A 139939-nucleotide genomic window follows, 5' to 3' on the forward strand; every position below is an offset into this window, starting at 1 on the left:
AGAAGGCATGGTATCGACCATCGATCTAATAAACTTTATCCAAGTATTCTTTTAGTGTTGCAGAAGAGGCGTACTACTGGAAATCATGTTGCTTAGACTGGCGGCCAATGTATCTTGCCCAAGTTTAAACTTGTTTAAACGCGAGGAGATTGCCCAGCGTGGGGTAACGCCGGAAAATATCCCACGCTCTCTGTTGTCTTTTTCGTGATTCCGAACTCACCTAATTTTACCATGGCTTCCGTTTATGAGGAAGCTGCGTGGAAGTCGTAGGACTAGCCAGTGATGCTTCATAAAACTCACTTAATAGTTACGTAACCTGGTTCAGCGAGAGTTTATCAAATGATGTTTATGCAAGCTATGTCGCCTCAGTAGGAACATAACAATTATTTTTCTCGAACTTCCAATAGACAGTCCGGATCGACACGCACTGAGGAAATATGTTTATGTTTATTCTTATTTTCAGTGACCCACCAACAGCTTGACGCCTCCTTAGTGGTGCACTTATTCGTTCAGAAATGCTGCGCTAAACAGGATAAAAGCGAAACGTTAGGAAAAAACAATAGCCTCGACACGGTGTCGAAAGTTACGCGTTTCATCAAATATATCAAGGCTAGCATTCGGACAAGTCTGCTCTAAATGGTTATAAGTCAATTGTAGGCGTGTCATGGGCGCAGCATGGTAAAATTTGATAGGATAAAACAAATTATAAAGTCTACAAGACTGACGAGGAACGTGCAAATAGATGTGACTGAGTAGCTCTGGGGAATCAATTATACCATTTACAATCTTCTACAAATATGTTAGTTCACGAATTGTTCTCCTGTTGTGCAACGAGTATAACTTCACGAGTTCACAAATCCTCTTATAATTATAAAAATAATTCGGTTGAAAATAACGATCAGCCAAAACACGAACAAACCTACGTTGAAAGCTCTCAATCAATCCTGAATTTGTCACTCCAATAGAGTTCCAGACAACTGAGACATACCCAACACGACTACGCACCAGTGAAGAAAACAAACGTAAAATACAAAGTGGTTTAGAAAAATTGCGTGTCACTCGTGTAATGGCTCCCAGCACTCTAAAGGAAGCATTCGTAATTGTGGTCACGTGATGGTTGAAATTAATTGCAGGATCCATAAAAACACCTAGATCACGGATGACCTCAACACGAGTAATATTGGTGGAATCTAATGCATAGGGAAAACTCAGAATTTCACGCTTCCCAGAAAAGGACAAAACTTTCGTCTTTGACTCATTTAAGAGTAGGTGATTTGAAAAACACCACGCCGAAATAGAATCTAAATCGCCCTGAAGACATTCACAATCATCAACCGTTTTAACCGCTGTAAACAACTTAATATCATCAGCAAATAACAAAAACCGCGTGTGTTTAATACAGGAAGTTAGATCATTTACGACAACTAAAAACAGCAAAGGACCGAGGTTACTGCCTTGAGGAAGCCCAGAAGTCGATAAAAAAGGAGCAGATAATCGGCCGGATACTCGCACAAAGTTCAGCCGATGAGATAAGTAACTATCGAGGAGACGACAGTACTTAAGGGACAGACCGTAACTACAAAGTTTACTCAACAGTAATCGGTGATTAACTTTGTCAAAAGCTTTGCTCATATCAAAGTAGACTACATCCGCTTGTCCTCCGCTATGGACAGATGTTACAATCTGATGTAGGAAGGAACACAGGTTTGTTTCTGTGGAGCGGCCTTTCATGAAACCATGTTGCTCAGGAATAATCTTCCGACAAAAATATGCGTAAAGGCGGGTGCGCAAAACAATTTCATAAACTTTAGAAAAACTACAAAGGAGGGAGACTGGCCTATAGTTGTTAACCATGAATCGATCACCCGATTTATGTAACGGAACAACAGAGCGCTTTCAAGCGGTAGGAAACGTTTCAGATGCAAGTGATAAGTTAAAGATATGAACCAAAACTGGACAAAGGAGTGGAGCACAACCTTTTAATATGAAGCTGGGAATTCCATCTATTCCCGTAGATAACTTTGGTTTCAATTTTTTAATTGCCTCCAAGACTTCAGATTAATTAATTGGAATAACAGTCAAAAATCCAGGCTGGTTATATTCCAGCTAGACATTTGGCCATTGTTTGTACTGAAAGAAGCACTAAAGTGGCGCGCAAAAATGTTAGCTACATCAACAGGGTTAGAGACGCTATCCTCATTATCTCGCATTGTGATCGTGGTAACATTCTCTTTGATGCTCTCTTTGGCAAACTTCCACACCCACTGTGGCTCTGTGCTCAATGATTGCTCGGCAATGTCAGCATGTTGTTGTTTATCTCGTTTCGCGTCTGCACGACATTGACTAAATCTCGTGTACCAAACAACATTGCCAGTTTCTTTGTACCGGCGGTGATAGTGTAGCTTGCGCCTTAAGCAATGTCTTAGTTCCTTCGAGAACCACATGGGATAGTCACTTTTATGAGACACCCTCTTTGGTATAAAGAGTCGCATGCTTTCCTGGACAATAGTCAAAAGTGTGGAAGTTGATGATTCAGCACACTGATCAACTAAAACACTACTCCAGTCATAGTCCCGAAGATACTGATACAGTGAATAGTAATCACCGTTGAAGTAGGAAAACCATTATTGTGAATGGAAAATTCGCTTGGCAAGTGGGAAGAAAAATGATACTGTGGGATGCTGCGTCGTGGTAACAAGCGAATCCCAACATAGAAAAAGGAATGGCGGTTTTATTGCCTTGATGGCGGCGGTCGACGGACGTTCCTGAGTCCGTCGACTGCCGCCAGTGTGTTGAATCTGGACGCTTGAGGATGCACTCGGGTTGTTTCATTCGTCCGAAAGGATATAGACGTGGCTTCGGCCTTCTTCACCGGTTGGATCTCCCGCTTCGGCTCCCCTCGCCGCGTCACAACCGATTAAGGAAGACAGTTCGAATCTCAACTCTTCAGGCTCCTCGGGCTCACCACCGGGTTCGAGCGCTTGAGGACCATTAGTTACCATCCTTGCGCCAATGGGATGATTGAGCGCTTCCACCGGCAATTCAAGGCAGCCATCATGTGTCACCCCGACTCAACATGGCTCGAAGCAATCCCAGCCGTCACCCTAGGTCTTCGCGCTACCTTCAAACCGGACATTCAAGCTTCACCCGCAGAGCTAGTCTACGGGAACCACTTCGCCTACCAGGGGAATTTCTTGCTGCCCCACAATCCAACATCGCCACATCAGACCCCACCGATTTTGTCACCAGGCTCCGACGCACTATCGCCGCCCTCCGCCCGCCACCTGCTGCGCATCACTGCAAGCCTACGCCTTTTGTTTTTAAGGATCTGGCGACGTGCACACACGCCTTCAGGCCCGTTCACACACTTGCGTTCGGAGCGACCACTATGCTTACGAACGAATGCAACCACTGCGACTTCAACGACAACTGTGCGCGACGTGTACGCACACATGCAACCGCATGCAACTATACGAAGCAACAGCCAATGAGAAACGAGCTTCAGCTCTTGCTCCTAGCCAATAGTAAGCAACCCAGCTACGCTTAGCAACATGGCGGACGGTTTCCTGCCCGACGCGAGGTATTCAGACTCCTCACCGGAGCAGCCGGAGGTTTCGGCTACGGTGAACAGTCACGAAGATCTGCTGTGCGCCTATAATATCTGTGTAAAGGCTGGTTCTGATATCTGCAACGAACCCGTTATCCACGACTGCGTCCGTTGTGATCAGAGCGACCGGAACGACCGCTCTGCGCCGCGCGTACACCGCGTACACTCCTGCAACCACTGCCACAAGCGCAGCGGGTCGGCAGCGCGGCGACCGCCTCTCCGCCGCCGTCAGCTGTTTCAGCGGTGCTCCTAAAAAGAAGGGGACGCTCTGCCACTCACTTGCGTAACAGAAAATAGTCAGACCGTCTTCTATGACCTAAACTTTATTTTTTTTTCTTTCAGGATACGCCTGCAGGGTAGCCCACTAAAAAAAGGAAACGATGCAGTACGCCGTCTTGCACGATCACGAATTTAATACACGATTTTGCCAACAGTACAAATCTCGCCACACGCCTTTTCTACCACCATAAAAGACGATGTACTTTTAGCAGCGATATAGCAACGCAGAAATATAATTTCGTGATCAGATAGGCGTTGCGAGCGTTCAGGATTGTTTACACTAATCACCTTTCTCGGGTGATGAAAATGCGTCAAAACTCGCATTCTTTATACGGTACGCACCAGTAATATCTTGAACTTTAGCACACGCATGGAATGCGCCAAAAAAGAAATCCGGACGATGTTCGAGGACACAAATACTAAGAAAGCACCACTATAGTCGAAGTAAACGAACACGACGGCACGGGCGTTTCTCCTGCTGTCTTGAGAGTGCCGCCACGAGATCGCCGCACGAGTAGGTGGATCTTCCCTGTGCTGGGTTATCATAACGACACACGACGAAAATTCACAGTCAAGGATAGCGCTTTTACGGTAAACGACGAGCGTCCACCACGCCGTCCATGTCGACGATTACCACCGACGCCATGTTTGCAAATGGAAGGAGCCTGGCACGACCGGAATGCAACGCGCGCGACCGAGCTCTACTCGACCTGCGATTGGTCTGTCGCTCCCGTCGTTCCCGAACGTAACGAAAAAGTTCAGCCCGGCTCAACTCCTTGCGTTACGAACAACCACGAACGAAACGACCGTTTGGCGCTTCGTTGCTATGGTAACTCGTCGTTCCAACCGGTTGCATTCGTTCGTAAAGGTCCATACGCACGTTCGCGTTTGAACGCGTTTGAGGCGTTGTGGAGTCCTTGCGGCCAGGCGCGGTCGCTTGCGGAGCGACGCGCGCCTTCCCGCAACGCTCGGTAGCGCGATGCAAGCGAGTAGAGACTCCCTCAACTTTCCGATGCGTTGCGGTGCGTTCGGGTGCGTTCAGGCCCATACGCACATTCGCGTTCGAGCGCGGTGCGTTCCGTAGCAGCAAGCGGGTGCGTTGCGTTGCGAAGACCGCTTGCGCCAAACTTGTACGCACCGTTGCGTTAACACGCAGTCAACCGCAATCAAGAGCCAATAAGAACGCGCTATCGTCGCTAGTGGCTCACCAATAGTAAGCGAAATCCAAGGCAACATGGCTGCGCTCGGCGACAGCGTCGAAGTGTTCGATCTCTGGAGAATCTCGCCGGCTTCCCCGACGTTTTGTCAAGCTTGAACCATCGCAGCCTTGGAAAATACAGTCCCCACCGCTCCCCAAAACGAAAAAGCAAGCACTGCGACCGGCGAACAGGATACGTCTCGCCGAGTCGGCCGGGTGGGGCGAGCGAACACGTCACCCCATCTCCTCTTTCGGCCTCTGATTGGTCGAACGCACCCGAACGCACCGCAACGCTTCGGAAAGTTGAGCGAGTCTCTACTCGCTTGCGTCGCGCTACCGAGCGTTGCGGGAAGACGCGCGTCGCTCTGCAAGCGACCGCGCCTGGCCGCAAGGACTCCGCAACGCACTCAAACGCGTTCAAACGCGAATGTGCGTATGGACCTTAAGCGTAGTGGTCGCTCCGAACGCAACTGTGTGAACGGGCCTTTCCTCCGCGACGACACCGTCCGCGCGCCTTTTCAGCCGCCTTACAACGGACCCTACCGGGTTACCCGTCGCGACGAGAAAGATTTCACTATACACGTGAACGGGAAGGACATCCGCGTTTCTATCGACCGACTGAAGCAGGGTGGTCGGCATTGTCGGGCTCTGTCCCCGAAGCGCCGATGGTAGTAGCATCGGCTACTGTCACAAGGCTGCTGCGACGGGCCGGTGTTACGGTCACGGCTCTGTGAGCGGTAACGGGGGCGCGTCGGAGGACTTTGATCCAGGCGTCGTTGAATGGAGCTGAGCTGCCGCGGGATATCGTCGATTCGGTGCGCGAGCTCTGTTTTGTCCAGCGATGCTTCGACGGCGTGGACGGTGGGCGACAGCGGCGGTACAGAGACCTCGATGACGCGGTCAGCAATTTCGGCAAGTTGGTTGAGAGCTAGCGTAGGTTGAGCCTGTAGAATGGCCTGGACGTGTGGTGGTAGTCGTTGGAGCCATAGTGTCCGCAGTAAAAAATCGTGGACTTGCGTGTTGCCTGCGAGAGCACGCATGTGGCGGAGGAACTGTGATGGTTTGCGCTCGCCGAGTTCTGCGGACTGAATGAGTTGTCGGACTTTCTGGTCTTCCGATAGTGACAGGCGGCAGGTGAGTTCAGTTTTCAGATGTTGATAAAGGTTGGCCGCTGGTGGATTGTCGAGGATATCCCGTATCTCGTTGGCGTAGCGGCTGTCCAAGTGGGCGACGACGTAATCGTAGCGCGTTCGATCTTGGGTGATGCACGCCAGAAAGAACTGCGCCTCGACTTGTGTGAACCATACCTCAGGCGAGTCCGCCCAAAACGGCGGAAGTTTGACGGCTACACGGCAGACGCCGAGTGAAGCAGCGTCCGAGATGACAGCTGCAGGGGTTCCGCCGCCTGCTGCGGTGCCGGTAGGCACGGGCGGTGTTGTGTTGGCGTTAGCAGGGTTCTGTTGCACGGGACCATCGAGTTGGTGCTGCTGTTGCTGAATCTGCTGCTGTTGCCTTTGAATCAGTTCCTGCTGGGTCCGAATCTGCTCCTGGAGTTGTTTCATCTGTTGTTGAAGGTCCTCCTGGTCAGCCATGGCGACGTGTTGTGTTCGTTTTCCGGGTCACCAGATGTGGGATGCTGCGTCGTGGTGACAAGCGAATCCCAACATAGAAAAAAGAACGGCGGTTTTATTGCCTCGGTGGCGGCGGTCGACGGACGTTCCTAGTCCCGCGTGCCTGTGTAGCGCGCGGCCGTGCTTCCCAGAAGCAGACGACGACGAGGTTGTAGTGCGCCAGAATGTTGGTGATTGTGCGTCGCCACAATACAATAAAAGCTTGATGATAGTTATCCATCCGAGATAGCGGAGCTTTGGCAAGACTGATATCAACAGCCGAAGTGACCAGGGCAAGGTCAAGTATGTTTCCACAACAGTTGCGTACAGTATTACGTTGTTCAAAACCATTGAAATGAACGAAGTCTAACAGACAAAGTAGCTTCAACATTGTGTTCGTATGAATGACTAAGAAGCTGCCTGACTCCCAATCGTAACCAGGTTGAAATCGCCATACATGTGCACTCGAAATTTAGAGAAGTCAATTCTTTCTTCCAGGAAGTTGATATGCTCACAGAAAATAATGTGATGAAAAATCGGCGGAAAATAGTAATTGCCAATGAGCAAGTTTCTACCATCGGTAGACAGTACTTCAATCCACACGCTCTCTGGATAACACTCGAGATCGCTCCTCCGATGAACTTTCAAGCTCCTGTCTGCAGCAATCCAGACACCTTTCCCAACCTCTTTCTCGTTTTCACATAGTCACGATCACGTCTATATATTTCATACCTGGGTGGAAAATAATTAGATTTAGAAATTCCATCCACAAGCCAAGTTTCTGTTAGGCATATGATTGAACACGTGCTTGACATAACCACCGAAAAAAACTCGGCGTCCTTAGTCCTCAAACCACGTACATTCTGATAATAAATGGTACACTCATCATTAGAAAAAATCGGTAAGTCATCGCATCCATGTTGGTTAGGGTCGGCGACTCATGTAAAAGAAGTAAGAAGGGAAGCACTACAGAGGGAATGATCAATACACGAGGATAATAATATTGATGGGCTAAAACAGGTCGATTCTCGCGTTCTAAAGAGGAAAATTGAAAGACGCATTAAAATTGGTTCAGTCGTTCAAACGCGGGTGTTAACGTGGTCGCTACCACATAACGAGCTGTTTACATTGACATCACCAAGCAAAAGAAAAGCCTCCGGCAGCTGAAGCAAGGGAACTTTAAAATCACTTAAGGTAAGAGCAAAAGAGGGAGGTATGCACAAGGAACACACAGTGATCACTTTGTGAAGAATGTGGCGCACCGCCACTGCCTCCTGTCAAGTGGTGAAATCTGCCGCAGAGCAGGGAATGTGCTTTGGAACAATCACGGCAAACCATCCCGCAGAAATAGACGCGTCGTCCCCCTTTGGTTTTCATAAAACTGCAATATCGCCTAAGGCAATTTGTACGACTTGCATTGGGATGAATGTCTTGCAGACATATAGCATGTGGCCGATGTTCCTCCAAGAGGAACTCCACATGATCAAAGTTTCCTTAGAAGGCTACGACAATTCCATTTAATGATCGCAGACATTCTTCACGTAAATGCCCCTATTAAGGAGGGGGGGGGGGGGGGGTGGCGAAGGGGAAAGAACCCTAGGGATGGCAAAATCATTTTGGGTGGAGTACCGTTTTTTTCCCGTCTGTTTCCGATTTGGTGTCTGCCACTTAATTCCTTTATGTCAGTTCCTTGAGCAGAAAGAGTGCCAGCATCAGTTGTCACCTCTGTGTCCAAAGCATTCTTGGCAAGCCTGTCTGGAGCCTTAGAGCTGTCAGAAACTCCCACCGCGCTTAACCGCTTGGCGAATTGCCGAGCACTGGCGGAGGTCGTCGGTGCCATCCACGGCGCCAACCACGATGCCTAAGGGAAATATCCACGTCGCATCTCCGTCCTGTGGTACGAGACGGCACCAATCCACCCGCATCGCGCGGTAGCGCTACAGCTATCGCTTTCGGTCCTTCGCACATTCTGGACGAAAACCATTTTGTTCTCAAACAACCGAACCGGAAATCCGTACGTAGTGCCATTGCATCTTCATGAGTCACGATTCAGGCGTGCTTTCAGTTGGAGTACGAGCAAAAAATGCATTAAGTTGTGACGCACAAATTTGACGCTTAATATCCTGCGTTTATTGTCTTTACGCTGTAAAAAACGCCGATCAACCATCAAATTAAACAAGCAGAAATGGAGACGCCTCCAGTTAGTACACCTAAAAGCAAAACTAGTTAAAAACACTGCGTGACAAAAAACAGTGCCGTCAGCTTTCAAAGGCAAATAGAAAATTGACAAAAACATGGCACTAATGCCATAGTAGAAGCGCAGCCGGGCTGCGCTGCTACCATGAGGTCGCCTAACCTGCCCTCGAATTTCTTGTACAGTTGCAGTTACGCTGGGCGGTGACTCGCCTGGTTCTTCATGCCTGCCGTTCGTTATCCTAGCGGCCGAGGGAAGCCTGAGTTCTCAAGATCATCGTTGACCAGCGAAGGTTAAAGCAGACTTCGGGGGGAAAGGCGAGGAGGGGCTGAAACTTCCATTCTTCACGCTTTGTGGAAAAAGGGAAAAATAATAAAAGACAGAAAATATCACAGAGCAAGGAACTACAATAAAAGACAAACATAGCTAGGTGATTTCTCTCTTTATATGATGTCAGTCGTCTGGACGCAAGAAATGCGAAAGCACGCACCGCGTTAACTGCCCAGAAACGTTTTTTAATGGTGTTTTGTATGCCTGACATGTGTCAATGGCAGCTGGCGCCGTGATCTGGTCAATTATTCGTAACGCTGTATAGCATAGATCTGCGTAAACAAGGGTAGAGTCTGAACAGGTGCGTCCGTTTCATTGTGCCGGGACTGGCAGGCCAAACGCACATACGAGATAAACTAAAGCAGCATAGAGCGCTGGCTTCCTTTTGCAGCTGACAGTGTCAAGAACAAAATAAAGAGCAAAACAGCACTCCGCGCCAAATATCAACTAGCTAGGCGCTGCGACTGGCGTTCAACGAGTCGACGCAGTGGCGCCATTCGGTGTCTCTTATGTACACGTAACATATGTTCAAAAAGCAAAAAAAAAAAAAAAAGAAAAAAAGAAAAGAAATGAGAAAGGCAGAAAAGTTGCTTTAGACTGAAATGAAACACTTAACTAACGTAATGGCGACGGACTAGCTGCAACGGCTGCAAAAGAGGGTAACCCACACTTTTGTTTCGACATTAGGGGCAAAGCTGCTTAATGGCCCGAAATAACTGTGCAAAAATTGTTAAAATTGTTAGGAAAGCAGGCAAGTGTGAATCTGTAGGCATCCGAGGAATTATTAAGAACTATAAGCTAACTTTAGATAACTTTGCCGAGGCTATTTGCATGAACGAGGATTTTAAATCTGAATGTTTTAAAAAAAAGGTCAACGGTGCTGCTCCGAAGAAGATTACTGATGCCAAATGTTTGGGTGATTGCTTTAGCAACGAACTGTCCTGGGCTTTTTATTTTTATTTATCTTTATTCAAGTAACTACTTTGCCATCGTGCCATTACAGCAGGGTCAATACACAAGGTACATAAAAAAGGTACATATTCACTCCGTGAAAAAAGAGGTAATTGGTAGTTATGGTGGCCATGCACCCTTCAATTCTTATTTCGATAAGAATGATTGGGCTTCGTTTGGTGAATCTAGCATAATTGCGTTTATTAGTATTTAGGACACGTTACTGTTTGCCACGCCATGTCATGACTTTTTCGAGGTCCAACTGAAGTGAAATAGAATAATTTTGGTTTGTTACTTGCCTCTAAAACAAAAACGCAAGAACAATAAGCCATCCGCGTTGTAAACTGTATTAAGTGGAATTTCAGAACGGCCCATCAAACATTAAGGAATTGTTTCCACGACCAACCGCAGGCCAATCTGATGGTGTGCGTGCCCATTGTGGGACCCATATTTTTTAAATCAAATATCGAAGCTAGAACGCGCAAAATACACCCCCTTGTTTTGTGTCAAATAATTACAAATTCTGCTTAAGCATAACGAATTTAAAGCAGCACTTAGGTTGGAAATCACTTAAGATTAGAAAAGTGTCTTAAAAAATAGAAATTAATGTTTTGAGAGCCAGTGTGTATTAGGAAGAACAACTATCCGTATACTAATGATCAGATCTCATCAAAAGCAGATAATTTACTAAAAATATTATTAAAAAAATTAGAAACTAGCCGCGGAACAGGAACAGCTCACTATTTTGGCAGGAACTCGAAAGCGGGCGATCCACGTGGACAGAAGCGCGGAAGCGACAGTCTCGGCAGTGATGTCTGTGATGGGACAAGCCTCCGGCCAGCGCGTGAGACTGTCGATAACGGTTAAGAGGTACCGGTAGCCCTGCGATGACGGTAGGGGTCCGAAGAGGTCCACGTGGATGGTGGCAAAGCGGGTGTCCGGGAGTGCAAATTCGGCCAGAGGCGTAATGGTGTGCCGGGACGCCTTACTCTGTTGACAAACAATGCGCGCTTGTTCCCACACGCAGACATCAGCGTCCATGCCAAGCCAAACAAATCGTTCCACGATTACATTTTTATCTCCCCCCCCCCCCCCTACAATAACGGCCTTGTGGCGAGGTAGGTACTGTGTAAATAAATACGAGAAAAAGGAACACTTCATTTTTTTGCACGTTTTTATCGTCATACTTCTCCCTCCCTTAAGCCTTGCAACACTTTCTAAGGGATATGAGCGACGGAAGTAAGAGGGTCAGGGCAAATGAATTTAAGCAAAAATGAAAAAAGCAAAAAGTCGTTTTTTTTTTGTTGCAAAATATGACTGAGTGATTGCGCCACGTGATTTTACCCTTACTGTGTGCGGAAATGGTTTTCGCGATTTGCAAAATATGTAAGGAATGTTAAACCTGCCGTGGCATTAAACGCGTCTAGGCCATCCATACGGAAACGCAGCAAATGTAGCCAGCGTGCCAAAAATGCGACTTCCTCTCGTGGGACACCGCTTGGTTATGTTTTGCCATGACTCTGTTTAGAAAATAGGCAAACAAAAGAGAAAAAAAAAGTAAAGATATGTTACAGCCACCTCGAAGCCAAATTACATAGATACGTGAAATGTTTTCACCGTGGACAGAGCCCGCTATTGTCGGCTTCTGGATTCGGAAAAAAAGCGGATATCAACTAGCCCCCATATCATCTCTTTGGCGCATTAATTGTTCAACCTTGTAAAGTGTAATGCTAATATAATGTCCATTAAAGTAATGTATTGAATTATATATATTAGGTTCATATCTTTTATAATGTTGCTACGTTGCATTTTGTTATGCATATGAAACTCCAAGGAAGAAAGATGCTTCGTTGTGCTGTTTAGAGATTTTTCTTTGTTTCCGCAGTTAATGTATTTCAAATGGCAAATAAAGTTTAATCATATTATTACAGTAAATAAAACTAGGGCTGCAAATCATTTAAAATTTTTTATGTTGAGCATCTCTACATAGTTTACGACTAAGCGAAATAAAAAAAAAAAAAAGATCTACAGTCGGTATGCGTTCTAAATCCAGTGTCGTGCTTTCATGATAAGAACCCGGAACACGTCTACATCCACGAACCAAAACGAAAACATGTTTACCGCAAACGCGAAATGATAGCACGGCGAATTCTCTATTTCTCGTACGTAGCATATTCTCCCTTTGAGTCAGTTGGCTTTAAGTTCTTGCAAAGCCCAATAATTACGGTGTTGTGGCCTTCCCTTACGTCGTGCTAAGCTGAGATTCCTCAAGGCTAGGTAAGCGTCATAGGTCGGCACAATTCTACCACCTCTATTGGTATGCTTCAAGCTGATTGCTTTTACTATAATGGACTATACTATTTGAATAATTTTTTTCAGTTGTATTTTGGACATTGTAATTTAAACAGCTCTGGTTGTGCCACAACGTGAAAATAAATTTTCATCCATTCGTGAACACGAGTTTGCTCCTTGGAATTTCATGGATTTTGATATATATTGGGGGGACAGACATTTACCAGATACTGAACCCTTGAGTACTGCATAATGAACATTCTACTGGAATATCGATTCGAGAGTCAATTGATTTGGTACCCATTCTCTCTCTCTCTCTCTCTCCTGTCTAGCCGAGCAGAGAGGGAATATTTTTTCATTATATTAACTTCGTGGCCGAAGTAACCCACGATGGGTATAAAGGCGAAGTTTGGGGGGCCGTATCTAGGTCGTAGCGGATTGATGAACAAACGGCATGTAGCCGACGCTTTGAGTGTCAAAAAGCTTCAAACCCACTCGCGGGCCTAGGCGGAAGCAGATATTTGGAAAAAAAAGGTGGACCGCTTTAGATTTTTAAAACTTGACGTGCAAAAAGAAATTCTTTCTTATATAAAATATATCTTTACCTTCGTTTTCAACTCACATTTACCTCTCGGCTTTTCACGTTCTTCTTGCAGGCTAAGCGCCTCAGCTCATTCTAGCCATCAAACCGGAACAATAGGGATTATTAGTCATAATGTAAAGGAGTGAGCACCGAAAGGGTCGGTTGCTTTTGCTTGACTAGTACAACATCTTTTTTTTCTTGTTGACTCATTCTTCGGGGAATTTTGTGACGGGCTTACGAATTTCATTTCGAGATGAAGCATACCTCGTTCATTCCTATGCTTACGGTACCGTGGAAGGCACGTGCTCGTCGGAAATGTCATGCACCTATATATAGCAACTTGATTTCGCTCACGGCCACACGCAAATGAAGGAAGCAGGGTCAGGTGATGAAAGGGAGGTGGCTCAGTGGTTCAGCAAGCGCGTTGCTCACATCGCACTGTCAACAAAACAATCAAAAGAGTTTCTTCTTCTTTTTTTTTTTTTTTGTAGGGCGAAAGGTTTGGAGTTTCTTAGCGAAAACTAAGACGTTTCAAATATACCATATTCGAATTTGAGTCTATTTGAAGTACAGTTCATAATTGTAATTATACAAAAATAGACCAAAAATATACACTTCTTTTTTTTTTTTTTACTTAGTACTAAAATATATTTTGAAAATATTTCTAAATACCTTTGTTTAAACTACATTTAGTTTGTAGTTTGTAGTTTGTAGTTTAAACTACGTTTAAACTACATTAAACTACCTTAATGCGTTCTGAAATATGTAAATTCTAAATTAGTAGGCGCAAAATACCTTTCATATACACCTCTTGAAATATTTATTTATTTCATGCGATATATACTTCAACCCTAATAAAAATGCAGCGATCAAAATATGCGCAGAATACTCTTAAAATATATGAAAATCGTAAATACTGTTGGGTTATACTCTAAGTATGTTTTGACTGCTATAGTTTGGTAGTTTGGCTTAAATCGCCAAAGTATTGAAAAGCTCGCCTATCAGAAGTTCACTTCAAGCAGATGTGGAGTAGACTGAAGTGCCCAAAAGCAACATTTGATTAGTTTGTCAATTGAGCTGTGCAGCATCGCACTGATAAATCAGCCCAGTTTATGTTATTGTTTCCTTTTTTTCTATCAAGAAAACACCTGATGAGTTTCTTGTACACCAATCACAAACGGGTTTGGGAACTACCACCACAACACTTGCTGTTGCTATAAACCTTCATCAGTGCTGTGAACAGATATGTTTGGCGTGGTTGTGTTAGCACAATGCTAGTTAATTCACTGAATGTGTATACTCACCATTGTACGTGATGTGAGTAGTGACTTTAATATAGTGACGTTAATGGCCTTAATAAATAGTCAACTAGTAAAGAAAAGCAAAATAACTATTTTAAAGTAAAGAAACTGCCTTGACTCGCTTCGTCCTGAGTGGTGCTATGCAGAGAAGCAATAACATTTCTTCCAGGAGCCTTTTTTGTGGATATTCTTTTAGCGACTGCGTTGACTTATTATTAGTTGTACCAATGATTTTTAGTTAGAGATATCGTCCACGAACTTCAAAACACCGTGTACCCTTTCACAAACTCCCGAGGGGAAGATGGAATATTTGGAACTTTAATAAGTGTATATGTGGTCAATAGCCAAATGATTACCTTCCATATGTAGGCTATATAAGGCTCTAAAGTAGCAAATTGTACTGTGATTTAGGTGTTCAGTGTGTCATGGTGTTTGTGTTCGTTTCTAATGTGTAGTTGTAGGATGTATTAGTAGTGCCTTCGAATACCACAGGGTCAGCATTTACCTATAAAAAAATACAAAACAAAAAAAATAAAAAAATTGAGTAGCCGGTTTTTAATACACAAATTGCATTTTGAAAGAGAAGGAATTATATTTGGTATATCTAAAATCTTTTCTGATTAATATTTCACTAAGTTCCGCGAGTGCGCCACTAGTGTCACGTACAAAATTCCTCTGTCATGTGGTAAGGTGTACGTTGGCCAGACGGGGAGGTGCATTAATGATAGGGTGAGAGAGCATGCGTTGGCGATCAGGCAGTCCCCGTCTGGCCACTTAGCGGTTCACTGTGACCGTTGCGATTGCGGGCCCAACTCAGAAAAGTGCAGCCTCATGCTTGGTGACATCTGTGTCATGGGCCATTACAAAACAAAAACGGCAAGAGAAATTCACGAAGCCTTCCTGATTAGGTCTCACCACGACAAACTTGTATAAGCCAAGGACAAAGAGGGAGCCTCTTTGTCCTTGAGTGATAAAGAACTCTACTATTTGATGAACCAATGACGCTGGGATTTGAGGGGGGGGGGGGTTTTAGACCATATCTTTGGTGTTCTGCCAAGTATGCCTGCCTTTAGATATATATATATATATTTTTAATTCTGTCTTCCAAATAAACAATTCAGTTGAAAGTTACGCCGCGTCCTGTCTTGTTCTCCCTTCGTTTTTTGTCCCTGTTGTTTTGGCGTATTTCCCCATAATATTTATGATATATTTTGAATACCTTAGCGCGTATTTCGAATGTGGACAAAATAATGTAGAATGAATACAAAATGAATATTCATATTCAATATATTGCAACTTCGTTTCAGGTACGGCCTCTTTTCGCTAAGGGGTGGTTGGTTGCGTATTTTCATTTGACGGAGACAGCTGTGTGTGCCCCGTTCCTGCGGTTCCACGACGGCGAGAGCGTAAACAAAACGTTTTCTCGATATATTTGGCGCCAAAATTAATGGCACGTAACCTGACGTCACGGGAACTGCAGAGAAATTCAGGTACCCCATTAAATTTAGCGGAATTTAATGGGGTACCTGAAGTCGCAAAAGGCTTAAAAACCGGTCTGGTACCTGAAGGTACCAGACCGGTTTTTAAGCCTTTTGCGACTTCTTAGGACCGGATGCACTGCAGCGGAGCTGGTCCCAAGAGATCGCAAGAGGCTTAAAAACCGGTCTGGTCTCTCTCGGTCGTACTCGGTTGCAAGAGTGTGAACGGGCCTTTAGGATTGAACTTTGTATAGACCTACACGCGGCGCGGCCTCATTTACCAACACGACCGCAAGGCCGCGCATGCGCAGAAGCTACGTGGCAGAAAGGGCCAGGCTCTCCGTGTTCTCGCCACTGCGTTGTGTGGCGTGCGCTCTTTTCTGACGTTGTAGAGACGCTCCTAGCTTTATTTCTGAGTCGTATTTTCTGTCAACGTATGCCGTGTGTTGTAACCGACTATTTGCGCTCACTACCCGTGCCTAAACGGCAGCCGTGTCAAGACAAACTGTGCGTGGACCGCGTTGCCTCAGACGATCCGTACGCCACAAACAAGGACTGCTAGAATTCCGACCTGATGTTGCGGCCACCAACGTGGATGGCTCACGTCGTCATTTATTTAGTTTTTTTTTGACAAGCCGGTTCATGGCCGACACGGTGCAGGCGTACGGGTCTCTCGAGGCCTACAATTACTTCGAGTCGCTTTCCACGCTGCCAGCGGGATCAGCGCAATGGGTCAGCAGATTGTGGGTCCGTGGAAGTGTATTTATGAATTTATTAAATACACACAGCGTACGTCAAGTCATGGTGTGACATTTTTCGTATTCTCATCACCACAAGACACAACAAGCGGTAGCGCTTTTTTCCGTTCGGCCACCGGTCTCCTTCCGTTTGGTAGCACGGGTGTAGGGACCAGTGTTGTACACGCGTTACCGAATAAAAGTAGATACGTTACTTTAAAAAAAAAAGAACTAAGAAGACGAAAAATTAAAAAGGGAACAGCTTCCTTCGAATGACTACAGAAACTGGCGGCTAAATAATCAATCACGTTTCAGACGCTGCACTAACACAATTGCCCTGCAGTCGTATAATGTTCTTGGCTTCGATGACTTCCCTTGATAGTTGGTGGACACTCTTGCCTAACACGGTGGTGTTGTTGAAATGCGCTGAACAATCGAACAATCAGAATCGCTGAAGTGAATTCTCAAGTGGCCACAGTTGGCGTTGACGATGTTGTTATGTGTACAAAGGCGGTCATTAAGGACACTGCCCAGTTGGGCCTAGTGTTATTGTCTTCCAAAGGAAAGAAAGAATGAATAGATAACTTCCTCACCTCAGGGCACAAAGTTCGTTCTACGCTTCTTGGAGCAGCAGGTTGCTCGATTTGAAGGCGTGGTCACGTTTTTGCATAGGCTAGAAAGTTTGTTTGGAGCTGAAAATACGACATCAACATTCACTCTGTTAATTGCTTTCGTTTTTTTTTTAAGTTCGTGAGAAAAATTGTGGATATACAGGACGATCACTGGTCTCCTTGTCCTCTCACTGTTTGTTTGCCTGACACAGCCTCGTTGCTTCACTTCTTTGAAGAGTTGTTCTACCACTGACACCAATAAAGAAACAGAGTACTCTGCTGACTTAAATCTTGCAATTTGCCCGTCGAAGCTCTTTTGCATTGAATGTGAGCATGATTTTGTAGATGAACTCTTGAGACATGACCGCGCTATGCCTCTTAACGAGTTCTAAAGTTTTCGTGTTTTTTTTTGCAAAAATAACCATGAATTTGAAGCAGAAGTAAAAGCAGAAGTTGATCACGCAGTACAGTGTTGCCAGTGCGTGTTGTGGGATTGTTGTATTGTTATGTGTTTGGAAACTTGAGCGACAGTTTTTCGACTGCGCTCTAACGTGGACCACTATGAAGAACCAACTCGTCCATTCTGAAGTTTCAAGAGGTTTTATCTTTAGTACATCTTTAGTAGTTTTTCAACCATCTTCCTTTACAACAAAGCGTCTTCGTCCCGCGGATCGTCATTTTGCATCTGTTAAACACCAATCTAGGGGTATTGCATCCGATTACATATGTTACCTTCCGATGTCAGAACCCGGTTCGGGGACTTCGCCTCATCCGTAAGGCACGAGAAAAGAATTTGCAAGATTCTCGAGGGCGAATGGCATAGACAGGCATGGCATTATCGAAATTGCTTTTCATACAAGTGCGGGGCAACGTGAATATACCCCTTAGTAGACGAAAATGGTGAGAAATGGCATTCTTGTTAGATTAAACTGCAGAACACCTGTAGGGACCCCTTTTATAGCACCTTCGTATCAACGCCTCTAAAAATAGAGAGCGTTGCGCAATCCAGTAGAGAAAAATAGATCACGCCGTTATGCAATATTTTGTGCAGCACGTCCTCAGCATTTAGCCAAACTTTGCAGGGGAACATCAGAAATCGGAGCCGGAGATACATCCTGTTGTGAGACAATTGTACAGGCAAGCTCCACATGCTGAGATAGATCGTTGTACTTCTGAAGGAGTGACTACTTGTTCGGCCTGATATCCCACCTGCCGCGCCTCTACCTCTAAAGAGAGTAGAGAAGTGCTTAAAACAACATTCCCTAAATCTCATGCTTGATTACAAAAACAAAATCTTCTTAACCGTGGCGTACGGCGTCATCTATAGAACAGAATTCATCCACCAGATGCCGGTGAAGGATCCTTATGTATCTTGGTTCTCTGACTCATGGAGGTGCTCCATCAGGTACGCTGCTTTTCATGAACCGAGAGGGAAAAAACACCCTCTCATTCAACGCTGCGCACTGAAATGTCATCAAGAGAGGCATAATGCGGTCATGTGTTAAGAGCTGGTTTAGAAAATGACGCTCACATTCAGTACAAAGGAGCTTCGACGGGCTAATTACAAGGCTGAAGCACCTAGGGTACCCTGTTACCTTGTTGGTGTCAGAAGTAGAACAACTCTTCAAAGAAGTGAAGCAAGGAGGCTGCAGGACAAGAAGACCAGTCATCGTCCCGTATATGCACAATTTTTCTCATGGCCTTAAGAAAAGAGCGAACAGAGTAAATGTTTATGGCGCGTTTTCAGCTCCAAACAAACTATTTAGCGTCTGCGAAAACGAGAAATATAGTGGATTACAATTACAAATTACCGAGCCTCAAATGTCTTAAATTACCGTTAGAAATTAGTTTTGCTGAAAAGTAAGAGATTACTTTTCTCTTTACGTTACAAATTACTTTCACGTTACTTTTTTTTGTACACTTATCCAGCAAACAATGGAAACAATATCAATATTTTTCAAAAATGTTCTACAACACTACTTTTCATTTCTCATATGCCGTATAATGATGGTCCTTGTAAACATAAATATTGTATTTTAAACGAAGAGTGTAGGTGCTCTCCATCCTCTTGTAAGCTGATTTTGCACCGAAAGCTGCAACCACACCCGCCATCCCGATAGCTTATGACCTCGTGAAATGATTCTTGGAATTATGCAGACAAAGCTAGCGGTGTGCATGCTCAGTAGCATCGCCTTCCTCCGCTACGAGATTCGGAGCTAAGAAAGCGATATACGAAAGCTCCCTTTTGACGCTGTTGTTTCGCCTGTAATTCCCAAGAAAATAAAACAATTGGTTGACGTTACAATATATAGCCAATGCAGAATGCAGTTTTCCCAGCTTACCTAGATCTGTTTACGTAGATTAGAGTTGTTGTTCTTATGACAATGTGCTTTTTTAGCAAGCAAAATATGCACTGAAGCTCTAGGTTTTTGTTCTCCTGAATGCCCTGAATTTTTAACATGTAATTAAGATATGTCAATGGAGACAACGGACACTCCAAGACTAAAAACTCGACCAGTCAGAGAAAAGTGGCAGTTAAGAGTTATCGATCGTTCATCGGTTCTGACTTTCATACCAAACTTTGTGGAGGCCAGGGGAGGAGATGGCATAGAAGCTGAGAGAAGCGGTGGCCGTTGGACTCACAAAACAAGGGAGGATCACACGACTTTGACCCGGTCTCTTTCTCTGTCAGCACTCCCCCGCTCTTTATCGTGACAGCTGACTGTAAAGTGAGGAGTGGACTCGACCACCATGCCCAGACAAGTGAACCAAAAGAAGTATCATACATACCTTCGCAGACGATGTCGTTAGCCTCGCGCCAACCGCTTTTCATCCGTGCCTCAAGAGTGTGCTAGAATAAAGTAGCGCGCATCAGTGACGAAGAGTATTCGACCCCCCCGCGTGAGGCTACATCATCTGTTATGCGAGTTGTTAACCAGCGAATTGAGGGTGTACGGACCCGCGTCTGATGTCCCTGCTGGTGGCCGGGGACGTCGAAGAAGCTGGAAAGGGTGAAACGGTGTGGAAGACAAAAAAAAAAAACAAATAAACACGAGAAGCTTTCTTCTGCACGGGAGAAAAAAACAAAAAATACGATGGAAGGCGACGGAGAGCTTACTTGGCGTTGTCTTACTTGATCTTTGTCTTCCGTATTAAAGCGGAACTGTTAAGGGCTAGGTTCCCCATTTTCGTATCCGTGGACAAATAAATCTCGACACAATCCTCTGGACAGCTACCGCTACCTATGAGCGACGGTGGCAACCAGACAACCGACTTGCCAGTTTTATGGTTGCCGCCGTCATTCAAAGATGGCGGCACATAGTATACGCTGCTCTTCCTTTTGCCCCAGAGTGGAAAGGCTGAAAGTTTTTTTTTTGCACATGCTTTGCCCGTTTTTCTAGTGCTTCTAGTGACCGGTCATACAAAAAATCGTGTTTTTCTTTTCGGCTATTCCCCCCTTCCTGATGTCTTCTATTTCGTTGAAATAGCTCTCTTTATGCTGCTGAATGTTCTGCTCGTACTGCTTCAGTCACTGTACTAAGCTCATATTAAAAAAATAAACAGTAATTAAAGTAATCCCCTACCAATATTTTGTAACGAAATTACATTTCAAATTACTCTCGAAGAAAGTAACCTGGCTATTACAAGATCACTTGAAAAGTAACGGATTGCAAGTAATCCGTTGCTTGTAACGGATTAGTTCCCAAGTCTACCACGCCTTCAAATCGAGCAATGTGCTGCTCCCAAAAAGCGTAGAACGAACTTTGTGCCTGGCTGTGAGGTAGTTATTTATTCATTCTTTCTTTCCTGTGGAAGACAATACGCAGGACAAACTTGGCAGTGTCTCAATGACGGTCATCGTGCACATTACGACAACATCGTCAACGCCTACTATGGCCACTTAGGAATTCAGTTTCGCGATTGTGGTTGTTCGGCGCATTTCAACAACAGCACCGTGTTAGGCAAAAGTGTCCACTAACTAACAAGGGAAGTCATCGAAGCCAAGAGCAGTATTCGACTGGAGAACAAATGTATTAGCACGGCGTCTGTAATATTGTCACGAAAAGGTATTGATTATTTAGCCGTAAGTTTTTCTAGTTGGAAGAAAATATTTTTCCTTCAAAGTGTTTGTCTCTTTTTATTTGAAAATCGTCTTAAATTGAAGTAGAAGTAGAAGCAGTTTATCATTCAATAGAAAGTTGTCTGTAAGCGCTGTGCGATTGTTTTGTTTCTTGTGTGTTTCGAAGCTTGAGTGTGTGTTTATGTTTATAGAAAGCGCTGTAGCGTCGACCATATTGATTCTTCACTCTTGTAAGCTTCTTCTTCGAGAACTTGATACTTGAGTCCAAAACGAGATTCGCATGAAGCTAATAGCAGCCTGTAAAAATAATAATACATGAAAGTTTAAATGTTTTCTTTCGATTTGTAATAAAAATGAATATCTTATAATAAAACTTGAATCCGTATTTTATTTCCGGTATTTAAGGAAAATGTTCCCCGTGTCAATCAGGTGTATTATTTTTTTACTTGATCCTCACTATTCTTGACACTCTTGTACGTAATCCGTTACAAATAAAAAAAAATAGTTATAATCACTTACATTTATTAGTAATTTTGTAGGTGAATGATTATATATTTTAAAACGTAATTCTAAAGTAATTTTCTGACTTCCTCACGCAAGGGAATCTTTGTAATTCGCTACGTTTTTGTTTTCATTCGTGTAGGAAAAAGCAGGACTTTTAAATAGAAACAAAAGTAAAATCGCTAACGAAATTTGTGTGTGCGCGGGGGAATTGCACTGTCACCTGCACCCCTAAAACGCCAGGCCTGCAATTCTTCAGGTGGTCAAAGCCCTACTTCACGTCACTTCGAATATTGACTCAAATATTTTCTTCTTTTTCGTGAATTGCTTGTTTGGAGTTTGTCATTTGACACCTTGTTAGACCGCAACAAAAAGGGAAGCACACTGATACAACGAACCGGGCTCTCCGTGCAGACAAAATTAAGCCAACTGCGGAGCCTAAACGTTTCCCTGCGATGCTAAAAAAAAAAAAGAAACGGCCAAGGTGCACGGGAGTTTGTGTATGGGTCTGTGCGCGCATTTTCTTTTTCTCTTTAACTCTCTGTCTGCTTCCTTCTTGCGGAAGGAGAGAAAGAAGCTGTCTTATTTGTATCATATTCAGGGAGGAAGATAATTCACACTGGAGACGAAATTTGGGAAGCCGTATCTAGGTCCCAGCTTCTTAATGGGCCAACAAGATCTAGCTGACGTTACTGGCGTAGAACAGGCGGGAGAAGGCTTGCGATCAAAATTTTTTCTAGCCACTCAAATGAGTACCCATTTGCGTGTCAAGGTGGTAGCACCTGCTTGAAAAAAAAAAAAAAAGAAGGTAACAAAAGTGTTTAGCGCGACGGATGACATCTTCACATAGAAACAAAGGTAGATGTCCGATCATACTTTTGGGAGCCAGATGTTTTTTTAGAGCGCAGCTCTTAGACGCCCGTTTCCGGCTTGAGCGGCGTCGGCGCCGGCGTCGGCGTAACCGCGCGGTGCATTATGGGACGCGTAACGTCACTGATGACGTCATGAGGGACGTCATCGGCATTGCCATCGTCATCGTCACTGATGACGTCATTGGAATCGTCATTGTCACTGATGACGTCATCGGCATCGGCATCGTCATCGTCACTGATGTTGTCACCAGTGACGTCACTAATTACGTCATTGACATTCGCATCGTTATCGTCACTGATTACGTCACTAGTGATAATGACGTCAACATTGACGTCACTGGTGATGTCATCGTCATCTTCACGTGACCTCATAGGGGTCACGTGATTCCCGTGAGGTCACGTGACCCCGGTGAAGTCACATGACCTTCGTGAGGTCACATGACCCTCGTGAGGCGACGGCGACGAAGCTCGGAGGGAGGAGGAACAGACAGGATGAGGACGTGAGGAGAAGGGAGGAGGGGGTGTACCTTCCCCTCGGTACCCTTCCCTCCTCCTCCTCAAGAGCTGCGCTCTAATTCGGCGTTGTAGGGAGTTGTAAACGCCTTTCATTTTTTAATTCATTTTTTTCTATTTATTGTTCCTCAAATACATCCTTTTGGACGTATTACATAAGCCAGGATTTGGACAAAACCCAAACAAAAGGCAGAATACATATAAAACTTTGGGTTCAGACCCGATCAAACAAGAAAGAAAAGACCGGGGGGGCTCTTGATTGACTCACTTTATGTACACAATGCCAAGCACATTCAAATTTGAAAACAGATTGTCATATTGAAAATTAATTAAACAATGAATCGTTACATTTCTTCCTAAACAACAACTCGTCACGTTCAGTTGCCACAGAGTCCGGGAGCGCGTTCTTATCTGAAATAGACAAAACTAACGGAGATAAGAGAAATAGATTGGTGCGTTATACAAAGTGTTCTACTTTCTGGGTGTTATCATATCGGGCCGAAATATGGATTGCAGGCCTACAGAAAGTTTGTCTGAAAGTCGAGTCGCGGTAATAAATTGATGAAAAATATATAAGCCTTTTAAATTTGCCTCCTTATTTACAAATACGACATACCCAGATTTTGTTTTAAACTCGTGGAACTTGTTTGATAAGAGCATTTTTAAAAAACAAAGTGGGCGGCTTTGTTTTCCAAGGCTCCTAGATTTTTAACTAGGTAATTTTGGTGCGGGCTTCAGGCTATATTTACATATTGTAGTTTGGTAGAATTATAGTTTGATAGGCAAGCAGACGTGTTTCTTGGGGTGCCTGGTATAGCGTACGCCTTAGAAAATCGAGCTTTCTGGATGCGTTTAATATGATGAGCTCAATGCTTAATGTGCTTGTTTTAAGTTAAGTTGGACGTGAAATTGACGCGTAGATATTTTTACGACCTGATCACTTCTGGTTCGAAAGAGAGGAGGTTGTACTGGGTCAATATCACATTAGTTTTATTGGTAACTGTCATTAGCGGGAATTTTTCGATGATAATATTAAGCTGACATTTTAAGCACCAATTACTAATTTTGTCAAGGTATATTTGTTGAGCGCGCCTATAATTTGTACAAGTTATTTTTCTATATATAACACAATCGTCTGCAAACAACGTAATTGTTCATGTTAAGCTGAATGGAAGATTACTGACATAAATGAGAAACAAGAGGAGACCAATTACGCCACCGTGAGGAACGCCTGATGTCACGGGAAGTTTTGAGCAAAGTGTATCGTTTAACCTTACTGATTGGGTTATAATATGCAAAATCTATTCTACGATAGATGAATCCATTTGAAGATGGAATAATTTTAATAGTAGGCGATAATGGGGAACTGTATCAAATGCCTTTGCAAAGGCGATGAAAATAACATCAGTCTCGGTACCAGCATCAGTGTTAAAGTGCAAATACGTGATGAACTCAAATAACTGAGTATTACATGAGTGATTTTATCTGAAGCGGTGCTGATTAAAAAAAAAGCAAGTCATTGCCGTCGAAGTGGGACATAATAGCTGTAACAGTGACGTGTTCCATTATCTTGCACGAAACGCTAGTGAGAAAGATAGGCCGATACTTTGAAGGGTCTAACTTTATGCCAGATTTGAAGATTGGTTTGATGATAGCAAAACACTCGTCAGTTGGAACAGTGCCATTATGAAGACTTTGCTAAAATAACAGGAATAAAAGAACAGAGGCAGAGTGGTTTAACATTTTTAGTACTTTTGAAGATATGGCATCATCGCCAGCGACGCAGTGAGACGGGAGTTTATCATTAAGTTTGGCGATGCCGTTACTCGGGAATGAAATGGGAGACATGGGTGCAAATTTAACCTCCGGTGGCAAAGGAAGCGGGAATGATTCTTGAGTGAATACCGTCAAGAATAAGCGATTCAGCATATGGCCCACATCGTTATCGGAGAGGCAGTCTCCCTCTTGGTTTGTGAACAGCAAGTTACTTCGAGTTACACTAAGATTTAAGATTTTCCAGAAATAACGAGGATCGGTTCTTTACACATGTGTCAGATTGTCTCCGAAAAACAGTTTTTTCTTTTTAATTTTATTTTTTCTCAAACACTATGTGCGAGCCAGTCATCGTCTCTGTTAGTTCTTTTTGCTTCTGGACCAACATCTTCTTGCTCCACATACGTTTTAGGGAATTTGTGAACCAGGGTGGGAGATAGTTGGATGCAATATTGATTTTAGGAATGCTGGTTGACACCAAATTCAGAATTTCTCGTTTAAATCCAAACCAATTTTCAGCTATCGAGAGATTTTAATGATGGGCCAGTAATTGTTCTAAGGTACATTTAGCGAGATATTCATAGCTTCCCTATTTGCGCGAGCATAGTTAAATATTTTCTTGCGATTGTTTGCTCGGTTTCCAGAGGTAAAGGTAGTTTCAGCGTGAATAATCGCATGATCACTGATGAAATCCAACACATCTATTGTGCTTATTTGGTCGGGGTTGTTAACAAAAAAATTGGTTAAAACCGCATTGCCTCGGGGCACTAGTCGGTGCAGCCCGAACAGTTAGACAAGGGAAAAAAATTATTGCTGTGACTCGGATAGGCACACTGAAATGAGGGACTAAGCGTCGCCCAGTCTACACCTTGATCATTGAAGTCGCCTGATAATATTATGTCGTCGTTTTGGTAAGCTTTCGTTAAGTGCCCTATGGCACTTAAGGAAAGCCACATGACATCATGAAATTCTCTAGGGCTTGTGTTTTGCGGACGATAACATGCACCGATTAAAACTTTACGAAAACCCAGCTGCAGACATATAGAGAACGTTTTAAGAAACGTGTCATAAGTAATTAACGTATATATTAAAGTAGCTTCAACCGCAATGAGCACACCACCGCCCCTTGCATTTGGGCGATCTTTACGATATAATTTGCATGATTTGCTCAAGGTTAGCTTTTTTGTTGTCTACGCTTGATCTCAACCAAGTTTCAATTCCAATGAATATGTCAGGTTTGCAAGAGGCGGAAATGTACTGAAATGCATTTTGCTTTGAAATTAAACTACGAAAAGTTGCAAAACAAAAGGTCAATGTCGCTTTAACGGAACCTTGAGGTACATTCCAGTTTCGTCAGTCGCCTGCACGGACAACTTTAGATGGTTTTTGAACAGGTGGGACAGTTTCGATAGTATAGTTATACACATACGTTTCATTAACAACATGCAATTCACCAAACGAAAGTTTGTAACTAATATGGTGATCCCTAAACCGGGCGGCAAAATCCAGCAACTTTTTTTCTTTTGAAACGTACTCTCGGCGAATAATCCTCCGAAACCCATACCCTGGGTGACACAATTTTTTTTTTTTTTAACTTAGTAGTGTTTCGGGGAACGATATTTTTGGCTTTGAAGCTGAGGAAGCGGACAGTTATTAGACGGATAGACCATAGACGTTTAGGCCCCAGTCAATGGGCTCTTTCTATTGCGTCAAGGTTAGGCGTCAGTTTGGTTTTGATAAAGTTAGATACCATTTCTTCTGTGTCACTCCAGGTTTCGTTTTCACGTTGACTTTGCTGAATACCAAGGAATAGTTCAAGCAGTCGCAAATTGCAACAAAATATATGAAAAATAATCTTTAGACGATATAATGAACGTAGTGTCGCTAGATCATGCAGTACTGACAAGGCATATAATTCAAAAATTGAAGACATAAATTTGTAGCGGTATTACGCTAGCCGCCAAATTTTTTTTTTACATCCCCGAGAACATTGGAAGAAGGCTTGGTGGAGATGCCATACAACATCCGCGCAGTCTAACATGAGTCTAAGTATTCTTCTATAAGCCGTTAACTTTGTCTACGTCATACAGTCACAAAGGTTACGTCTTAAAAAAACTGTTTCTGCAAAGCTTTCCGAGCGATAAATTTTACGTGGGCGTTCCAGATCAAATAAGATGTAATTAAAACACCGAGATATCAAAATTGCTTAACAAACAAGTTGATCAGTACTAATACTGTAACTAAAAGACAGCGGTGCACATTTCTGCTTTAAAGACATTTTCACCCACTTCTTGCGCTTCAGAGCCATATTCTAGTTTAAACACCAGAAATGAATTTAGGTTAGAGTGATCCATCTCTCTCTCATCGGAAAGTTGGCTTACACATGATAATAATATACAGAGACAAAAAGCGACATTGCACAAATAGATTTTCTATCTTCAAATCACTGATAAAATTAAAAGCGGCCCCAGAACAGATTCTTGGGGGGTACGCACGGGAATACAGATGACTCAGGGGAAAATTACAATTGACCGTCACAGACTGGCGGCAATTTGTGATATGCGGACGGCAAGTTCGTCTGCTCCTTGCGCAGGGGGTAGCGGTGACGTCAGAACGCCGAGCCCTGATTGGCTGATCGAGCCCCCCTATCTGAGCGTCGTCTGCTTCTTTGCAACGTCGTCTGCCCGCAACGTCGTCTGCGTCTGTCTTACGTTTCCTGCGACTTTCGGAAGTGCAGAGGCCAGATTCACGAAACGATCTTACGCCAAAAATGTGCGTAAGACAAAACTTAAGAACAAATTCGTATTCACGAAACGAAATTTTCGTAAGTTTTGCGCAGGTTACGGCGAAATCCTACGACAGCTCCGAAGCTGTCTTACGCACTTCTTACGATCAAGTCAGCATGGCCGACAGCGTCGCGATCGCGACGACCCACGGACGTTTATTTTTCTACGTGAGCTTCTCACGCGTCCTGACTTCAAGCAGCAAAAAAAAAGTAAAAATTACTTGAAACAGAGCACAACGAACAAGAACGCTGGATCCACAGACACCGGGGAAAAGCTCCAACGGCGACGATTCCACCGAACGCGACCAAACGAGCTGGGCAGTTAGGCCTAGCAGGCACTCCGCGACTCGGCGACCGTCTGCCCACGACCGGCTGACGTGCTGAATGGAATATGCCCGCGCGACCCTTGTGAACCCTTCCCGTGTTATACTTTGATCGCTGACCTCAATTTTAGATTAAGAGGTCAATTTCTTCCTCTTGTTATCTCCTTGTTTCCCGAGGCAACGGTGACTCTCGCCGGTGAAAAAGCGGCGAATCTCCGACAGACGCAGGAAAGGTAAAGCAGCCATCGCTTTGACTAGCAGACGTAAAGCAGACGACGTTAACTGCGCCAACCCGCCGGCGCCGTTAAAGAGTGAGGGGTCTCGCCGCACACGAATGGAGGTAAAAAGTATTTGGGAGGGAACTTGCGGACACTAAGCAAACGAACCTCGGCGCCCCGGGACACCTCGCCAGTGAGTCCTTTGACTTCCCTCCTTGATGCGCGTCTGCTAGTTGTTAGACGAAAACAACGTACCGCTCGAGTTATTTCGTCTGCCCTCCCTTAAAGGCCAAGTCGAGTTCGCTCCGAAAGTCGCAGGAAAGGTAAGACAGACGCAGACGATGTTGCGAGCAGACGACGTTGCAAAGGAGCAGACGACGCTCAATAGGGGGTCGCGATCAGCCAATCAGGACTCGGCGTTCTGACGTCACCGCTACTTCCTTTCTCATGCGCAGAAGACGAAAATGAGCCCACTTGCGAGGCGTATAGGAATCAAGTCGTCGCAGTATATTTACGTTACTGATGAAACAGCTCAATTTATGTTACAAAATTTCACGAAAAATAGCGATCATGAGCTCTAGTAAAATCTAAAAATACTATATTAGCCTGACCACCCGTCTTCATTACGGGCACAAATTCGTGTAACCCGTAATCTAAAGATGTTACAGTATATATCCTCGTCCAAAACCTCGCTTCTCATTTCGAAAATTGATAACGGTTTTAGTTTTAATCAGGCGTTGATACGAAGCACATGCAACTATAGGCTCCATTTCGAAATTGTTTACTGAATTAATATTCGGAGCAGTCCTTTAAATACAGTTGGCGTATATTTTGCAGCAAAATGGGAAATGCAACTTCCATTGATAACACTGGAAAGAAACACCAGCTTAAGGAGAGAACCATTCGGGATATCTACATGAAATCCAAGAAAGGCGAGAGCAACCTGGGCATCAAGGCGCTCGACTTACGGAAAATGTCATTCAGTACCAAATCCAACGACTGCCAGCAGCTTATCTACGTAGGCGAAGGGACGGGAGACTCTCCGCCTCAAAAATTGCTACCTCTCGAGGAGCCTCGCAGCGAGACCGTGGCTACAGACACATCCCAAGATATGGTGGAGAACGCCAAGGAGACCTTAAAACAGTCACAGGTGGCGAACGAGGAACGGAGCAACGATAGCGACGCTTCGGGACTCGCCGAGATGTACGGCAAATACAACCGCGTCTACTCTTTTTTCGTCCTGCACTGGACCGAGGACCTCACAGCTGCACTTCGAAATGTGGCCGACTTGCTGACCGACAAAGGGGAGTGCTTGCTGGTGCTCCCTGCTCGCCGAATTGTGGAAGTGGGTCGATGGAAGCACTTCAGAGGAGTGAGTTTTTCTGGTCACCCAGTTTTTTTGGGGCGAAGCTCCTTAGGGTCTAGGCTTGTCCGTCCGGCGTCCGTGCTCACATCGATTGCCACGCCATCTGTCTTCTTAAAAAAAGAAGAAAAAAGAGTTTGCGCAGTCGATAGGATTCGAACCTGTACGGGGAGACCCCAATACATTTCTAGTCCATCGCCTTAACAATTCGATCACGACTGCGGGACGAGGAGGGGGCTCTGAGATGTGGTATTAACTCAAGAGCTGGGGATGTCATGGATAAAACGTTGCATGTAGCCGCTCAGCGTCTATACAGGAGAGGGCGCTGCGGTCAAATGCGTATATAATCGCGTTAAACATTGCATACATTTGCTCAACGTTTATAGACGAGAGGGCGCTGCGGTCGAATGCTCAAATGCGCATATAACCACATTCCATGGCACACATTCTCTTTCTGACATGGATGAAAATGAACGAAAGGCTAGAGGAACCGCTAGAAGAACCACTGGCTCTGCATGTCATTGACCATAAAGCTGTAATAATGAAGTCAAAACGCAACCCGGAACCCATGAGCAGTAAAAAAAAAATCAGCGCCCGTCAGCACTACTTATGAACAATATCAGTATCACCAGTACCACCAGAGTTTCGCCCCAATCAACATCTTCGCCCCACGTAGAGATGTGGTCATTTTTTTATTGTGAGTTTGGGCAGCACCAATGACAAAGCATAATACACAAACAAATCAACATAGAGACCCCCACTTTTCTCGACAAGCGTGGCTTCACAAAATCTCTAATGACGCCGGTCTCAGTCACAATAGTTGCCCTGCTTACATGAAAAGCGCCTATATATTCTACGAAAAGACACCAATAAGCTGAAAACTATAATTTTATCAAGTAAATCAGGACGTGAAAGACAAGCAGGGTACTTAGTCTCCGACAGTTACAATGGTAAAAATCGTAAATTATTTTATGCAAAATGTTGAGCACAATTATTTGGTTATTTGAAAAAAAATGAAATATTTTTAAAAAGCCCCATTTTGTTTTTGCTAGAATGTTTACACAAAATGCGAGATAACTGCTCAATAAAAAATAGCAACTTTACGCAAACAATTTAACACAGTAACTCTTGCACCAGCAATTTTACCGACACAGCATGACATTCATTTCTTAAAGAACTCGCAAGACTGTATAATTCCCTAGTGAAACAACTGGTCAACAATTATGCACCATTCCAACGTTGAGCACCTAGACAAGAAATGTCGAGGAACTTGGCTCTAGACTCATGCTTGACGATAAACGTTTTGAATAATACAGCTCTGGTCTACGGGTCCCAAAACGCGTTCGAAATCCAAGAAGGCAGAAAGGTCTGCACACAATTGTTTATAATTGGAGCAATCTATATGCTGCCGTATCGGTAGTATTGACACCGATAGTGGTGCTGCGAGCCTTTTTATGTCGGTGAGCAAAGGTTGATGTACGTCGGCAGTCTCTGCTACGGGAAGCCGGGAGGTGTTGATTCCTAGAGGCGCCGAATATTGAAGATAACTTACATCTTGATCTGGTGCTTTGTCGTTTGTTAAAAATGAAATTTATTTGATGTAGTTCGCACTCAGCTTCTTAAACCCCTTAAACCTCGCAAAATCGGTAAAGTTACATGCTAAAGGTTCTCGCTTGGCAGTATAACCCAATACCAAAAGATCCCACAAAACAAAAGCGGTAAGATAGAGGACAGTCCTGTTTATTGAGAGCGACTGTATTACAGCTTTTATTACTTGCATATAATCTGTCATATTTTACTTCAGGCTATTCAGCGGTTCATCCCCTCAACCGGAAATGTAGAAGACAGGTCGGAAATTAAATCTTACATGCTGGGCGCTCTTGAGGGTGCCAGTCTCCAGCCACGCACCATCCAAGTACTGACCAACGAGCAAAGTTGTCTTGATGTGGATGAATTCATACGTAAGATTTTGATATTATTCTGGAGTGGATTCTCCTCTCGGTGGCCCATAGGAGGACGGAGAAGGGCCCATGACCGCAGATGTACTTCTTTGGTATACCTGAAGTGCCAACTTTCTATATTTAGCATCTTCACAATATGTCTCTGTTTATTAGTTGTATTCTTGTATATGCTCATTAGTTCAAAAGGGCGGCTCTCGGCTTATACCAGGTTGAACGTACTGTCGAATGATCTGTTTGTTTTTCTTGAGTCGCTGTTGAAAGGCCGACATGATGCGCCTAAGGGATATGCCTCTCGCTAATCTCTTAATGTTTTGCAAGTGACTTTTCAAGCATGCGTACTCATATGAAGACCTCTTTATACATAAACCTGGCAAGGGGCCTTTTTTTCTATTTCAAACAGGAAATTCGGTAGAGCGGAGAAGCCGAGGAAAATATTTTGATTTTTCCGGCAACAAGCGAATACTTTCCTTTACGATTAAGTAGTTTGAGGTATAATAGCTTTAGTATGTGGTTCCAAGAATTAATAAACTCTAGGTGGTGAAAAAGTTCTCACTAAACCTCTAGATGCTCGCTTGAAGCACTTTTTAAAGTAATGCCAGTTGCGCCAGCAAAGCGAATGAACTGAAGAAAACACGTTTAGCTTACTAGTAATATCCGAAGCCATTAAACTTTTTATCTAAACATTGCATGCTTACCTTCGGTGCTCGTGTAAAGCTTGCACTCTGTTTTTGGAAATGTCCCATATGGATATTTTACTTTAAGTGCAAGGTGTTACTCTCATTTGCTCAGTAAGAAAACAGTTCTTTTATTTTTTTTGCTTTTCAGAAATGATGCTCTCGCTAGATTGCATTCAACCTTTGCTGCCCGAGGAAGCAAAGGCGGAATTCAAGACTGATGTTGAGGAGGTTATGCGCTCGTTCTGGACAGAAGAACTGGCTGGATTCCCTCAGTTTCTCTTAGACATATTCGTGGTTCACGCCATCAAAATTTGAAAACAATAAATCTCAAAAGGATGTCTATTTTATTCCTGCAATTAATTTGTGCTCAATAGCCTAAATAATGTAAAACAAGTAGCAATTTATTTGTAGAAAGTCTGGTTTTTGGACTTAAAGACCCTGGCAGAACTGACATAAAATAGAGAGCTTTGTGTGTTGATACTAATACCTCAGAGACAATAGCTTTAAAAACTAATCGACAATCAGTATATCACTTCATGCACCAATTTGCTTCTTATAAAGCTGATCTAGCTGATGCGTAGTCTTCAATAAGTGCGTTAGATACAGCTGTGCAATCATCGGGAATTGCAGATGAGACCGATACTAAGAGGCTAGTGGAATTCCAAATGCAAAAAGAGTCCACAGTCGGCATGTGTACATTTTGGTTGAATATAGGGTTTCATTTCTTCAGGAGTTGATTCATAACAATGTTGTACGGCACTGATTTCGAAGGAAACACGTTCTTAAAACGCGTTCCTCTCAGGAGGAAAGGAGGAACGCCGCCGTTCCTTCTTGCGTCAGTGGAGCCGCAACGGGAACTCGATGAGTTTTCGATAAAAGGGCAATAGGAACGGCGTTCCTTTGTTGCTTTAAAACCCATGATATATTTCTGTATAGATTTTATGGAATAATGTAGCGCTCCTGTGTTATGAGAAAGCGTCACACGCACGCGAAGAAAGAAGACGCACGGCCTGTAGCAGGGCGTGTTCAGACTAGGACGGTCAGAGTGGCGTCTCGCCTTTTTCTTAATTTAAACATTTTTTTTCTGAGTTGTAGAAATGCGTTTACACAACGGTAAAAACCTTAATTTTGAAAAAGATTGTTGTATTTCTAAAAAAAAAAAAAAATCGCACCTAAGTTGAGGTTGAAAAGAGAACTTTCCCAATTGCGCGTTGACGCAAATTTGAAGGCACCTGGTATAAAGAATGGAATTGTCCACATTATCAAACTTTTTTTTTTATACAGAACGCATAGAAGCTTTACTACCAGAATTAATCAAATTAATTTCATCTTATTACATACTTTAAGAGAAATAAAAAAGCGAATTCATCTTTTTGAGCAACTCTTTCGTAATTAGGCATTTTTCCACGAACGTTTAGGACACTTAAGACAAAACCTTTAAACTGAAATTGTTTTTCTACCGACTATGCAGTTCCATTAAAATTTCCTAAAAAATACTGTAGGACAATAAATATGCTTTTCAGTGCTCCCGAAATTTTCAAAATATTAAAAAAGTAAAAAAAAAAGCATCAATTTTGAGCTTCCCAAAGAAGCACGAAAAATTGGCGAGACAATGGGCTGGCGCCGGGAGAGGTTTTCAGGACGGGGTGGGGTGCCAGTGCCGATCCAATTCTGATTTTGCAACACCCCACCGAACCCAGCCCGACACCAGCGCCGAACCCGGCCCGACACCAGCGCCGATTCCAGGCCGAGAGCGGCTCCCAGCTTCGACCCAACAACGGTTAAAACAAATTATACGGCCACGGGCCAGCACCGGTTGCTCATTCCGGCCGACAGTGGCTCCAATGTCTGGCCCAACAATGGCTGAAACGAATTATCCGGCAAAGGGCCGGCACCGGCTGCCGATTTCGGGCTGACAATGGATCCTGGTTCCGGGCCGCTTTTGATGTTTATTCCGGGCCAAGTGCGGCTTCCAGCGACGGCCTGATGACGGCCCCGTAGTATTTGCCGGTATCGGGACGGCATCGACTGCCTTCTCTGAGCGAAGGGTGGTTTGTAACACCCTGCCTTTTTAATTGTACTAAATTAGGAGTTAGTAAAGTGAGTCACAGGTACTAATATATTACTAAAACATACCAAAACACCTAGCTATTGAATGTTTTACAAAATAATTAACATACAATTTTATGCAGGTTCCTCATAACTCAGTGAGGTAGTTTGGTTGGTAACACTGCACATTGCTAAAAGTCGCATTCGTATTGGAGTGGGCATATTTCGCCCCTCTGCTTTGAAGTATGCTAATGAATGCTTTTCAGCAATGAAAGCAATAAAATATATTACACATACCATTACTTGCTCTTAGTTAAATTTCAGGTTCTGTAAGGTCGTTAGTTTTTTTATTCTTATTTATGTTACACATACACAACTTTAAACCAGTTAGGTTAGGTTTGGTTTTGTGACACATGGACATAGTGGTGCATTTAAAATTGAAGCGTAGTTTGGTTACGTTTTCAGGGGAAGGAATACATGAAATAAAAAGTGAAGCAACAATGCACCTATATATTTTTATTTTATTAAGGCGCGGTTTCGTGAAAGTATTTTTTATCTCTGATAAAAATAAAATACCCGCTTTTTGGCCATTTGTGAAATAAGTCGCTAACGGCAGGGTCGGCGTTTGTTTTCAAATCCTTGTCCTTTGAATTAGCAGAGCCAAAACCTAACGTTTCTCCAGCCTTTCTGGGATCGCCTACTAGACCAATTTTTCTTCCTTGTTTCTGCGATTGAACCTCTTGCGGAACTCTCGGAAGAGATATACTTGATGAATATGAATAATAAATAGCATCTAACTGAACAGTTGAAACACTGCATATATAGCGATTTCTGGTGAAGTTTGAGAGACTCATAATTATGACTTCGGAAGTATTTTTTCATGGCAATAATATTTTTGGAAGCTCTGAGTTAGAACGTTTTAATAAAACGATTTCCGCAAGTTTTTAGGGTATCCCATTCCGGGTATTGTCTTGATTAAAGTGCAAAATCGTCCCTCTCGATATTGTTTACTTGAAAGTTTGAGTTGGGGAAGGGAGGGAGGGAGAGAGGAAGGGAAGGAGGGGTGCGATATCCTCTTCTGCGAAGTACCACAAAAGCAAATATTTCTGTTTGCGGTTACACTTATATTATGTGGAAAGCACAAAGATTGAAAACTAAGGAGCATATTTTACTAAACATAAGTATAATTTTATAAAAAAATAATTTCCATACGGGGAGGGGACGTGTTCTAGCAAAGAGTGATATTTTCACGTGTACAGTTACAAGTTAATGCAACTTCGCTTTAAAACGCCGACGGAGTTTGCAATCGTTCGTTTTTTTTTGTTTTTTTAATAAACAGTTTCATTGCGCATCGAGTGGAGTAGACAGCTGAGCGCACGGTAACGGCGACCGTTACATTCTAGGGTCTAGAAAGTAAGGAATCATTGTCACGACTCTATATCGTAGCTCCTAAAACAGGTAAGCCAAGCGGCAAACCCCCGAGAGGCGCGTCGAATACAGAATATATGTACAGATAGCGTTTTTGAATCCCCAGCATAGATGTAGGTGCGCGCTGCAGACCCTTGTTTCGAGCTGAGCAGGTGGGGGCTCCACAGAGACGAAGAGAACTGCATTTTTACAACGCGCGTTACTATTACTGCGGATGTCGCGCTGAAAACGGACCGGAAATGTATACCGCGAAAAACAAAGAAAAAACAAAGAGAAAAGATACTCACTTTTGAAATGCAACCCGCTGCTCGTAAAAACAGAGGTAGCTGAAAACGTTCTGTTTGCCATTCGTTTCTGATGCGGTTCCGGCGTGGCAGTAGAAAGCTTTATCAGCTCGTTTTTATACCCCCGATATTAACATCCGACAGGGGTATTTTGCATGGGGAAAGGTGTCAAAAAGTATCCAGTATTATTATCGTAGTTACCGGAACAACCTACTAATACCCTCTAACGTTAACGGTATTTGGGCAAAGCTCTCTTAAAAAAAAACTTTACTAATTAAGTATGTGTGTTCGAAGTTTATATTTCAAATCGAAATGCGCCACGTCTATCGAAACCTTCGCAGAAAAAAAAAAAGGAAAAAAAAAAGGGGGGGGGGGGGTCACAACGCCAGCTTTGAATAACGCGGTCTTGTACGACTATGCAAACTTCTCTTGAAACTCCTATCCAGAATAAGCTCACATTTCCACGCATCACAATTGAGGAAATCTCTAACTTACCTCGCGAACTCTTGGGATGGAAGTAGTCCTGCGGCAACTCACCTCGCATGTACACTGAACAGAAGCTTCTGAAGCTATTAGATGATTCCGCGTCCCGCCAAAAACAATACACACATGCATAGTGGAGATAAAACCACGTGACCATCTAAATAATAAAAATCGTACTATATTTGATCGTAACATTTCGGTTTTTATGTCCACTTGCCTATGTTTTCTGAGAGAGCAGCAGACTTCACCAGCCTGGCGCATCGGCGGGCCAAAGAAAAACTTTGCGACCAGGAGCGTTTTCAAGCTTGCGATCATTTGTTTCGTGAAGTTGGCCGACAGAACAAAGACTAAAAGAAAACATTGAAGGAACGGAAAAACACAGGGTATTTTATGTCTGTCCTTCTTGTTTTATTTTGTTTTGTTTTTCAATTTATTTCATTGGATGTTGGTGTCTTACAATGAAAAGGTACACTGGAGCATTCGGCTACGATCGCAGTCGATCAGCGGCTTCTCTGCCGGAAAGCAAGCGGCTGTGATCGGGCTGCAGTTTCAACAGGTCTCGTCTCTCTCGGTCGTACTTGGTTGCAAGTGTGTGAACGGGCCTTTAGAATGTACCGTTAAACATTAGAACCTCTGAGCATTGAGAGACCGTGGTGCTCCGCTCGGACCCGAGGGAACAGGTCCGTCTGGTCCAGATGGCCGAGACCGCAGCCAGGGAGCAAAGACACCTGGCCACCGACTGGAGGGAAAGGAGGAGGGCTCTTCCTACACTCCCTCTTCCCCGACCCCCATATGTGAATAAATAAATGTTTTTAATAAATCTACCAATCCTCGATTTTCTTCTAACTTTATTCGGTGGATCCTTCACAACCTGTAATTTGATGTCTGCAAAATTATGTTGGATTATATTGCTTAAAACAAATGTGTAACCAGGTCTCTGTTCCACTTGAATAGGGTTGGGTTTTTTCTGTCCTTACAACTAGCGCTATCGAGCTCCATATACAACGGTGACTTTACTTGGTCGGCTTAATTCTCAGGTAAAACAGAGCACTACAACGTAACCAGAGAGTTTTCGTTTTCTTTTCAGTGATGTTGCGGCTATTGCCCATGAAAACTGAACTTTGCAACGCGTTCGGTCCTTGGGTATGGCACTCGGTTGATTCCCCATCTTTCCAGTGTAATACTTTAATTTACGTGGCTTACTAATCATATAATTTGATCAATATTTCTAGGTATCGCTAGATACGTCCAATCTTACGAAAAAACCTCTCCTGATAAAAAGCCGTTTTTCCTCCGCAGCCCCATATTCCCTTCGCAGTCCGCCGGTAGAGAGTCCTGCAACGCCCAGATGTGTTACTTGCAGGGATGTCGCCCCTCCCCTTAACTTTAAGCATAAAATTACAGATGGTCATATCTTTACAAAACGTCAATTTTTGTTGAGGGTGCTTATACAGCGATAGTTTATTCTGCCTCAAAGTGGCGTTAGGGTTTCCCCTGAAACTGAGAAACCTTGACAGTGCAGTACGACCGCGGGCCTGGGGCTTTTAACGTACATCACGCAGTAGTAATTGCTCGAGCGTGTGCCGGTACGACTCTCATCCAGGTCAAAACGAGCAGGGCGGAGATCGAATCCAGGATCTTCCAGTTTTACAGCGCGAGCTTTCATGAGCTTCCGTGAGCACCGCAGGCTTTTGGGTTCCAGACGACGAAGTGGATTTTTTTCGACAACAGGGCTCGGCAAGAATGCATGCGATGGCGTAGGTGGGATTGTGAAACATCACGCAACCCTGTTCAATTTGCGGTCGCTTGCCACTGATGGCCTACAAGGCCCAGGCGCTTTTGTACTGGCACTAGCGGGCAAAATGAAAAATGTCTGCCTGAGGCACGTTGGAGATATCGAGTTTGAAGTATAGAAAAAAAAAGAAAAGAAAAGAAGAACAGAAGGAAACCAAGAAGATGCCTGGAATCCAGTCGTTGGACAGGGAATTTTTTTTTTTAAGTGGCACGGAAGCAGATTTTGAGTGGAAAAAAACTCTGAACGTGTTTTACTAGATCGTTTGCGGCATTTAGTTGTGCCGCAAACTGTTTCTCCTCAAGAGCCTAAATATTCCAAATAACAAAGTGAAGGTTTTTTAGTATGTGTCCTCCTTCCAATCTTATAAAAACACATAATCACCGCCACTCCTCCCGTTCCCCCTCCAAGACACATTCTCTTGCCCAGGCGCGAAGACCTAGATTATGACTTCTTCAATGGTGGAGAAGGCTTCGCATGAGATCCCGCAGGCTCTTCTATGGCAGCAAATAAGTGGCGCCAAAGAGCACACGGGGGAGAAGAAAACCCGACGCTGAGTGTCCAACGCTACCTGGCATTCCCTCACCATTTTGTTTAAATTTCTTATTACACAATTTGTTATTGTTTTGCTCTCGCCACGTCGTGCATTGGTCAGAGCAGAATCTTCAGTAACATGAAACGTTCCTATTGATGTCTAGATAACAAGATCAAACTATTTTCTCAGTAAACTACAAATATTGAAGTATTGAAATGAAATGGTAGCAGAATGACTATATAATCAACCAAATACAACACCCTAAGGACAGAACGCGCCGCAAAGCTATATTTTCATAAGCAATATCAGTCACACCACTGGTAAAAGAGCTCGCGTGGTATTTTTGGGATCTAACAAGATTGTATTGTCTAAATACAAAAATATGTCGACACTTTCGGTTACAAATGAGTCGGAATAATAATTAACATGAATTGGGGTTGTGTGGACATTTATACATCGCGTAGTTGGTCAGCCATTTCAAAGCTGCGACGAGTCACTCGCTGTCGACGAGCAATTTAGCCAGTGCAGTAGAACCGCTAGCCTGGGGTCTTTAACGTGCACCACGCAGTAGTAACACAAGACCGCACGCCGGTACGATGCTCATTCAGAATGAAAGGGGCAGGGGTGAGGATTGAACAGGGGATCCCTGGGTTCTGCAGCGCGAGCTTTCGCTCCACGTGCTCCGAGCTGGTGTCCGCTAGCCCACTCGGCCACCGATCCCCCAAATGAGTCTGATCAAAATAGAAAGCAGCGTTTTGGGCCTCTTGGCTCTTTGGCGACCGCGCAATAAACTTCCTGACTTCCGCTCGCTCCGGTCTTGTGTGTCGGCTTCCCGAAACTATAGTCGGTGACAGGTCAAGAACAAAGTGGAAGCTCCTCCCACCTCTTTCCACTCTAGCGGAGCGAAAGCCTCCTCTCCAGCATTCGCACTACTAAAGTGGAAAGAGGTGGGAGGAGCTTCCACTTCGTTCTTGACCTGTCACCGACTATAGTGTCGAATCGCATGCACCGGTTCCTTCAGATTTTAGCTTCAATACGTAGAGTATACAAAAAGGCTGCAGGTGCCTACATAACACACCTCTATGTTTAGAGTGCGTCACGCTGCGTTGACATTAATTCGGGCAGGTTGAACAAAGAAACGCGCCCACCTCCCGAAGTGGTAGTAGACGGCAAGACGGCAACAATGACCTGCTTAGACATTAATTTATTTATTTATTACTTTAAATAATTATTGATTATTTATTTAACGAGCCCAATAACAACCAGGCGGGTCTTCACATTGGCGCACACAAGATAAAAAAAAGAAATACAACACATGCACAGCTTCAAATGTACAAGTTAGCATGACTACAAATATGTTGCACGCTTCACACAAAATGCAATAGAGTTTCAACTTGCAACTAGACTTGCCAAGTTCCGGCGAAAAACTGGGAGATCGGTGAAGATGTCAAAGCTAGAGGATGCAATTCTATTATATGAAATTTGTATAGGATGCAGTGGTGAGAGTTTAGATATGAATTGAATGTAAAAGACACTAAAATATCTGGTAACGCGACAAGCAACATGAAAATTGACAGAATTCAGAAATAGGTTAGCATCGGTCCAACGATTTACCACCCTGTGCAAAAAATGAGATCGCGCTTGAATCTTCTATTTGACAAAGACTTAAGTAAAACTCTCTCAAGAAGGAATTCCTAATCATAATAAAAGCGACGCTGAAAGTGTCTATCATGCAAAATGCGTATCATTCTTTTTACAGTGGAGCTGTTAAAGGCTAGGTTCCCCAGAACCGTGTCGGTGTATGTCGACACAAACCTACCTGGACAGCTACCGCCATCTATAACCGACGGCGGCAAGCACATAACCAGTATGGTTTTCGCCGTTGCTCATAGATGGCGGCAACCTTTCCAGCTATAATAGAAGAATGAATAGTTGGGCGCGTTGGTGGGAATTCATCGTAGGAAACAGCGCGAAAAGCAGACAACGACGAAGAAGAAGGATACAGTGTATCGAGTACAGTTCCGCTGGTCTTCCTTCTTTACGAGAGTGGAAAGGCTGAACGTTATTGCACTGATTCAATGCTTAAAGACTGTGTACGTGTTAGAGAATTCCAAACAACAAAGTCAATTTCAAGCCGCGAAGGATTTAAAGCACAAAATAAACAAATCATACGAGCAGGGCGTCTGAACTTTTGAGTTATACGAGATATAAAGCCAAGAGTTTTCACCTCACGCCTAACAGTAAAAAAAACATGAGCATTGAATGACAACGCGCTATAAAGTCACACACCGAGATAATCCATCACAGTCATCCGTTCGATTGGAGTTCCTTCCAAAGAGTAAGTAAAATGCATAACAGTGTGTTGTCTGCTCAAAGAAAGAACCTTAGTTTTGGTTGGATTTAGGAGCAAATTATTCGCCAAGAATTATTGCAGTATGTAATTCACTTCGTGCTGAAGAGCATCTCATTCCAGAGGAGTAGCAACGCGCATAAATATCTTAATATCGTCCGCAAACAGTAGGAGCTCAGCTTTTTTGAAACATAAGGCTATATCATCAACAAAAATAAGAAACAGAAGAGGCCCAAGAATAGACCCTTAGGGGTCACCTGAAGTTGAGCAAAATAGTTCAGAAGGGACACTAGAAATTCGGAGATTATTCGTACGAAATGACAAGTAGCTTTGAAAGCAGGGAAGTAGTTCAGAACAACAACCGTACAACGATAATTTGTGAAGAAATAGCTAATGATCAACTTTATCGAATGCTTTAGACATATCAAAAGAAATAGCATCTACCTGTCCCCTGTTCGTAACAATTGGTGCAGTGAAATGTAAAAAAAAGAGTACAAGTTGGTTTTAACTGACCGTCTCATTATGAACCCGTGCTGCGAAGTTGTTAATTTTCGATGAGAGTAATGAGTTATTCGTTTATGAATAACTTTCTTAAACACCGTAGAAAAGCCGCAAAATAAAGAAACAGGCCGATAATTACTGACAACCGATGAGTCGACCGCTTTATAATTGGCACGACAACCACTTCCTTCCATAATGATGGGAACAAACGAGAGTGAAGTGACAAGTTGAAAATATGTTTTAAAATCGGTGCAAACAAGTCACCACAACGTTTGATTATATAGCTCGGAATACAATCTACTCCAGTAGATAACTTCGGTTTAAGGTTTCTGGAACCTTCCTCAATTTTATTCGTATCTGTTCTAAAGCCCAATAAAATATCGTGGCAGTTTACTTTCATCTCAATAGGCTGAATAGTTGGCTGACCAATTGTGTAGCATTGACTAAAATAGTCTGCGAAACCATCTGCCACCTCTGGTGGGATTGAGAAATACTTAGTGTTTCCAGTAGATCAATCCCGCAGTGAAATTTTATGCGCATTGTTATGTTTGTGCTGCTTTGCTAACTTCCAGAGAGGTTATAATATAATATAATGCAACATGTTTTCAGAAATATAACATAATATTTTGTGAAGGATAAACCGAATAAAGTTAGAGTACAATCGAGGACGATGATTTGTGTATTGAAACACAAATTTGAGGTTCTTTTTTATTTTTCAGTTTTTGGACGAATTTGTGCGCCATGGAAATTGTGGCTACAGTAGTAGAACGCAGCTTTTAGTAAATGTACAAGAAACCCTATACCCAGGACAAACAAATTCAGGTAAAATGTTTAATTTTAAAGTGTCCGAAACATTCGCCGAAAAACGCCTTGTTACGAGAGAGTTGCTCAAAAAGCCAAGCTCGTGTAGTATTTGTAGCCGGTAAGGAATGAAGGCACAGGCGCCCATGTTAGCCCAGTAACATTTTTTCTTCTTCTTCCCCTAAGACCCAGGGCTCCATGCCTCATCTCCCCCTCTTTATTTTTCCGTCTTTTGTTTTGTATTATAGGTCGAGTTTCTGGACGGGCCTTACTACGCGTCCACTTCTTGTGACTAGAAGTTGTGGAGTCCACGACACCGGGCACGACAACTCTAGATTGCAGATGGTATCGTCCGCTGCTTTGACATTTCTTATGGATATTGCCATTGTGATCGAGTGAAATAAATCTGTTCCGTCGCACTTCCCCCTTGGCGTCTCTACTGTGTAGGACCAGGGTGGTTCTGCAGCTTTCTTCACGCGTCCGTCGGTCTTCTGGTCAGTGATCCACACTTTTTCCCCTTCCTCTATTGGCTTCAAGGGGCGTGTACCATGTCTCTTGTCGAAGTTGGTCTTCTGTCTGAGTTTTTTTTCCTGCCGTTACCGGAGCTCTGTGTAATCGTGAGTTTTGGGCTCCAGAAGATGGTTTGCCGCTGGAAGGGACGTGCGAATGTGGCGCCCCAACAGAAGTTCTGTAAGGCTGAAGCCATTCCCCAGCGGCGTTGCTCGGTATGCCTGCAGTGCCCAATAGGCATCATCAGTTTTTTTCCAGGTGGCCTTAATTATCTTCACGCCAGCTTCCACAAACCCATTGCTCTGCGAAAAATTGGGGCTGGATGTAAGATGATGAAACTTCCAGTCTCGTGGAATCTGTAGAAACTTGAATCTCGCAAGTCTTTGAAACTGAGGTCCGTTGTCACTATACACAATCTCTGATGTACCATGTCTCGCGAAGATGAACTTCAAATGATTAAGTACTAATCTCGCTGACAAACTGCTCAAAGGAGCAACCTCTGGGTACCTTGGGTAGTAATCCGTAACAAGTAGATACCACTTTCATTGCAAGTAGAAGAGAACCATTCCGACACGTTGCCAAAGTCTGTTTGGTATTGTAGTAGGAATGAGAGGTTCAGGGCGATTGCTTTTTTGTTGAATGCAGCGTGTGCATCGTCTCACATGCGCTTCTATTTGTGTAGACAGCCCTGGCCACCAGACTGACCCTCTAGCTCGAGCTCGACATCTTGTGTTACCTTGATGACCTTCAAGTATAATCTCCAGGATATCTTTTTGCAATGAGGCGGGAATGATGATACGTGACCCTCTAATAAGGAACCCTTGTTCTACGGAAATCTTTTTCTGTGTTGCCAGTAATGAACGCATTGAGTGTCCACAGAGCTCTTTGAGGGCCAGCCATGCATGCTGTAGTTCCTTAGCAGCTGCAGGTGTCATAACTTTCTTGCATTTTTAAAATTTGCTTTAGTCGGTTCGGTGATGATGGTAGACTGAGAGTAATACCTTGTACATAGGCTGCTATTTCGTCTTCGATTTCTTTGTCTCGGTCCGTCTGTATCGGGTTACTTGTCAACGTATCTGCAGCCACCAGATACGAGAAATGCTGTTTTAAGCGTCTGCTCGAAACAATTCACCAAAATGCACCGGTACGTCTGGAAATAAAGACCGAAAATCATAAACACCGGAAAGTATGCGGCCGAAGTATAGGTGCCATGTTATTAACTACTGCCCTCATTCGATGTACATTTATAATTTTTTCTGTTGTTTCCCTACGCGAAATGTCCCACTTGAGAGAAACCGGAGCGCCCACGCACTCTGTCCGAGCGTCAAAAAGCGCTGTCCAACCCTCCTCCCCCCCCCCCCCAACCCCCCCCCCCCCAAAAAAGTTGTTACTGTCAGTTTATAAATGAAAAGTAAAGCAAAAGTAACGTCCGTTACTTTTTATCGGTAACGATAACGGGTTCCTGTTATTTCGAGGTAACGTAGGTCGGTAACGCGTCGATTTATTTAGCAAATAACAAGTAACATGTTTCGTTAACTTTCTGCAGTAACGCCTACAACACTGTCCGTGGTCGAACGTGGAAATGAAAAAAAAATGTCAGTAATCTATAAACTGATTTGGATGACGCAACAAAAAGACGAATCACAAACCTGCGCTGCATGCAATCGAGTTCGAAGGTTGCTATGACTACAGCTGCGTCGGCTCCATGAAATCCGGCTTTTACCCCGTATTGCTGGAGCCTACGTAGCTGTTGCCATAGCAACCCTCGCACTCTGACTCAACGCAGGTGTGTGAATCAGACTGGAGACTGTTCGTTTATTTTTTTTTTTTTTGTATAACTGATATATTATGAGTTATACTAAAACTCAATCCATGCCCCGACAAAAGCACATTGTGATCTGACTTTGTCGCGATATGTTTCAAGTCATTCGATATTTTTCGTAATTTTTGTATTTCTTTACATCATCTAATTTCGGTGATGCCAAATAAAATATTATTTGAAACGACTTGGGAGGATGATTTTTGCGGGGAGGAAATGAGTCTTGTGGAGCTTTGGGGCAAAAGGCAATCAAACCCTGTGCAGCATTACGACAACACTCCTGTTTCCTGTATCCAACCGAGTCTCAAGAAACACTGACGGGTGAGACGGAGTCGGGCAGCCAAAATGCCTCCCCCGTTAGCGGCTTTTTTTTTACTAATCCAAAAAAGAATAACAGAAGCGCAGTCGGTGGCCAGCGTCCTGCTGCGCAGATTTTTGCAGTAGTTGGCCTAGTGGATGCCAGTCTGCGTTTGCCGGAAATATGCTGTACATATATTTCCAACTGAAGGCCGGTGACGAAAAGTGCAGTCAGTTGCCAGCCTTTTGCCGAAGGAGATCTGGTCACTGATTTACAATAAAAAAAAAAGCAAGTCGCCGGACGCCTTGGGTTTACGGTGACATTTTAAGGGCCGTTGGTCAATTGCTTGCCTGTGCACAGAATGGCCTGGCCGGTTTTATCCAAATACCAGCCACTAGCCGCCGCCTGGCCAAAATGTTGTGATGATAGGGCACCGTTCGTCTGTGCTCGCACTATTTGAAAAACCAACGGAGTCGCTCTTTTGAAAACTCGTCGGCTACCCGGTTGTCACTGGCTTGAGTGAGAGCGCCGGTGCTGTCACCATGGTGGCTCATGGCTTCCCTCCCCTGTCACGTCGGAGACACAATACGCAGTGGTGACGCCGACAGGCGAATGATTTTCAACACTCATTCGTTCATTCATCACGCGTAAACCCGACGACTTTTCTCTGACCGAAACAGGACCGTACCATTGCCCGGCTGCAACACACCACAGGCTTGCTAGGTTCTCACCGACTGATGTACGAGCTCCACCCTGCCGTTGTTTACACGGGCCGTGGCATCCCCCCAATCTCTCACGTGTTGCAGACAGAATACGCATTGTTGACGCTGGCTGGCGAACTGCTTTGTCAACGTCTATACGCAGTCAAAGATTGAAAACCTAACGACATTTCGCTTTCTTCGGCGAGATAGTTGATGACTCTGATAAACTCCTGCGTACCTCCTGTCATATTTTTGCGGAAGCGTTGGTCAGTACTGCAATCGCCGCTGTTGGTATCGTGGCTAGTTCTACAGCATCGTCGACCGGTGATGGTAGACGCCGGCAAGCGACCAACTCGCAGTCGACCGGCTTTTCGCAGTGCATGCTCCCGGCCGGCCATTGAATCCTGCAGGCTTAGCCGCCTCGCTCGGATTTCTGTTCACGTAGCCGGTCGTAGGATATCGGTGAATGGTGGTCAAAGTTGTGGTTTATTTTACTTCTGAATTGTTAGACGATGGCAAACAGGTGTACAGGGGGCGTAAGGAATGTAGAGTGCTATTTATGAAGTTTACTGGAGAGATGATGATACACATGGCGGAGCGGCAGGGTCAAGAGCGCATTGATGGTCTTCATCCTTCTCTTCTTCCAATTCCTGCTTATCGCGAGCGGTAGTACAATTACCATAATTAGACTTCACTGCTGGGATGTCCGCTGATACGCTGAATCATTAACAGAAGTCTGGCACTTTGAAAATTATGTGGCGAAACAGAATAAAGAGAGAGAAGAGCAAGAACAAAATACTTTGGCACTAAATGATGCCTTGGAGCAGAACAATATCAAGCCTAATTTAGGCTCTTTGGATGGCCAAGCTCGGCCCAGTTTAAACGTTATTTTGAGGCACTGCCTGGCTTGTCGCATATCACTGGTGAAGCTGAGGATCTACAACAAAATTTTCTAATTGAAAGAGCATTACTTATAACGCTCTTCACTCGTTTTTCGTTTACGACACTTTTAGGACCAACAACCAATCGATGAATTGTTTTGCTTTCATTTTAGTGTCAAAGTCTACAAAAAAAAAAAACACTGCTCTAAAGGAAAATATTTATTATCGACTCTAACCTTGACTGAATAGAATTGAATTTGATTCGGCCGAGTAAAATACATAAAAAAGCCCTGATGTGTTGATCGTGACAACACACTCGTGCTGCGCACATATTCAATGCCGTCAGATTCTCCAGTTTAGCGTTTTGTAGAGGGACGTGGTCAAAAGTATACCGAAAATTATGCCAGTAGCTTCGTCTTGCTCGAGGGGCGTTGGGTAAAGATGCTTCATTGAAGTTAGGCGCTTTGATGTTACTCGGCTCTTCTGTTGTGATTTGTCCGATAGCAAACTAGCGCGTGAATAAAAAAGTTTTCTCCTTAAGACTTGATGTTCTCCAACTGAAATATTACAACATTCTCAAAATTTAGTTTTTCGGAGTGAATAAAAGACGCTATAGGCTGCTCACAGCGTTTTGAGTGCAGCTCACAGTGTTTTGAGTGCAGCCCAGTTTCGCCTAACTACATATAATGGTGTCGTTAGATTAAACTGCACCTCCGGCACCGGTGCAGAAAAGTATAGGCCTGTCTACTTACTGTCGTATCTAAATACAGATACCGGAAGTACGCTGCCCTCCACTCTGCTGCACCAGTGGAGGAGGTGCAAGTAAAGCCAACGAAGCGAATGACTGCCATCGTCGCGCACCAGCACATTAGATTCCGAATAAATGCTAATGAATTCGGTAATGTTTTACTAAAACGAAAGAGTAGATTTATCGTTTCTTTTCAGTACAGGACGAGTACCATCAGGTGCCCTGGCGGTACATCATAAGTTCTTTTTTGTTAACTTTGCCGGAGTCGTCTTTTGGCATCTTTTGAACAAACTTGACACCACCGTGGAGGTGCATAAAGACTCCAAGTTGTCCTAAGGAGGAAAGAAAAAGCATATCTTATTTTCATGCGTAGTTTTTAGAACAGTAAAGAAATAATCCTTACTTGACTCCTCAAATTGTTTAAAGGTTGAACTGCTAGCTGAGTAACGGTTCTACTATTAATCTATTTTTAACTTAAATTAAATTTTTGTTGTGCCATACAGAATGTGTGAATAACGTTTTCATATAAATTAAAAAAAAAGCTGTGAGCACTACGCCTATCAAACCATTTAGATATTGTTCGTTGGCTTTTGAGCAATATACGAAAATTGTGATGTGCGTAATGATATACTTAATACAGGGATTGAATTTTAATACTTTGAGTTGCGCGCAAACCATTATCTACAAAGTTGTATAGAGCACTCAGAAACATTCTACTTTGCTTTGCACTTTTTTGTGAAGGTAGCCTTCGTCTGGCAAACTTTTTTTTTATTAAACAAAACGAGTGAGAATAAAGAAATGAACCGATGGAAATGAGGGAACTATAATCGCATTTATAAAGTGGAGGGACACTTTTTTGATCTCGCGCGTTATATTTAGAGCTCGAATCAATTACACAATATTGTATCGTGATAGAAACACCACGATGTAATGTTTTTAACACACTCTGTAATGTTTTGGCATTGGAGAGTTTGCTGACAACCCAATATTAAAAAAAAAAGTGTTGGATTGTTTGAACTTATTTATATACGACGTCCGAGGCGATCAAGCCACGCCTCTGTTGTTCCCAAGTACGTCACACATGACAGCGCAAGCTATCATACAGTTTACTGACTCACATTCCGAGCGCCTCCTAGTCCCGTTTCTGCGGCCACAGCTACGGCTTGTCGACTCCTTCAATAAAAACTACACGAATACAGACCCTCGAGTGAATAGTGTCCTTCGAAGAATCTCAATGAAGACCCCCCCCCCCCCCCCCCCTAATCGAAAACTATCTAGGAAGTCTCCCATCGAAGTATACTCTTGACCACAGCTTGAGCTCTCTTACATTGACAGCCCGAGCACTTTGTCTCCTGCCCCCTTTTAGAGCGCAGCTCTTAGGGGCCCGTTTCCAGCCTGAGCGGCGTCGGCGTCGGCGTCGGCGTTGCCGTCGGCGTCGGTGTCGGCGTCGGCGTCGGCGTCGCCGTCGGCGTCGGCGTAACCGGGGGGGGGGTCACGTGACCCCCCCCCCCGAGGTCACCTGACCACCCCCCCCCCCCCCCCGAGATCATGTGACCCCCCCGGGGTCACGTGACTACCCGCAGGTGACGTGACCCCCCTCAGTACCCTTCCCTACTCCTCCTCAAGAGCTGCGCTCCAATGCGGCGTTACAGGGATTTGTAAACGGCTTTCATTTTTTTCTCCTGGTTATATAAGGCTACAGACGAGCTTCGAGACACGCCGCACCGATCTCGCGAGGAATGCCGAATCGGTAGTGTAACGCGAACCTCGGCGGATGTTTGCTGGTAGGCAAGCGGATCATGCCATTCTCGGCGCTGCTTACGTGACAAGGTTCAAATAGGTCCCAGACAGGCGTGGACGTGATGTTACCAAGCGGATGCGGCCGCCTCAAGTTTCACGGTGTTTCGTGTCAGCCAGCGGGCGGATGCGCCGTTAAGTCAGAGTCGAAGGCCTGATCGGATCGACTGACAATGTCGTGATGTTGGAGAAAGATCGCGGCCAGCTGTCAGGCACCCAGGTCTGCATATTGAATGAAGGATGGCGAATAAAGGTGGATCTGAGCGTAGCTCTGCCTAGTAGCGTCATTGGCCAGCGCAGGGGCCCAACGCGACAGTAATGTCGGCCTTTGCACTGGAGTCATTGGAGCCGTAACGCCAGCCAGGATTGTGGGCCACTGGCACGTGGAGGCAAGGTCAAAGGTTATGAAGAAAAAAGTTAGCTCAGCACTGTGCAGTAATCGCCTAGTTTGACACTTTGCAAAAACATAGTGAATTGTTCTATATAGCCGACAGGACTGCGAATAATACGTTTGTTCGAGACGTGTTACGTGCAGCGACAAGCGTTAAGACTTGGCACATGTTAGCTGAAGCACCACGTATAATGTTCATCAAGTGTAATTCAGTGAATGTAAGGGTGCAAACGATCGCCTTTAGATTAAACATGATATAAACCCCAAGACTGGAGGCAAAACACGACACGAACTCTAAAAGGTCTGGATCACTGCTAAATTGTTCACTTCCGAAAAATGCTCATATAGGCGCCTTGACAAGTCAAGGTGCCTATATATAAACATATTAACTTGTCAAGGCGGCTACAGATATATACAGTCAAGGTGACATTTTTAAGGCGCATTGACCTGACAAAGGTGCCTATATAGGTAAGGTGCCTTCACATTTAGTCAAGGTGCCTGTAGAAGTACGTTTTGGCACCTTGATATATCAAGCTCCCTGTGTCAGCACCTTACGGAAATAAACAAGAAATTCAGGGGTGTTCCAAACCTTTAAGTGTCCTTGTCGCTTTCTACCTGCAGTCTCGTGGTTTATGTCATGTTCGAGTATAATCCCCCTCAGTTCTGTTCAAATGAGGTACAGGGGCACATTCCTTTCAAAACTTGGCATGTAGCGATGATAATATCGAAACGGATATTTACCTGCAACAAAGTTTTTTAGCTCTTCCTCAGTAATATTGCGGCTATCCGTCTTCAGCACAACAAATGCCCCTGCAACTTGAGAATATTCTGGATGAGGAACACCAATAACCGCAGCTTCTTCGATTCCTTTGTGGCTGAGCAATACACGTTCAATCGACGAAGGTGCCACGAGTATGCCCATGGCTTTGAAGAGATCGTTCATTCTCTCAACAAAGAAGAACTGGCCATCTTCATTGTAATAGCACATGTCACCTGTAAGCACAATGTACGGGTTAACCATAAATGAGTTCACTTAATCTAAAATGAGATGGTGAGTATAGGCTGGGCATCGCAAGTAATTAGAAAGAGCACACTTTTAAAATTACTGGAGAATTATCTACTTATATTTCGAGCACATAGGGACTTAAAAGTCCCTTTTGCATAAGAGGGCTTGGCAGAAATATTTAAAAAAAATGGAAAAATCAATATGAATTAAACACTTAAACCATTTTTTTTTGCAAAATTTAGTTGAGGACGGCGTATTTATTTATACATATATTTACTTGTGTTTTTCATCAACATAGTATTGAATATAAACTTGAATGGCAAATATAAATAAAAAAGAAGTATATAGAAAGCCCGGTACCTATTAGTTGTGACTTCAAATGGCACCTAAACACTTGTCAATGTGCGTATCTGAAGAGCAGAGCCTTCTCATCTTTTTTACCCCTGTCAGACTGGACCCAATGTTGCATTCACGCCAAATGACATTCTGTGTAAATGCAATTGAGCTAGTGCCACAAGAAAAATAGAATGTCATTTAACGTAAATATCATATTAGATAAACTGAGTTCCTTAATCAAATTTACGGCTTGAAGATCATACTTTCGTCAGCAGCGCTGGACACATGTTACGGGATTTAAAAACAAGAAGTAATATACTTGCGGGAACAAATTTTACATCGTTGTAATTACGAAAATAATGTGCTAGAAGTATATTTCGAACGCGTTACGTTTCCGATTGTTTAACCTACTCACGGCTTCAGTTATCCAGTAGGCCTAATGGCTCTGCACCTGGCGTCAGCTCGCCTCGGTCTGCGCTCGGTTCATTAGTTGCAGTTGCACTCCACATTTACGCGTTTTTTACGATGTCGAAAAAATCGTCTGCCGCGAAGAAATTCCACCTGTCAACTGGACCCTCCTAGAGAGTTAGCACTTGAATCATGTGAGCGAGCGCCTCGATTATCTTCGGTAGTAGAAGCGGAACAGCGGCTTTTCCGTGTGCCTGCGGCCGTTTCTAGCAGCCCTGGTTTCCTTGAGGCATATGCCGCAGCTCGTCAAAACGCCGAAACCTCAAGGAACATATTTGGGTAAGTTATAATTTTGATGATGGCCGTAACCTTCTAAGTCAACAGGAGCACGAAAACAATTATCTGAAGGGACGTCCGCCTAGTATTTGTTTTGCGTGTGTAGGCCATCGCAGCACAGCGCACCTCGAACGAGTTCACTGCACGACCGGCTTGGTCCTAATTCATAGTAGCGGTCGTCACCTAGCAGTGCTTTAAATTTCGCGTTTCTTGCTCAGGCAACAAGTCCCAAGATTGGCCAACATTCCTTGTCAAATGTACCTCTAGGTAGCGATTCTGGCAAGAATGCAAGACGGCAAGAAGAGTTTACTCGTTTAAGTGATACAAATCTTGTAAAGGGTCTGTTGTTTTAATGAACATAGTGTAGGTGTTCGGCACCGTCACCTTTCACCGGCTTTTACATTCCCAATGACAAGCACCGCAAAATATATCAAATGAAATGTTGCATGCAGTCAGTTTCTCAATGTTTTTATTTCTTGCTTTCTTTAGTAGGAACTTAAATTATCCCATACTGTTTCAAAGCTAATTATGCTGCGTGTCTTTATATATAAGCATCCTATCCCTAGGAACATGATCCGTGCAAAAGTTATATTCTAAAACATCCTGAACATTGTTTAATAAGGTGTTGCATATATACATTGAATGCAGTTGCTGCAGAGTTGCCTCTTAAACCATCTACATGTTTCAGAAGACATTTGCTGCTTCGAGTCACCATAGAAGTAGGCAAGGTGAGCTGGCTGCATTACAGAGAAATCTACAAGTTTCTGGAATCACCACGTCTGAATAACACGCAGCAGTTTCTTGCAGCCATGGTAACTTCCGTGATATTCTCCTCGCTTGTTTTCAAACTTGCAGTGCAAAAGCACAGCAGAAAGCGATCTGTGTGAGGGGCCTTCTGGAAAAGCAGCAATCAAGGAATTGCAAGGAACTGAGGAGGACAGTGCAATAGCCAGCATCAGGGCCGCCGCCTTAAGATACCTGAGATCAGTGGCAATGTATGTGATGATGCCATGAGTTCCAGAACAGTCCGATGAAGCAGTGGTATAAGGACCGGCGCAAGCAGTAATGAGCAGCTGACAAGAGTGAAAAGGAGGGGGCAACACAGCCAAAGAAGCTGCTTCGGCTCGGTTTTGAAGCGGTCCGACATGCTCAAGTACAGCTCCCACAAAATGTGAGTGACATGCAGCAACAGTGATGGCATTCCTAAATAAAATGACTCAGCAAGGAGCTCTATTTTATATAGCTGTTGTATTTATTAGTGTCAGGTGAAATCAATTTGCTTCAGAGTGAAGATTTGTGATATTCTTCTTTATTGTAACTTTCAATCATTAGAACTCTTCCACACCCGCGGGCCTTCTGTCCACTCTATTTTACCAAATCAAGGAAAATTAGGCGTTTGTGTTTACTTGTCTGTGAAGTATTGCAACAATAAATTGTTATGTACATGAGAAGTTTAGCAAGTGCAGTATGACTGCTAGCCTGGTGATACACAAACGCAAAGTGGTACGATGCTCATACAGATCGAAATGGGCAGGGGTAACGCCACCTGGATACAAGATAGTAATTAATGTACTCCACCTATCATGACTTGCTGCAGTTTACAAATAGCACATGACTGCTGCATCTGTTTTTGGCCGGGATTAATGTTCAATCGATGAAGCACTGTTTGACCACCAGTCCTAGCCGAATGCTGGCTCTCTACTCCTGTCCAATGGACGTTCCGTAATGCAGTGGTTGATCAAGAAAGGTAGTTGAGGTAGTAAATTTTAATGCATGCCTTGCTATCAAGGTTTGTGTCGGCAAGAACACTGAGCTTGGGATTCCTGAGTCCTGCAGGGATAGGTTTCGTCCCACGTGCTACAAGCTGCCATGCACTAACGCACTCAGCGAAAAATCTCCCACCACCATAAGGAGACTGTTCTCATAAAAGCATAAAGCGCCAATGCTTTTCACACCGAGCATGAAGCGCCAATGCTTTTCACACCGATTTTCACAGTCACTGTTGAGCGAATGTTGTCATGTACTAATCCGTTCACCACCAAACACGGAAGCACTTTGTAGAACCAGGTTTCTTCGCCGCCTTGGCATACACTTAGACAGTCAACACCATGTCACTGGATGACCATTTGTCTCCCAAACAGCCACGTAGCCAGGGGGGCGGCCCATGGAGCCCCCCCCCCCCCCCCCCGGCCCGAAATCTTAGATTTTGCTGGGACCTCCTCTCTCCACTCCCCCTCATACACCATTTTGTCATGGGCGCCCCCCCCCCCCCCCCCCCCGAAACAAAACCCTGGCTACGTGCCTGCTCCCAACATTTCCATATGTTGTCATGCTGGTCACCTCCAGGAAGACCACTGGTAAGTAAGTGATGTTGATCAAGCTGGCGACACCCTTCACCGTGGTCAAGCAAGCAAACTACCTAGAATTATGTTTAATAACTGACTCCAGTTCACTGCATGTATCGGCGAAGTTCTATTCAAGGACAGGTGGATGCTGGGGTTTCGTATTTGGGTATATGAGGGAACAGGTGCCGACACCCCAAACATCTTCCATTTCCGGTCTGGGATATTGTAGGTTTGATTGGTAGTAATTTCGCAAAGTAAGTGCTAAACAATGAGATGCACTTCGATGTCTGACATGGCAGTAGAATATCCGTAGAATAGCCCCTCCTAAAGGCACTGTACTCATAAGCTTTGTATTTGTTACTGCAGATTTTGAGATATGATTCCTACTTCTCAAATCTGCCACGAAAGTCTTCAGTGTCTTTACTGATTTCTTGCGAGATGTCTAGGCATATTATTTGTCACTTATCTGTCAGTGGCGAAAAGGGTAATGACTTGACACATGTACTTAAAAACAGATAGGCAGCTGAATGTTTCCGCGCTGGAACCAGAATACAGCCTTAAAATTCTCCAATTTGGGGCGCTCATATCCAAGACTAACTTCCAGTTGACCGTTGGGCCGTGTAGCTTGAGGCGGAGGGGGGGGGGGGGGGAGTGGGGGTGGTGGGGAGGGGGGGGCGACAGCAAAATGTTTTTCATTATTCTCAGTGTTGTGTGTGTGTGTAGTTGCGCTCTGGCAGCAACGAAGTTCTCGATACAAAGGCCACAAGTCTTTCAATGCCGTCTTCTCTCACGTAGCTCCATACAGCTCCAGCCAGGACGGAGAAGCGTCACAGGCCAGCTTTATGGGACGTGACACATCATAGTGTGCTAGAACAGCTGAGGATTCTAGGAGATCCTTGACCAGCTTGTACTCCTCTGCTTTCGTCTCCATCTAGCCCCAAAACTTATCCTTATCCAGAAGTGATGAAGCGGTTCCAACACATGGGCGTCCCCCTTCAGAAAAAGACCATAAAATTTTAAAGGTCCCAAGAAGGATTGTAGCTTTGTCTTGTTCGTCGGTTCTAGAATTTTCTTCATGGCCTCCACCTTTTCGGCCGTACGACTGACGCCGCCCTTGTTGATACGGAAACATGGTACATTATACTTCCTTGACTGGAAGAGCGCACTTGTCAGAAGTCAGACGCAGGCCGTTGTCCTAGATGCGCTGCAGCACCCTGTGCAGCCGATCGTCGTGTTAAGCTACCGTTTGATTGCCGATGAGAATGTCAAAAAAAAAAAACACTGCACTTCATCAAGACAGTTCAAGTGTTTGACATATAACGCTGGAAGATCGCCAAAGCCAAGGCCACAGCAAACTGTAATCGGGTCACCTTGAAGAGCGCCTTGTGCGTCGCTACAAACAACAACAGGGAAGTGTCCTTGTCCATATTAAGGTGCTGATAAGTTTGATTCAAGTAAAATAGGAAAAACGCTGATCATCCTCCAAGCCTTGCTGGTAACTGTTCCGGAGTGAGTAGCGATAAGTCTCCAACTTGACGACTGGGTTGAGTGTTTACTTGTAGTCACCGCAAATGTTCATCTCTATATACTTCTTTAGAATCGAAACGATAGGCGTCGCCCACCGAGAGTGCTTGTCCGGAACTTAAATATCTTATTCCACCAAATTCTCGATGGCCTCGCAAACTTTCGAAAAAAGCGCGAACGGGACTTCATGCCCTTGTGAAGTCCGTGCTCGGCTTGATCCTCGACTTTAATTCGCACCGGGGGACCCTTGCTCTTCCCCAGCTTCGGCATGAACACTTCCGAAAAGTCATCAAAGAGAATTGCCACCTTCGTCTCCAATGTGTGCTGCTGGCCTGCAGCAGGACGCTCTCCCCGGTGCAGTTCCGGGAAACGGGGCTCCATGAAGTTGATGAAGCGCTTCCAAAGAGACGCCCAACGATTGAAATCAGTCCCATCCCACAATGCTGATTCCGGCCCTCTTCGTGATGAGTAGTATAAGCTGAGCTTTTATGCCGAATACTTGAAGTGTATTTTTACCTCACCCACAAGATCCACAGGTTGCCAAGTAAAAGTTCGGACTCCTCGCGTGCATGGTCAAAGTGCCATCTTGGATATTCCTAGCTTGTACGTTGTCCTCTGGTTGACGATGAAGCACACAGAACCGAAGTCCTCCTCTTTAGGGGGATTTTATCTCAATTCAGGCACAGATTTAGAGTCGAACTTTCAATTTTGACGAGAAAAATTTATGTTTTAGGGAAATTCCTATAATAAAAGAAGACGCAAACGGCAATTTCGTCCGATTTTTTTGTTCTCAAGTTATGGACCGTTGAAGCGGCCAAGGTGGAAACTGACGTTTTTCTAGCTTATCGGAGGTGCCACATTTCACTCCATCCCTTCTCTCTACTTTTTTTGCTACATCAATACAACTTTTTGGGAGCTCTCTAGACATAGGCCTTTTCATGCTAATTAAGCGTCTAGGTAATAACATTCTTAATTATTTTTTTTATTTGTTAAACCGTCTCTTTGCGACGATATTTGACGAAGTTCAGCAAGCTGTGCTGTGTGACCTAATCAACATATTTTTATGATCATTATATCACCGTAAAGCTCCAATTGAGCTCTTTTTTTACCACAATTTCAATATTTTTCGATACGTATACAATGCGCTACATGTTCCTGAAAAACGAAAATTTCGAAAAACTGGCAAGTTCGGAGTCGATTTTCTAGAAGCCCACTTTTTATTTCTTTTATTTTTTTTATTCACCGTTAGTTAATATAGTAGTCTATTAGAAACTACAAAAATAAATTGTAATATATTGTTTGTATGGCAGCTATTAAGACTCGAATCTCGTGCTATGAGCGTTTTGAACGGGACTTCGCACAGGCGCTCTGCTGAGCAGACTTTTGGCCTATAAGGTTTTCTATTTATCGTTAGCAGTGACCTCAATATTGAACCATATACATTAATCAAATTTGAAGTAGTATACTTAAAAAAATTTACTTCGAAGTCCGTATTCATAAATGCGGGCACAGCGCTTACTTCCCCCCAATACGAGACAATGCAGATCGTTAGAGGATTCCTCTGGGGCCTTTAGGTTTCGGCTTTGAGTTTGAAATACCGAACTTGACATGTAATTGTCATATTTTCTTATGTAAAACAGATATGGAGTGCATATACATATGTACGATTTAATATCTGACGCTTAGGAAGTACGGTTTATTTTGTGCGCGTAAGGACTCTCTCGTAAAATAACAAGCATTTCAAAACGTGTAAGGCTTCAAACGTGTTAGTCATGCGCAGGGATGGACAAAATACATTTCCAAAAAAGCATTTAAGTACAAGATACAAATACAACCAAATGTATTTGGTCTCCTCCAAATACTTTTTTCAAATAAAATTCTCAAAATTTGCGTCAGCGACTTCAGGGCACCTGCAACGGGTTAATCGGTATCTCATTTTAATTCTGCATCGCACACTCGGGAGTTAGTGTGCGAGGCTCTAGTAACGTAATGAAAATATAATCACAAAAAAATGTAATCAGCTTGGACGTAATAGGTGAAAAAAGTACGGAGATTCAAGCAGCTTTTTTTGTCGATTACATTTTGGCACAGACCACCAAAGAACCGAGACGACCAAGATGCGCAGCACTAGCTAGAGAATTTTTTATTGTTGTAATTCGCACCAGTTACGAAAGTCTGGACGACCCGCGCATTTAGAATGTTCCAGGCAAAAATATTGATGGAAATCAGGCTGGAAAGCATCACAAGTTGTCACAGGCACTTATTTAGCCAGTCTGCGTGTGAACGTCGATTTCATCACTATTCTTACCCTGGGCTAGCACCGTAATCACAAAGGCACTAAACGCTAGTGCTTGATTGAGAGACACTGCATTCGGTGCACAAAGTAGTTTTCTTCCTTCTCTGAACAGTGTCTTTAAAGTAAAGCCGGAGGAGAAAAAAAAAAAGCCTCATGGACAAATGAAGGATGGAGACTATATCTTACAACCACATGCATAAAAATAAGATGTATTTTCGCCCACAAAATTGTATTTAATTACAATTGTATTTGAAATACCCTCGTTCTAGTATGTAAATACACACATCAAATATTTTTGAATAAATTTAAATGCAAAATACACAAAATATTTGAAATACGTATTTCAAATACTTGTATTTAAAATACTGCCCATCCCTGGTCATGCGTTTAGGTTTTATTTCCATTCTTCAGTGATTCATGCCGGGTTACTTAGACTTTTTTCTCTTGACTTAAGTTTGTCCGGGAGCCTAGATGTTACGTATCTTCTCCGTCAATACATAGGACGAAGTTCACACACAATGCAAATCACGCCAGTGCCGAGTAAATAGATATTGTTAGGATAAATAATGTTGCTTCACTGCCTTTTACGCTCAGATATTGACGTAAGTACTAACATTAAATATAAAACCTTACATAGGGCAAAATTCTGCTCAACTGAGCGTCTATGCGAAGTCCCGTTCAAAACTCTCACTGCACGAGATTCGAGTCTTAATAGCAGTCATGCAAACAATATATTACAATTTCTGTTGGTAGGTCCTGACAGACTACTATATTAACTAACTGTAAATAAAAAATTAAAGAAATAAAAGGTTTTGTTTTTAGAAAGTCAAACTCAAACTCGCAAGTTTTTCTAAAGAAATACTTGCAAGTTTGAAGTCGATTTTCTAAAAAAACCCTACCTTTTATTTATTTCATTTTTAGTTACAATTAAGTAATATAGAAATCTGTCAGGACCTACCAACAAAAATAGTAATATGTTGTTTGTATGGCTGCTATTAGGATTCGAATCTCGTGCTATGAGAGTTCTGAACGGGACCTCGCATAGACGCTCAGCTGAGCAGAATTTTAACGTGTGTAAGGTTTTCTATTTAATGTTAGTACTTGCCTCAATCTCTGAGCGTAAAAACACATGAATTACACGTTTGAAGCCTTACAGGCTTCGAAATGTTTGTTATTTTACGAAACAGTCCTTACGCGCACAAAATAAACCGTACTTTCTAAGCGTCCGATATTAAATCGTACATATGCATATGCACTGCACATCTGTTTGACATAAGAAAATATGTCAATTACATGTCAAGTTCGGTATTTCAAGCTCAAAGCCGAAAGCAAAATGCCCAGAGAAATTCTCGAACGATCTGCATTCTCCCGTATTGGGAGGAAGTAAGCGCTGTGCCCGTACTTGTGGATACGGGCTTCGAAGTAATTTTAGGGCGTAGATCTTAGGAGCCCGTTTCCGTCTTGAGCGGCGTCGGCGTAACCGCAAGCCCCCCCCCCCCCCCCGCCCTCTTCCCCAAAGACCTCGGGAGGACCTCGGGTTTCTAGGGAGGACCTCGGGGAGGGGAAGGTCACGTGACCCCCCCCCCCCCCTTTCAGTACCCTTCCCTCCTCCTCTTCAAGAGCTGCGCTCTAAGTCGGCATTACAGGGAGTTGTAAACGGCTTCCACTTTTTTAAGTACATTACTCCAAATTTTATTAATTTTTTGGGCTGGATATTGAGGCAACTTCTAACGATAAATAGGAAACCTTACATACGCCAAAATTCTGCTCAGCAGAGCGCCTGTGCGAAGTCCCGCTGAAAACGCTCATAGCATGAGATTCGAGTCTTAATAGCGGCCATACAAACAATATATTACAATTTCTGTTGGTATTTTCTGATAGTATTATCTAACTGTGAATAAAAAATAAAAGAAATAAAAGTAGGGTTTTCTAGACATTCGACTCCAAACTTGCTAGTCTTTCAACATTTTTGCTTTTCAGGCACCATATAGAGCGTTATATACTTATCGCAAAATATTGAAATTATACTAAAAAAAAAAGAACTTATTTGGAGCTTTACTATGCTATAATGATTAGAAGAATATGTTGATTAGGCTACACAGCACAGCTTGCTGAACTTCGTCAAATATCGCCGCAGAGAGGCGGTTTGACAAACAAAAAAAGTCATTAAGAATGTTATGACCTAGATGCTTAATTATCATGAAAAAGCTTATGTATAGAGTGTTCCTGAAAAAAGTTATATTGATGTAGCGTAAAAAGTAGGGAAAAGGGAGGCCGTAAAATATGGCCCCTCCGATAAGCTGGAAAAAGGTCAGTTTCCACCTTGGCCGCTTCAACGGTTATATAACTTGAGAACTAAAATCCGACGAAATTGCCGTTTGCGTCTTCTTTTATTACAGGAATTTACCTAAAACATTTTTTTTTGTTGAAAATAAAAATTCGACCTTAAATCCGTGCCTGAGTTGAGATGAAATCACCCACAGGTACTTGGTTTACGTTGACCGTGACGGTTGCCCTGAACGCTGGCAGGCCACCCGAAATATGGTAATGTCCATACAGCGTGGCGCGTCCTGATTTGTCGTCTCTTGACTTTCCTGGGTAGTTTTCGCGGCACTTGGCTCGGCTCCTTGCTGCTTCTTTCTACGACTGGCTCGGGCATCGTGTCCGTTCTGTTCACAGAGATGGCGCTCCGCATTGCGGAAACCACAGTTCGTATCGTCATTGTCGCCGTTGCAGCAAAAGCATCACCGTGTTTCCGACTAGAGGAGGCTTTGGTGTTTCGTCCTGCCTGCTGACACCCTTGGGCATTTGCTGAATGCGATGCGGGTACGACGTCGACGGGGAAGGCCACGCCCCCTTGATATGTTGTGTTTGCAGGGTGGCATACTCCGAAGCGACAGCACTCTCAAAGGTCTTTTTGAGGTCCAACGCTGGTTTGACAAGGAGATGGCGTTGCACACCTTCGTCCCGGACGCCGTACACCAGACGATTCAGTAACTTGTCTGACAAGATCTCACTAAAGTCGCAGTGTTAAGAGAGGCGGTTCAGGGCGGCGACAAAGTCCATGCTGTCATTTCCCGGCTGCTGGCTGCACATATGAAACGCAAAGCGCTGAACAATCACGTGCGGGCACGGTGTGAGGTTGGCGAAGAGATCCGACACAATGTCCACATAAGGACATTGTGTCAGAGCTCTACCGGCGTGATCGGTGCAACACGGTGAGTGTCTGATGGCGTAGGTTGCCGGTCCACAAACGCCGCAGAGGACTGCCCGTTTGTTGGGGCTGCTTGACGACGTTGCTCGCCGTAAAAAAAAAGTTGAGTCGCTCCTTGTACATGGGCCAGGCTCAGCCATTTACAGGTTGAACTCTTCGAAATGTCACAGCCATCCCACGACCGACAATGTCAAGCTCATCCTTTTCTGACATGTGTTCTCGTCCTCGCCAAGTACCCATAAAGCTGTGGTTGCTCTCAAAAGTGCGTTTGCGTGCCCCGGTGGTTGAAGTTCTTATTGTCGTCGCCAACCAAAGCCTGTATTCAGGTGACTGACTTGGTCGTGCAGAAAAGAGGAGTTACACGAGAGGCACATGGTTCATGGCGAGTCCGCGGAATGGCGAACAGTTTGGTAAAACCAGCTTGGCTCGTCTTGGCTTCATTTCTGCTGACTTTCTGATGTTGCAACTTGCGCACACACGACACTCATGATGCTAGACGACTCAATTTCACTTTAGATGTGAGCTCCGGGCTTTCAAGTCCCTACCAAGAATACAAGCTCATAATGTGTGAGCACCGTTCAGGGCAATATGCTCATGCCTATAGCTTCGCTTCGGTCGCGCATGAAGTAAATAAAACCATAGCTCCTGTGTCCACCCTACACTCTAAAAAATTCCTGCACGTCTACTTACCCGCAAAACACTCGAAGAGCCAATCATCGCGATCCAGGAAATCAGCTCAGCGAATGATTAGGTGGAACATTCTTTAGACCTAAAAAGGAAGTTTACGCTTTGGCATTACGCATTGCAAAGCGTCATACTTGCATTGCGTAATGACACAGCGCAGACTTCATTTTTAGGTCTATACAGCTGCTCCGCCTCATCATTTGCTGAGCTGATTTCCTGGATCGCAGAGATTGGCTCTTTGAGTGTTTTGCGGGTAAGTAGACGCGCAGGCATTTCTTAGAGTGTAGTTTTCTAAGCCAATAGTAGGCTGATATTTATCAATCGCTGCAAGAACTTGGGAGTGACGCCGAGAAGTTTGGGAGGGTCGTCACATGTACGGAAGTGACTGATCAACGTGCAAAAATGCAAAGGGTTGTCCTGGGTTGGGTAAGATTCGAACTTGTTGGATGTCGTCATAAACACGTGGTTACGCAGGATCCGTGGGGAAACGGCGGTCCCGTTGACTGTGGCCATATGTGTATGGAGAATCGCTGCTTCCTGAATGGAGAACTCTCGATAACTTCTAAACGTAGTATCTAAACTGCTAAAAGCTGACACTGTCATTTTGCATTTAGAAACAGTTATTTAGTCATTTTCACTGGTGAAGCGTGCACACCAATTCCCGTTTCTTAAAAATTGGGAAGACGATTAGTCCAGCTCTGTTTTATTCACAGCAAGGCCCGTTAAAAATAACATTACAATTTTGGAAGAATCTATATCAGTAAGTTTTGAGTGACAGTCAGTAATCAAAAGAGAACTTATGCATTTTTTTAATTTTTGTAAATTTGTCAGTTTGAAACGAAGTCTGAATTTTCTTAGCGCTAGAAAAACAATGAAGTAATATTTGTTTTACTAATTCATGCATAGCTATTTAATAATACAGTGTAGTTCGTTGCAATAAACATTTTCCCCTTTATTTTGCAACCGGGTACTTACCACCCTATGTTGTTTTTGGTAGCCGCTGGCGCGGATAGTTTATGTCACAGGTGGCAGTCTGCCAGCGACTCTCTATGACTTGCGGGAATCCTGAAACAGTTAGTTTACCCTGTGTGTGTTTAACCGTTCAGCACTATCGGCGTGGCTGACGAGCTTAGCCCAGTTGCGTTCGAGGATGGATGCGATCACTTGGCAGTGGAGCGTCCCACGACGAGCAAGTTGGCCATCGTTCTGTCCACCAGATCGGAGTATGGCTTTGTAGTGCCGATCAGCTTTCTCACAGGGGTGTTTAGGTGCACACAAGTCACCTGGCCGACTAAGCACTCTATGTAACGCCGACACAGATTCACAGAGTACTCGATCACGTCGCCGGCACCACCCAAATGGCTGCTTGAAGGTGTAGTAAGCTAGTAAGTACGGTAGCCTGTCCTTAAACCAGTGTTCGTTTGCTGAGTATGGTTGGACGTTATGTGTGCCACTAGTTGCTATAGCGAGAGTACTGAACTGTATGATATAAGTCTTTCCGTGGCGAAGCTCGTAGAATGCGTTGACAACAAATATGACGGCCTTTTTAACAGCGGGATACGATAGAACCAAGATCAAGTATATCGCCGTGATAGCAACGGTGGAAGCACAATACGGCATCCAGGATCCTTATCAGGCGTAGACGGGAATATGGCAGACGAAGAGCGAGCATGAGAAACAGCCGGAGCAAGCAAGCACTTCTGAAATCACCGAAAGAATCGATCGAAAGTAAGCTGTCAGAAGCAGTGGCTGGGCGCGGGAGGCTCGGCCTATGAAGACGTAACTTTGAATAATAGATTTCGCCAGAATCTTCTCCTAATTGCCAAAAAGCACTTAGTTTTCGTCAGATATCGAACATATTTAAAATTAGTGTGCGCAGCCTTCAATCCCAGTTTTTTGTTATATTTTGTTGTCCCAGCAGACTACACAAAATTAGTGTTTCGCAGTGTTAAAGGTGTTTATTGACCACATGATGGACGCACACGTTCTCAGTGTGCCCGAGGCGACTTTGCGACCGCAGTCGCAATAAACAGCAGCTAAATCTCATTTGAGTTGCCGTCTGACAGGTTCCATCTTAAATGTCATTTAAAAATCTGACTCTCGTTTGGCGTAAATGGACCTTTAGGTGCCATCTGACTCTTATAATCTTAATATAGCGATATCTTATTTCAGTTTTAACAAGTGTGTCAGCGTATATGTCGATTTTATTCCCGACGTTATTAAAAGACAATAACCAATGATAGGATCTCTGTAAATTACCTGTTCGTACCCAGCCGTCAGCTGTGATAGCGTTTGATGTTGCTTCCGGATTTTCGTAGTAGCCCCTCATGCAATACGGCGACTTCACTAACGCTTCTCCTTTTTCGTTTGGCCCAAGCACTTTGCCAGATTTTATGTCCACAATCTGACAATAGAAGTGTACTGTTTATTTTGTGTTTGGTGCATCATGCAACATAATATGCTAATAAGATCCAAAGTTGTGATTGCCAGCAGTGGTTTTAATTGCAAGCAGTTCTGATTATTGATAAACCCTAATTTGCTTAAAACACAGGGCACTAGACGTCATCACGACCACTTTAAACGGATTGCTTTCCTCATAATCATCTCTTTAAGTAATCCATACTTTCCTATCGTCATCGATGAGTGGAATTTTCTCCGCCGACGTGTTTGTTCAAGTAACAATTTCGCTTCAGTAAAAAGAAACCTACATTTTAAATGCGTATATGGTAGTTACAGGCACGTAGCCAGGGGGGAGGCCCATGGGGCACCGCTCCCCCTCCCCCCCCCCCCCCCAAAAAAAAATCTCCCATTTTGCATTGTTCCTACTCTCCCCCCTCCCCTTCATACAGCATTTTGTCATTGGTGCCCAACCTCCCTTCCCCGAAAAAAAATCCTGAATGCATGCCTGGATATCTGTTTTCTATTTGTAAGTCCTGTCAATTATTTCTAGGTAGTGTGACGAGTATTTGATCTCTTCATGCGTATCATGCTTCCTGTTTACCAAGTTTGAAAAACTGTTTTCACGTTTGGAGCTTTTGTAGGGGGAAAAACAAACAATAAAGGCACTGGAACAAAATAGGGGGGGGGGGTGTTATTCATAATGTGAAAATTACAATAATTATTTATGCGGGTGTTTGTCATGAACCATTTCACTCGTCATAGGTGTACACTTCTATTATTTGGTTTATCGTTCCTCTTCGAATATTTGAATAATACGCAGTATAAACTAAATATATATACCCTTCATGCAAATGAACACGGGTTTTCTCTTTCCTGACGTGAAATTTCCGGTCGCTCCATATCGGCAGGATTTTTGAAACTGCTGATGTCAGACCTCCCGGTATGATCAAGCTATATCAAAATCACGACGTTGGGGACTTAAGGATGCCCTTATGCTGTACTGTTCAACATATAAGCAAAAGATATTAACACTAGGGTAGGGCCCATTCACCTTCGAATCAGTTTAGTAAAGTTTTAATCGTTGTTAATCTTATTAACCGATTAATCGGTTGGTTTCGGAAGAAGTTAGAAAGATTAGCGGAGACAAATTTAAAGCTGCCTAATTAGCTGGTGATGATATTATTTTTAAGCCAGCATTGTTGTCTTTCTCGGCACTTAAGCATTCTATATTTGCACCATCGTGCGCAATCATTAGGGGAAATATTAATGTATTTTTTATATTTTTAAAACGCTCGGACCGTGTTTTTTAGTGGATCAAGATTTAAAGAAGGCTCCAAATAGCGTCATTGATGCATAGTATATATAATATTAAAAAAATTCGCAGTTTTGGCATTTTTTCAGTCATTATATATGCCTAGGGGTGAGCAGAACAGAACCGGTCAATAGGCTGATTGACTAAATACAGGTCAGCCGTTACTCGGCTTAATCTTTTTAATCTGCACCGTGCAGTAATTAAAACTTATTCAGCAAATATCTTGCTGGCCAGTCTTTTAGGTTACCACATGGAGAAGTAAGTGGTCACAATATATCTCATGGACGCTGCAAGGGGTGCTTGGTGATCATTGATTACCCTCTCATTTGACGGGAAATTCGCGGAGATGGATAATGCAGCAGCGCCTCCAACTGGGGTTTCTATGACATAGTTTATAATAAATTGCTTCCGAACAATATAAAGACATACTATGATACCTCAAAGTAAACTATTTCCGTTGAATCTTAGTAACAGTTGAAGGAAAACAAGCAAAAGAAACGCTCCTTATTTAGTCATAAAAATATCTTCATATATATTTTAGCTACCCATATTTAGCATCACAGCACTTAACCAAGCCAGATTTGTACTGGGACGCCTGGTGCTTCGTCCCCTTCAGTCAATTGAAACCAATACGCCGAGCATTTGAAAAAAATGGGTGAACAAAATAGTCATAAGAGATGTCACAATACTCAACATGCCCTAAAAATATATTAACCAATACTAATATCTTGAAAACGAGAAGGAGAAACGTACGCTTTGGGCGCAGTATGTTAAGAAACACCTAAAATTTTAATGAATGCCCTCCTTTTCCCCCCTTTTACCTCTTCTCCAGGTATTATTACCGTTAAGCTAAAGGTGTGTTTAAGCTAAAATACGGTGTTTTCTGTTTTAGAGCGCCGCTCTTAGGCGCCCGTTTCCGGCTTTAGTGGCGTCGGCTTCGGCGTAACCGCGCGGAGCATTATGGGTAAATTTCCCCGCTAAATTTAGGGAAACAATTTCCCCCCTAAATCTAGCAGAACAATTTCCCCGCTAAATCAAGCGGAAAAATCCCCCCCCCCCCCCCCCAATTTAGCGGGAAAATTCCCCACTACATCTAGCGGAAAAATTTCCCCGCTAAATCTTGCGGAAAAATTTCCCCGCTATTTCCCCGCTAAATCTAGCGAAAGAATTTCCCCGCTAAATCTAGCGGAAAAGTTTCCCCGCGAAATCTAGCGGAAAAGTTTCCCCGCTATATCTAGCGGAAAAGTTTCCCCGTCATATCTAGCGGAACAATTTCCCCGCTGGACTTGGCGAAAAAATGTCCCCGCTAAATCTAGCGGAAAACTTTCCCCGCTAAATCTAGCGGAAAATCTTCTCGGGGGGGGGGGGGGGCGGTCACGTGACCCCTCCTCTAGGTCACGTGACCCCCCCCCCCCCCCCGACGTCAGGTGACCTCCCCCCTCCCCGAGAACACGTGAGCGTCAGTACCCTTCCCTCCTCCTCCTCAAGATCTATGCTCTAATTCGGCGTTGCAGGGAGTTGTAAACGGCTTTCACTTTTTGATCGTGCAGACATTATTATTTTTTGACGCAGACATACTGAGTCTGACCTGAGCTGAAGTGAAGAATCGGATTGATCTTTTTCGTGCTGCTCGTGGAACACTCATTGAACCTCTCTAAGTGGATACAATTATAATTTAGGTATTCCTTAACACCTTACTGCAATCCACATGCTTTTAACTTTATTATTTCCAAGATATTAGTTACTAACGCTGTAAATACTTTCATAGGAGACCCTGTATATCACTCGAGCATTGCGCAACATAATTTTGTTTTAAAAGTTTGCTAAGTTGTAAAATGAAGCTTAACAAAGCGCTTTATTTCTCAAAGGTCCCTACTGTGAAGGTCCTTTTTTTAAGGGTAATGTCCCTTTATTCCTGTTTCTATGTACGTGGCTCGTTTTTTACCGAACTACATTGAAGCTTGTTGCCGTTCACAAAATAAATGACAATATGTATAACACTTCTTAGACAAATGTTAACCAAAAGTAAATTCTATATCAAAGTTATGATATTTGAAGATTGTAAAAGCGTTCTGGTTGCATATTTTTGGTTCTTCATTTAGGCATTCAATGCATGTTCCTTCCCACATCAATACACTTGAATGTTTTGAGGTTAAATTCCACCAGATTTTCATTGTTTATTTCAACCCTTAGGTAAGCGTTTTGCAAAAAGTTTTAAAAAGGGGTTTTAAGAAAGGTTCATTTTGAAAGAATGTCTAGGCTCTAAATATATAAATGACTAATCTTTTTTTTTTTCTGAAAGGTGCAATAGCTGTATACCATCTTTAAATACTGCTTAATTACAAATGTATACATTTTGCCGTATATTGCATAAAAAAAAACTCACATTGCATAAGAACGATGTATATGCACAGGAAACACTGAGAACAGATTTCGCCAAGTTTTAATAAAGGTGTAAATATAAGCATATTCTAAACGAAATCACAAAATACAATAATTAATATTCGATACCTCAATCTTACCTTAATTTGCACCTTCGGTGCTGGAAATCCAATTCCGTACCATTTCACCGCATCCATTGGGGGCCTACAAATTTCACCAGTTTCCGTAGCTCCGTAAATGTCTTTGACAATAGCCAGATCAAAAACAGGTTCAAGTGGCTTCAGAGTCTCAAATTCGGTCTTTGCACCTGATATAAGAACCTTTTTAACACAATCCAATCCAATATGTTCATATGCAATCTTCTTTGCAAGTGCCAGCATAATTGTCCCATTCCCTGCGACCGTTGTCACCTGCGCCAATATGAAAGAAGGATTGATGAATCAAACTTTTGAATCTAGGCAGGAATTTTATAAGAACAAAATGTTATCCCAAGTATATCGATCCAAAGCGTTTTTGATATTGTTCCTTATATATAGATGTCTTTCCCAAAACATTTCGCTCTCAGGAACGCGTTGTTTTAGGGTAGGCAACCTAACCTTCATCAACGCAGAAGGGACACCATTTAGTAAGTTATAGACTGTCATCAAAGGTTCAAAACTTTTTTTATAAAAAAAAAGCAAATGTTTTACGTACAATAATTTTAGTGTGTATTATTTAGAGCTTATTGTTTTTGGTTGGAGTTAACAAATCATAAAAACAATGCCGAATTAGACTTTTAGACTTTGGTTTCACCTTGAAATGTAAGTAGCTTAGAGCCAGTTGTGAACTACTACACTTCGCGTTACCATATACACACATACATAAGATAGATATTCATCTACAAAGCACATTTCAGCCTATACATTAACGGATACAGCGCATGGTAAAATGTACATACATTTGTACGTACAGTGTGGAGTAATGCCCTGCGTGTGACTCAGCGCTCATTTTGCGCCTTCTTGGCTTTGCATTGCAGCTGTGAATCTGCCTTAAGGCAGGCCTAGTCGAAGTGTATGCCTTCTGAGCCACGTCGACAGGTTCGTGCAAAGTACGGGTTTAATGACCAGCCTAGCGTCTACCACGCGTACGTGATCACGCTTTCTGCGCATAAGCATGCGCAAATGGCAGGGTCCAGGAATCAAAGGCAGTCGTGTGACTAGCTAGGAGAGCACGATACTTTTAACGCTCTGTCCGATTAGCAGCGAACGGAATATAAAAGACGTGAAAACATGCAATTCGTCTGCCTACTTAAATTATATGTTGTGAACCTCTGTTGAATCTTCCTGTTGTGCCGAGGGAGGGTTCGACCATCTGCACATTCTTTGATGTGAGCGTTTGGGCTTCGTTTTATAACTGGAATATGTGTATTCTCTGTGTCTTGGGTGCTAAGTTCGTTGTATATTAAAGATGACGTCTGTGTTAAAATGATCATGTTATTATGTGGCCTTTTTATTCGGGTTTAGGTAGGAAGAAGGTTTTTAGGTTGCCCATGCACCCTGAAGAGCCAGATTTAAGGCATCGAATAATAAATAAGAAACAAATGTTCTCATTAATGCGCGCGTGCGTCAGTGCTTCCACGCGTAGCACACGACAGGTCATGGCCGGTTTGCTTACCATGGCAACATAAGCTACAGAGTGCACGCAATCACTCACTCTAAATTAAGCCCATGTATACTTATACCTCATCAAACATCGAAGAGGTAATCTACCTCCCAAAGCTTCAATCCACTACCCTTTTGCCGGATAATGCATATGCCGCAAGTCAGCTACCACAGTCACGAAAGTTTATTACTCTCCGTAGTGCAACGTAAAGTTGCTGACTAGGAGCATAGATATTGGAGAGAAGTATAATTGTTTTTCACATTCCGAAATCTGTCGCTCCTTAGAACCTGCATTCTATGCATACCGGACGTTCTACTTAAATGTTGCTGAAAATTGCGTGTGTAGATATTAACCGGGAAATAATATTAAAAATAAAGATTCCCAGTTGAAAGAACGAAATACGAGAACACAATAAAAAAGTAAAAAAAGATATTGAAACACCAATAAGAATTTATATTATGCCACTACATTGCAAGTCAGCTTGTTTATAGTTGGATAATCGCAGTTTTCATAAGGTACTTACTACTTCATATGCATGGTTATACTATTTGCGCAGGACTCACTTGTGGCCATCCATGTGAGGTCGTACAAGCAACCACGAAAAAAAGAGGCAATAATATATGTTCTTGCATAGTATATTTATATATGATTTTAGTGGGACAGGATGTACTAACGCTCTCCCGTTTTAAGCCGAGTTTGGCGGTGCGACCCTGTTGGGCTTGCGGGAGGGGCCGCGTCATGCGGGGTGTAATTAGGTTTGTAAAGAAAGGACCCTGGCTCTGCTCAATTGCATCAAAACGCGCGCCTAAAGCCAAAATTCCTCTCCGAACAGCATGAATAAATATAGAAGTGCTACATGTCAAACCAACCAAGGGCATCTGGCATGCCTGAGCGGAGGACGGATAATTAATTTAGACCACCTGGGGATCATTTTAGGTACAACTGAAATCTCGGCCACACGGCACTTTCTCCGCAATAAGCCTCCCTCGGACTGCGGGCATCTTTCCTGGGATTCCAAACCGTCACCTGCGGATCCGTACGCCTGTGCTTGCCTCGCAGCCACGGAGGCGGCACGAGCAGCACGGAAATTACACGTCCGAGAGAACGCATGTGCGTTGTGCTGTCCACTCTGTCGCATTTGTTGGCGCTGCGCCGAGGGAAGGGTCTGCCGCCGACACATCCATATACCGTGCTCGCTAAGAGAGCTGTCTCAGTTGTCTCGAGGGGTATCCATGACGATGCATGGCGGCAGCCACCATTCCCAATTTCAAGTGGAAAACGCCTAGCCTCCGCTTGACCAGCCGCGTCATCTACGGAAACGCAGTCGGCGCCAAGCCAATTGTATTTTTTTTTGCGTAGCAAGGGTGTAGCTATTCATTAGCGATGTTTTGTTTCTTTTAAAGAGGGGAGGATTAAAGTGGTTGGGACAACGTTGACCAATACTGGCGCGGCGTGGCACCTCTCTAACACTGATGTGCGCTTGCGTGGCTGCGGAAACGTCGTCTGCTTGCCGTAGACCTCGTTAAACGAGCGCTGGGGCTTTTAAATAATGCGATTTCGCATTGTATTGGTAGCACGCATTACACTAAAACACTGAGTGAACCCGAAGCTCTGACTTTGCAATTAATACATTTAATAATAAGCCATTTCCTTGAGCATTCTGAAGGGCAAGCCCCGAATAATGCATAAATGTTTAAAACTTGACCTAGTTAGGCAGAGCTTGCCATGGCAGGCTAATCACACCATTATGCTCGCTATTGTTTTTAGCGCTTTTAGTTTTTGCTTAGAAAAAGAATCGATCAAAGCAGCACCATGTTCCTCTGCCCAGAAATCTAAACCTTTGACTAAACGCTACTACGGTAGAAACGGCTCTGCGATCGAGTGCTCATGTTCTATCATGCCAAAGTGTTGGTTGACATATGAACATTGGATGTTATTTTGATGCAATACCTTGTTTTTTATTATGGCTTCCAGAATTTGTATTGTGTTGGCTGATGCAGGTAACAAAACAATCTTTGCTCCAGATGAGCAGGCTCGCAGTAGTGTCCGAAATCCAGAAGCCCACGTAATATCTCTCTTGAGAATAACCACGTCGTGATTATTGTACAGATCTTGAAACCTTTGAATTAAAAAAAAAAAGAGAGAGAAGTTCGAATAAATGCTTTGTTAAGACGACTATTAGAGTTCTTTTTTTAAATTGCTATATGGTATTGTTTTAATATTATTAAAATAAACACACAAAGCAGTGTACGCGCTCTGTACAGTGCTCACCAAATGTTTACAAAACACGCGAACATCTCGTCTCATGGTGGCCCTCTTCTTGCTGCAATCGAAGACTTCTCCGTGATGCAGTGCACAATGAAACAGGGACAGCAGGGGTCACTGTCCGCTTGTCCATGGTAGTGGACAAGTTGTTCTGCTGTCCAAACAGGGACAGCAAAACAACTTTAGATTGTGAAAGGGAGTGCGAATTGTCAATAGCTTCTAATGCGGAAGAGCATGTGAGCACTATTTCAACGTGATGGGATCTCCCATCACCGAAGCGCTTGGTTTGTGCCGACAAAAGTTTAAGGTGGTAGCTTCACAGCGCCAACCAAGCTTAGGAGCCACGTAAGCACGAAATATGTAAGTAGGCGAGTCCATAACCGCTAAACGACCATAAAAAACGGAAACCGGTGCCAGGGATGGAACCCCGGTTACTTGTGTGAAAGCCGAATACAAAAAACCCAGCGCCCAGGAACGTGTGGAACAGAAGCAGGCAGTGTGAGAAAGCGCGGGTAGCCAAGAGGTTTAGAAAGGAGAGGAGCCGCAAACAGAAAGAGGGGCGTAGAAAAAGCTTGCGGAACGTTGAGGAGTGGAGAGGGCAGGAAAGCGGGCGTCTCCTCTTTTGGTGACTGAGAAAAATCAGCGCAAAGGTTTTGGATTCGGGGTGGTGCTGAAGGAGAGCACAAGCAGCGTCACAAATAGAAAATGGTGTGGCGTAGCATGTTTCCATAGAAAACACTGGCCAAGCCACCACCTGAACTAAAAGCATTACCCACACCAGGCACTGAAAGACTAAGTGCCATCCTGGCCCTGGCTCCACCCAAACTCAGGGCACCACCCACCCTGTAAAGCTACCGCATTTAAACGCGCTTCTCAAAATAACTATACGTGCAACCAATTTTTTTTTTCTTTTTGAGATTGACATTTTTCGGCAAATATTTCGCTTTCTTTGCTCAATTTTGTACGACAAACTAAGTAACAATCCCGCTTTTACACGATGAGGAAAATCGGACTGCAGGGGAGGCGTCTCGCCCTATGCTGAAATCGCGGCTGAACCGGGATCAACAAAACAACAACACGATCTTCCTGCTAGGCGATCTGTTAATTTCGCCACTCCCTCTCACTCCGACGCATGGGGGACTGCCAAAATGGCGCTTTTCGTGATCCAGCCACAATTTCGGCCTTGTGCGACCGTCTTCTTCTGCCCGATTGTTTTCGTTGAGAGTTCTGGCTGGGGGCAGTTCTTGGGCAACGGCAACCCATGTAGCACACCTCCTCGGCCCAGTCTCGGGCCAGACCGCCGCGAGCTAGAGACAACATGGCTCAAGCTTGGCGCAATCTTGCGCCAAACTGGTCCAAGTATGAGCCGGGAACGTGTGCTGCAAGGTTTGGCTAGAATTCTGTATTAAAGACCAAATGTTTATTTGTCGCTTTTAAAAAGTAACTGCAAAAAAAAAAACGTGTTTTGTAACAGCCTAACTGTTACAAGCATGTCAGAAAAAAATCTTCCGCGAAAAAAATACATTTTTGTTTAGCCAGTGATTTAGCAATGTTTACGCCACATGACGTAATTTAGTCGGAGTCTCAACCTTTCCACATTTGAAACTCCCACTCTTTCGACGCGCGCGAAGTGGCTGTAATACGTCACTGCATGACGTATAGCAGCCACTCCGTGACGTATAATACCAACATTGTGGCGCGCGATTTCAAACCGTCGAAATAGCCGCAAACTAAAATCAGTCCCGCTCAATACATATTGCTGTTAGAAAATTTTTTCTTTGTTGAAAACATTGTTCTGTGACACGCTTGTCCCAATTAGGATATTTAAAATACATTTTTTTTTATTTGAAGTTACCCTTTAAGACGAAGGTTGCCACATGCTAAATACAATAAATCATTTCAATTGGTTAGCTTAACATTTCCAATTGAATGTGTGAGAGCCATGGGTAAAATAATTGCCAGCTACTAGATGACAAAAATGACCAGATATAGAGTAATAATCAACCAACTGAGCCCTGTGGAGATAAATTTCCTGAAGTTATACACGTCTTAAAATCTTTCGAAGAAAGAAGCAGTGAAAAGCAAAGCAAATGAATGCTGTGTCACATCGGTAACATTCTTCTCAACTTGCTTTACAAAATCAAACCATTAGTTGAAGAGACACAGCTCTGCTCGGCGCAGAGCATATCTTGACAGCAACAACAAGTGATTGATAAGCAGAATTGTACCAGGTTCAGTGATACTATCCAAGCGAAGAAACACAAGTTTAAAATATATACTGCCGTTTTAGGTACACCGGGCAATCACGGTAATGTTTTCTAATCTGATAGTTTTATTGTGAGGTGGCTTCTTTTAACAAAACGCATGCACTCGGTATGTCAAATTTCCTGCATTTGAAACGAGGCCAATACTTGTGGAAAACCTTTATGCACATGTTGATTGTGGCTGTATTAGAAAATTACGCTCAGTATTGACTTACAAAAAAGAAATATCCTTGGTATTTGAGCGATATTTAAAAAATACGTTTATTTAAACGATAAAATGTCTGTGTATTATGATTCGAAAATGGGAGGCCCAGCGACCCTTCCACGTATGGCGAATTGATCTACCGGTGGTATCCTGAAGAAGATTTGTTTGAGCCCTGTGTGTCGCAGAAACGTTCACAGTCGTCGAGGTTAGAGGTATACAAAATGTTCACACTGTGACAAAATGTACCTCCAGCTAGGTGTCCGGGCCGCCCGTCACCTTTAGGGCCTGAAGCTAGAACCCATGCTGCTGCGGCCCCCAGTGCCATTCCTGTTGCTCCGACCTCCTCAGCAGTTCCTGTTGCTGCAGCCTTTCATAACGCTTCATAACCCCCCCCCCCCCCCCCCCCCCGCCGCTACTGCTGAGGGCCAAGGACGCGCCATTCCTGACGCTGCTGAGGCTGCAGAGCCCAGGCGGTTCTGCACCACACGCCACTTCAAGCAACCTCGCAGCTCGTGCTCGGATACGGCAGCGAGCTGCCCTCTCTCTTTAGCAAGACAATGCAAACGGCCTCAGCCGGGTCCCTGGATTCTGTGTGGCCAAAGCTGTTGTCTGCACACGTGCTCGCAGTGACTCATGCCTCAGCAGAGCATGGCAATGCCTCGTACTCTGAAGCGGATGCGGGACCAAGCACAGCAGTGATTTTGGGCCCATCAACGAAAACAGGTGGCGTGGTGGAATCATCCAGTCCAGCACGCAATCCCCAGCCATCGCCATCGGACAATTCATAACGCCCAGGGCGGCAAAGACGACTCCCAGAAAAATTCCGAGATTAAGTAGTGTAATTATATATATATAAAAAAATCTGTGAATGAGTTTTGGAACTAAGTATTTTTTAAGCATTTAGAAAATGTTTGACGAACTTTACTGGGACCTGGATCTGACAACGCTTTTTTTTTTGTTCTCGTATTACCTGAAGTGTCACATGTTTGTTTCAGGGTCATTCGGTAATATTGTGATATGTGTCCTTCTGTTTTCAATCTTCTTTTCGTTTCATGAACTTGAACAGAGACGGTGTATTTCTTTTCTCAGCTAGTATTTTCTTTTAATTTTATATAAGGAAAGCAGAAAGTGGGCGAATTTTATTTTTGGCTTTGAACGAGGCTCTTCAAACTCATGGGAGGGAGAGTGTAGTGTTCTGTTTATGCTTTCGCGGTGCGCTCGTTGGCGTGCCACGTTCGCGTGCAGCGGGCTCGCGCACAGAGCGTCAGCACTGCACTATTTGTTGAAAATACAACAGTTTATTTCTATCTACGACCTGGTTTGGTGTGTTGTACTTTCCTCGATGTGCCCACTTGGTGGTCCCGGGTCACCGCTTTCTCGTTGTCCAGCGCGCCATGCCGAGGAAGCCTTCCTATTTCCTCCCAGGCATTCCGATGGTCTGGACAATTACTTTACCCCTCAATGTTCCTACTCAGAGTTTCGTATTGGCCATCTTTGACCCCCACAGTTGGTCCTGGTATGGTACTGTCATTAAATGTCGGAAAGTAGGTAGACCTACATTTTTGAGCGCGAGCCTTGCTTGCGAAAGCCATTCTTTTAAGTCCATTTTAATTATACGTTATGACCCTCAGTCTCCTTGCTCAAAGACGCTATACAAGAACAATCAAAAACAGGAGTGGTGAGATGACTTCATATTTCTTTTTGGTTTTCCATTGGACGCTTTTGTCGCAGATTGAAAGATGCCAAGAGAGCTTTGTATTGGACCGTTACTCGTGCATTAGGGAACGCTAGAGCACCGCTTCTATGGGATCGTATTGCTGACGTTCCAGACGGAGTAGATGGTGTTGTAATGGCAGACAATGCCATACGCTACGGCGTGTTAGGTGGCTCGACTAGCAGGCGGTGTCAGACGGAAGATCACGAACCGGACCTCATGAAAGAAAGACGTTAGTTTTGCGCTCGTGTTCGAGAAAGCAGCCATGCCAAAGCGTAGTAAATGGCGAAACCACCATGACTTGCAACAAAATGCGTCTTCCAACGTAAATATTGCAATCCTTTTTATAAGTTTTACTTTGTGACGAACATATACCACTTAGGTGCCTAAAATTGATTTAAGTGTGAATTTAATATAGATGAAAGGAGGACTGTGGCGATGTGGTTTTTGAGTAGCTACCGCGAGGTATATAGAAGTAGGTTAATTTAAAACAAACGAGGAGGGAGATTTGCTAAAGAAAGACTCGAAGAGGGCTCGAGGACGGGGCTTGGACACTGGGAGGCCAAGCCGCAAACAGCCAGGAGGACCTTAGTCGACATGACCAGGCGTCAGAGGCCCGACTCTCCCTGCTAGATTTTGTAGTCAAGGCGCCGACATGCGTGAGGCCGATTGGACCGCTTAAGGCGCGAACGACAAATCCAGCAACCGGTCACTAGACGTAGATTCGATGGAACGACACATGGGGATTGGCTTGCTGAGGCGCGGTTCCGGTTAGCTGTAAAGGACCGTGGGCACAACGTCCAAGCAGGTCCGGATCGCCGTCCCTACGACGTGGACACCACCAAAAGCATAAACATGACGGCTGCGCAATGAAGCACATTAGAAATATCTGTAATATATATTTCCCCGGAGAGGAATGTTCTTGTATCGCACCGTTTTCGTAATTCCGTATTGGATCTTTTAACACAGTCGCCTTCACGAGGGCCATTGTGCAAATTGTAACTCGAATTGACGGCACTGATGTCACTATTTTAATGTTGAAGGCTAGAAGTCTTGTGCTGCATACGGTGTTTATGAGCTGAGAACAAAATCAAGTGAAATGGATCATTCAAAGCTAAATACCAAGATTAACGTTGCATACTTAAGTGTTTTTTTTGGAGCCCAGCAAACACGCGGTAGGGGTGGTCAAGATTCTTTGGGGAATACAAGATAACCATTCCCACATCAAAATGTTACTTCCATATTTTTACCATCCCTACTGGAGTAAATGCAGGAATTATCTACCATCAACAGAAAGTGGACAGTGGTAGTCTATAGGCAATCGTTCTCAGAAAAGTGGTCCAGTACTTGCGCAGCAATGAAGTAGTAAAAAAACAAAGAAGGTCATCTCAAGCTGAACGGAAAATGGAAGCAAAGAAGGAGGCATCTGTAGTACTCCTTACAAGGGATTTTCCACTCGATAAATTCATACACAAGACTTCGTGAAACATTTCTAGGCAGTGTGTCAAGCTTCCAAAATCTGAATCCGTCAGGTTTTTGAGGTGTGATATGGTGTGCTGTAGCACTCCGCTGTACAAAAGAAAAAAAAATCTTGCCAATTCTACAACTGGTGGGTTCTCGTCTCCAGTTGCGCAATTCTACGGGTCACAGTTTTACTTTTTCCTTGCTATAAGGGTCCTCAAATTCCTAAAAACAGATCTATGATCAAAATAGATAGTCTCTGGCCAGAGCCTGGGTATTATGCCGTAAATAGCCAAGCAAATGCCGGAATTAGTTGCCACTTTCTTGTTCTTCGTTGTCACCTGGCTTCTTTTTGCCTCATCTCCCGAGGAAATGGTAGAACTAGGCTTCACTTCCGGTTCCCGAGTTTTTACTTTGCAACTTCTGGGCATGAAGTGATTAACAAATTTCAAAATTAGACTTAGCTGCTTGTTGTTTGGTTGAAAGGTGGCATAATTAGCCTATCTCTTGCACTTTGGCAATTATGTGGCGAACCAGACAAAAGCCATTGTGAAGCCAAACAAAATGTCTGGCCGCTTTGGAGGCAATCTTGTTGTACTTGACGCACGGCCTACAAATATTTCTCTTAGGCTTGTGTTCGTACAGGTCGAGTGTCACGCCCCTTGCAAGGAGTGCTACGGGACTCTATAGAATTGCCAAACTTGGGGAAAATTAGGCGCAGCTCTGGCCTGCTGCGTGGGATATGAATTCGCTGTGTATTCCATGAGATAGACATAGTAGTTTCTTGCTACCCAATTGAAAAAAATATTCAGAAATACAACTTTGTTTTCTTACCGGCATGTTAGCTTTAAATTTAGTGCAACACAAGTAATTTTTGCAAAAAGAAAACTGTTGTACAGTGTGATTGAAGTGCAGAAGGCATACGTATAGATTTTTAAGATCCTATATATTACTTAGGTCTCGCATAATGTAGCCGAATGTTATAAACTTCTCAAAGGAATCACGTCCATTATTTTAACGTCATTTTGCTAGCAATTAGATGCTTCCGAGCGGTTTTCAAGATTCATCGCCCATATGGTGGAATATGGGCTGGCATTGAAAGCTCGCTTATTGAGAAGCTTTATGTAAGGGTGAAATGTTTTATGGAACTATTTTAGAATATTGTAATTTGTTCACAATAAATTAAAACTGTATTGACTTTGACAATTTTAGATATGCTGTGATGCCTAATTCATAAAAACACGCAATTCTACCTCTGAACATATAAGCATACGGTCGAAAACCCACCTGGATAGAGGTAAACTCGAAACAATGCTAAAGTGCGTAAATTCAACCGCCTTCGGGTGACCGGTTGTTCCGGACGTGTAAATCAACGCAGCCAATTCGTTCTTCGCGTCCTCCACCGGAGATTCCTGGTATGAGTTTTCATTAATACTCTGAAATTCAGTCACTGAAACAAATCCAGGGGCATTCCCTACAGTAAAAAATCCCTGAAATCAGAAAACATGTAAATAATACTTAAAAGGTTAAACATGAACATTACATGGATGTTGATCTGGGGATTGAGCCCAGGATCCCTACCCCTGCTCGTTTTGATCTGGATGAGAAACGTACCGGCGTGCTGTCGTGTATCACTACTGCGCGGTGTACGTTAAAGAGCCCAGGCTAGCAGTTCTACTGCACTGGGTAAATTTCTCATCTACAGCTGGTAGACTCGCCACCCGTTGAGGCAGCCCAATTTCTAGGCTGTACAAACATACACACAACCCAATTTCTCCGAATATTGAACTAACGTAAATCAATAAATTAGCCACCTAGACTGAAACATATTGAAGCTTAAAAACAAAGTAAAGTGTAAAGTGAATTGCTCGTCACTGAACGCTCTTAAAACAAAAATCTTGTCCATGTGCGGATGTCGTAATGTTTTACATAACAGATATGTATTATAAGGAAGTTGAATCTAACGCATCTCTGTTATAAGGGACAATGACGTGACCATACATAATCAATTGACGATTACTTCGAATGTGTCCTCTATTGTTGGCAGTAGGACAAACATGTTGGGACTGTTATCTCGCATCACGAAGAATTTTAAAACCACTGCCTGTATTATTCGTTTATTTTCCTCTCTAGTTAGGTCAAGGCGTGAATTCGGTTCTCCTGCTTGAAATGTTTTCTCAGAAACGCAGTCAACAATCGTTGAAAGTATGTAAAAACGCATGGTACTCATGTTTACGACCGCTCTCTTCAGCGAAGCTCTTTATTTTGATTACAACTTTCTTCTAAATAAGCCTTTGCTGAGGATATTGTCTAACAGAAGGACAGAACGCGACTTGATTTTTTCACAAGAAAGTAAATTGAATTAGAAATAATGATTCGAATGGAGGCATTGTTAATGTCCATGTCCCCTCCCGTGTGAATAGGGATCCCTCTAATTTTTATGCCAATACCGTCTGAAGATCTTTAACCTTGTCATACATGCAATCATTCTTCAATCGCTTTAACCACACAGGTATTGAAGTATTCAGTTACTTTTCTGTTTACAACAAGAACTGCAAGAGATCGCTACGTATCTGTGATATGTGCTATATTTGAGTGTGTGATAATTTGGCGTTTACTTGTTCTTTTTGCACAAAAGTGAATTTCTTCGGGTTGCTTTTAGGCGCAAGAAAATAAACATCATTTTTTTTGTTTTGCTTCTTTTTCTGTTTATTATTATAATTATTATAATAACTATTATACCATCCTGCAGTTCCGAAAGTTTCTTGTGATGCCTGTTAGCAAATAAATTACTAGAACTACGGCCGATAAAAGTAAAATACTTCTAGGTTCCTGCAATATACAAAATATAGAAACATTAGTAGTGAACATTGTTCGTTGGGCACATATACCACCATTACCCTATTGAAAATTCCATCAAGATACGTAATTTAGGACACTGACTGCCAGTCAGCAGCCTTGGTGGAACGTGATGGACCATCAGACGTCATCTGATGGTCCATCAGATGACGTCTGACTGCCACTGCCAAGGGAATTTCATCGACAAGGGCAGCATTTATATAAGAGTAAAGCTATACGCACTCATAAATATCGCCAAATGCCCCGATAAAACAAAATGTTCGAAAAAAAAAAAAAAAGCAGGACCACCACGGGTCGAACCCGCGACCACTTGCGTACAGATCGGACACGTTAACCCCTGTGCTATGCCACTTTTTGTTTTCCTTTATTGCCTGTTTTTGTTTTACAGGTTTACTTCTTCAATAAAAGGTTAAAACATGAGCCAATTTGGCTGATGAGGAAAGTAACACAGAGTACAAATCGTCAGCGATCTTTGAGGGTCGCAAGCTTTTCAACCAGTGGCAGCCAGTCAGGAAGTGGCTGCTCCACCTTATAAATTTCTTTCAGGTAACACATGCTTTCAACGAAATACCTATGAACAGGACGCACATTAACATCCGCGTGCCGTACCGCCATACAACATTGCCACAGACTATACAGTGCAATGAGCATAAACATGTCATAGGGAACAGTGTCTCCACCTTCCACAAACAAGTACCGTATGCCATACGGCGTTAACGGGAGATCTTTTTTTAAAGTTCTTTGAAGGATGTCCCAAAAAAACACCGCATCCCAGCAATCTAGGAATACATGTTTTAAGGTCTCGGGTTTTTTACACAACAAGCAGTTTTCAGACCATGTTACTGGTATGCCTTTGGACACTAACCAGGTCTTGACAGGGAGCGTTTCACTGTGCAGTTTAAAGAAAAACGTTTTTGCACATGCGGGGACAATCATTCTCTTGACTCTTTTTAAAACGTCTTGTCCTGGTGCGGCACTGTACAAGGATCGGTACAAGGCGACGGGAAACAGCGAGTCGGTCAGATCTCGCGACAACCGTTTACGGGGCACTCCTGACAAATATTCTAGCGAAAACCGCGCTCTTAAAAACCTATGTGCGTCGATGACTTCCTTTAAATACCCTCGAATCAGGCCGCTGTAGCCACTTCACGCCACAATAAACTCAGGCATCACGTCTCGTAACCTCACTTGAATCACGGTGCGTAAAAATGGGTCCCTTTGGTCCCGAAGGAAAATAAACCTGTTCACGAGCTGCCTGATGAATAAATGAGAAAGACCAAGGCCCCCCGTTTTGACTCGGCGGAAAATGTTCGTTCGACTAGTTCGCTCCCAAACCGAATTCCATATAAAAACTGCAAACACTCGGTGCATACGTTGAATGTTATTCCGTGAACAGTGCAGCACCTGTAGCACGAACCACAGCTTAGCCCTAAAAAAAACATTGCATACTGTGGCCCGCGCAAACATAGAAAAACAGTTTCCCCCCCACTTGGTCGCCTTTGAGCGCATGGCTTCTGTTTCTTCCCGCCAGTACTCGTCATTGTTTCGGTAGTGTTCCAAAGGCACGCCAAGATAACGCACGGGCGTGGCAGACCAGACGATGCGTTCAAACACCATTGGCGCTGGCGGCCAGTCGCCGTGCCAAAAACCGGTACACTTGTGCCAGTTCACTGAACTACACGTGTGTTCACAAAACACCCTAGTTAGATCAATAGCTCTTTTCACACTTTCCTTGTCGGTACAAAAAATAGCTACGTCATCCGCGTATGACAGCAGACGAACTTCGCTAGCTTGCAAACAAAATCCTTTCACATAACTATCGCATATAACACTTAAACAAAAAGGCTCCAAGAAGATACAAAAAAGCAGCGGCGAAAGTGGGCAACCTTGCCGCACTGATGAAAAAAGGCGAATACGTTCGCTAACACTCTTGTTAATAACTAAACTGGTGGCGCAGTTACGGTATGCCATGCGCACGCCATCACACAAAACTGATCCTAAATTCACATGCTTCAAAATAGAAAAAATAATATCGTGGGACACCCGATCAAAAGCTTTTTCGAGGTCTATCTGTACCACTGCGACCCTTCGGTCCATCGCATCACAACATTCTAAGATGGAACGCGCAACATGTACATTCGTGACGATACTTCTCCCCTTGATACCACATGTTTGATGCGGACCGACTATAATACTTATAACGCTTTGTAGCCGTTCCGCCAACACCTTCATTAAAATTTTGTAATCAACGTTGGTCAGTGTTATAGGACGATAGGACCCTACTTGGCGGAGTTTCACGTGATCTTCACATTTGGGAATTAAAATCGTATGGGTACATAGAAAGGACGGAGGCAAAGCTTTAAGACGGTACGCTTCACTAAACACACGAAGCAATAAAGGTGCAATTTGGTCTTTGAAGGATTTATAAAATTCTGCTCCCAGACCATCCGGTCCAGGCGATTTTCCGGGCTGCAAATGGTCTATCGCTTTTTCAACTTCGCCCAAAACTATTGGCTGTTCTAGTCTTTCTTTAAGGTCTTCGTCTAGCCTCGTCATTAACGGCAGATAAAGCCTTTCAAACTCCGTCAACTTCGGCGTGCGATAACTGAAAAGCTCCTGATAATATTCGACAAACGCTTGTTCCACGGTTGTTCTATCACTAGACAGAACTCCTTGATACAAGATTTCGCTTATTTCATTTCCTCGCGCATACTTCTTTTCCATTCCCAAAGCTCGTTTCGTTGGTATCTCGCCAAGCGATAACCGTTTGAAGCGCGATCGCACCATGGCTCCCTTATAGCGTTCGGTATCAAGAGCCCCGAGTTGTTTTTTCAACTTGATTATGTCTTCCGAAAAAAGTCCTGGTGAACGACATTCTTGGTGCAGCCGCCTCGGTGGCTCCGAGGCGAGAGCGCCGGCCTACGGATCCCCAGGTGGCGGGTTCGAATCCCGGCCGAGGTGCCCGCAATATGATGGAGGCTTATTGCGGTAAGGCGCCGTGTAACCGAGCTTTCGGTTACACGTCAAAAGATCCCCAGGCGGTCGAAATTAATCCTCAGTCCTCCGCTGGGGCGTGCCACATGCCCGTCGTTGGTTTGGCACGTAAAACCCCCAAATTTGACTTAACATTCTTGGTGCGTTAACTCTTGTAGCAGGCAGCTTAGCTGTCTTATGTATTCCGTTTCCTTGTGTTTTAAAAAACTAGATCTTTCGATGGCACTCATTTTTATTTCTTGTTTAAAACATTCCCATTTTGCGCCGATACCATCCTCTGCGCGAGTCAAAGAGCAGAGATTTTCCCGAACATTCCCTACGAAGATATCATCCTCTAATAACTTAGTATTAAATTTCCACAATTCCCAACTGAATTTCTTGTTAGCGTCCGGGGAAGAGGACAACGTAAAAGAAACGAGGCAGTGATCGCTAAAAGACACGTGATCCACTGCGTAATTTTTGCTTATCGCGATAAGTTCGGGGGAAACGTAGGCACTGTCTAAACGCGCGTGTCTCGCTCCTTGGAAGTGTGTAAACTGTAGGCTCCTTGCACTTGATGAAAAGTGAGCAACGTCTTCCAGTTCACACCGCTGTATCATATCGCACAAGTATTCAAAGCTGACGTCTCTATATCGTGCTCCATTCGATCTATCCTCTGGGGCGCAAACGCAGTTAAAATCCCCCAACAAAATGACTAGGCCATCTGTTTGAATATACTTCGTAATATTTTCGAAAAAAATCCGTCTTTCCTCAACCCGGTTAGAAGCATAAATACACACAACGCGAAAGGTGAAACTACAATAAGAAAAATCACAAAGTACCATCCTACCCGACTCACAACTGATAACTTGTTCAACCTTTCCAATAAACTTTTTAAGGAACACCAAACATCCTCCGGACATCCCAACTGCGTGGCTAACGCACACATTGTACTGAGACCCGAAAATCCGCACCATGCTTTCCGTCCGGTCTTCACTTTCTATCTTTGATTCCTGTACTGCGACAATGTCGAGGTTTTTATCGGCAAACAGGCGGCTCAGCTGACATTGCCTGCGTCTGGTACATAGGACCCGCACATTTATAGTGCCCACACATAGGGGTCTTTCAAGCATAAGCTATAGGTGGAAGCCCGGTGGAGAACATAGAACTTACAAGGTCAGTCAGTGGCGTGCCGAAAAGACTTACTGCTTCTGTTCCTTGTTACGCGTTAAAGACACAGACTGGGTCTTGAAACGTCCTACCTTGCCACACCACTCGCGTTCTAGGCGCCTCAGCTGAGCCTCCACCCGGCCTGAAGGTGGGTCCTCCAGCGCCCGTTTCGCGCGCCCCGTCACTACGTCCATATCGTTGTTCTGATCGTCGTCCTTAGAAACTACGGTGTCTTCTCGTTGCGCGGGTCCCGCCGGGGTGCTAGAAGTCTCCGTGGCTTGATCGGGCACAACGTCTTGGCTCGCCTCGGTGTCCACCTTTTCTCTCGGTGCCCCGTGCGGAAGCTCCGGTGCCACAGGTCCTGGTATTGAGCTGGCCGCTGCCGCTTCGTTGCGTGGTTGCTGGGCCAGTGAAGTCGACGGTGCGGCTGCCATCTCAGCCTCGTCTTCGTCCATCACCAGCTCGCATGCTACCGTGTCGGTGTTGCTGCCGGTGACACGGGCGTACGTCTTGACGCAGTCCCTGGTTTCATGCCCGAAGGCCCGGCACTGCGAGCACCGAGGTGCTCTGCAGTCTCGACGTATATAGCCAGTGCGCCGGCAGCGCAGGCATATCGGTGCGCGTCCGGGGACGACGACCAGGACCGTGCCTCCGCCAATCCGAAGCTGGTGTGGGAGGCTCTCCAACGGTATGCCTTCGTTCAACGTCATCCGCACGGCCAGCGTTGTAGACTCGACGTCCACGAAGCCTTCAACCTTCCAGGTCTCTCGAGTGATATCCTTGACAGACCCGTACGGCTCGAAGGCCCGTCGCCCGAAATCGTTTTCTTGTGCATAGATTATTTTTCGTATTCATAGATTTGACGAAATGGTGGTATCCGAACGAACTTTACGTCCTTTGACCGTACGTCTGTCTGCACGTCAAAGCTTTTTGACGTACAGTCTGAGACAATCGATGTACAATCAGAATCGCCACCAAGACATCTTGATGGCATTTCGCGGTGGCCGACTGCCACCAGAAAACCACCAGAAAGCCGACAAGTGGAGTCTGACTGGAGTTTGACTGTCGGTCAGAGTAACTTGTTGGCCAATCAGACGTGTTTGACGTACAGTCAGGCACAGTCAGCGGTCCACTAGAAAACATTGACTGCCAAACAGGGTTACATTGATGGATTTTTCCTTCGGGTATATACATTGCAAATAAAAACAACAGCAACAAAAAACTCTAGTGCATGTTTGTATTAAAATGTGCATGTCTTGAGGCTCTCAGTTTTTTAGAAGTGGTGAAATTCGCTTTGTTTTATTCAACCACAATTTTAGCAACACTTTGTGTTTAGATCGAGTTCACAATATGCTGGCAAACGGTGTTTAAAAAAATAGAAACCTAGGATTGCCTTCTTTGAAAATACCTGACTCTTGTTTTATTTGAAACACGTTAAATATTTTGTAATATTACTGACGCAGGAATCAACAAATTCATCGAGCCTAATCATTTAAGAAATATGTAAATAAAGACCAAAAGTGAAATAGCCTTTATAGCTAAAATTTCTCGTTAACCTCTTCCATATTAACTTTCACATTCCCGCGCACAGGGTTAATCACGCAACGCTCGGTCACGTAATTCTAGAAGGCTCGCTTTTATTCTTACTCGGGGCGTAACGTTTATCACTTCGGCCTAGTTTCTTGTTCTCAAAAGTGCCTCTTCATTCTCTCCCAAGCGCGCGACACTTGAAGTTTCTTTGCCGAATTTTCGAGATAGTCACGCACACTAGATAAGGAGGTGCGCGGGACGTCGTCGAGTCAGTCCGGTTCTCGCTTGCTGTTACGCCACCAAATCGCCGCCAGATATTTTGTTGCAACGACACTTGTTCATTATTTAGTTTAGAGTAATTTCGCCAATTAAACATTTTAGTTCGCTGTCTAACCTCTCGTGGCCTTCCTTTGTGACAATATTTAAGAACCAGTATCATGTTGATAGCTTTACAACGCAAAAAACGTCTTATCCCCGACTTTTCTCATTCTTTGCGTACCTTTATGTCCACTTGGCTACGCATGTCGTTGAATCGTGTAGCTTCATTTCCTGCCGTGAGAATGTGTGTGGATTTACTGTGTTTTATTCTGTAATAAATATCATCTGAAAAAGAAAAATTAAAATAAACGCTTGAACTAACCTCAGCCTGACTACTAATTGCCTAGATTATACTCCTGGCAATTAGTTGTTCGCAAGCACAAGACACATGGAGATGGGGATGATGATGACTCTTGAAGTGCAAGTGCTGCTCATGACCATTATTGTCATAGGCTCATTCTGACAGAGCTCCCAGACGTTGGGGTTGATCATTCCCAATTTTTAAAAGAAATTGTATAGCTTTCAGCCTCTGAATCCTTAGCCTTTTCCATATTAATTTCGCTATGTTTTGTCACGTGAGCGTGGTTTTATCCTCTAGAATGGGCATAAAACAAGGCATCATTCAGTAATTTAATAAAGACCATGTTTTTTTCAAAACGATTCATCATGTTTTGAGTTATTTGACCGGCATTGAGCTGGCTATATTGGGATGATTGTGCAATTTTTATAGTTCAGGTATTAAAAAAAAGTTGAACAACATGCACAAAAGCTAGCACTTTTTCATATTTTGTTTAATACATTTTTGCGCCTGAGAATTATCACATTTTCTATTGGAAGCCATATAGGCCTATTGCCACGCTCGTCGCCGAGAGGGAGCGTGCGCGGCTGAATGATTACCGTGATTGACTTCCGCGCGGAAGATCTGGGTTTGATTTAAGGTAGCCGAATGTTCTTTTATATATTCTTTGTTGTTCTCGCAAGTTCGAAACCTTTCTCGACTCATCGAGTTACGAATGTTCTACACGCTGAACGTTCTAGGCTGAATGTTCCAGAAGCGCACGCTGGTACAAAACGTGCTCCGCGTAGCGGGCAGGAGTCAGTCTCGTCCCAGCGTTCGACCCTGCTGTTACGCCGACTTCGACGCCCGCGACGCGCTGTCGTTATCTTCTGTTCACGTTCTGTTTTGGTGAACAGAAGATAACCACTAAACTGTTCAGTTTCCTCAGTTATTCTTCGTTTCTTCACCTTGTCATTCGTGACATTTTGGTGAAGGTGCGGGGTAACGCATGTCCCTGCAGCGTACCCCTCGGAGGGCCCGCAGTGTAAGTCCCACACCAACCCCACGAAGGCTCAACGAAGACACTACCGAGACCCGATTAAGTCTCAGCACCCAAGGCCTACACCCGCAACACGGACTTCTGCAAACCAAGACCAAGCAGCCAACGAGGCCGAAGATGGACCACCAGTCGTCTCAGACCCCAACCGCCGCCGCCGTCGTTTACCTGCCCGTCGCATTAAGGATGGCTGCTTTGTTCTACGGTGGACAATACAAAGACGCCGAAGACTGGATCGACCAGTACGAACACGTTGCCCGCCACAAAGAGTAAACCGACGAGCAGCGCCTGCACAACCTCTATTTTTCACCTGAAGGAAATGCAATGCGCTGGTTAGAAACCACGAAGCTTCCCTGACTTCGTGGAACCTTTGCAAGACCGAGCGTGCTCGGTCTTGCAAACGCGTACGCTCGCTACTCAGCACCGAAGCGAGAAGGCGAAAATCTGCTGCAATCAAGGACCCGGGGCCCCAATGAGAGCGTCAGGAGTTTTGTGGAAGACGTCCTGCGCCTGGGCCACCGAGGAAAAGAAGCTGCGTATACTGATCCGTGGCGTAAAATGCGACATATTCGATGGACTCGTACTCAACCGACCGACGACCGTTCAAGAATTCGACATCGAGGCGACGAACATGGCGCGTGCCATCCTTGCAAGGACAACCCACTACCAACGGCAACCCGGCGTAGCTGCCCCCTCGCGTTCAGCACTCGACCACGGCTCCAGTCTGACTGACATTCGCGAGATCATTCGCGACGTCTTCCGAGAAGAGCACAGAAAGCTCCAGCCTGCAGCCAGCCAGCCGGCTTCGCTGTCAATAGCCGAAGCTGTCCACGAAGAAGTTCAGCTGGCCACCCAATCGGCCTGTCACCGTAGCAGCACCGGATGAGCCCGCTCTGAGCTACGCTGCAATGGTCCGACGAGCACTACCAGCCCCGCGTCCGCACATGGCGCCTCCCCGACGTGAACCTCCAGCGCCGCAGTATTCCCCACGCCAGAAAGATCGGGCGCACTTCCGCCCAGAACAAGCTGAGCCAAAAAAACCGACGTATAGAGGACAGCAGGTCGTCGACCCATCTGCTCTCACTGCCGTGAAGCCGATCACTTTTACCGTCGCTTCCCCTACCGACAACTGGTGCTGCGGGGGTTCCACCCGAACGACCCGTGCCCAAAGTGCGGCGAACGCCCTCGCGACATCGAGCAGTACATCCGACGTTCGCCACCTTAAGCACCGCCTCTCCGCCGTGAATCCTGCTCACCGTCACCTAGACGTTCAGCGTCTCCAGTGCCATGACCCCGCCCGAGAGAGTACGTCTTCCTGCGTCGCCGGGAAAACTAAGTGCGGCAAAGCCTCGAGGTGGCGTTGCCGAAGATGACCGATGTAAAGATTGTGACCGGTAGGTAGCGCCCCCACCAGTCCGCCCGTCTGTGGCCGCCAGGCTCGGCGGGCCACATTGGTCACCGCACCAATAAACGCGGTGGAGCGCACCCCGCCCCGGTCAGTCATCGTCCACCCTAACAACCAGGCTGCTTGTCGTCTCTTCTCGGCGGGTGCTTCGGCCCCCCCTTCGTCCACGTTTGAGAAGGATCGTGACAAAGAGCCTCCAAGAACGCCGGAGCGCTCCCTTTCTTCCGACGCCACGTATCGCAACGACGCTCCTGCAACGGTGCCCAACGACCTAAATGTTGTTATCGACAGCCAGGACGCATCAGCACTCGTGGACACCGGAGCAGACTACTCAGTCTTGAGTGGGAGGCTCTCTCGCCACCTTCGAAAAGTGACGACGCCATGGGATGGGCCTCAGATACAAACCGCTGGAGGACACCTCATCACGCCTGTCGGAAGGTGCACTGCTTGCGTCGAAATTCACGGCGAGATGTGTCCCGTGAAATTCGCTGTTCTACAAGATTGTTCGAGGGTCATTATTCTCGGCATGGACTTCTTGTGCGAATACAATGCCGACATCGACCTGGGAGCGAGCAGATTGACGCTGCAAGAACCTGCCCTACCGCCGGAGCAACCCAGGGTGACGTTACCCGCGGCCCCAGATCTCGCCAATCACGCACACCTGCCGCCTTGATCGTCTGTTTTTGTACCCGTCGGGACTGATGAACCTTCCTGTGTCACTAGTCTGCTTGCGGGCAGCGTCCAGTTGCTTCTAGGAAGAAAAATCGGCGTCGCAAGAGGGGTAACAAGTCTTCAAAGCGTGCGTACTATGGTCCTTGGTAGAAACTTTCGAAAAGAGCCGCAACACCTAACGAAAGGTACCGCCGTGAGCCGCATGGACGAACTCCAGAACTCCGCCGATATCCACGCGATTCTTGAAGAGTCCCCTCCACCTGAGCACGACACTACGTCGCCAACGCAGCTCGACATTGACCCCAGGCTGCCGGGCCAAAAAGACGGCACTTGACTAACCTCCTCGCCGAATACAGCGACTGCAACGCGACATCATCGAAGGTGCGCCAACCCGCCGTTGCGAAGCTTTGCATCGCTACCGAGGACGACGCGCTCCCTGTGCATCGATCGCCGTACAGAGTTTCCGTAAAAAGGGGAGGTCATCCAGAAGTAAGTTCAAAAGATGGTGAACGACGACACAATCCAAAATTCCAGCACTCCATGGGCCTCTCCAGTCATCCTGGTTAAGAAGAAAGACGGAACGCTTAGGTTCTGTGTGGAATACCAAGAGCTGAAAGCGGTGACACTCCGCCGCATTGACGACACGTTAGACCGGCTGCGGCACTCTCGATACTTTTCATCAACGGACCTGAAGAGCGGCTACTGGCCGATCGAAGTCGACGAACGGGACCGAGAGCAGACAGCTTTCGTCACGCCGGGTGGCCTCTACGAGTTCAGAGTGATTCACTTCGGACTATGCACAGCGCCAGAAAATTTCCAGCATGTCCTGGAAACCGTACTGGCACGACTGAAGTAGCAGAGCTGTCTCGCCTACCTCGACGACGTCGTAGTGTTTTACGGCGACATTGGGGAGCACTTGCGGCGACTCCGAGCTGTTCTCAAAGCCATACAAACCACCGGACTCACCCTGAAGCCGTTAACGTGTCGGTTCGCCTAGGACCAATTGATGTTCCAAGGCCACGTGGTTAGTGAAGAAGGCGTTTGCCCAAACCCAGAGAAGACTCGCGCCGTCGCGGCATTTTCAGCGCCGACAGAGAAGACGGCCCCGCGAAGATTTTTGTTGCATATCTGCCTACTATCGACGCTTCCTTTGGGATTCCGCAAGAATTCGCGCACCGCTCACAAACCTCACAAAGGATGCCGAGAAGTTCGGATCGGCCCAAGAGCAGTAGCAGGCATTCAACGAGTTGAAGTGACGACTCCAGACTCCTCCGGTTCTTGGAGACTTCGATCAGAAAGCGGAAACCGAGATTACCATGAACGCAAGCAACAAAAGATTTGGAGCGGTACGGGTTCAAGCGCAAGAAGGCACCAAGTGAGTCATCGCCTACGCAAGTTGGACACTGTCCAAGGCGGAGAGAAATTACTCCACGACTGAAAAAGAATGTATTGCGGTCGTCTGGGCAATCACGAAGTTTGGCCCGTACTTGTGCGGGAGACCGTTCGGCGTAGTCCCGGACCATCACTCGCCCTGCTGGCCTGCCAACATCGAGGACCCTTCAGGGTACCTCGCTTGACGGAGTCTGTGACTACAGGAGTTCAACATGAACGTTGTCTACAAGTCAGACCATAAGAGCAGTGACGCGGACTACTTGTCCAGAGCCCCTGTCGAGATAGCTCCCGGCAGCAGCGACGGCGATGACGACGAGTTCTCCTTAGGCTCACTGAACACCGACGACATGGCACGACGTCAACGAGACGATCCTAAGCTGCGCGCTCTAATAGAGCACCTGGAAGGGCGCGGGAGGACCATGCCACGTGTTTTCTCAGGGGCCCTGCTGACCTTCGCCATTCGACAAGGCGTACTCTATAAAGATAACTTCGGAGACAACAACTTGCCACGGCTGCTGGTAATTCCGAGCGACCTTGGAGAGGAGATCTTTCAAGCCTGGCACGACGACCCTACATCCGGACACCTTGGTTGTAGTCGGACACTGGACCGTATACATGAAAAGTATTACTGGCCCAAGCTCCCCAAAACCGTCCACCTATACACTCGATCATGCCACGAGAGCCAGCGACGCAAAAAACCTCCGATGAGGCCGGCCGGTCTCCTGCAGCCAATTCCTCCGCCAACTGCACCCTTCCACCAGATTGGAATGAATTTGCTTGGCCATTTTCCGTCTTTGACGTCGGGAAACTGCTGGATAATCGTCGCCACGGGTTATCTCATGCGATGCGCCGAAACAAAATCCTTTCCTTCGGGGACTGCTGTGGAAGTCGCCAAGTTTTTCATTGAGCCCATCATTCATCGGAATGGCGTTGCCAAAGTTCTCGTTACTGACCGTGAATCATCGTTCAGGGCTCAACTGACGCAAGAAATCCTTCGTCTCAGCAGTACCAGTCACCGTCGAACCACTGCGTACCATCTGCAGACAAATGAACTAACGGACAGGCTAACAAAACTATCGTAAACATGATCTCCATGTATATCGATGTAGAGCACGAGTCGTTAAACGAGGTGTTACCCTACGTGACGTTTGCTTCCAACACGGCTTTGCAAGAGACCACAGGAGTAACACCGTTTCAGCTGGTGCATAGCCTAAAAGTGACGACGATGCTCGACGCGATAATGCCTCACGAAGCAGCCGACGATGGGAGCCAAGACGCCCAGATTGTTGCTCAACCATCTGAAGCAGTTCGCCAGCTCGGTCGACTCGGATTCAAGATTAACAACGCACCGACGCTACCCGGTACAACCTTCGGCAGATCGACGCTCGCTTTAAGCCCGGGGCCGAATGTGGGTCTGGACCCCGATACGACGACACAGTCTAAGCGAGAAACTCTTGAAGCGCTACTTCGGACCCTATGAAGTGATTTGTCGACTCCGTACTCTGACCTACGAGGTGATGCCCGACGGAACACGGACTTCATCGCGCCGGCCTCCACGACCGGAACTCATCCACGACGTGCGACTCAAGCTGTACTACGATCGATAGGACTGTGAACTTCGTTTTGTACAACACTCAATCGGACTGTGTTTTACAAGCCTCCGTATTTTACCGTTATTTAGATTCTTTTCATTCATTTCGCGTCAGATTCGATCGGGGCGATGTTCTTATTGAAAGGAGGAGTAATGCCACATGCGTCGCCGAGCGAGAGCGTGCCTGGCCGGATAGTTACCGCACTTGACTGTCGCCCGGTAGATCTGGGAATTCCAGGAAGCGGAATGTTCTTTTATTTATTCTTTGAAGTTCTCGCAAGCTCGATAACTTTCTCGCCTCATCGAGTAATGAATGTCCTACCGGCCGAACGTTCTAGGCCATATGTTCCAGAAGCCCTGGCCGGTACAAAAGGTGGTCCGCGTGGAGGACCGGAATCAGTCTCGCCCCAGCGTTCGACCCTGCTGTTACGCCGACTTTGATGGTGTTCATTGTCACGCAATATGTTCTCCTAGTTAACTGTACGAATAAACAACACGCGTTCGCAGGTGATCTTTCTCTCGCTACTGCTGCTGAGTGATTAATTATGAAGTTCGGAGTGAAGTCCCAGCCAATCACGCTTACGCAAACTTTCGGTCATGCTCCCTCAATGACATCGACGCCTGCCACTTCCTTTATTTGATATTAACTTTGCGCATATAGTTGTTTTTCAATATTGTGTAGTTGCCCGCAGCTATTCACCTTCTCTTCAACCCTAGATCGTGATTGTATGTATAATGAAAACATAAAAACTAGCTCGTCTGCTTGATGTATCTTCTTAATTTAATGTGGGTGGGGTTGCTCCATCTCCATATTTGGTTTTTTCGAGACTTTTTTTTTATTTTGAAACGCTTTCTGAAAAAACTAACTCCAGGCAAGAGCTCTCTAATTTTAAATTACAAATATCGGTGGAGATATATATTTATTTTAGGCACGTAAAGATATTTCGATGGCTTAGAAGCCGTACATTTGATTAATAGTGCACATAAAACAAATCGTGATTAACACCTTCAGGAACAAAACAGAAAAAGAAATGCTCGGAGGAATAAAATATATCGAAAAAATATGGCCGTTATCTACCGCAACCCGCGCTACAACCTCGTGCACGTTCACATATTTTAGGGAATGGACCATATTCGAAATCGCTTGCTGGTCTGAGAAGACTGAGGGCGCCGCCATTTTAATGTTGGCAAGCGTCGTCTGTACCGACGCACGGTGGAGTCATCAGAGACAACCGTACGGCGAGTATGCGATGACAAGGCCGCGTTGACAGGCCTCCGAGAGTTTTGTCACACAGTTTCGGTGGGTTGTATGAACTGTTCGATGACATTTTATGGTAGGATGACGGAAAACAGCTGCCGCGCCATCGCACACTTCCCGATGTGTTGTCTACGATGACTCCACCGTGCTTCGGTACCGACGACGCTCGCCAAGATTAAAATGGCGATGCTCTCAGTTGTCAGACCACCAAGCAATACCGCATAAGGTATATTGTTTAAGAGAAAGCTCAATGAACTGTTCGTTATAATATTGTTCTTAAAATATTAATATTTCTTACCATTTGACAACATCGGATAGGACATCACAGCAACTCCTCCAGCAAATATAATGCTTAACATGGCGATCACGTTTTCCAGGGAATTATCCAGATGCACTAGTACCTTATCGCCTTTAGAAACACCGTAACCTTGAAACCCAGCGGCATAGCACTGTAACATCCTGAGCAGCTGGGTAAAGGTAATCGTTTCATCGTTCCATACCTGAAAGAGTTCAAGATGTTACAGTATATCTCATTTGGAAAATAAATTAGGGTAAGGGGTGTGAAGAACCTCTAAGGGTTACACTGTGATGAAGGGACAGAGTTGCGTGGTAATTTATTGACAGCTTTACGTACTTCATCAATCTACATCACTCATCACTCATAACGGATATAAAGAATATTTCAGTAATCCAGTGTTTTGCTTGAACTTAATGAAGCAAAACCTTTTTATGAAAGTAGTTTCCTATTAAAAATGATGAAAGTCTACACGTCATTACAGGGATGCTGAACAGGAATTTTGATCTCAAGAAATGAGGCCGCAGAGGCGCTGAACGAGAGGCTACGAACTCCAGCACATCACTCAGACATTGATCTCTCAAAGGGATGGCAGTATTTTCGGAAAAGAAGGGCACAATCAAGTGAGGACTACGACGTCACGATCCTTATGAAACAGTTGAGAATGAGGGGAAGCTGCCCTGCTTCTCTTCTACTTGGTTCGGTTCACCTGCACGGGGGGGGGGGGGGGGGGGGGGGGGGAGAAGCGAAGAGAAGAGGGAATGAAAATCGTGACGTCACATGTCTCGTCGGCCTTCTCGGCCGTGTTCAATCCCACACTTTTTCAAAAATAAGGCCATCCGTTAGAGATATCGGCGTATAAATAATGTATTTTTTTGTGTGTTTCTCTTCTTTCTTTTTTTTTTTTTTTTTTTGGGGGGGGGGGGGGGTTGGGGTTGCAGCCTCCCGCCTATCACTCGAGCGCTCCTTTGTGAGCGCCAAATATTTTTCATTAAACCTAGCTATGCGACTGTGCTGTTTTCTTCTCGCACCGGCGCATGTTTTCTGAAACCATTAAATGATAATGCAAATATCTTCAAGAATTTCAACAATAAATATTACAAAGTTGAAAAAGAGGGAGATGCATAGTTATCACCTACAACCCACAATAAATCATTAAAAAAATGTGGTTGGATTAAGCCTGTGCTAACATCCTGCATCTACTAGCATGTAGCAAATTAATGCTTTAGGAAACGGCGAATATATGTGCAGTCTTCCAGTTTCGGTCCCCGTTGCTCAATTAACTCAGGAATTAACAATGCTGAACATGTTTCTAAAAGCAACAGTCAGTTAATTTGGCAGCTCTTGCTTTTGTGACGACTTTTATTACAACACTCTGAGCGAATACTTTTCTGGATGTTGCAAATTTTTTTAAGGTGAGGATCGTGAGCTTGTTGCTTAATTTTTGACAGTTGCTCCGGCTGATCGACAGTTCACGCAGCCGAGATCAATCCTTCACCAAATAGCTAGCGCTTGCAGAGAAGTAGCAGAAGAGTTCCACATTACAAAAAAGCTGGGAAACAATAAATAAAGCAATACAAGGGGAAAATGAACACAGATAAGATTGAACTATGGGAACACGTTGAAAGAGCAGAGCTACCTTTCGAGTGAAAATGAGTCGACAAGATGAGAACACTATAGCGCATGCCATTTCTGGCACTCGGGACATGGGAACCGGTACTTGTAGACAGTTGTCCGCGGAAGCGTCCAGGGCCGCGGCTTCCTGCGACACCCTGGGGCGCGACTCCCTGAAACGCGACTACCTGGGACGCGGCAGGGTCGCGTGTTTGAGACTCCTGCTGTAGCCTAACCCTTCCTGCTGATTGTCAGGGCGCGGCTACAGATTTTGTTAGTTGCAGCCTGCATCCTCGAAACATCAAATACAATTAGTCTCTCGTGGAAATGGAACGTGCTGGTTAAGTTACGGTGTTACTCTCTCAGTTCTTGATCTCCCTCACCCCTTTCGCATTGGCAACTTCACAGCCTTGATAAAGCCCCTAGAAGAACTCCATACCGCAAAGAACACCGTCGCCGTTTTCTCGCTTGATGTAGTCGGCATGTACTACAGCCTAGATATCCCCACCATGCTCGGTTTCAACAACGAGGCTATACACCTCCACGGCCCGGTCAGGTTCCAGAACTTAGCGGGGATCTCTATGTCAGGGTTTCCTGACCTGATCGACCTTTACCAACGCTCAACCCTAGTTCAGCACGACGGAAAGGTCTTCGCGCAGAAGACCGCGTTTTACATCGGCTCGTGCCTGGCCCCCATCTTGAGTGAGATCTACCTGTTCTTCGTAGATAGGCGAGTTTTCGAAGCCCGCCTATCTATTGGGAGACAGATGTACCCTTACGAATGTACCGAAGGGTACATCCGTCTCCCAATATGTAGATGACTACCTTGTCGTTCACCAAGCCACCTGAGATCCTAAAACTATAGAGCAGATATTCTCAGACAATTCGTTCGGTCTAAAATTTACCAGCGAGGCTCCAACACAGAACGGACTACTCTTCTTGAATCTTCGCCTGCATCCCTCGGAGTCCGGTGTTTGCTGGTCTTTCCAGCAAAGATCACGCCAACGAGTGCTTCCCTTCCACAGTAACCATTCAAAAAACGTCAAAAGCGGAATCGTCCAAAACCTCCTCACCTCATCCCGGTCCAAGCCGTTCCCTCACCTAATCTGCATGGACGAGCTGCTCCCTACAACTCACCCGCCTCATCAAAGCGGGCTACCCAAAATACTTACTCGAGACCCGGTTAAAACGCATTATGACAGCACAGACCACCAGCACAGAACCCAAGGACAGACAACGCGCATCCCGCCTCGCGTACATTCCATACGTGCAAAACGTTCTCCACGGAATCACATGATGAGAAACAGCGCAAAAGGGAAAGGAGAGAACGAAAAAGGACACAGGACATACGCTGACTAACAACCAAAGGTTTACTATAACTTCCATGCGCGCATAGTGGCCCGCGCAAGCACAAGCTCTTCTTTCTCTTTCAAAAGAGACAACAGGGAATTACGATTTCTCAATTGTGACCGCCCTCAGTACACTGTACACGCGATCTGTAAAGGCTTGATTTGTGTCCTTAACGCGGCGTGCACGTGGTGCGCACGTGGAGTGTACGCAGCGCATGATCTTATTGCTTCTCGTGTCGCTGTAATAATTTTTTTTAAATATTTATTCTGGTCACGCGTTTTGCAACGTCCTTCTAGTGCCGCTGTTTCTTCCTTTATTAGCATTTATCTCTTTTGAAAGAGAAAGAAGAGCTTCTGCTTGCGTGGGCCACTGTGCGCACGTGGAAGTTATAGTAAACCTTCGGCTGTTAGCGTATGTCCTGTGTCCTTCTACTTTGTGTACTGTCCCTTTTGCGCTTTTTCTCATTATGTGGTTCAACCAACCAGCCCAGCAAGGTATCCTGTCCGTCAGAATCGAACCGTTAGCACTCCGACATGACACGCAGGTGTTCTTTTCATGTCGCCCAAGGCTCTCCTCCCTCTGTAGGAAGGTTAACAAACAGACTGCCCCAAAGCCGTGAACCAAAATACACGCTTCCAAGTTCGTTCCTTGTAGACAGGCCAGCGTCTACTCGATCCCGCTTAAGTGCGGCTCACGATGCATCGGTCAGACAGGCCGTTGTCTAAACGACCACCTAAAGGCCTGTCCAAACAGGATACTACAAAACTCACGACTCCGGCAAATCGTGCCGCGCTCTGCCGCGATCCGCTTCCGGCCGTCGGAGGGAAATTTCCCTCCGTCAATTCTTCCCGGGGGGAAACTTCCCTCCGTCAAATCTCCCCCTCGCTTCCTGCACGGCGGCCTTGCTCTGCTCATCACGTGGGTCCGGAGAGCCACTCACGCGCTCTGTTGGCTGTCGGTCAATCGCTCGAGGCCTGCGCTCACAATACGGAACCGCGTCGGACACCATCACGACGAAAGTGAATCTCGACAAATGGCGAATTCGCGTGGTTCTTTCTGCGCGCTCTCGAGCGCTCTTTCCAGAGCACGCGAAATCGGGTGGTTGAAAGAGAGTGCTGTGGCCTGATCGGGTGGTTGATTCCGAGGGCCCGTCTCCCTCTCAGAGCGCTCTCTGGCAGTCCGTCTGTAGCCGTCGGAGTGCGGAGCTGCGCAGGCGTCACGTGGTAGCTGGAAGGTGATCACGTGGTTTTGTTGACGATGGCCGACAGTGGTCTGTGGTGGTGTGCGGAGTCCGGCATGACGGTGATTGATGTGTGGTTCTACAAAGTGCTTGTGCATTCGACGGTGCGAGGATTACAACGGACGGGACGACATTCGTTTGCGACCGTAACCGGAAAAGCCGACGTGTGAAGTGTTTCCAGTGCTTTCACAAAATCGTTCATCTCACGGCGGTGAATCCGCTAAGCCTAACCGACGACGAAACAGCTCGCAGAGCTCGCCGCTGTTTTACCGGATTTCGTAGTCGCTTCAAGAAATTTTTGAGGCTTGGTAAAAGTGCATTCAAAGGTTTGTGTTGTAAAATAAAGAGAGAGCCAAATATAATGCACTGTGATTTGTGTCACATTGCGATGCTTGCACGATATTTCGCCGTGAGAAAAATGCGGTTTATCAACCATTTTATTTTCGCCTCCTCAATCGTACGCATGACCGCTATCGCAGCGCGTTCACTGGCGAAAACGCGATGAGTTGACAACTGTTTCCAAGCGTTGACTTTCGTTCCGTCCTGCAAAAATAGATTCGCATACTGTTGTTTTCTTTTTTTTTTACATGCCGATGCGTAAAACAATTTACGTAACAACAGTTATTTCATCACGTTGCGAGCGTAAATTTTGTTCAATCGTTCAACGTACGCTGTAAGATCGTGTTGTTTTTAATGCATTACCAATGTCCAGACAGTTTACTTCCGTGACTGGTCTGAGAATCTCGGAGCGCTCTGAAGCCAGCAGTTCTGATCGGCTGAAAAGGATCCCGAGTAGATCTGGCGGCGAGGAGGGGGCGCTCTGCTGAATCGAGGTCAGAGGAGAGAGGCGACCACCCGAATTCACCAAAAGAAAGCAGATCCGAGGCGGGCGAAAGGCACCCTTCGACGCAGGAATGTCCCAAATCCACCCGAAGCCGGACCCCCTTGGCCTTCGAGCCGAGGCGACAACGGAACGCGAGGTCGTTGGCGAGGTGAGCCAGATACAGGTGGCGTGTGACGTGAGGGAAAAGTGGAGGAGGCGAGGAGAGCAGTCGTCATCGTGAACATTTTTACAACTCCTGCAAACATTTTCACGACTCCGACAAATCGTAAAAATAAAAGCGTCCGCTTCGATTTTCACGATTTGTCGGAGTCGTGCGTTTTGTAGTGTCCTGTTTGGACACCCCTTGAGGGAGCACGCCAACGAGGTAAAACAGGCGGCTTCCAACCCATCGGCTGCTCCTGCCCGTCCTGCGAACCAGAGTTTTCACCTACTACGACTGTTGGAACACATATGTCGAGATACGGCCGCGAGATTATCGCAGCCTTCGCCATGCAGCATTCGCCGCAAATCATCGGATCCCCATCCTTGTCCCTCCGACGCTGATGTTTCCTTTCTGCGTCCGGAAATGAGCCAAACGTACGCGCCTCTGAAGTTGGGTCGCCCACGCTTTAATACCTCCTCAGGGTTACTTCCCTTATTATGACCCCCCCCCCCCCCCCCCACTCCCCCCTCTTTGACTTCGTCTTGCGCCGCCGGCTCAAAAACACGTTTTCTTCTTTTTCTTTCCCTCCACTTCCACTCTCTCTCCTCCCCCACCTTTCTTCCTTCCCCATCCTCCTCAACCCTTCCAACTCTGCGCGGTGACTGTAGCGTTTGATGACGGATGTCAAAATAAATGTATGCTGCCAGTTTTAAACGTAAACATTTTTGACAGAGGTCTGTCTGGTTAGGGAGAAATTGACAGAGTTTTTGCGGACTCTAACCAAAGTTTTATTTAAAAACACATAAACCCGACGTTTCGGGACCCGCTCGGTCCCTTGGTCACGGGTGACTGTAGGTGGGGGCGCGGTGGGGAAGGTTGCCCAGGTGGTTGGCCTCGCTGAGGCTTAACCCAGAGGGCGCGGTAGAGGGGGCGCGGTATGAAAGGTTGCCCGGGCGTTTGACCTTGCTAAGGCTTACCCCAGAGGGCGCGAAGTCCAGACACGTACGCGCTCGGGAGAGTGCCCTTGCACCGGTTCACGTTCTTACTCGTTGTTTGGATAAACCAGGACTCCAGATGAAGGCGTTTCCTCCAATGTCCCTCGGTGGCCACGATCTGAGTCTCGTCGAGGGAGAAACAGTGCCCCGTTTTTTGCTCGTGCTCTGCCAGGGCGCTGGCCTCAATATCTTTCTTTTTCACGTCGTATTTGTGTCGTCGAATACGATCCGGGAAGTTTTTCGTTTCCCCCACATAAGCGACCGGGCAATCCGCGCACGGCACGCGGTACACGAGGCCTTGAGCCCTTTCCCGTCCTGGTCTGTCTTTGGGGAGAGGAAGCCGCCGACGGATGGTAGACACGGGCTTATGGGAGACGGCGATGCCGTGTTTCCGAAGGACGCGTCCGACGGTCTCACTCACATTTTTCACATAAGGGAGACAGATCCGATTAGACGGTCTCGAGGTCGGAGTCACAGGGGGGCGGCGTAGGCGTTTGTAGATGTCGTTAATGAACCGCTTTGGGTAACCATTGTTAACTAGATCAGCTTTGATCTTCTTAACTTCTTCTCGTAGGGCCTCCTCCGTAGAACACACGGACAGCGCCCGTCGGAAAAGGGCGCTGACCACTGAGGCCTTGTGCGATGTGGGGTGATACGACTCGAAGTCCAGGTATCTACCGGTGTGCGTAGGTTTTCGGTATACCGCGAAGTTGAGCGCGTCAGAAGCTCTCCTGACGCTCACATCCAGAAACGGGAGCACGCCGTCCGTCTCTCGCTCCACCGTGAACTGAATCGACGGTTCAACGGAGTTCAAACACTGGCACAGGCGCTCAACCTCACTGGCTTCGACGATGCAGAAACAATCATCCACATACCGGAGGAAGGTCTTGGGCTTTGGATTAAAGCAGGAAAGAGCTTTTTGTTCGATGTACTCCATCGTGAGATTGGCCATGGTAACGGAGATCGCAGCTCCCATGGCAGTTCCACTCGTTTGCTTGTAGCAGCGTCCATTGAACGAGAAGTATGTGCTCGAGAGACACAGCTCCAGAAGGCGGCAGATTTCGTCCACGGACAGACAGGTTCGTTCTGCTAACCCGGGATCGGCGGAAAGGGCCGTCCTGGCCACAGAAAGTGCCAGGGGCACCGGCACACTCGTGAAGAGTGACACGACGTCAAAGGAAACCAGAGATTCGTCGGCGTTCACCTTTAGTCCTTTGACGAGATCGATGAAGTGACTCGAATCTCGCAAGTATGTGTCCGTGGTGCCAGTAAGGGGGGAGATCAGCTGGTGGAGGTACGCCGAAACTGCACGTAGTGGGGAAGTAGTGAAGTCCACAATGGGGCGGAGGGGGACCTCGGGCTTGTGGATTTTTGGTAGACCGTACAAAGCGGGAGCGGACCCGTTGCGACAAATTAACCTAAGATAAAGGCTGCGTGAATCCGGGTGCTCTTTGAAAATGATAGACAGGGCCCTGTTTATGGTATTCTGGATCTTGCCGGTGGGGTCTTTTTGCAGGGGCGCGTTTCCAGTTCGAGAAACGTGTCGTCCGGTTTTCGTCCTCTCTGCTATTCTCCTCTATCACCGTAATTACTCTCCCTTCCATTTTTAAAACGTTCACAGGTTTTTAGGCACTTAACCCTGCCGTTTTTTTTAAATCTCCAATAGGTGCATAGCAGGTCAAACGCGGCATGCACAAGCTTGTTCTTCTAGAAAGTTTTAGACGACGGCGACGTAAATTATTCGTGGATATTGAAGTTGTGAGCCATACTAATTAAATTCAAATTTTTTGTATTTATTTATCTCTGTTTTCAGAAAGAAGACAGAGAAAAAAGAAACAATGCTGTTGCTAGACGAGCGTTCGCCTCCCCGCAGCAGCACACGGGAGAGCATGTGCATATATGCCATGTTTCAACAAAAATACTTACGACACCTGACAAAAGGAGGGTAGGGATGGCGACGGCGATTAACCCGGAAATTCAAGATCCACAAATTCCATGGACACTCGCTCGCAAACATTGAACGAACACTTTGCCGGGATTGTCTCAACACTTCTATATTCAATTCAGTCAAGCGGCTAAAAAAAAAAAAAAAATAAGAGACAATGTACAGTTTAACATTTTATTCGCTTTGTTGTTCTAGGGTGCGGCACTATCTACGTGTCTACATAGCGAGTCTCACAGGCAACCTCCCTCAACCAAAAGTTGGAAATTGATATCCATACATTTTCGGTTTGCCCAAGAGGCCTTTTAATGCAAGAAAAAGTTGATAATGATACTGAAAAAAACCTTGTACAATATTCCATATAATAAATATGAAGATGTATGAGTATCGTATGCAGTGCTACGTATATTGAGGAGAGCTTTTTTTTTAGCATATGCCTTAGCTTAATGTTTGTGGCGGTCGTAATCTCCCATACTAAGAAGAAATACTCATACTTCGATTAAAAAATAGAATTGTAAAATTTTACTGAATGGTAAAAAAATAGAAAAAAGAATAGTATAGAAAAATAGAACAAAAATAGAATTTAATTGCTCGCCTTGGTGCGAGGCAGGTTGGGTAGCCACCGGGGTGGTCACTGTGCGCGAGAAGTGTCATCTTTTTTGTTTGTTTACGAAGGCGGCTGGCTGCTCGGCGCACCCCCCGTGGCCGATCGGGTTTCAACTGAGGGGCTCGCTGTGGCGCCACGAAGACGGCGACGACGACCACTCTCGGAGTTAAAGGGGTACTCCGCCGTTTTCTTCATAGTCCCCGATTTGCCTAAAAGCTTGCTAGACACACCAACAAACATCGTTGAACTAGTAACCCAAATATTTGGACAAAATAACGTTTTTTCGTGCAGTTACAGAATTTACAATTTTGGACCTCATCGTGTTTTTCAAAGTGAAAAGCTGTACGGGCAACATTGAAAAAGTGACGTCATGGTTGGGTAGGAGTTCACTCTTTGGGCTGTAGACTTTGTTCACATCTGATTACAAACAGTTTCATGATGTCAAATGAATGCTTTGGAAGGTCGCTCCAGCCCCCGCGCAGCAGCACGATACAAATGCTCGGCATAGTTCATATTTAGACTGCCTGCTCGAACTGCTATCCAGCCCAACTGTGACGTCAGGGCAATGAAAAGCGCGGGTATATTCGAATCTTCGTTTTGGCGTCGTTTTCATTTGCCGATTTCACAAAAACTATTCTGAATTTCGCAATACTAAATAGCATACCGAAAAGAGTAACGGACGGCGATTTCGAATATATGGTTAGTTGGGGTTGCTCAAAATATCGCCGGAGTTCCCCTTTAAGGCCCGTTCACACACTTGCAACCGAGTACGACGGAGAGAGACCAGACCGGTTTTTAAGCCTCTTGCGATCTCTTAGGACCAGCTCCGCTGCCGCGCATCCGGTCCTAAGAAGTCGCTGGTCTCTGTCGGTCTTACTCAGTCGCAAGAGTGTGAACGGCGCTTTACGGGGCTGTCACCTCGGGTCCGGTGGGAGACTTGACGAATGTGCCTGTACGCGTTCTGTCGGTCATTGGACGGGGGGCAGCACGTGACTCCAAGGGGTTTCAAACCTATTGCCCGATCGCTTCCCGAGGGCGAAAAGGACCGAAGTTTTGATAGCTCGTGACGGGGCGGGAAGGAGTGATTTTTGCTTGCTTTGAATTACCGTGAAGAAGTTTGATGGAGATGCAAACTTCCCCTACTTTTACATAAAATTGTACAAAGTTTGTAATGTAAACGAATGCCTTGAACTCGGAACCCCCGAAAGCCTCCATCGTTCACCAAACAACCAAGCCGCCAGCCAAGAAGAATAACGACGAAAGTTTACTAGAAGCATAACACAAATTGGGATTATCTGGCGACATTTGTACGTAATATCTACAACTCTTGATAGCGTTTGGTATGTCTGTTGTACCGTTTCGGTCCCATGACATTTATTGATTAAATATGATTAGCAGAACGTTTGCGCTTTCCACTACATCTATACATCGTATTCCAAGAGAAAGAATAGAGGAATAAAAAGAGTTAGTATTTTTTTATCTGAATAATACTGCCTTGGTTTTACTACAATTTATTTGTAAAAAAATTGTTTTCTGTTCAAGTATTTAAAGTTTCCAAGAATTCATTTCCACAAGTTTAAAGCTTATGATTTTCAGTACCTAAAAAATTAGACTGCTGTAATCAGGATAGATGGTGCTAATTTAGTCATCAATATTTGCAATGTCATTGACGTAGAGATTAAAATGATGGGGTCTCAGTATACTTCACTGCGGCATGTCGGCAGTTTGTGGCCTAAGATCCGAATTTTTTTATCTACTTATTACAAATCAGTGGTAGCGACCACAAAGGGTAGCTTCCAATCATATCCTAAGCAGCATTACGAATACCGTAAAGGTACGACGTTTGAAGTAATGTGGCATGATTGATGCAGTCAAACGCCTTCTCAAAATCGACAAATACTCCAAGTGTTTGCAACCTTTCTTTAAATACTGCTTAAATTAAGATATTTTACTTTTAACAAAGCAAGTTTCGTAGAACTACCCCTTTTTGAATTTTTATACAGTAGGCTAGACTCTTGAACACAGATGTTACTAGGGACAGTTTGCTTCTATTTCAACTTTTTTTTTAAATTCAAGGTTAAATAACTTGCACTCATACGAAGACACAAACGGTCTACATCATAAACGCGACTAATAACTATGGTTAGTTTCGATTTTACTGAAAGAAATACCAGAGCAGTTCGGTTGCCATGTTGTTCGAGTGACTGTTTCATCGCCTGGTAAAGGGATATTTCTGGTGAGGACTCCGAAGGGTACGGGGAATAGACGATGCCATTTTCAATCCGGGCCTTGAGTGCCATCCTTTTAAATTCGGGTTATTGGTTTATCTGAAATTAGGTACTTATATTAAGAGCTTTGTAGCTTTTGATAAGAAATAAAATAACCACGTTTCTATGCATCTTTTCAGCAATTACATCTCCAAAATATCCAGGGTAAGGCGAATCGCGAAAAATTAGTCTTTACTGTTGGTACTTGACTGTCATCTGGCACATTTGGAGAAAATTTGTCAAACATGTGCTAAGTTAGGTTGTACCTGGTGTTGCGTTTTTTCTTTTTTTACTTGACTTTTGTAACCCCCAATCCTGCTTGGGCCGCAATTGGCCTGCAGTATTCCTAAATAAATAAATAAATCAACGTTACTAAAACACTCAGTTGGGAAACTGCCATAGAGACCTATCCGAAAAAGTGGCCCCGATCTGTCCTCGAGAACCGAGCTAATGAGGAACACAACGCCGCCAATTCTCCCGCAGCGGCCACTGGAGGAACTGTACGTTACTTCTATTTTGGCTTTAATCGGCCATTTTGGAGCCGAAACAGATACCGCGGAAGAGGTTACAGGGGTGCCACCCCCGTCTCCCCGGCGGACGCTCCGCGACTTACTACCGAAGTTAAAATGCACCTAGGTCGGGACGCGCTACCTGAAAGCACCACTGAGGCATGGTGGTATAAAAACAATATTACTTGTGTCGCAAAACCCTGCAACCTTAAGATTTTAAAAACATCACGCGCCCATCATTTGGTTCTAAACTCCAATAAATTTCATACAAAAAGAGTCTTTTCCGTTGGTTTTTACGCAAAAACATGCTTTGTAAAAGCTCAATGTGACAACAGTACAGACAAATGATAAAGAGTGGTGCTGTTGTCGTATTCAGCTCGGTCTCGGTTGACGCCAGCGGCCCAAGTTTCGACTTCGAGTTTCCAAACTGAGTGTTCTAGTAACGTTGGTTTGGATGATGTGGTTGTTTGGTTTTCATATCAGAACTTTGTGTTCAAATAGCTTTGCACAATATTAAATCAGCCTAGGGCTGGAGAAGGCGCCAATCCAGATTGACTGTGTTATTGGGGCTTGCACATCTTAGAGAAATGTGAAATTTTTTCAGTACACGCCGCGCCCGTACCAACCATTGTCTCGTCCACGCGCTCCAAGCAAGCATTTGATATTGCTCGTAACTACTATTAGGAAGGCACAGAGGTAGTAATTACGATTTACAGAAATACTGATTCGCAATTTGCTTATATATGTCATAAAAGTATAAATTGCAAAATCCCTAAATTTTACACGAATATTGAATAAAATATGCAGTCACAACAAAAATTGAACTATTTATTAAAACATGCATAATAACTAATGTGCGAATTACTAAGCAGCTACCCAACTCTATGCAGGTAACGGAAGAAAAGAGCTGCTCATTCTAAAATTTACGCTGGGAAGCGAATTAATATGTTATTGAATCAATATAATCAAGGAGCACGTTTGAAATCTCTGGGATATTATATGCTACCAACCAAGAAGCACAAATAGTTATTAGGTGGGACTCTTTGTAAGGTTTATATAGCTGATAATATCAAGTTCGTTTAAGCAGGATATTTAAAAATTTGCGATTTGATGCATTTTATGGGTATTTTATATTCTGATGAAAAACTTAAAATAAAAGATTTAAAAATATAAAAGATGCAGTACTTTGAGAAACACGGTACTGGCTCACGAGTCAGAAGAATGTATTGTATTTGTTTTAAGAATATAGGTTATTTGTACTGTTTTAAATATGATGGAATATTGGAAATATGTAATATAATACTGAATCCCAATTTGGGTTTTAATATTGGAAAGCTACTGACCAAGCTCTAGTTGATATAAAAAAAGGAAATATAAAGACTTAATTTAACATATATAATACTTGCTAGATTACCTGTAAAAAAATAAACCTCAGAAAGGTGTTTGCCACAGTGCATACCATTTATTTCAAACGAACTCGAGCTTCAAAGAAATTGTAAGCAACATCTTAGAGTTGAAAACCTGCTAATGAACAAATTTCATTCAAACAGGGCACATGCATTCATTATTGCTCGACTGCTATTATTATGAAACGTACTGTACAAAATTAAGACATTTATAATTTTCAAATTAAAATTTGATTAATACTGTCCTTCAATAAGAGCAACAAATATGGTAGGAGTGAATTTAATATTTAACTCAACTTTATTAATTGTTATTGTATTATTGTAGTTTGGGCAGGTGTTAATATCGAAAACGTCTAGCTGGGCATACAGTGAGGCTGCTTAGAATTTTAAAAATTTTGAATCGAGCGCGCTATTTGATATATGTATCGAAAGAAGTGTCACTCAATCCTGGTACCTATGCATTCAAATCCACGAAGATCAGTGGAAGAACTCTCTTTGCAGTGAGGCCGGTCAATGAGCATAAAAATCCTATGGCAACAGCAAAGAGCTAAAAGTTCCTCTTCTGCTCTCGGCTGGCGACAAGAAGGACGTGCTGGACAAACGAATAGCACTACACTCGCAGAAAATAAAATGTATAATCATACACCCCTTGTCCGATATACGACACCCCAGAACTTCAGCTCGATGTAAAGCCCTATGGGCCCTGAGGGTATTGAAGTAAATAAATAAATAAATAAAGCGCACTGGCGTTTAACCGACGGTACCAACGCTCACTAGCGGCTTGATAGCCGAATGGTACAACTTAATCAAAAAAGCTAATGTATTTGTTACTGATTACAAAAAAAGTAATCGTTTTTTTTCTTCTTTTTGCAGTTCTGCAAAACCTCAGTGTTTTTTATGTAGCCTCTGATACATACTTCAGCTGTTAAATGAGGTATATATCACCGTTCTCAAGCCCCTCGAGAAAGTTGGGTTTGACGCCAGCGCGCTGTACGTCGAACTGAAGTTTTGGGGTGTCGTATATATAACAAGAGGTGTTAGAATATACCGTTTTTCTTCTGAGAGTATAGGACTAGGTGAAAATACATTTTAAAGATTATTTATCTGACTCCTGATAAAATTCATGCACACAGTCTCAACGTTCTAAAACATGCCACATTCTGGTAGAACCTCAATATGGAATACTCACGTATGAAAGTAACAGGAGTACTGCATTCAATATCACGTACAAAATGACAACTGAAACGCAGCAGCACCAGAGGCCAGGGACGAACTAATGCACCGAAGCCTAAAAACCTGTTCAAAGCGTGAATAAAAATAAAGAAAGCGGAAACAGGTGTTTTCTCTGCTGCCATTGCTGCAGTGCGAATAATTGGTGGGGCGTGTGCGATTATCTTTCGAACTCTCGATCCTTGCTTACGTGGCTTCGCGGATTTGATTCTGTGATATGTAAATGCCTGAAGGACCATAACATTCAGCGTTACGCAATATATTCTTCTATAGTAAACAGGAAAAATAAACAACACGCGTAAGCAGGCGATCTTTTTCTTGCTACTGCTTTTAAGCGATTAATTATGAAGATGTTCGGAACAAAGTCCCTGTGATATCGAGCCTTTCGTAGTGCTCTCTCGTTTAAGTTGATGCAATACAAATTATTGTGAAAGTATCCAGGAATTCGGCCGCCGTAAAGTGTTTTGGGGACGGGATATGGTGGTTCTATACGGTGCCTAGATTTACATTGTGATAATGCCTCTTTGGCTACTGTCGGTCTGAAAGGAAGATGCGACGATAGGAACAGCGAGAGCGGTTTCGGGATCCAAACCTACGCAGAGGAGCGTATATTCTAAGTCTTTAGGGAAGCGCAGTCCTAAAGAAATTGGCTTCTAGTGGTCCTAGGGCTACGTGAAACATGTGCTCACTAAATTCCTTCAACAAGTGGTAGAGAGTTTGTCGAGGTAGGGAGCAGCAAACAGATTACTAAACTAATATATTCTGCTCCGCTTATTTGCACCAGACTGCGCGCGTGCAGCATCAAAACCTTCCCTAGCGGTGGCTACAACCCGCATCCGAGGGAACGCCTGCGCATCGCGCTGTTGACGCTGTAGGGCTTCCGTGCTGTTTCGAGGAAGAGGCCTGACGCCGATGCACCCAGTCACAACATTTCCCAAGAAAGAGGAAACATCTGTTTTAACTGTCTTGAAGTCTGTCCACGATGAGAGATAGCGGCAGCCATCTCTCATGGCGAACTTTTTCGAGCAGCAGGCACACACTTGAACGTTGTTTGCGAACTAGAATAAAAGGAAAGCTGAAAGAGGCCCTAAACCACTTTCTGCGATTTTCTGTTTAAGGTCATGACTCAGCTTTTATGTTCTTTTTATTATAATAAACCAAGCATTACTTTCATGGCTGGCCAACTTTTAGAGTGCAGCTCTAAGGCGCCCATTTCGGGGCTGAGCGGCGTCGCCGTCGCCGTCGGCGTAACCGCGCGTTGCATTATGTGATGTTCCCATAATGACATCACATGTGACGTCACGTGTGACGTCACGAGGGTCACGAGTAACGTCATGAGGGTCACTAGGGTCACGAGTGACACCACCAGTGACGTCACAAAGTCCACTCGTGAAGTTCACGACAAAGGTTCCTTCAGGAGTATGTCATGAGTGACGTCGCGAGCGAGGAGGGAGGAAGGTGAGGGGGCGGAGGAACGTAGGAGAGGGGAAGGAGAATGACAGGCGGAAGAAGGGAGGACAATGACAAGAGGAGGAGGGAGGAGGATGGTGGAGGAGGGGGAGAGGGAGGGGGATGGGGAGGGGAGGGGAAGGGGAGGGGGAGAGAGTACGGAGGTGGAGGTGGAGCATACCCTCCTTTCCGTACATTACCCTCCTCCTCCTCAATACCTGCGCTCTAATTCGGCATTACAGGGAATTGTAAACGTCTTTAATTATTTTTATTTAAAATTGGTGTGAAAGACCGATTTCCTAGGAACTATTGCAGACATCAAAGGACCGACAGCCGAAAAGCTTTTCTCCTAGTCCGACGCCCCCCCCCCCCCCCCCCCCCCCCTCCCCCGTCCCCTCCTGGTGGCATCATTAAGTACTATTACTGGTAGTAAAGATAAACACACAAAAGTATCTAGGCAAGCTTAAAAATACAAAGACACCAATAATGCATTACTTTCTTCATGACACCGGGATGAGCTGACACTACGAGAAAATCACTTAGTCTTTTTTGTCAGATAAGTAATACTTTTTGTTTCCAAAGTGCGCGAAGTGCACTTAAAATTTAATGTTTATGTTTTTGAGCTTGTTTATTATTTGGTATTTCTCAGCCAGAAAAGTTAATCCCACTCGCGCTTTGCTCTAACCAGGATTAGTTTAGTAAAAATCCGTATTTAGTGAAGAGCAGGCGACTCCTCTCAAGTGCGACGACGAACGAGCGGAAAACATGTCTTTCAGCACGCAGCCGCCCATCCTCTGCAACGCTTCACCCGGTAGATTTACAGGCCCAAGATGGCCGTTTCTGAACTTCTGGTGGCCGTATTTGAGGAGCAGTGGCAAGCAATCCAGCATTCTGTCATACTGATGGGTGGTCAGTTTTTGCCGTGTCTAGGTCGGTCTCGGTTTGATCATTTTGCTTTCAAGTTGTTTCCCGACAACCAGTAGTCTGGTATACTCGAGCCTGTACAAACTGATACCTGAATAGTTTTGAAAATTAATCGGGAATGGCACTTTCACGTTGCTAGAAACATTAAATTTTGTGAAAACATAACAGTGATGGTCAATATATTATCAATAAAACTTGTTTATTTTTAATGAACAATGCAGTGCATTATGAATGGAGAGGAGGCTGAGAAAAAAAAAAAAGCTCTTAAAGACAGCTTATCGAGCCCTCGGCACCCTAATCAATGGCACAAAGAAATAAATTCATTAAGACGGGAAAAGGCATACACTGCAAACAGCATAAACACACTCTACATCATAATATAAGCGCTCAGCGAAATGCACATACAGATAAACACACTCTTACCGTTCTACGTGATTAGGAAAAAGAACAGCGCTATACAAGACAAGGACAATTGGAAGAAACATGCACGGCAGTACCGGTGCTGACCCACTAAAAAATTACATACTATAAGGAACTGAAGACAAAACACAACATTCTTCACATCTGCCTTTTCAACACGTCCCAAATAATAGCGGTTCCCCCCGTTCACCATGATACGTGCGGAACCTGGCAACATCACATAAGGACGATGAAAGTTCCGCACGTGGCACTCACACCTAAGGGACCCGCTATCATGGGGGCTGTGTTCCGAACGCACGCGGAGAAACATTTTGTTTTACTTAGTTTATTTTTGTAAATTATATAGTTGTGAGTAAGCGCCTGTTGTGTCGTGTATGTTTCTTCTGTTTGTCCTTATCTTAGTGCGCGTTTTTTTCCCCTTAATCACGTGCAGCAACTACCAACTCGCTCACTTGTCTACCTTTCTACCGTTCTGAAAACATGCAAGCGTTATGAAAATACATTAATCATGAACTACAGGTTCATAACCTGTAGGTCTCCCAGATGTTACGAAAAAGAAATAAAAAATGGGGCAATGATGCGATTCGGCAACAAACGTGTACGGCTTTCAGCTGCGAAAGTAAGGAAGATATTTTTTTTTTCTGCTGACGATCATCCTGTTTTTACAATATATTTTAATTCCACTTCTTTTTTTATACTTCCTTGAACATCTGGGCAAGACTCCGTTTTTGTAGAACATATATGTTTATAAGTATAACGTCGCGCGTGAGACAAGGTTTGTATTGTCTTTTATCTTTTTTTCTTAACTTTCTTTTGGACTTGTTTAGTTTCCTCAAAACTGCTCGACGTGCTTGTTAGTGAGTGCGTTGGTAATGATGTAGGTTTAGAAAGAGTTATATACGTAAAAACAGGGGTTATATAATCTTAATTAATGCTATAGCTATTGCATGACAGGAAAATCTGATAGCGTCCGTCTGTGGACATAAAAGTGGAAGGGAAAGCTCGCGGCGTAGAGAGCAGGAGAGTTGTGAGGGACAAAGGCGAGAGGTGCCGACGTCACGGGGTGGAAGCCAATGCGCGCGCGGATACCGGGGTTAGTCTCTGAACATTCGGGTGTGTGCAGAGCGTATATGCCTTTGTTTGTGCTACAAAATGAAGTGTTAATCATGTAGTGACGCTAGTCTGATTAGGTAGCAAAAGGAGACGTATTTTTGGACGATGGATTTGGGCCGCCAAAACCGGTGATTAGCGAAAGCAGCGTCAGGCATAGGATGCAGCTGCTTGGTACGGAAGCCAAGCGCACGAAAACCTCCATGACCGTAAAAAATTAAAGGAAGATCTAATCGCGGATCTTTAGGAAACACGTCGGTGTGACCCTTAAGAAAAGCCACACACACAAAAAAAAAATAGGTGTAGCACTTAATCCCCTTGTCACATATACAACACCCCTAAACATCAGTTGGACGCACAGCGCACTGACGTACAACCGGCACAACAAACTCTCACACGCGGCTTGGTAGCCGAGCTGTGAGACTTATCAAAAAAGCTTAAGTAAGTGTAGCTGAGAAAAAAAAAAGTAATCGGGGTTTTCTTGGCCCTACGGCAAAACCTCGGTGATATTTTTTTCTGTACTCTTTGATGCATACTTTAGCTGTTTAATATCTTATAAGCCAACGTCATTAAGCCTCTCGTAAAAGATAGAGGTGTCAGTTTGACGTTAGTGCGCTGTATGGCGAACTGAAGTTGTGGGGCGTCGCATATGTGACAAGAAATGCAAGGGCTACACTCCTTGTTTTTTGTCCCCGTTCGGGAAACGCTAACACTGAGTCCCTAGCGAAGCCATAGAGAGGCAGCAAAAAGTAAAGAAAAAAATAGAGAGCAAAAAGAAAAAATTAAGAGTTCAGCGTTAGCCTTTTCTTAAGGGGAACAGGTGTGGCGTTTCCCAAGGGTCATGACACCCGATTTCGTTGCGATCCACCAATGAATATTTAATTTATCTTCACGCGAAACTGGCTTATCAGATAGAAAAGCGTTTTAGGTTGCCATTCAGTTGCTTACAACAAGATCTTTCTTGCTTAGTGAATAGATTCATGAATACGTAGGACTCAAATTATAAGTCGAGCTTTTTTCTGCAAGTGTGAAAGTGTTTTCATGATTCGTTTAAACATGATAAGACTCCCAGATAGAACATTTTTTCCCAGTCAGCCATTCTAAAATTTACAGAACCCGCAGGTGCTATACCCCGTTTCACCTTATGTTGTACCGCAGAGAAGGCTAGAAGCGCGAGCTGAAAGCGTTGGTAACTGCCCTTAACGCACGAGAACTTGTGCCGCCGAGATGTGCCCTAGAGCAAGGAGCTCGCGTTTGTAGCCTTTCCTGCGGTACATCACAAGGTGAAACAGAGTACAGAAATGGCATCCGTCTACTGTAGCGCGTTCGATGTTGGGAAGGGACAAGGTGGTGTGACCGACTACGAGCTTAGGTGAAAATGTTCTGTTTATTCGCTCGTGCCGTTGGGATCCTAGCGACGAATAACGTCGTCGTCGTTTATTGGCGACACGGCAGACCGATGGACTGATCCAGAGCCCTATATTGAGAGAGTTTGGCCATTTATTTGGAAGTGTAGGAGGCAAGTTAGGAGGCGCCATTGGCGTGTTCCTGGGAGTTTTCACAGATTAGAATGTGGCCAGCCGGAAGCCAGGATAACACCCTGGCAGATGTCGGGAGATACAAAATGAATAACTGCGTTAGAGTAATTCTTGGTGACTAAAAATATGGTGCACGTGATTTTTTGACTACGGTCATGCAAAATCAACTTCTGATAAAATGATTGACGCGATCCCTATACCAGGCTCCGAGGGCCGGGAAATTGCCTTCCCAGCGGTCAGACTGCGACCGAACAAAAGAGAGTTGGAGCGGTACATTCAATTTTTACATATTTTTGCATGATCATAATCAAAATATCACGTGCAGTATATTTTCAACTATGAAGAGTTGCTCCATTTAACTTTACGCACTTAGTAAAATTGTTTCTGGCTACCACCGCTAGGGACTATTATCGGCTTCTTGTTGGCCAAGAGAGCACGCCACGCCTTCTATCTGCGTCTCTTGAACGGCCTGGCTCTGCTCGCTCCTCCCATTGACCAAACTGTCTCTATATAAGGCTTCGGACCGACGCAGGTACATATATCGGACCTAGGTAGATCGACCTAAAAAAACTGCCTTACCGAATTAGGGGCGAAATATTACAGTTGGATACAGTTCCCACAAAAAACAACCCCTTCAGATAACTTCTCCCATGTGGAAAACAGAAAGAAACACAGAAGAGGACGAAGCTGAAGACACAGCAGCAACATTTGTGTCGTCTGTTTCGTCCTCTTGTGTGTTTCTTTCGTTTTAAGTCAACGTAGATCACCATGTCTTTAACAAGCTACAATGTTCGCGCCAAGGTTCCAACCAGAAGGACGTGATCTCCGTCATGCTCGATGGGGAGAAAATGTTCGTGCCAAAGCGCTTCCTGGCACGCTCATTCCGAGACGCCTTTCGTGCATACAAAGAGAAGCATCCTAATTCCGGATTTTGGCTAACAAAATTTTGTTCCTTTCGCCCTAGATGGGTCAAGTGTATTCAACACCAGGAAGTGTGCGTTTGTGTGCGCTGCACCAAATATGACCTTTGTATTGCCGCTTTAGAGAACGTTAAGGCTGAACTCCGTGGAACGAATTATGTGACGAATAACTGACGAACGCCACCCGACGGCACGCTCGCTTTGCGCGCGACGTAGCAGCCACTGTGTTGATTCTACGCGCAGAGCAAAAGCCGCCGGGCAAAAATCGTCGGTTATTCGCAGCATTTTCGTCCCATGGAGTTCAGCCTTAAAAGTCCTTCAAGTAACAGTTGAAAGTTGGATATTTCACAACCATATCCGACAAACGCAAGGCAAAGCGATCTACGATGAAAAGCAGTGCATGCAACGCGGGAGCATTGTCTTTCATGTTGACTGTGTTGAGAACTAGACCGTCGTGCTCCCTGACAAAGTTCAAGCATACTACTGGAAAAAACAAGTTACGATATTTACATGTGTAGTGACCACAAGAAAATCTACAAAACCCTTTGGAGTTATCAGTGAGAACCTGTGTGACGACGACGCTCACACGTGCTCGAAGCTATGTTTTATTTTCATATTCATTATTGACAAGCGCAAGAGAAAACAGAGCGCCTCTGAAACCCATCACCTGAATCCAAACCCCCGCTTCTTTCTCTTTCAGAATCCTGTGGCCAGGCCCCTGCGTGGAATCCCTTTGCCCAGCCCTTCGCCCAGCCCCTCTGCCCTGTCCACTACGGAGCCTGCCGCCGACCCTGCCACCAAGTCTGCCCAGGCCCCCCTGGTTGCACAATGTTTGAAATCTTTTTTTCTGATTTAAATAAATTATGAACTGTGAAACGTTATGAACAATTCATTTGCATGCTTTAATAATTTCTAAAGTGTCCAACTATGGTAAAATTGCTGCATTTATTAGATTTTAGTATCAGAAAGAAAACAGTGCTTGAGGAAAAAGGGCAAGATATAAACACACACTACTTCACTTCAGGAAGTCTTACTCAAGCACCAGGGTGAACACGAAACATAATCGCTTCGGCAGAACGACTAGTCGAGATAGCGAGACAGGCGGGAGCAGAGACTTCGGCGGTAATGAAAGAATGGCGCAGCTTTTGTTTGTTATGGTATGAATCCAAACAGAAGTGCCTGTCTTGTAAACCTTTTGTAAAAAATAATAACTCTGATTACATGGGTTATTCTTTAGACGTAAAAATATGCCGCTCAAAAGGGAATTACAACACATAACAAAGGTTTAAAAACAAAGATGTAAGCTACCAATCAAACCCTTAGCCATTGAGAAGTATAGCAGCCAATGGGTGCTAAACATCGCGGAACACCCACTTTGTGGCGAATGATTTAAAACGAAAATAGCCGCAAACTAAAATCAGTGTCACGCAATAAATATTGCTGTAACTTTTTTGTTCTCGTATAAAAAATGATTTTTTGACATGCTTGTCCCAATTAGGCTGTTTACTTTTTTCCTTTGCATTTAGCCTGTAATGTGCCACTTGTCGACCGAGGCATTGGGAGATGACTCGCAAATTAGGGTGTCTTTGAAGAAAACTCATTTACATATCTCACATGGTTCGCGAGAGTAACTATATGCTAATAATATCGAGAGCATGTATTGGGCTGACGGTGAGCACATTTTTAATAAGGTATTAGTTTTTCAGTTGCAGTCCTCTTTTAGAACTATGGAGAGGTGACAACGGTGAAAAGCTGATTGATAACAGCGAGAGCGAATAAAGTCGTCCCCCAGGTCTCGGGGAAGTATCAGTGAGCTGCACCTAACTTCATCATTAATTTATTAACAATATTCAATGTACTTCTTAAAAGCGAGCACAGATTGCAGGAACCGTGCATGAATTGTCCCATCTAGGCAACCCCATCGTATCGTGTTTCTTTTGTTTTGGTAATAAACGCAAGCGGCCGTAAATTTCGGGGTGTTTTTTAAACTGGTTGATTAGGGCTCGCGGCGGTAAACGCCCCACCGGGGCGTAGTTACAACATCTGGCGGCGAAGAGGGACAACCGAAGTTCCACAATTTCCACCCAAACAAGGAAACATTTGACGACTATCTGGAACGATTCCAGATTTGCGTAAAGATGAACACTGTAAAGCCAGAAGATGCAGCGGCAACATTTTTTAACTTTCTCAGAACAAGCGCTTACCGTACACTCTTAAAGAGAAACTACTAGTATTTACTAGATAAAACCTAGTAACCGCTGTCACATATGTTAAAATGTACCTAGTAACCGTAGGTTGTAACGGCCAAGCAAGTAATGGTTACTAGTACAAAAGTTCGTAACAGTTGCTAATCAACTATGCATTTTTAACTATTTTTAGCTAGTAACGGGCCCAAACTCTCACATGACCCATGTGGCGCCTGCCAAGTTCAAATTCAAAATTCGCAAAACACTATTATCGCTAGGATGGATTTCCTTTTCACGCTGAGTAGATTCACATTTGCACAGAGCTTATTTAACATTTGCACACGTATTATACATTTAACATTAACAAGATATAAGAAGAAAGATGACACACACGCGACGACACGCTAATACAGTCCCTGCCCCACTGGTTACACATCCGTCTTTTATACTGATCATTTGAAAGAAGTCGATCGGTCAGTGACCTCCTAGCTCGTGAACGACGTACAAATATGGTGCTATTTTCGCACTAATATTGTTCTCCAGTATTGTTTCTTAGCATTCCAAAGAATGTACCTCCTGCAATGAAGTAACGGTACACAAAGTATTTACTTGCCACAGTCTATAAAACCGCGCCCCCTTAGGTTCCAAGATGCCATGTTCTCGTTCCCGCGCAGAGACAGCCCCCCTTTGCGCATGCGCGTCTTCGTGGCAGCCTTATAGGCCGTTGGGACATATAAACATATACTTCAAGGAATTCAGAAAAAAAAAGTTATGAACCGCTTTTGTTTTTTGAAACTTGCTTAGCGTTTGCTGCGTGGCTATTATTTCCCGGTTAAAGCCAAAACGAGAACATAAACGCTTCTGAAGAATGCAGACGGTAAGGACGTCAGGACAGCAGTCAGGAGTGGCATTGCCATTGCATCAACGATGGCCGCACTCGAGTCAGCGCTGGTTTCGATGACGTGCTGGAACGGTAGCTGCGATTGTTATAAAGTCAGGTCCCACCCTTAAACATGCCCCCTCCTACTACATTCGATGCCACGATAATGTATGGGCCCCTCTCTCCTGCGTTTTGAAACAGTAAGTATGTTGCTAACGCTGGCCATCGGCGATGCAGAAGGCGCTGTCGTGTTGTCCTCGTGCTTGCGTTGGTAAATAGCTAGTAAAAATGAAAGACATTTACAACTCCCTGTAATGCAGAATTAAAGCGCAGCTTTTGAGGAGTAGGGGAGGGTACGGAAGGAAGGGTATGCCCCTCCTCCTTCTTCTTCCCTCTTCCTCTCCCGGTTCCCTTCCATTTAGCGCGTTAATATTTAATACATTACTCGCAAATTCAGCGGCAAAAATTACCCGCTAAATTTAGCTTGGAAATAATTACGCTAAATTTAGCTCGGAATTTTTTCGTAAAATTTAGCTGGGAAATTTTTCCGCTAAATATAGCGGGCAAAATTTTATCGCTAAATTTGCGTGGGAAATTATTCTTTATATTTAGCAGGGAATTTAGTAAACAAATTTACCGGGAAATTATTTTTGCTAAATCTAGCGAGGACATTTTTCCGCTGGGGGGAATTTTTTTAGATAGATTTAGCAGAGACATTTTTGCGCTAAATTTAGTGGGGAATTTATTCCGCTAAACCTAGCGGAGAAATTTTCCCGCTGAATTTAGAGGGTAAATTTGCCCGCTAAGTATAGGTGAAATATTTTACGCTAAATTTAGCCTGGACGTTTTTCCGCTAAATTTAGCAGGGGCATTTTTCCACCGAATTTAGCGAAAAATGTTTCATCTCCTCCTCCTCCTCGCTCGTGACGTAAATCGGGATCCTATTGACGTCACATGTGACGTCAGGTTATAATAAATTTACAATAATCGCAGTCAAAATAAGAAACGTTCCATACTGCAACGGCGCGTTTATGCCGACGGCTACGGCAACGCCGATGGCGACTCCCCTGAAGCCGGAAACGCGCGCCTAAGAGCTGCACTTTAAAAGATATTAGCGGCCAGAAAAAAGGTAGTAACTGCTGAAGTTACTAACGTTTTACTACCTATCGCTTTTTGAAGGCAGTAAATATTGTAACGGGTGGTGACCAATAAACAATAATAAACAGAAAGAAATAAACGTTTAATGTGGCGAACTTGTGCCAAAAATAAAAGGGTACAAAAGATAATAACGGAGCGTCGCGGGCGTCGAAGTCGGCGTAGCAGCAGAGTCGAACGCTGGGCGAAAACTGACTGCAGATCAGTACGCGGAGTCCCTTATGTACGCGCGTTGGGTTCTGGAACCATCGGACTAGATTGTTCGGCGACTGGAACATTCAGAACTCGATCTGACGAGAATGTTCTCGAACTCAAGAGAACGCAATGAAAGAACAAGTAAAAGATCATTCCACTGACTGGAATCGAACCCAGACTTTCTGCACGACAGTCAAGCACGGTAACCACTCTGCCACGCGCGCGGTCGTTCGCTGGAAAGCGTGGCATTACTCCCCCCTTTAAAAAGGAATCGTCTCGATGCCTCGTAAAAGGCACCAAAACAGAGCGAAACAAACAAAAAAATGGGAACATACGGAGGCTCGCGAAACACAATCCTATCAAGCGGTGCACAAAATCACAGTTCGCAGTCTTATCGCGCGTGGTACGGCTTGAGGCGCACGACGTGGCCGACTTTCGGTCGTGGAGCGCGGCGTGATGAAGTCCATGTTCCGTCGGGCATCACCTCGTAGTTCAGATCCCTGAGTCGACGAAGTACTTTGTAGGGTCCGAAGTAGCGCTTTAGGAGTTTCTCACTGAGACCACAGCGGCGGATCGGTGTCCACACCCACACCCTGTCTCCGGGCTGGAAGTGGACGTCCCGACGACGAAGGTTGTAGCGGCCAGTGTCGACACGTTGTTGGGCTTGAATACGGTGTCTGGCGAGCTGGCGGACTTCTTCTGCCCGTTGGGCAACCACCTGGGCGTCGTCGCTTCCGTCGAGAGCCGGTTCGTGGGGTAACATCGCGTCCATCATTGTCGTTACTTTACGACCATGAACCAGTTGGAAGGGTGTCACCCCGGTGGTCTCTTGCACGGCCGTGTTGTAGGCAAATGTGACGTACGGCAACACCTCGTCCCATGTCTTGTGCTCCACGTCGACGTACATGGAGATCATGTCAGCGATGGTCTTGTTGAGTCTCTCCGTCAGCCCGTTGGTCTGCGGGTAGTACGCCGTTGTGCGCCGATGGCTAGTGTAGCTGAGACGAAGGATTTCTTGCGTCAGCTGGGCCATGAACGATGATCCACGGTCTGAGATCAAAACTTCGGGAGCGCCGTGCCGGAGGACGATGGATTCGATAACGAACTTGGCGTCTTCCACAGCAGTCCCTACAGTAAGGGCTTTCGTTTCGGCGTACCGTGTGAGATAATCTGTGGCGACAATAATCCATCTGTTTCCTTGTGTCGATGGTGGGAAAGGACCAAATAAATCGATTCCGATCTGCTGGAACGGTACGGTCGGGGGAGCGATCGGATGCAAGAGACCTGCCGGCCTTGTCGGCGGTTTCTTGCGTCGCTGGCACTCGTGGCAAGACCGTGTGTAGAAGTGAACGGTCTTCGGCAGCTTGGGCCAGTAATACCTTTCACGAATTCGGGCCAGCGTACGGCTGTAACCAAGGTGTCCGGGCGTCGGGTCGTCGTGACAGGCTTGGAAGATCTCCGCTCTAAGGTCGGTGGGGATTACCAGCAGCCATGGTGTGCTGTTGTCTCCGAAGTTCTCCTTGTAGAGTACACCTTGTCGGAGGACGAAAGTCGGCAGGGCTCTCGAGAAGACACGGGGGACAGTACCCCCTCGTCCTTCGAGGTGCTCGATTAGCGCGCGTAACTCAGGATCCTCTCTTTGACGTCGTGACATGTCGTCGGTGTTCACTGCACCTAGGAAGCACTCGCCGTCTTCGTCGTTGCTACTGCCGGAAGGTGTTTTGATGGGGGCTCTGGACAGGCAGTCGGCGTCGCTGTGCTTGCGGCCTGACTTGTAGACCGCAGTCATGTTGAACTCTTGTAGTCGTAGACTCCATCGAGCGAGGCGTCCTGACGGGTCCTTGAGGTTCGCAAGCCAGCAGAGCGAGTGGTGGTCCGTGACTACACGGAACGGGCTCCCGTACAAATACGGACGAAACTTCATGATTGCCCAGACTACAGCAAGGCATTCTTTCTCAGTCGTGGAGTAATTTTTGTGCGCCTTGGACAGTGTCCGACTTTCGTAGGTGATAACTCGCTCGGTGCCGTCTTGCACTTAAACCAGTACCGCGCCAAGTCCAGCGTTACTTGCGTCGGTGTGAATTTCGGTTTCCGCATCTTGATCGAAATGTCCTAGAACAGGAGGAGTCTGCAGTCGTCGCTTCAGCTCGTCGAATGCCTGCTGCTGCTTCTCGGCGTCCTTTGTGAGGTTTGTGAGTGGTGCGGAAATCCTTGCAAAATCCCGGATGAAGCGCCGATAGTAGGCACATAGTCCAAGAAACCTTCGCACGGCCTTCTTGTCTGTCGTTACTGGAAATGCTGCGACGGCGCGAGTCTTCTCTTGGTCGGGGCGAACGCCTTTGTTACTAACCACGTGACCTAGAAACTTCAGTTCGTCATAGGCGAACCGACACTTTGACGGCTTCAGGGTGAGTCCGGCGGTCCGTATGGCTTGGAGAACTGCTCGGAGTCGTCGCAAGAGCTCGTCGAAGTCGCTGGAAAAGACTATGACGTCATCGAGGTAGACGAGACAGCTCTGCCACTTCAGACCTGCCAGTACGGTGTCCATGACACGCTGGAAAGTTGATGGAGCCGTGTACAGGCCGAAGGACGTCACCTTGAACTCGTACAGCCCATCTGGCGTGACGAAAGCTGTTTTCTCTCGGTCCCGTTCGTCGACTTCGATCTGCCAGTAGCCGCTCTTCAGGTCCATGGATGAAAAGTATCGGGAGTGGCGCAGCCGGTCTAACGTGTCGTCGATGCGGGGGAGTGGATAGACGTCTTTCTTCGTCACTGCGTTCAGCTGCCGGTAGTCCACGCAGAATCTAAGCGTTCCGTCCTTCTTCTTAACCAGTAGAACTGGAGAGGCCCACGGACTGCTTGAGGGTTGGATTATGTCGTCATTCAGCATCTCTTGCACTCTCTCCTGGATCACCTCCCTTTCTTTAACGGAGACTCTGTACGGCGATCGATGCACAGGGCGCGCGTCGTCCTCGGTAACGATGCGGTGTTTCGCAATGGTGGTTTGGCGCACCCTCTACGACGTCACGAAGCAGTCACTGTATTCGGCGAGAAGGTCACTTAGCTGCCGTCGCCTCGGGCCTGGAAGCTTGCGGTCAATGTGGAGCTGCGCTGGCGCCGTAATGTGTTGCTGAGGTGGGAATGATTCTTCAGCAATCGCGGCGATTTCGGCGGAGTTCCGAATTTCCTTGACGTGGCCTACAGTGGCACCTTTCGTGAGGTGTTGCGCTTCTTGTCGAAAGTTTGTCACGAAGACGACGGTGCGCCCATCCTGAAGTTCAGCCACTCCTCTTGCAACGCCTATCCTTCTTTCTAGGAGTAATTGAAGGTTGCCTTCAAGAACAACTTCGCCGCAGGTAGCTACATCGGCCACTACGGGTACGACAACACTTGATCGCGGCGGCAGGTTCACGTGGTCGGCAGCGACTCGGACGGCGGCTGACGCTGTTTGAGGCTTCTCTGAAGACGGAACGGGCTTGCGCAGCGTCAATCTGTTCTCACCAAGGTCGGTGACGGCGCCGTATTCACACAGAAAGTCCATGCCGAGAATAACGTCTCTGGAACAGTCTTGTAGAACGATGAACTTCACAGGGCACGTTTCACCGCGGATCTCGACGCGAGCAGTGCATCTCCCGATGGGTGTGATGAGGTGCCCTCCGGCGGTTTGTATTTGAGGTCCATCCCACGGCGTCGTGACTTTTCGAAGGCGGCGGGAGAGCCTCCCACTCAAGACTGAGTAGTCTGCTCCGGTGTCCACGAGTGCAGATGCGTCGTGGCCGTCGATGACGACGTTTAGGTTATTGGACACCACTGCAGCGGCGTCGTTTTGGTCTCTGGTAGCGTTCGAGTGCGGGCCCCCTGACGTTCGTGGAGGATCTTGGCGTCGGTCGTCTTCGGCAACTCCACCTTCAGGGGTTGCCGCACCTAGTTTCCCCGGCGAGGAGCAAAGGGGGACAGGCTTTCAAGTCGTGGTCGGTGCATCGGCGAAGCTGGACGTCGCGGTGACGGCGACCGGAACTCTCGGCGGGACGCAGGCTCGGGAGACTGAGGTCGTCGCAGGTACTCGTCGATCTCGATAGGGCGTTCACCATGACGGGGGTGGGTCGTTCGGGTGGAACCCGCGTAGCCCGAGTCGTCGGTATGGGCATCGGCGGTGGGTGTGGTCCGCTTCCCCGCAATGGAAGCACAGAGGGCGTCGGTCGGGCGTTCGCCACACGTCGGTCTTGCGGGGTGCGCGAGGCTCCGGGCAGGCGTACTGGACCTGGTCGTCGTGGCGTCGGTCGCGCTGCGGCGCAGGAGACTGACGTCGGGGCGGCGTGACATAGGTGCGACGAGGAGGCGGTGGCCGTCGGGCCACTGCGGCGTAACTCAACGTCGGTGGTTCCGGAGCGGTGCTGACGAGAACCTCAGGCTGCAGCGCTTGCTGTACTTCTTCCCTGACAATCTCGGCGATTGAGGGCGAAGCTGGGCTTGCGGCGGCAGGTAGAAGTTTCTTGATCTTTTCCCGGACGACGTCTCGGATCATCTCGCGGATGTCCGTGGTGTTGCAGCCGGAAGGCGAAAAGGAACCGACGCCGGGAACTCGGTGATAGTGGGTGGCTCGTGCTTGAAGGGCACGTTCGATGTTGGTGGCCTCCGCCATGAAGCCTTCGACGGTGGTAGGCGGGCTCCGCACAAGACCACCGAAAATGTTTTCCTTGACGCCACGCATCAAGACTCTGAGCTTCTTTGCTTCGGATGCTTCGAAATCGGCGCGGTTGCTCAGTCGCCGGACATCTTCCACGAAGCTAACGACGCTTTCGTTAGGGCCTTGAATCCTCGCTTGAAGAAGCTCTTCCGCGCGTTCTCTTCGTTGTTGGTTCATGAACGTTCTTCGCAACTCAGCCTTGAGTTGCTCCCAGGAAGTGATCGAAGCTTCGTGGTTCTGGAACCAGTTCCGGGCGGTGGGTTCCAAGGCGAAGTAAGCGTTTTGCAGACACTGTTCCGGTGTCCACCCGTTATGACGGGCCACTCGTTCGTACTGTTGGACCCAGTCGTCGATGTCTTCGTGGCTTTCGCCGTGGAAGGGAGCCGCTGTCCGAGGAGTGACGGGTAGGTAGACGACGGCAGGAGCGGCGGGGGCCTGCGACTGGTTGTCCATCGTCGTCTTCTTCGGCTTGGGTTTGTCCAGCAGCAAACCGTACTCCGGATCCCCTCCCTTGGTGCGGCGGCTGGTCCGAGTTTCAGGTTCCGCGCTGAGTGGTCTTCTCAGCGAGCTTGGAGTCGAGCTTGCACTGCGCGTCCTGGGAGGGGAACGCTGCACGGGCATGCGGTACCCCGCACCTCCACCAAAATGTCACGGGTGGTGACCAATAAACAATATTAAACAGAAAGAAATAAACGTTTAATATGGCGAACTTGTGCCAAAAATAAAAGGGTACAAAAGATAATAACGGAGCGTCGCGGGCGTCGAAGTCGGCGTAGCAGCAGAGTCGAACGCTGGGCGATAACTGACTGCAGATCAGCACGCGGAGTCCCTTATGTACGCGCGTTGGGTTCTGGAACAATCGGCCTAGATTGTTCGGCGACTGGAACATTCAGAACTCGATCTGACGAGAACGTTCTCGAACTCACGAGAACGCAATGAAAGAACAAGTAAAAGAACATTCCACTGACTGGAATCGAACCCAGAATTTCTGCACGGCAGTCAAGCACGTCAACCACTCGGCCACGCGCGCGGTCGCTCGCTGACAAGCGTGGCAATATTTAATGAAAGGTGGTGACGGTCAGAAAAAAAGGAAAGACGTTTGCAAGACCCTGCAATGTCGAGTGAGAGCGCAACTCTTTAGGAGGAGGAGAGGAGGGTGTAAAGAGGAGTGTATAATCTTCCTACTCATTCGTACCCTCTACTCCTTCAATCCCATCCATATTTCCCTTGACTTCATTTGCAAACCCTTGGCTAGCTAAACTCTGACGGTGTCTCGCACCTATCGCCTTCCGGCTGTTATACCGTCGGGCGCAGCGCCCCCCGCCGGCGCTCCTTCATTGGTCAGTTTGGGACCGGAGTGCGGGAGAGACGTGAGGGAGCGTCGGCGGGGTTGACTGAGGTGGAGATCCATCTTGCCCATAAGCCTTTATTTAAGAACAACAAAGTCAATGCAGTAGAAAAGCTTCCAGGGTAAGTTTCTGCCATGGGCGCTGGTGATGGCCATGGTCAAAACCTTGCTGTCGGTGAGGATCAGCGTGTTGTGGGAATCGACCAGGGCCGGAATGCAAAGGGCATTTGCTTCCCGCACGTAGATGTTGCTAACTGGTGCCGTGATGATCGCCAAGTTGATATTCGATTTGGCCAGTTCGATGCCAATACTACTTGCGTCGGCTGCCACTGTGTCGGTGGGGGGTCTAATGCGCCAGGGCACGCGGTGTGAGAGTGCCAGCCAGAACTTCTGCAGGATGTATGTGTAGTATTGTGGTAGCGATGTTCCGGTTGCCACAAGTCCTCCCTTCCCTTCACGGTCCGTTTGCATCCCTTTACACTAACTTTGCCTGACGTGCCACAGAGATCGATGGTTAAAGCACAGACCCGTTCCCATGTAATGTCCACTTGGATAACCAGTGCACCAATTTTTCACACGTGACTTCCTCTAGTTTATGAATGGTGATATCACTTGGCTACACAACGGCGAGCTGGCATCTCCCTCCACCTCCTCCTCCTTCCTCCTCCCTCCTCACTCACCCTCCTTCTCCTCCTCCTCCTTTACGTTACATCACTCGTGACCCTCATGACGTCACACGTCATTTCACGTGTGACGTCATTATGGGAAACGTCTCATAACGGAACGTGTGGTTCCGCCGACGCCGGCGGCGACGGCGACGGCGACGCTGTCCAAGCCGGGAACGGCCGCCTCTGAGCCACGCTCAAAAAGATTGTAACTGCTGCAGTTACTAGCTTTTTACTAGCTTTTCACTGAAAGTGTACACTAAAGGATTTTCCGGTGCCTGCACTCCCGATTTACAAAAGCTTTGCAGAATTAATAAGCGTCCTCATGATACATTTTAACCGGCAAAGTCCACCATCGCGGAGCGGACGAAATTCCGCCAGAGGTTCCAGGAGGAAAAAAACAGTACTGGGTGTTTCGTGAGAGCCCTAAAGACATTATTAATAATTTCGTTCATTTGAGAGTTCTTGGACACTTCACTCAAAAGCCGGTTCGTAGAATATTGTTCTGGACTCCGAGATTCAACAAACGTTTCTCGAGATGGACGGCCACTCTAAGTTCGAGGAGGTCTACAAAGTGGTACTGACAAAAGAAGCAGAGTCCCCGCAGAGCAAGTAACTTCAGAGACCAAGTGGCGCAGACGACATTGGAGGACATCGGCTGGGGAAGAGACCAGACCATAGACAGCGGCAACACCCAGTAGTTTTATGTTTTCGATATTGCTATTCTGCGGATGAACCCTACATGGGCCCTTTTTTAAAAGCAGACCATTTCAAGTGCGACAAGCTGGGAAATGTAAAAGTTGAGTGGAACGAAGGGTAGACTAGGTTTAAGGCAAAACGTAAGCCTAACAATGACCTGGGTGACGTGTGCGTGGTATGCGCTAACGTGGCCACAGGTCTGCCACCGGTTTCGACGAGGCTAAAAGTTGCAGGTCACGAGGTGGAATTGGAGATTGGCACATGTTCGGCAGTGACTCCCCTGCCAGAGGAACCATATCGGAAGATTTCACCTCTTGGATTAGTAAAGCGACCTCATTTTGGCTTGTGTACTACGACGGGGAAAAAGTTAATGTCGGAATAACAGATGTAGAAGTAGAAAGCAGTCACGGAAAGGACGTGCTGCGTATGATGGTGATGGAAAAAAAAAGTGCAGCTTCGAAGGTTGCTCGGAAGAAAGTGGCTGCAGCAGGTAAAGCTGGACATGAGGTCAAGTTTCGCAGTTAAGGAGAAGTAAAATCTCTTGCTACCTTAAAAGTAATGTCTCCATCAGTATTCAAGAAAGAAGCCGGAACGATAACATGGTTCACTGTCAGACTTGTCTTCAGGATAAACCGCAGCCGGTGTTCTGAAAGCATCGCACTATCCCTTTTGCCTTCAAGGAAGCGGTAGAATTTGAATTGAAAATTATGGTTGACCAAGCTGCTTTCATACCCGTAAGAACAAGTGACTGGGCAACCACTTTGGTACTTGATACGAAGCCCGACGTAAAAATGTGTATCTATGGAGATATAGGCGCATCAGTAAATCCGAACCCGCGCGTGGAACACTACCCATTGCCACCGGTAAACGAATTGTTCGCGACGTTCGGGAGATGCAGCATGTTCAGGGTTCTTGATTTGGGCGCTTCATTTTTGCAATTTATATTTGACAGCAACGCGAGGAAAGTTCCACTCGTAAATAATCATTTTGTCTTGTTTAAATTTTCACGGTTGCCGTATTGTATTTCTGGCGCTGCTGCTACCTTTAAGGCCACCATAGATAATATTTTTCATGGTTTACATAAAGTCCCATGCTACATTTATGACCTGTAGCTCGGGGGTGAAACCTATGATGAATGTTTTAAGAAGATGAGACTGATGCTAGAACACCCTGCAAAGCACTTCGTCAGATTAAACTTTGACAAGTGTAAGCTTTTCTTTTCAGAAGAAATTTTGAAAAAAAAAATTATAAAATAATTTTGAAAATTTATTTAATAAAAGTTTAATAAAAGTGGTCTTCCTGAGTGGGTAGCAGAATTCAAGAGTTGTAGAAAACAGTATAAGAAGCTTTCAAAGCGCGATCGCAAAACCCACCGAGCTGAGGTAGATTCGGATTTGGTTAAAACTCCGAAGAAATTCTGGAGACACGCTAGATCGCAATGTGGAAAGAATATTAGATCCGACACACCTTTGGACATCGGGCGAGGTGGGAGGTACGCGGCCGAGTTGTTTGCGGAGTAGTTTAGGTCGGTTTACAAGGATAGTACGGACTCCACATACACCGCGTCGCTCAACCCGTCTGAGTGCACCGAAACTAGGCTTACTGCCTCGGAGTTCGGCTGATGAGGTATTTGGTGTACGCGGGTGGTCTTCATCTTAATTAAATAGAAATAAAGTTTTATTCGGCTGGCCACTTTACGTTATTTTGGGTGCCTCTTGATTTCTCCAGACCAAAGGTTGGCTGAATGTTTTGACGCGGTTGTAACAGGCTTTGCAAACGCAATATGTGCCGGATTTCGTACTCGCGCGTAGGTACACACGTCAGTATCGGGACGCGCCAAGAGACTGGTTCGACATTAAGGCGCGTTCACGCCGGCGATGCGATCTAGTCGTGCGATAACTTTCATCGCAAAAGCGACCATCGCGGGCAAAAAGCGACGGGATTTGAGCAGTCCCTTGCTGACCCGACTTTTTGCGATGCAATCTTGTCGAGGAGAGGCTGAGCCAATCAACGGCGTTCGGAGCGAGAGTTTTTGATAAGCGACTCACCAGCGAAGGCGTTGGATTCGCTCATTGAGCACGCCAGATTGACCATCTGATTACTTTTTTTTGCGATGCGATTTAGTCGCATCGCGCGACTGCTTACATCCCCGGTGTGAATGCGCCTTTAGAGAAAGTGCTGCCATCGAGCTAGCACTGCGCGAGACTGATGTGCGCACGTCTCCTAACAGATATCATTATAAGGTCACGCATTGCAAAAGCGAGCGTGGCTCTGTGCGTGTCATACGTTGTGATTGAGCACTGTCAAATCCTAGCGATAACAAAGAGCGGAAACGACCGGGGCTCCGTGGCGCGGCACCCGCATCACGCTTGGGGAATGAAAATGAAATCCCGGAACTTTTACTATTTTAGCATGTTGGTCATTTTTAAGCATTTAGAATGTGGAGACTCAAATGGGGCGATACGGACAGGACAATCTTTCAACTTCAACAACATTTATTTTTGGCTTCAAGCTCAAAGCCCGCCCGTTCCGTGGGAGTATACCGGAAAGGGAAATCTTGGGAGAAGGGTACCTTCATGTGCGCTTCGCATAGAGTGATACCCACTGCCTGTTTCCCTTTCCCACCCCCACTTCCACCGCCATATTGTTCCTCTCATTGTTTCCCCGTGCGGCGGAAAGTGGCCTTTGTGTGCATCGGTCCTCCCATCCGAGGGAAAAAATGCAAATCCTCCCTCTGTGGGTTTCACAACGCTGCTCCGAACTTGTGAGATAAGGTTCTTGTTTCCGGGAGGGTTATAAGCCCCACGGATTATCGCCGACAACCAAAATGGCTGCTGGTTTGTCGGCTTTCGGTATTACAAAGGGTGGCATCACCCTAGCAAAGCGCACATTAAGGTTCCCTACCCCTGTCCTGCGGGGCAAGGTATATCGGGCAAACGGGGTAATGCCACAACGACCGATTCCGAGAACATCAAATGGACGCCGAAAGAGCTGATTTGGACTCTCAACACCCGATCATCATTCACGGGAGGAAATATCCCGGCTGCTCTCCTTACTTCTGCGGCACGACAGCCATGGGACGCCACTGCAAGTGAGTCGGGAGAGAAATAATTGAGGCCTATCGGAAGGCGACAAGCCCGCAAAACGTAAGCACCTTTTTTTCATTTCGCTCTCAAGAAAGGTAGGCACACAGTGGAAGCCAAACGCTTATAAGCTAGGCAAGGCGACAAGGTCACCGGTAGAAGCGACCTTTCCTTTCATGCGTTGTTGATGCCTTTTCAACCTCCGCTTTTGCAAATCCTCCTCACCTGCTTTTGTGTCTTCGCGTGGCTGTCAGCGAGCGCGACAGCCGCTTTAAATCGAAAAGGTGGAGCGAAACGCGTAACCCGGCGTGACCTCTCTACGTAGGTCACATAGGACAAAAACATTTGAACGAAAATTTGTCACGTGACTCTCTCTGTCACGCTGATGGGATCTCTGGGGCTGTTGTTTTCGCCGATTGCCTAGTTGTAGAAAAAGCCGGCCCACACAGGTCCGGTTTTCGAAATGCGCTTTTCAGTGTTCTGTTGCTTTTGTGCGTTGCAGACGAGGCCGTGTTTTTTCGTCGTAAATGGCCGGAATACGTCCATGCCAATTTTTCGGTAACAGCCATTTTTTTTTTTCACCGGAGTTCGTGGAATTCTTGTGATGTGCTTGTTGGACACGCTTCGACAAAAACTGCTCTTCGCGAACGAGAATACGCCAGTTGAATGTGCGCAACCTTCTTTCTCGAGTGTGTTTGTGGGGTTCCTGAGTTGGATTATGTATCTATGAAGGATTACATGATATCGCTCTTTTATTAGTAAGTACACTGCAAGCATGCTTCTGATAGTAGCCCTGCTTACCTCTGAATTTCTGCGGTTTTTTGTGTGATTAGTTTTGCTTCACTTGAGGACAGTGTTAATTCTATTTTATAATTTGCTTTTTGTTTTACAGAGAAGTGTGACCTTTGTGAATATGTCGAGATTACACTGTGTGTAATAATAATGGTTTAATAGCTTCTGGGAGCGATCGAAAAAAAATTGTTTGTCCGTATCGCTGATTGGATATGCAACAAATGATATGCAACGTACACATACTTGCACGACGTTCGGCCAATACCGAGCAGACGCATCGTAGAGTGTTCGCACAATATTGCGCGAACGCTATGCCGGGGCAAAACAGCTGTACGGCAGTACCTGCCGGATATCAAACGGTGGTGCAAAACTGGACATTTGAGCGATATTGGAACCGACTTTCGGCCGGTACTGGCACGATACTGAAAAGTATTGCAGTGCGGCTTGGGAACGGAAATGATGACATCTGATCATCGTGTTTTCAACGCTTAATTAATTTAATTCTCTTCTGGTGCGCGTGAAAGAGCACTTCTGTGACACACCAGAGACATTCCAATCTTGGGCAGACCTATCGGCTTTCTTTGCTACTTTTGGCACTTATTTGGCACTTCAGTGGGTCGCCAGAGAAAAGCCAAACTTCGGCATGCCCTGAATCGCCAAGTTTCAGATTTACTGCGGCAGTTATTGCTAAAGTCTGGCACTTTGGCAGAACTGTGATGCTTCAGAAAAAAGCCAAACTGGGCACGTTCGAAATACCCAAATTAGGCGTTGCTTTGGCAGTCATGGCCGAAGTCAGAGAAAAGCCGAACTCGGCATGGCCGAAATACCCAAATTAGGCGTTGCTTTGGTAGTTATGGCTCAAGTCCGGCACTTACTTTGACATGCGGACCAGAGAAAGGCCAAATTCGGTGTTGCCGAAATACCCGAATTAGGCGTTGCTTTGGCAGCTATGGTTCAAGGCTGGCGCTTAATTTGGCACAACTGTGGCGGACCAGAGAAAAGGCAAACTTGGTGTGGCCGAAATACCCAAATTAGGAGTTGCTTTGGCAGTTATGGTTCAAGTCTGGCACTTACTTTTGCAAAACTGTGGCGGACCAGAGAAAGGCTAAATTTGGCATGTCCGAAATACCCAAATTCGTAGTTGCTTTCGCAGTTATGGCTCAAGTATGGCACCACCTTTGGCACTCCTCTGGCGTACCAGAGAAGAGCCAAACTTTGACATGCCCTAGGATTGCCCACCCAAGGCTATAGTTAGGTGCCGTACTTTGGCACTGATGATTGCCATGGTGCAAAACCTAACTGCGCCAAAGTTGGGCACTTATGTTTGCCAGACCCTTGCCCAAGTTGGGCATTCCTTTGGTGTGCTACCTGGGTACATTTCATTTTCTGAACGTTCAAATACGCACTTAACATCTGTATTATATCATCGAGCCCTTGCCGTAAAATATTGTTTCCCAGTGCTAATCTCTTCATCGCACTTTCAAAGATTGGAATAACCTACCCGCTGAAATAATGAGTTATAGTTTCACAAATTTTCTTTCTTGATTCTGTACGAGAACATTTGTGTTGAAAGAAGATTTTGAGTGTACTTGCTTGGATGTTTTCCTTTCATGACATATTAGTGTCATTTGGTTTTTGTCTGTTTCTGTGTTATTTTGTAATGAAATTAATGTAACCGTTCCTACAATAGTCCTAAACAAAAACCAGTTTCATAAATGTAAAAAAAAAAAACAAGGCTTATTACACCTCAAGCTTTCGTATGCATAATGTGACGTGCGGCGACTATTTACGCGTGAACACCGCAGAATGCAGGCTACAATTTGAATAACGTGATGGGATAGTTCCCGATATTTTCAGTCGCGATCTCGCTCGGGCTGCGAAAGTGTGAGCTGTAGCTGTGATCTTCCGTGTCGACACGTAAAATCGCAAGCGGAATCAGACTAAGTGACTCATGCATAACAAGTCGGTTATGGACACTGGTAACAACGGTCAAAATCTCCTTGTATCTACTGTTTACATGGAGTTTACTTACCTCGAAAAACCTTCAAACATAACTCTTTTGAGCTCTGCGCTTACCTCCCGTTGCAACGTTTGGTCTACTGGCCGCTGTTGGTTGAACGAGCGGACGGCAGGTTGAACGAGTTTAAAAAAGAAGACGCACTGAATTTTGGTCCGCTTGTGGTCCGCACAACTTGACGGTTTTCCCGCTTTCGTGCTTGAAAAAACAACAAATAAATCTGAGGATCCCAGGTATCCGTAAATTAAACCAAAAGGGCGTCCCGCCAAGACATCATGGGCCGACGGCCTCTAGTGCTGACGTGTACGAATTACTCAAAAAATGTAGTTAAGTTACCGATTATCGACCCCAAAAGTAATTGGAGTAGAGTAGAAATTACCCATATGCAATAGAAACTAAGTAAACTACTAACTACTTTAAAAAGGTAGCGAGTTACATTTAAAGTTACTTTCAATATTGCTGTTTATATTTTTGTGGTGTCAAAATGAAGAGCAGTTTTGATCCGTGAAAAACCCTGAGAGACTAAAATAAATGCAGTCATTTTATGGCTTGCGTTTTCGCCAAAATAGTTTATTCACTCGCAGAAGAAATTTTCTTTCAAAGTTCTTATGGGAGTGTTTTTCCCTTTTCCTTCTAAAGACGTCCCCAGCCAAGCTAAAAAGGCGTTCCACCGTGACGCTGGATGGAAAGGCAGCGTTTAATTTCAGAAAAAGGCTATGCAGGGTCGGGTAAGCGCGTGTTGGCATCTTAGGTGTCCGTGACGAAACATGTAAGGTTTGCCTCGGGTAGAGGGTCTTTTATAAAAAAAAAAAAACTCTCCCTCTTCTTTTCTGTTTTCTTCGGCAAGTTGAGGTCGTTTTGAGTGGCCCCTCTTTATTCCCACGACGTTCGGTGAGTGTACGCTGAGAGAGTGCACCTGGGGTGCTATGTTGCGCTTTTTGCACTCCCAGGAGACTTGGAAGAGGGAAGTGTCGTCAACAACTAGAGCAAATGCAGATTGGATGTTGACAGAAGAAAACAAAATCAACATCCAATCTGCATTTGCTGCGTTGTTGACGTCACTTCCTTCTCCCTAGTCTCCTGGGAGTGCAAAAAGCGCAACATAGCCCCCCAGATCGTCAAGGGATCCAGTCTCGCGCCACGACGATGAGATCACCCGAAATACTGCGCGTCTTGTTGCAATGCTAGTGCAACGCTACTGAAAAATAAAATTTGGTTTAGTAGAAGATGAAACGAAGGATTCTTCGCCGCTGACGCCGTGTCCAAAAAAAGGATCTCCCAGGGGTGACTCCCAATCCTCGCCGGCAACTACGGTATTCTGACGCGCCTGACACGCCTGGCCAGTCAAACGTTTTCTATAAAGAGGAGGTCTCCCTGGCGTGGAAGTTTGGAAGGACACGAAGGATGACGTGAACAAGCTTGTCGCTCGCACTATTGCAGCTGGACCCGGGAACGTGCTCCCATGAACAGATTATCCGCGTCTGTGTTTATGCGCGGGGGGTCCGGCTTTGCAAGAAAGTATGCGCTGACGACGAGGCGACCATGGGAACAGGCGCGTAGCTGCGAGGTCATTCCAGTGCCGCCTACCGTGGAACCGACCACTTGAGTCAGAACTCACTAAAGGCAGACAACATGAAAACAACAACAATCCTCGGAGCGTCCCCGTCTTTCACGGTTGCAGCTGGAGACGCGGCACCTGCGTGCATTTCCGCATTTGGTCAATACCCGACCTAGGCATGTTAAGCATCATTACCTGCGTTCGTGCGCGCCGGTGTTATGTTTCGGCTGCTCGTCCCCCGCCACCTTGGCCCAAGCACGCATGTGGTGCATTTTTGTCTTTCTTTGCCGTTTTGGCATGCATGGGTCCGTACCTTGGAAGGCTTCAATAAGTCGAGAACCGACCGGTAGGGCCTGCTCGTGAGCAGTGGAAACGCGGGTTCTCCCGTTGAGGAGTGGGGGGTGATCCGGTACTTGAGCAAGAAGTCTGGGATGGCTGCCTTCCTCTCTCTTCCAGAGGAAGGTCAAAGAGCAGTCTTCAATGTCTTTACGAAATTCTCTGCTTGTCCGTTGGACTTGGGGTGATACGGTGGGGTAAAGAAATGAGTAATTCCGCCGCTGTCCACAAATTTTTTTAAATTCCGAGCTGATGAACTGTCGCCCATTATCGATGACAAGTTGTTGCGGCTGGACTTGACGAGAGAAAATCTCCTGCAAAGCGTCAGTGGTTTCTGCTGCATTTATGGATTTCATCGACATGACCCCAGGCCATTTGCTAAAAGCATCTATGACAATGAGATAGCTCTGCTGATCTAGCTCGGCAAAGCCATCATGACGTCTCTGCCACGGTAGTTCCGGAGCTTCCCAGCGGTGAAGAGGAACGTGTGGTTTGTTGTCGCAAACACTGATGCAGGGCCCGCATTGCTGCGTCGTCCGCTCAATGTCTGTGTCGATGTATGGCAACCACACGTACGACCGCACCAACATCTTCATTTTTGTTTGTCCCACGTGTCCTTCATGAAGATGTTCCATTACTTGGTATTGGAATTTGCGTGGAACCACGGTTCGCGAATTCCATAGGATTCAACCGTTGAGGATGGTTAACTCCGATCTCTGTCTGTGGATTGGCGTGAGGTCGGAGTGATGTAACGCTTTACTCGGGATAGGACAGGATCTGACGCAGTTTCCGTGGCGATGTCCTTTGCCTTCACCGGTAACTTAAAAAAACTCTGGCTGTGAAGCGCAAAGACACGTGTTTCACAGGAGATGGTGAAAACTCCGCTTGCCATTTCCTTGTCAAAGTCCTCGTCGGGACCTTGTGCGACACGCGAAAGTCCATCAGCGTTTCCGAACTTTGCCGTTGGCACGTACTCAATCGTGTAGCTGTAGTTCATTACTATGATGGCCCAACGCTGGAGCCTGTTCGCCGACGTCACGGGTATTCCCTTCATGGGGCCAAAGATGGTTGTCAGAGGTTTATGGTCAGTATAGAGCACAAACTTGCGTCCCTAAAGGTACGGGTGAAATTTTCTGACTCCAAAGATGATGGCAAGTGCTTCTTCCTCTACGTGTGCATAAGCACAATCTGATGAATTCAGTGTCTTAAAAGCATGTGCTATGGTGCGTTCCTTGCCATTGATCTCGTGGTATATAACCGCGCCCACGCCTTCCGACGATGCATCCGCCGCGAGGTAAATTGGCAGATCAGGGTTGAAGTGGACTAGGGCCTCCGTAGCCGTCACTTGTTGTTTGATGTTTTCAAACGCACCTACGCACTCGGAGCTCCGTTGTCAGGCGGTGTCCTTTCTCAGTAGCAATTGTTCAGCGGCGCACATTTGTCAGCAAGGTTCGGAAGGAACTTGCTGTAATGATGCACCATGCCGAAGAGAGATCTTAGCTGGCTGATGTTCTTGGGCTCTTGCACATTCAGGGCAGCCGAGACCTTTTTTTTATGAAATATTGCGTGAAGCCGTTGGCAGAAACGACTTGCCCGAGGTACTCGACCTTTTCTTAGAGAAAGGCGCATTTTTCCCTCTTGAGTGTGAAGCCGTATTCCTCTAGCCGCTGGGGCACTTGTTGAAGATTCCGGAGGTGTTCAGGAGTATCTTTCCCAGCGACAATTATATCATCGAGGTAACAGGCAACGCCTTCGAGCCCTGCAGTTACCTGGTCCATAGTGCGCTGGAACACTGCTGGGGCTGAGGCGACTCGAAAGGGCATCCGGTTGAATCGGAACAGACCTTCGTGCGTGTTCATGGCGAGAGCCGTTCTTGTTCCTTCGTCGAGTTCCAGCTAAAGATACCCTTCTGACAAGTCCAGCTTCGTGAATTTGTTGCCTCCATTTAGTTTAGCGAAAAGTTGGACGTGGCAGTGGGTACTGGGTTATGTCGAGCTGAGGATTCACAGCGACGCTGAAGTCACCACAGACTCGAACCGATCCATCCGACTTTGGGATGACCACAATCGGAGTGGCCCACTACGAGAAGTCCACGGATGTGAGAACGTTGTTCTTGACTTGCTTGGCCAAGTTTTTCTCTACTGCTTCTCGCGCAGCAAACGGTATTGTGCGGGGCTCGAAGAACTTTGTTTTCGCGTCACGCTTGAACTGATGTTGGACCTTGAGTTTAGTGCAACAGCCCAAGTCGCCGGAGAACAAAGTCGGAAATGTTGCCAACATTGTCTGAAGCGAGGCTTCTGTGGCGTGAGCCTCTTTTGAACTTCCCGCTTTCTATAAGCGAGGCACGCACGCGCGTGCGGTGGGGCCCGTGACTTGTGCAGGGGCACGGGGGAATAAACATTATTTTTGGTTTGCCGTGACACGGATTCAGTCGCATTCCTTTCGGGTGCCACCGAGCACCGATACATGGTGTCAGAAGTGGGATCCCGCCGCCTCTGAAGCTTCGGGCGTCGCATTGCGGTTGCGGGCCGCACCGAGTCATGGATCGGGCAAGCGTCGCCACCGGACTCGCCCTCAGGCCGCCTGAACCCTTCCATTTTGGGAACGCTTCGGAATGGCTGGCGTGGATCGCCGAGTTCGACGATTTCCGTCACGCACCCGGACTGGTCGCACAGAACGAGGAAACCCATGTACGAACGCTTCTTTACGTCATGGGTCACCAGGCTAGGCAAATTTTCAACACCTTCGGGTTATCTGACGTGGACGCCAAGAAGTACGACACTGTGAACACGAAATTCGACGGTCACTTCATTCAAGTCCGGAACGTAGTACACGAGTCTGCATGTTTTAACAGACGGGAGCAGGGCCCCACTGAAACAGTGGACCAGTACGTAACCTTGCTCTACAACATGGCGGACCGATGCGACTACGAAAGCGTGCGTGACCGCCTCATTCGTGACCGCTTCGTCCTTGGGCTGCGAGACAAGTCACTCTCGGAAGCTCTTCAGTTAGACGCTGCGCTCACTCTGACTTCCGCGCTTGCCAAGGCTTGACAGAAAGAGTCTGTTCACAAGCAGCAGCAGTGGTTGAGAGAGACTGAAGCGCAGCCGCCTGTCAAGACTGAAGACGCCGACTTGGACGCAGGAGCGAAAGGCTCGTCATCTAAGCCTCGCAGCGCTCCATCTTCTTCGAATGCGAAGCGAACCTCAAAAGCGAAACGTTGTTCACGGTTATCGTCGCGAACTTGGCGTCCGGACGTTTACCGAACTCCCCGACGGCGCCGAGAAAAACCGTCGGTGTTGAATTCTGTTCCACTGAGGAAATGCCTTTGGTTCCTCCAGGTATCCTCTTGCAGACACGTGCGTAATGACCCTTGGTCTTGCATCGAGCGCACTTTTCGGCTCGCGCAGGGCACTCAGAACGAGCGCGACGCAATCCTCCGCAATAACCGCACGTGGAGCTTGGTTGTTTTGCTGACGTACCTTCGTGCATACAACACAGTAATTGACAACCCTTCTCAGGTCGGACGACAGGCCTGGCCACCAGACAGCTTGGTTGGGCTGAACTTGGCAAGGAGTATTTGCTCTGCGTTGACTACAGGTCTCGCTTTCCCGAGATCGCCTATCTATCGTCAACGAAAGCTGAGGCTGTCATCGAACGTGTAAAGAGCATATTCGCCCGCCATGGGATACCTACAACGGTAGTAAGCGACGATGGACCCCAGTTCTCCTGTGATGCTTTCGCAGAGTTTGCCCGGAACTACGGTTTCCAGCACTCTACCAGCAGCCCTCGTCATCCTCAGGCGAATGGAGAGACCGAGCGCACCGTGCAAACCATGAAGAATCTGCTTGAGAAAGCAGAGGACCCGTACTTAGCTCTACTTGCGTACCGGGGTACCCCGGGTCCGACAGCGCGAACTCCAGCCGAACTCCTCATGGGCGACGTCGGCGGACGCGGATCCCGGTGTACCCAGCTCTTCTGACTCCCGGCCAAGTCAACAACAATGTCGCAACTAGACGCGACCGCCAAGTCAAAAAGCGCCAACGGGCACACTTCGACCGCCGACATGTACCTCGACTACTACCCCAACTGAGTCCCGGATCGACTGTGTGGTTGAAGGACCTCAAGTGCCCAGGGGAGGTCCTCCGTCAAGCGGACACACCAAGGTCTTACTGGGTGAGAACCACAAGAGGGGAGGTCCTCCGTCGCAACCGAAGAGCCCTCAACCGAATTCCGGCTCATTCTGGTCAACGCAACGAGCTGGTATTGTGGCCAGCAAACACGAGCACTCCTGATGGACCTGCTTCACCCGGGGAGGACGTCATGGAGCACCCACCAACATTGCAGCAGGCTTCGCAGTCTCAGTCATCGACGCAAGACTGCAGAGTTCCCGTGGCAGTAACAAGGGGTGGAAGAAAAATGTTTGCCCCCCAGCGGTTTTGTGAATAACTACAAAGTTCTCGAAACAATTATTTATCCCCAGAGGGAGATGTGGAGTGAGCCTCTTTTGAACTTCCCGCTTTCTATAAGCGAGACACGCACGCGCGTGCCGTGGGGCTTGTGACTTGTGCAGGGGCACGACGGAATAAACATTCTTTTTGGTTTGCCGTGACACGGAGTCAGTCGCATTTCTTTCGGGTGCCACCAAGCACCGATACAGCTTCGACTTCCCGTTCCACAGATGAATAAACAATTTGTTTAGGCCGATCTTCAGCCGGTGGATCCACGTTCTTCCCAGCAGGTTGGTGTGTCGCTTATCAGTCACTAAGGCTTCTAGCTCTTCGGAGCGTTGCAGAACCCAGGGATCCTGGGTTCGAGCCCCACCCTTGCCCGTTTCGATCTGGATGAGCATCGTACCGGCGTGCGGTCGTGTATCACTACTGCGTGATGCACGTTAAAGACCCCAGGCTAGCGGCTGTACCGCACTGGCCAAATTTCTCATTTACAGCTGGGAGACTCGTCGCCCTTGTGAGGCAGACCAAGTTCTAGGCTGTATAAACACACACACAACCCAATTTTTTTTCTTCAGAGCGTTTTCCAAGCGTGACCTGAAGCAAGCACCGTCCCTGGATCGTGATTTTCTTCTGGTTGAAGTGTGGTCGCATTTTTGTAAGCTGGGCTTCCCTATCTTCCGCCACGTGTCAGTGCCTAGGAGTGTCAGCTTAGATCCTGTGTCGACCTGCAACCTTGGGGGTGTTCCTTGAATAATGCAAGTGACAAAATGGCCACCTGATTCTGGAGTGACGAATGCGTTGGTGATTGTTTTCACCTTTTCATTTTTCTTGCCAGCTGTCTTGTGACGCTCCACTGATCGATATACTTTTGCAATGTGGCCTCGTTTGCCGCACGCATTGCACGACTCCGTTCGGAAGCGGCAGAAACTCTCCAAATGGTTGGTGCTGCCGCATCGAAAACACTTGACAGGCGCAGAAGTGGACGGCTTCACTTTTTCAACGAGCGGCGCAGCGTGGTCTTCCCGGTCTAGGCGTCGGGACTCTGCTTCGGCGGTGAGGTTTGACTCGGCCAAGCGAAGAGCGACGTCCAGAGTGAGGTCCTTCTCGAGCACCAGACGTGCCCGGACGCGGGTGTTACGGAGACCCACGATGAATGCCGTCAAAAGGGAGAAACTTCTGGC

At 45.6% G+C, this 139939-nt stretch overlaps 4 protein-coding genes across 4 annotated transcripts; 1 reads left to right on the plus strand and 3 right to left on the minus strand.

The window, feature by feature from the left end:
- Positions 1 to 383: 383 nt before the first annotated feature.
- On the minus strand, positions 384 to 6676 carry LOC115318776. The gene is made up of 3 exons (XM_042286988.1): positions 6512 to 6676; positions 5704 to 6427; positions 384 to 427 (listed from the first exon to the last, which is right to left on the minus strand). The coding sequence occupies exons 1-3, from the start codon at positions 6674 to 6676 to the stop codon at positions 384 to 386; spliced, it is 933 nt and encodes a 310-aa protein (XP_042142922.1).
- Positions 6677 to 29078: 22402 nt separating this feature from the next.
- LOC120843976 (juvenile hormone acid O-methyltransferase) lies at positions 29079 to 32553 on the plus strand. The gene is made up of 3 exons (XM_042286989.1): positions 29079 to 29582; positions 31405 to 31561; positions 32387 to 32553. The coding sequence occupies exons 1-3, from the start codon at positions 29079 to 29081 to the stop codon at positions 32551 to 32553; spliced, it is 828 nt and encodes a 275-aa protein (XP_042142923.1).
- A 15078-nt stretch (positions 32554 to 47631) lies between these two features.
- LOC120843975 (luciferin 4-monooxygenase) lies at positions 47632 to 78239 on the minus strand. Its single transcript, XM_040215514.3, has 5 exons — positions 78234 to 78239; positions 67990 to 68259; positions 64015 to 64159; positions 50348 to 50599; positions 47632 to 47750 (listed from the first exon to the last, which is right to left on the minus strand). The coding sequence occupies exons 1-5, from the start codon at positions 78237 to 78239 to the stop codon at positions 47632 to 47634; spliced, it is 792 nt and encodes a 263-aa protein (XP_040071448.3).
- A 188-nt stretch (positions 78240 to 78427) lies between these two features.
- Positions 78428 to 105230, minus strand: LOC121833580 (uncharacterized acyl--CoA ligase YtcI-like). The gene is made up of 5 exons (XM_042286990.1): positions 105102 to 105230; positions 94200 to 94401; positions 86431 to 86534; positions 78687 to 78889; positions 78428 to 78488 (listed from the first exon to the last, which is right to left on the minus strand). Exons 1-5 carry the CDS (start codon positions 105228 to 105230, stop codon positions 78428 to 78430), a joined length of 699 nt encoding a protein of 232 aa, XP_042142924.1.
- Between the last annotated feature and the right edge of the window lie 34709 nt (positions 105231 to 139939).

Source organism: Ixodes scapularis, unplaced genomic scaffold, assembly GCF_016920785.2.
Source record: "Ixodes scapularis isolate PalLabHiFi unplaced genomic scaffold, ASM1692078v2 PGA_scaffold8__174_contigs__length_109621045, whole genome shotgun sequence".
Classification (NCBI taxonomy): domain Eukaryota; kingdom Metazoa; phylum Arthropoda; class Arachnida; order Ixodida; family Ixodidae; genus Ixodes; species Ixodes scapularis.

What these genes read in the sequence shown, in the direction of transcription:
- LOC121833580 (XM_042286990.1), bottom strand. Translation starts at nt 105,230, where the DNA reads ATGGCACTCAAGGCCCGGATTGAAAATGGCATCGTCTATTCCCCGTAC. An exon ending in CTATCCGATGTTGTCAAATG is followed by an intron (nt 86,535 to 94,199) that starts GTAAGAAATATT and finishes TTTCTTTTTCAG; the next exon opens with ATGATATTTATTACAGAATA. An exon ending in TCGAGTTTACCTCTATCCAG is followed by an intron (nt 78,489 to 78,686) that starts GTGGGTTTTCGA and finishes TTTCAATGCCAG; the next exon opens with CCCATATTCCACCATATGGG.
- LOC115318776 (XM_042286988.1), bottom strand. Translation starts at nt 6,676, where the DNA reads ATGGCTGACCAGGAGGACCTTCAACAACAGATGAAACAACTCCAGGAG. An exon ending in ACGCCAACACAACACCGCCC is followed by an intron (nt 6,428 to 6,511) that starts GTGCCTACCGGC and finishes TGCCGTGTAGCC; the next exon opens with GTCAAACTTCCGCCGTTTTG. An exon ending in ATGCCGACCACCCTGCTTCA is followed by an intron (nt 428 to 5,703) that starts GTCGGTCGATAG and finishes ATATTTCCTCAG; the next exon opens with TGCGTGTCGATCCGGACTGT.
- LOC120843975 (XM_040215514.3), bottom strand. An exon ending in CACCGAAGGTGCAAATTAAG is followed by an intron (nt 64,160 to 67,989) that starts GTAAGATTGAGG and finishes TTCTATTGTCAG; the next exon opens with ATTGTGGACATAAAATCTGG. An exon ending in GCTAAAAAACTTTGTTGCAG is followed by an intron (nt 47,751 to 50,347) that starts GTAAATATCCGT and finishes TTTCCTCCTTAG; the next exon opens with GACAACTTGGAGTCTTTATG.
- LOC120843976 (XM_042286989.1), top strand. Translation starts at nt 29,079, where the DNA reads ATGGGAAATGCAACTTCCATTGATAACACTGGAAAGAAACACCAGCTT. An exon ending in CTGCTCGCCGAATTGTGGAA is followed by an intron (nt 29,583 to 31,404) that starts GTGGGTCGATGG and finishes ATTTTACTTCAG; the next exon opens with GCTATTCAGCGGTTCATCCC. An exon ending in TGATGTGGATGAATTCATAC is followed by an intron (nt 31,562 to 32,386) that starts GTAAGATTTTGA and finishes TTTGCTTTTCAG; the next exon opens with AAATGATGCTCTCGCTAGAT.